The sequence below is a fragment of the Gordionus sp. m RMFG-2023 genome, chromosome 2 (genome assembly GCF_954871325.1).
Source record: "Gordionus sp. m RMFG-2023 chromosome 2, tfGorSpeb1-WG-v2, whole genome shotgun sequence".
NCBI lineage: Eukaryota > Metazoa > Nematomorpha > Gordioida > Chordodea > Parachordodidae > Gordionus > Gordionus sp. m RMFG-2023.
The window spans coordinates 55413109-55517788 of NC_088776.1; the positions used below are offsets into that span (position 1 = coordinate 55413109).

Here is a 104680-nt window from a genome sequence, read left to right on the forward strand (position 1 = left end):
TAATAAGACGTATAATATAAAAATATATACTCAAAATGCAAACGCCATCTACTTCAACATAATCTGTTGCACAATCACATATTAACTGAGTACATTTATTAGACATACATTCGTTGCTAGCGTAACATGCCTCTTTAAATAATTTTTCTAATAAAATAAATAATTGGGTTAATTTATACAATTCTTATAATAAATATTATATTTATGTATAAATTAAATGACTAAATATTTTTAATTATAAATATGTAATAATATTCATAGTATTTTTTTTTGTTTTCTGAAATAAACATATAATTTCGTATATTATATAATATCTTTTTTCAAAAAAAAACTGAAAAATATCTATTAAAAGAAAACTATAAAAGGACATTAAAAACAAATTCTTATATTAGAAAAAGTGGACTATATATAGATCATGAAAATTATAAATAATATTCAGCGAGATATTAATATTGCAACATGGGATATGACGTCCTAAGTTGTTTTTATTAGACTTTTATATAGCTTTTACGAGCCTTTGCCCGAGGTAGAATTTTTCAAGGGGTCTTCAGTGAACTTTTAGATATGTGATCCTAAATCTTTGGAGAATATAGTTCAAGGCCAGCATATTTAGATAAATTAGTGAAGATATATGTATAAAAATATGTTCATCAGATGTTTACTAGGTCGTTTTTTACTGGTCTTTATGATCTAAGACGTTTGGGGTTAGATTCGGAGGTAGAGGATCAAGACTTATGTTAAAAAAGTGATATAAAAAATCGTTGGTTTTCTAACCGTGAAAAAAAGGGGGGCCATCTAAAGATTGCATATTGATAAGAGTTAAAATAGCAGGTAAGTTTTTAGGCATCCTAACTTCTATGTGTTGCTATCTGGTAGAGGGGCCTCATCTTTGCTTTATAGACCTCCAAAGGGTTAAAGCATCTTTGTTAGTGGGTTTATGTATGCATAGGCTGCTTGAAATATACATTGTTGAAGCTCAACCTTAAATATTATGTTTAGTCCACGGTACTTAGTTGGAAAAATGACTTGAGCATTTACAATTATTTTAACCTTTAATCAAGATATTATCAGTAAATTACCTGATTCCAGACCCGTTTTTATTTACGTTTAAGATAGTAAGGTATGTAAAAAAAAGTGGGAAGTGATAATAGCATAAAGAATATGTCGGATAATAAATCCCAGAAGGAGGGGATTAATGAAAGAATTTTAAAGGGTCTCAAGGGTAATAAAGAAAGAAAGATACAAACAACTGAATTCCCTCTAATCGGAGATCCCAACTTTGTGATTTTGCCTTGACTTTTATTGATTTGCTTAAAATTGTCTATCTAGGGTTGGAAATATCATCTTTATAATGAATAATATTAAAATATATATTATATTAAATAAAAAAATATGTTTTAAAAAACCTTTGTTTTATACATTTGACTGATATATTAAAATTAATCAATTAATAAAGATGTGATATATTATTTTTCACAGAAGAGGCAACTTGATGTTTATCTTCTAATTTAAGCCAGTTGTTTATATTGAAACCTACAGAAAAAAATATTTAAACCTGACCTACTCTCGATTTAAATGTTTTCTTATTTTCTTGCTAAGACTCATATTAAATTTTGCTTACAGCCCATCCCACATTTTAAATGATTTTGCTTTTATTTTGTAAATATCTTAAGGTAAACAAATATTGGCAGCAAATAGATATTAAACTATCCATTACATTATTTTCAACGGAAGAATATATTTTAAATTTATTTTATAAAAATTAATCAAATCTGGATTTTTTCAAAAATAATTTAAAATTAAAGAAGGGCATTAATCATTTAAAGGTTTATTAATTTTCCAAACGAGGTTTATCATTCCAGATCCCAATCATGAATGTGCTATTATTAATGAGAGAAATATTTTTTAGAAATTCTAAAAATCTAACGGTTTTGTTCGAGTTAGGGCAATCATTGAGTTTTCTTTAAATAAATTAATTGTAATTTTAGTACTATTGGTGTGGTGTTCATTGCTCCACCTATTTTATGTTGATTCTTTTTCTATTAAGGTGATATGAACCTCATTGTTATAATACAATAAAGTTGTTGAATAATTTTAATTACACTTCCATTTATTGCATTTAATGAATTATTTTTTTGAATAGTTCTGATTTTATTTGATATTTAGAAATAAGGAGAAGAAACTCTTATAAAGTCGCTTCTGTATTTTTATGCTTATAGAAGTTATTTTTAATATTTCATATTCATGTCTAATATCATTATAAAATAATTATGACATATGATGCATCTTATGCATCCCTACATTATTATTGCAAAATAAAATTTTAATATTTGATGAGGCAACTCCTATATTCTCAATTTTAACATATTTTAACAATTGTTTTATTTTAACTTGAATTCGTATGTATTAATGGTTATAATAAGATTGTCTAAAATTAAGAAAATATTATCACTTTTTATGCATAAATTGCTGCTTTTCCAATGCCATTCATCACAATCACATATAGCATTCTTACAATAACCGGATATACAAGTATAATTTCCTGTACAATTTCCGCCTGCTAAACTTTCTTGTTTTATAAAAAAATATATAATTTCATAAAATTGAAAATAATTAATAATTATTATTTATTACGGATTTTGATAATTTAAGTAAAGTTTCCTATTTTAAAATTCTTTTGCATATTTATTATATTGATTACTTAACGTACAGATGACTTTGTTTTCTACAGTTTCCAGGAAATACTTTTCATTGCAATAGCATTTACTAGCTATATCGCATTCCGCGTTTTTTATTATCGAACACTCAATATTTTTAACACAAGCACCAGCTATTTCTATTCCTAATCATGCATGTTTTATATTTAAGAGCCGTTAAATTATATTTTAGTAGAGATAGGTTTGCTACTTTTCTAAAGAATATAATTTTCATTATTGAACCAATTTTTCATTAAACTAGTCAGAATAAAATTTAATAGACTGGAAAAATTGTTTGCTTCTAATTTAAACATGCCCTTATTGATTAAATGCTCTTGTTAAGTGTTTATTTAATAAAATTTTGATGGCATTATATTTATTAGGGTTCAAAATAATATTAGTAATTTAAGAATGCATCGTTAGTTATAAAATTTATTTTATAGGCATATGTGAAGTTATACAATATTTGGTTACTCACTGAATCACGGGGAAATTTTTGATATTATTTTTTCTTTAATATTATTTTTTTTTATAAAATAATAAATAAATGATCATCTGCATTTTGGTGGAAATTTTTATCATAATTCATTAATTTTACAATAAAATGGAGTATATTTAAAAATTTAGTGAAAATTTTCATATTTCTTTAATTTCACGATAAAAACAAGACGTGTTCTATGAAGCTATTAAGTTAGGACTATTAAATCAAATTAATCAATTTTTTAGAATAAATTTTTTTTATGAGTAAGGTTGATATTTCAGAGGAAATAGTTATTTTTAGATTTATAAATTAAAAGTAAGCATTTGTTTAATTTAGGGCATTGTTAGGTTTGAAATCTTTGAAATTGAATGACCCATAAAATTAAATATAATTTAATAGATACTCATCTATATAATATTGTTTTCAGTTATTATAATTTTATTAAAATTGTATCGCATAAATTACAAACAATAAAATAGTTAGGACAATTAAATCAAATATTAAATAATTAATGAACTTATTAGAATAAAAAAAATTTTGTGAAAAAAGGTTAATATCAAAAAAGAAATAGTTATTTTTAGATTTAAAAGTATGCACTTGTTTAATTTGGGCATCGATGGGTTTAAAATCGTTGAAATTGAATGACCCATAAAATTAAATATAATTTAATTGATACTCTTTGTTTTCAGTTATTATAATTTTATAAAATTATATCGCTCAAATTATTCTACCAAATAAGACAATTTATGGCTAAATTGTTAAAATTAAAAGACTTCATTCTACCAGACCAAACAATAAAAAAATTTTTTTTAATTTAAAAAAAAAATAAATATAAAAAAATATTGTTAAAAATTCCCCCGTGATTCAGCGAGTTACCCAATATTTTGGTAATTTTAACCTTTATGGCATTCTCTATCTTCCATATATTCTGATAAATTGCACATGCATATAAAATTGTCACAATTTGAAGATTTACATTCAACGTTGATTTGACAGGGATCAAAAAGATCTTTCTCTATAAATTGCAAATTATTTATATTAAATATAAATTAGATAGTAGCAACTTATTATATTTAAAATAATATCTTTTTTTAAAAAATATGATGTAAATTTTTTATTTTTATATAAATTTATATGATTTTCCTTAAATATATTATGATTTTAAAAAACTTATAAGTATTACAAAATTATAATATACGTTAAATATAAAAATTATAAGAAAATTATTAACATTTAATGACTAATAATATTTTAAAAAGCCTTTTAATTAAACTTGTCTATTTCTTTAACTCTCAAAAAAATCTACAATAGATACTTATTATATTAAGATCCTATTAATTGGAGAAAGACTGCATTTGTATTTGCATGAAGTAATAAATTTATGGGAAGCAGGATGTCGAGCCCTTATTAATTTGCTTAAAATTTTATCTACAAAAATATTACACAAGCCTGAAGATTTTGTTCGATGGCACAAAGGATTAGACATTTTTCTGGTTAAAATATTTAATTAGCCATTTTTAAAAAATGTCTCAGATGGAGCGATTTTGCGTCACTAGTGTATAATCACCTAAATATTGTCAAATTTTCAATAGATATTATTTTTTTATCAGCAATAGATTTCAAAATGGTTAAATTTTTTTTAATATTTTTTTTATAAAATAATTATTTATTAAAAATTTCTATCAAAATATTTAAAACACTATAAAATTAAAAATATAATTTGTTCCCAAAAAGGAACCATGATTATATCTAAAAATTTCTATCTAAAATTTTTACTTATATGTAAATTTTAGCTTTGTTTGTAAAAAGCTAGATTTTTATGCATATAATTTTAAAAACTTATAGGTTATTTGCAAAAAATAACGGTTTATTGAAGTCACTTTTATAGTAAATAAGAAATTAAAGTTTTTTTATTTTTTGATCCTATTTGTCTCTGCTTGTGTTTTGTTGATATTTATGTTAGAGGGGAATGAAGAGACGTATGTGTAATCCCATATTAGTGATAGGCATGATACTTACTTAAGCCATAAACTTGATATAAATTAGTGGGTACAAGAAGGTTAGTGTGGGAGGTATTTAAGCCTCAATTTATTACATGGCTTTATAGCTGAGTAGCTTTGGTGTTGCCCATAACTATATATAATTACATATAAATAGACGGGTTATTTGCATTTGTTACAAGCATGTGGCTACGATGTCACAAGCTAGACGTAAACCAATGGAAACTCTCAGTTATTTGGGAAAAGAATAATATTTATCAGACAGATTATTTTAAAATCCGTTTGAGCTAATATTTATAACGGTTGGATTGACGTTTGTAAATCTTAGAACATTTTGTCAAATTTAAAAATGCAAAATTGTACCATTTTATATTTATGTAAATGACAAACTGATTGTTTTTTTGGCATGTAATATAATAAAATTTACCTTACAAAATAATATCATGTTCATATCAATCTAAACACGTCAAGGATTAAATAACGTTAATAGTTAATATCACATTGATAATAAACCAAACAAGTTAAAAATATAAATTATGTTCAAATTTAATAATAGAACGTTCTTATCTCTTTTTTTTTAATTCATATTTTATTATGGTTCCACTTCTATTTCTGCCTTATCATTTCCTACTTTCTCGTTTCTTCAGTCACTGCGCTTCCTTCCTCTAGCTAAGAATGTGTCAAACTTCTATACTATTAGAATCTAATTTTGTATTTAATCGTTGTTCCCATCTTTATTAGCCTTGGTGTATTGCCAGTTACGCTCATTGATTTTTTCCAAATCAAAGACTGTGATCTATTCAAAATCCATGCAATCTACTAAATTTTTTTTTATCAACCTTAAACCAGATTAGATGCCGGATAAGGAAGTGTCACTAAAAATATCAACGGGGGGCCCATTATATCTATAAAATGATTTTATACAATTCCTTAATTTTAAATAAACCAAATATATTGGCTAAAGCTTAATTTTTATTTTGGTCATAATTAAGTTCAGCAGCTACATTTAAAATATGTTGGGCTAAGATTTTTTCTTTATTGTTAATTATAAATAACACCACTACTATTCGCGCTAATTTATTTATTGCTAGTGTTGCGGGAATAGATTAGTATATGAACCTAGGTGCTTTTGAAATTATTCTTTCGAAACTTACAATGGCTTTGCTTAAATTGTTTTCCTATAATCAATGTCCATTTCTTTAATAATTGGTATAGGGACTCGTTTATTATGAAATTTTTTAAATAAATCTTAATTTTTATAGTCTATTAAAGGGAACATATGAAGCTTATTTAGAAAAAAAAATGAGATATCAAATTTTAGCATTTTCGAATTCTAAAAAAATTTATGGGTATTGAGTTTCATTAAAAAATAAAAAAAACACATTAGTTTTAAAGTTCTAAAGATATCAAAACGCAATGTTGAGCACCCTGTACGATACATTATTTTAATAAAAAACAGATTTTTTTAATTTGGAAGCTCTTTCTAGTTTAATACTTATTTAAAAGTAGCATTTAACAATTTTAAAGCATAGCATTTAAAACTTAAAATATAAAATAATAAATTTTTTGTCAAAAAGAGGTAGATAATTATTTAACTTACTATTTAGATCATACCCTTAATAAATTATTTATTTGTTGACGAAAAGCTGGTACAGTGGTAGCGCATCGTCTTTCTTTAATAGAACTATTGCAGAGGATAGCATAAGAGCACTTATTCTTTATAAAATCCCATCTTTAACATTAATATTAACTAATTTATTTCTTCAAGCCAACTATATGAGGGTTATCAGTGGCGTTGCTAGGAATTTTCCTTAGAGGGGTCCATACATATAAAAGCCTGGGGGCTTCGCCCCCGGACCCCCTTTTGCCCGGCCTTCGGCCGGAGTTTATCAAATCATAACCATATCTTAGATAATATATAATAAATATATTTTTTAAATGCATCAATAATTTGTTTTATAATTTAGTAGCTTATTCTCAATGACTTTATAATAATACTATCCAGATAATTTCAATAGTAATAAAATATCCTTCCACAAACATCAAAACCAGAAAAATATAAATATTATTGGTATTTATTTGATATAAAGTCACCACTTATAAGTCTTTTGAACGTATAATCTAAAAATAAATTTTTGTTCTGGGAGGGGTCCAAACCCGAAAACCACCCCCGTAGCTACGCCACTGAGGGTTATACTAAAAATAGAAAATCGAAGATTAAATTTCACAACTACTGCCATCTTCATATTTCTACTTTAGCTATTATTTATTTACTAATAGAATTATTTTAGAAATATTGTCACCTATTATATTAATGATTTTATTAAATAGTATTGAGATAATTAAATTAAATGACATTTTTAGCAATAAGTATTATTAGAACTGAAGGAAGATAATGCAAAAGTAACTTTTTTACAATGGCTGGTTACGGGTGTTAATAAATTCTAAATAATGATGTCAGGTTTGTGGTTGGTAAATTGACATAACCAAGGCAATCAACGAGAAAAAGAGATACTACAAACCAGAGTTGTTAAAAGATACTTTTTAACTGGATCTAGATACAGATACAGATACATAGTCTCAAAAGTTATCTAGATACAGATACAGATACAGCGTCTAAAAAGTTATCAAGATACAGATACAATTTTTAAATGTATCTGTATATAGATACATTTTTTTATGCTCTTATAGGTTTGCATAAACCTAAATTAATATTATATTGTAAAAATTCATGAAATGAGCTAAAAATCTATTGACGCGATATAACATTTATCAGATTATAACTAAAATTATAATTTTAATATAATATATGAAAATATATGATTAAATAATTATTAGATTTCAGTAATAAAATATTTTCAAAATTTTGATCATTTAGGCATCCTCGTTTATCTGTGAAGACATTTTTAGCAACACTAAATAGTCTTTCCACAGGGGCGCTTGAAGGAATTGTAGTGTTATATTTAATAAATAACAATTTTATATCAGTTCTTTAAAAATGCTAAAATCTCTACATTTATTTTTGAAAAAGTTATTTAAAATTTGTTGATTTAGAAATTATATCTGCTGTAGGGTACTGAAAAAAATCTGAAATTAAATTATTTGTTTTTTTTGGCAGGTTATTTGCTTGCAGTCAGTTGATGACTTTGATAATTCACCAGCTAATCTTTGTATCAATTGTTTTCTTTTATAATGGCTGCATGCCATCTATAATAAAAGCAATAATTAAATCATCTAAAGTGCCTTGAGTTTAAGTCAAAGGTCTTTTAGCAAAAATATTATTGGAGGATGAGCCTTGCCAATATTTTCTTTAGTATTTTATTTTCCTTCCCCTTTTTTATTTTTGTTAACAAGGTTGGATATTTTCTCTTAAAATTTTAATTAGAATTTTAAATATATAATATCTATACCCTTATGTGCTTCACGATATTGCACGTTGAAGTCATACTGACGGATATTTTTGTATTTTTAGGTAGACACGGCAAACCTTTTACCATCAGAGAATTAATTGTTTTCTTTGTTTTGAGATATTATTTTAAAATATGCTCAATTTGGCCATGGTAAAGCAATAGAACTTGTTGCTTCCTCTTCTTCATCGATATAGATCTAAATAAATATATAAACTTAAAAATTTAGTTATAAAATAAAATTTACCATTTCCATATTGTAATATTAAAATTTGTATGGTTTATTGATAAACTAGGACATAATATTTAAATTAATGAATATTTATATATATTTTTTATATATAAGTTTTAATATTTTATGTATATATAATTCTTTATTATAGTATTAATAAATATTAATATATAATATATATATATTTATTTATTTCATAAGCTCATATGAAATAAAATAAATTTTACAGTCAAATATTTTTATTTATAATAAAAAAAGGGGTATATAAAATGTATCTTAAAAAGTATCTAAAAACAGATACAGATACCTCTAAAAAAATATCTAGATACAGATACAGATACCTTTCTAAAAAATCTATCTTGATACAGATACAGATACTACATTTTTATATCTAGATACAGTATCTAGATACTTGTATCTAGATACTTTAACAACTCTGCTACAAACATAAAACCTATATGAGAATGTATTAAATATTTTATGTTAATCTAGTACACTTCAATTAAAAATAGTTTTTATAATCCTTTTTTTGTTTTTTCTTAAATATAAAAATTAAATAAAGTTTTTCTTTTGTTTTGAGTGCATATTAAAAGTAAAACATATAATTTTTGTGATTTTTATTTACTAAGGGGTTTTTCTCCTTTGGAGTCCTTAGTAAGGTGTTCGGAAAAATATAAGTTAGACATTTAGATCCGGGAGAATGTCCTGCATTCACTGGTAAAATTTTAGTTCCAGAAAATATAAGGGGATAGGTTTTATCTCCAATTATGTAAGATAAAACTAACACAACTCCTTTTAGCAAAAGCGTTTTTTTTTCACTTTGCGCCAATTTTATTTTAATTTATAATTGTACGTTTTATTTTCCTTATAAAAGGGACTAATTTTTATATTTTGGACGTACTTTTTTTTAGTTAAAAATATTATTTTCAAGAAGATATTTTCGATTTATATTTTTTATTTACAATAATTTTGGTTTATAAATTTTTGTAATTAATTATTTCTTTAATTAATTCTAAAATCAAGTTTTCATGTCATTTAATAGTACCAGCATTTAACTTTCTATGAAATCAAAATTTTAAAATGTCGCACTCTTTAAATGATATAAAATTGAGAGATTTCGAGGACAAAAGCCTCAACTTTGAATTGTATTTATATTGATTAATAATTACTAGGTGAACATAAGGTCTTGTTTGTTTGATAATAGTTATCAATACATACGCATTTATTCTGGAAGCACATACCGTTATTTATCAGAAAACATTCATTAGATAGAGTACAATCCTCTCCCAACAATTTTCCTAATTTATATACAATATGTGATAACCCAATTAAATAATAATTGCATAATCATATAATTAAATTACCGCAAACATTTTGCATACAAAATATATTTGGAGAAGAAGTATCATCGGAAGTAAATAATTTTTTTCTGGAATTCAATAAAATGAAAGGTTTTGACGTTGAGAGACGAAATCTATAATGATAGCTATAATTATTATATTTTGTTTTATAGAAATGCAGTTTATAATAAATTCGAATTACTTTACTTCCCAGTCCAACAATGGGTAACACAGAGTAGTTATTACCAGATTTCTAGTAATAGGCGATCGCGTTAAAGTCACAATACAATCAATTAATTTATTTCCTAATAGATTATAGAAACCTAGACCAGTTCTATTTAAAATTATTCCTGTAAACACCAATTCGGAAATATTCGTTAGAATTTCTTCCTAAATATATAAATGAAATTTGCTCAATAATTTTAATTATAGTTTATATTTAATTATAAAAAAAGAAAGAAACTAAAAGTAATACATATTGATATTCATAGGGTATAATAAAAAGGACATAAATGTATCTGAGAGCCAATTAATTTCAGAATTTAAATGTAGATATGAAAGAATAAGTTTTTTACAAATAAATTTTTCCATTTTATGTTAAAAATACCAATTAATACATGCATAAATGAAAGAACCTATTCTTCATTATACAAAATAGATAATGTTCTAATAAATATTTAATGATCCATAAAATATAACATTATTATCAAAAATATTACCCCCTCCCTCTCTAGTTGCCAGCCTGATTTTATAATGATAAAGGCAAACTTAAATTAAGTTATGTAAATAAGTCCTAGGAAAATATTCTTGAACTACAAATATCTTACGTAAAAAAATTCGTCTGATTGTTATTTTTAATGATTAAGATTTCAACAAATTTTCGTTCAAAAACCATCGTTCTATTTTTGGCCTACCATTATCCAACAATAAAAAGTGCCGAGCAAATAAAATGCATTCGCAACTCGCAATTTTCATAATCAAAGTATTTAGAGCCAGATTTTAATTTTATTTCTGGATTCTCAACATAAATTTTACAAATTCTCTTTTTAACCACAAAATATTACCTATTTATTAATTAATATATGAATACTAATTTTTTTTTATTTAATTACGTCATTCCTTCTAGTGGGTATCATAGGTGTTGAGTTGTATGTGGAACAATGATCAATATTTTGTTGAAATTTACCTGTTTTATTAAAAATCACCCAACATTGAACAGATATTGGATGATATACAAAAGGTTCCTTACAACTTGTAACACAGGAATCGAAATAAGGTTCTTCATCATATTTTGAATATATAATAGTATAATGTTAATTATTATTAGTGTTGCAAAATTATGTCAAATACAACAGAGATTTGTTAAAAAATTACCCTGTCAAAAATGTAATTAGTTACAAAATATATTTACCATATTTAAAATGTTATTAGTTACAGATCCAGGGTCGAGCTCGGTTATTAAGACTATCTCGGACTCAAGTTGGAAGTAAGTGGTAACCCGACCCGAAAATTAAATATTAAAAGTATGTTCTGTAATAATTTTGTTTAGCAAGATGTCAATTAGAATCACATGTTATTTTCAATCTTATTGTCATTTATTTATTTACGTAATTTTAATTTCCCAAATTAACGATTTTCTAAAATTTACATTTTGTGATTAATTTTTCATATTCTGATTTTATTGATATGCCTATATAATATCTTCATTATTATTATATATATTCATAGGCGTAGCCAGAATTTTTCTAAGAGGAGAGGGAATTAAAAAATTTTTGGGGGCGAATCCCCAGACCCCAGTTTGGGTGAGCCTTTGGCTTTTGCTCGGCCTTCGGCCGGGTTTCCCTAGTCTATATATAGTCATAAAATATTTTTACAAGATAGGAGGTTAAATTTTTATATTAATTTATTACACTTTTTAATTGTAATTTGCAATTTCTGATTAATTCTTAGCAACTTACATTGACAAAGGTCATGATACTAATATATAACGTTGTGTTCCCATTTTAGACAATGTTTTATAGAATGGACTAATAGAAAAAAATTTGTTGTCCTTACAAAATCAATAATTTTTGAAGAAGAGAATAGAAAAGACTAGTCAAATCATAAGAATTTATCTTTTAGATGTTATGGAAGCTATATAAGTAATCGATAATTATTGTGAGATATTAAATTTCTAAAAGATTTCTTCCATTTTTAATAATATATAAGCGACTAGACAGCTGACCGTTGTTCCTCTAAATTATGCAATCAAATGCTCTCAGCATCAGAAGTAATAATCTTAAATTACATAGCCATACAATTATAGCAACTGGTTGATTTGCAATCATAGCCACGACATCACGTTGTATACTCATATCAGTGTTTATTATGTTAGATAAAGTGATTAAAATAAAACACTAAAAATCTTTTGAAGAAATAATTATGCAAATATATGGAAGACATGAGTTATTTGCATGGTAAGGATGCCATGTTAGAAATGAATCATATAGTGACTAGAAAGTAAGGACCAGAGTGATATGATTAAAGAAATTAAAATTTTATAAATTATTGTCGCCACCTCTTGATGTCTTATATACTAGTATTAAAAATTTAACTCAAAACTGTTTTTAAAGAAGAAAAAATAGCTTTGCTAAAAACGTAAAAAAAGAGAATGAAAAAAGATATCTAATAAGGATTACATTCATTGTGGGATAAATATATGATGATTTATAATAATATTTTTTATTCAAAATAAATAGATGGTATTAAAGAGTTGTATGCTACTGCTCATATTTATTATCAAAAGCATTTAGTCAAAAATTTTAAAATATTAACTTAATATATTTTATAACTGTCAAATATGTCTGTAAAAGTATCATTTTACCTAATATTTTGTAACCAATTCTATATAATAGAGGATTATCAACTATATGTATTTTATAAAGAAATTTTGTTTGGACGTTGGAAATATTTTTAAGAAAAGGCATGGATATTAAAATTAAAAATGAATAATATAGTTGATTAGTGATTTTGAGCTCATAAATTTGTTAATTTTTAATTAATAAATGATTATATTTATTTAATTAGGGTTATGAAATAATTTATAATAAAAATCAATTAAGCTTCATGGCTAAATTTAATATTTTTAAAAAATTATATTTGATATATTATATTATTTAGTAATTTTATGAATCTATTAATATTAATTATAATATATTTCACTTTTGTACTTATCTTTGGCTTATATTTCTTTCTCGAAATGGTTTCACTTTTTTATATATAAATGCTTTTTGCCAGATAAGTGTGAATTATAATCAATAGTTTAGTTTAAAAAAATATTAGTTTTTTACATTCTTTCTTTCAAATTATTGTTTAAGATGTGTGCTTACCTTTTTGGGGGACAAGGAGTGGAGGGAGGACTAAGTAGGATATTTTTTATTAGCTTAAAATGATATTCACAAAATGTGATAAATTTTTGAAGGGGGGGGGGGGAATTTCTCTTATTCTCACCCCCCCCCTCCTGCTATGCCTATGTATATATTTAAATTAAATATAATGTTATACTCGGTTTTCAACTTTATTTGATAATTGATAATAGCCTATTTATTTAGGTCAAATATGCTTTATTTAAGGTGACAATATATGAATAAATGCACATATTTTTTTAATTTTTACTTGTATTTGTTCTGCTTATGTCATACTTCAGTGGGTTGGAACTCGGACTTTAAAGTTTTTAAATTCGACTGAGTTCGAGTTCGGGCCACGAAAATATTACTTTACATGTTTTTTCAACTCAATTTAACTCACAAACAAAGGTTGATCCGCAACTTCAAACAATATAATATTTTATTGAATATATTTTTTTTACCTAAATAGAACTACACCATCTTTATTCTAAGGTTCCTTTCCAAGGAACCAAAATAACTTTTTTGAATGCTTTTTTTAAAAAAATATAATTGTTTATTTTTTTCCAATATTTTTATTTCTACTGTATATTATTGTTCTATATTTTAAAAAAAAATTTTTTTTATGTATATAAATATAATTTATACTAATTATTGTTAGTTGATACCAAAGACAGTGAATCAATAGATATTTTATTCACATTTCAAATTTGATCGTCCTCAGAAAATCTATTTTTTCATCTCACTATTCATTTTTTCTCCTTAAAAGTTTCCTATATATACCCAAAATATTGCATGCTTTTCGTTTTGCTCCTCTATTCGAATTCCCAATTGGAACTCAAAGTTAATATATATATTATATATTAACCTTTAATGCAATTATAATATATAATTATTATATTTGTTTAAATTTGTTAACAATGATCCAAGAATCCGATTTTGTAGAGCCGAAACGTCCAGTTTTTAATGAATTAACGTATAATTACCTACTATATCATCTCAAATTAGTGATCCAATAATTATTAGAATTATTCCCCTTATTTGAAAAATTCTCATTAATTTTATAGTTCGTTATCTTTCCATTGCTCATTTCAGCTTCTATTCGGTCGTAATGGCCATATAAAGAATATAATCGAATAATAAAAGCCAGCCGATCTCATCGAGACCTGCTCGACATTGTAGTATAAATATTTATAAACACCTTTTTTTATTTTGATAATTGACAGCCCCTCCAGGTTTCTACCCAGTCAATAATATCGAGATTTTTAGACCAGAAAAGGTTAAAAATATATCCCTCAATTCTCGGTTTATTAGTTATATTTTTCTTAATCTAAACCTAGTTGCTGCATTTCAAAATATCTTGTAAACAGATTTTTCTTATCATTGTTGGAATTAAAAATAAATGTGGCCAGAATTTATAATCAATCTATCAGTAGCATTAATTTAAGTTTATTGTTTTTATTTACTTAAGGTGATCGATAAATATAGTAATGGTAATTATACATTAATTCTTTAAACTTTTTTGTTGAAATAAACCAGAGGGTAAAATAATATAATAATAATAATATTAATCTTTTAAATTGATATATACATCTTTGAATTTATTTTGGAAAATCAAAACGATAAAGGATCCTTATAGTTTAACATTATTAAAATATTAGATTTCAAATTTATAAAAATTATCTTAAGATAAAAGATCATGATACTTTTTATCCCAACGTTATTTATTATAATGTCAATCTTTGAGAAAAAGATATAAAAGGGGGGAGAAAAATAGATTAGACATTAATTTTTTTCGTTTAGTAACATTTTTGGAATGTATTGTAAATATAATTCTCTATGATGAATGATATGTATATATATATATATATCAAAAAATCAAAAATAAATAAAAATTTTTTATAAAAATCCGGGCCGGTTTCTAAAATTTGAAAAAAAATCTAGGGCAGGCTGAAAAATTTTATAAAAAAAATCCGAGGCGGGCCAGGTATGGTGCCTCTGCAGGTCTCTGAAAAATATTTTTAATATTTTTTTTTGTCGCGTATATTTAAAAATTATTATATTTGTGATAAAAATAAAAATATTTATTTTAGTAAAATATTGATTGAAAGTCAAGGAAAGGGTTGCATAATATTCCTTTTGATAATTAAATTAAATTTCGGTGATTTTTATTGTGTGAATTTCTTTACACTAATAATGGGAAAAATATTTTTGATTATTTAGATAAAAATTATGTCAATGGTGCATAACTAGATTAAGGAAGGGACAATCCTCAGATCCAGACACGTCATATTGAGCCTAGATTTCCACTTAAAACTAATTCAAACATGAATCAGAGTACTCTTTCTGATGAAAAACATACTATACATTATGAAGGATGGAGAGGGAAGAGTCATTTTTCCAATCTTTTTTGGTAATAAACACTTATCAATTTGGTATTGATTAAGAAAATGTAATTCGGTGGATTCCGAATAAACAAGACTAGAAAGATGGCCCAATATAAGAGCACAACACAAACCTTACCTAAGTTCATTGCCTGATTTTGTAAGAGCTCTTGCTTTTATATTCAATTCAAACCTATTTAATTATTAATTATAAAAAATTGTATATAATCATCTTATTAAAAGATTTAGTCAATTTTAGTTCCATTTAATACCATAATTGTAGATGAATCTTGTATTTTTAACCTATTAAATTTAAAAGTTAGAAAATAACCTTAAAATAAAATATTTTTAAGTAAAAACAATTTTGCAATTTTCCGAGGGTGGGGTGGGGGTCAATTAGTTAATGAAGTATACATTTTTTTTATCTTTAATATGCATAAATATTTAAAGCATATTTATTATATACTATTTATATATCAATTTCATAATATCTTAAAATTTGTTTATAGGGACGTAATCAAAATAATATCACCTATATTTTTATATATTTGTATTTACCATTTATGTCCCTAAAATGTAATCGATTATGGTTTTAGAGGGTTAAAATAATTTCAATTAGACATGACGGATTACCTTATTCTTTTATTTATTAAATTAGATACAATAAATTTCAATAATATCGAGAATTATAAATAGATCATATTTTGAAAATCTGTAAGTAGTTTAATCAAAGGAGAACCCATTTGATTAAGGAATTAAATTTAAAATTAGATATTTTGTTACCCTTTTAATGCAGGCAGGAAAGCAATGAACTTTTAAAAATATTATTTTATTTTAATGAAAGGCAAGGAATTTACTCTTTTACGATAAATATTATTTTATTTCTTCAGAACCTAGTTATTTTGTCATGTGATACATGAAATGTATAGTGACTCGATGATGCGCTATTTTTAGGATTTTTATAAAGTGATCCTGAAATCGTAGCGTTTTTTACCTATCACTAAACCCAACCACTCTCTTCCCTTTATTTGTAAAATTAACCAAAGGTAACAAGCACAAAAGGACATATATTAACAAAATTTTTGTCTATCTATTTGAAAAAAAAGGTTATCGGCGCTTTTTTTCTCAACTCAATTTACTCTTCATTGTCTAATCTCCCCTATTATATAGATATTCAAAACAGATTATGGTGAATTAAATAAGAGCATAATATTTAAATAAAATTTTAACACATCCTTGTTCTTTAAAAATCAACAAATTATTTAGCTATATGTTGTTAATTTATAAAGTAAAATCTATAGTGGATAATATCGAAGTAATGTTTCGATTATGAATTATAAAATAATTATTTCTATTACTAGTTTAGCAAAAACATAATTTAAGGCATAGGATACATGAAATTATGAATCGAAACAAAAATATTTAGACATCATTACTTATTGATTCTGTGTTAAAGAACAAATCAGTGTAAGGGAATATTGATTTAACAAAATATACCAATCCAATAACGCACCTAAGCTGGATAATATAATAATTCATAAGAATATTATTATTAGATATATTTTAGCGTAAAAAGTTTAAAAAAACGAACATAAAATTCGAAATATCAATTAATAATTATATTTTTAAAAATTAATAGCGTGCCACAATAGTGTAAATAAATTTCTACGAATAAATGTTATGCTAATATATTTTGTATATCCTTTTTGGAACATGAAAAAATCTAGCCAGATACATTGGCCTTTACGGCTTTTGTATCTGGATGCTTTAATAAATCAAAAAAATAGGGGTACAAGAATCACGAAGATGATATATATAAAAAATAGTAAGCGAAAAGTATAAAAATTTACAGAAAGAAAAGCAACAATAATTATGAGTACATTGGATGGGGATAATTCATTCTTAATTATGATGCTGTAATTTTTCGTTTTAGAAGCTCAAATCACGGGAGTGGATTGATAGTTGTTCGAGGTTATAAGTTTTGGTAGATGGCCCTGATAACCAGGATATTAACGAGGGTTTACGATCTAAAGAGAGAGGCGTTGGCTACGGCACGGTTGATAGTGTCGTCGATCGCAGCTCATCTAAATCAAGTCTATTGAACAAATTCAGTTGGGAACAATCTCTGATTCAGCGCTTTGATAATTCATAAGCTGTATTATCTTGGTGGGGACCCATTGAATATTTTATAATATGGCCGTGAAGTTGGGTAACCACAATGGGTTGGTAGAGTGAAACCTTAGCTTCGGGTGTTCAAGGGCATCGATGATTACTTTTGTATTCATGAAGGCTAGGTACGTGTCTACGATAGGCGTCAAATACCTGTGATAGTGTAGGCAAAGTAATTGACGACCCTTAGCACCCGGACTGCAAGCAAGCTGCCTAAGCCCAGGTGCTGATATGAGTGTTTTCGAAAGATTTCAAGGCATCTGGACACCTGTCACTTATTATTATTGTTGGCGGACAGGTTTTAGATCCTAGGTCGATAGGAACCCGCAGGTAAGTGATGCGCAAAAGTGGGGTGGAAGACTGATTTGTTTAACAAGATAGACCATATCTTTCTAAAGAGCATTTAAGAGACGTGGTCGAACAACGTCGAACTCGTTATCCCGTAGATCAAGATGTTGTCGAGGTACACGTTGTAAGAGGCCTTCCTGATAGACTTTGAAGGCAGTATGGACTAAAGGAGGAGCCCATCGACGATACTTTGTATCGGTATTTAAAGCTCTGGGAGCGTAAACCAAAAAAGCGTGTGGAGAGCTAGCGGAAGAGGCACAAGAATTTGGCTTTCTCTTTAGTTGACATGAGCGAGATCGATATCAGCTTAAACCGAAGTATCTAATCACTCTAGACGTATCTTCGGATTTGGGGATCACTTACATAGGGGAATCCAGCTGCCAAGAGTTGCTGGATAATCGGCAGGCAACTTACGTCCGGTTAGCGGGCAAAGCCATAGCGGAGATATATTCCCTCATTGTTGGCAATGCGTAGTTGGTCCAGTTTGGGTTTGAATCTCCTTCTGGCTACGACTTTGGTAACCTTTACATTTGGCTCCTTCAGATTGGATGTGAGTCCTTTCCACAAATGCATCAGTTTTCCTACCTTCTACTCCTGAGTCAGATTAGTTTTGGAGACAGGCGAGATGGGGGTTCTGATTCTAGACGTTGTGCTTCTGCGTTCTTCCTCATTTTCTCTCGAGGGGGATACTTCGGCTTCAATCATGGTGGATCTTGCCAGAGATGCCTTTCTGGAAGCGTGCAATCTGGTGTGAACAAGATAGTGTTCTCATTTCATTAGTCAATGTTGCGATAACATTTGCTATGAGGTCAAGGGTGCTTGGGGTCGTAAACGTACTTAGCTGATTCGGTGCGCTAATGGTGACAAGGGGAAGGCCCTGAGAAGCGAATCCTGTTCAAGAGTCATTAGGTGTGAGCATGACTAGTGTTGTTAATTTGCTTGGTCGTAAAATATACGACCCAAATTTGTGCTAATACTTGCTATGAGCACGAACCCCGATCACAGACCCGAGGATTTTTTAATTATTATATAGTCCTGCTCCTGCAAAAGCTAGTTAGCTTCGGGATAAAAAAATTTATCTCGGGTCGTTTAATTATAATTCCATATATTTTATAATTCCCCATTATTGGTCTTAATAAATTAGTCAGAGACCTGCTGGTCCGGCTCAGCCCGACCTGAGTACACTGGCCCCTATTTTAATTTTTTTAAATTAACCCAGGCCGGGCCTGAAAATTTATTTTAAAAATAATCCGAGGCGGACCGTATATTTTAAAACCAAATATTTTAAATCGCCATTATTAGCTATATAAATCTAATATAAGTATAATATTTTTAAAAAAATCTGGGCCTGGTCTGAAAATATATTTTTTAAAATAGAGTCAGGGCTGAAAATTTATTTTAAAAAGCTGAGACGGGACGGGCCTTTTCGAAAAAAAATTTGAGAAAAAATCCAGGCCGGGCCGTGCAAATGGCACCTCTGCAGGTCTATGAAATTAGTGCCGGAAGTTTTTAAAAAGTAATGTTTCTGGCCAGCGGCCCAGAGGGCCTAATATCATATTATCTAGCTGTCATAAGTTTTTAAAACGTTTTTAATAAGCTTTGGCTTACAATTATTAAATTTAGAATATTTAAAACAAAAAAATATTGCCTTTTTTCCTAATAATAAATTTCAGTATTGTAAACAAAACGATTGCCTAAATATATTTAAATATTGTTTATTTTAATTAAATAAAATCGCAAAAAAAAAATTTTTTGTTTATTTATTTTAAAAAAATATGGGAAAAAATTTTTTGATAAAGTAAAAAATAAAATGAAGGATAAATAAAAAATTTAAAGAATAAAAATTTTTGCTAAGTATTATTTTAAATTTTCCAACTTTCCTCCCCCCACCCCACCCTAATTTCTCTTGTTTTCTTGTTCTTTGATATTATTATTTTTTTAAATTTACCAACCCCCCTAATTTCGATTGTTCATAATTATACTTCTCTTTTTTTTTAAATTTTGAACTTTTTTCCCCCCCCCCCCCCCCCCATTTTTCTTGTTATAATTTTATCTAACTTTTTATGAGCCATATTAAGCTAAAATAATGGGGGGGGGGGGGAGAAATTTTTTTATAAAAGAAAATATTTCTTTACATAATTACTAAAAATAAATACTTCCGATTTTTTATAAAATTATTATATGAATATTTCTAAATATAATATTTATGTAATGTGTTATTTGAATAAATATAAATATAATTATTTAAATGAAATTCGTTAAATCGATCACGATTTGGCCAACCCCTTTTCAACAGGGTTTCGAACCATTAAGTATAGAGGTTCGGTTCGTTACGGTTTTTAGTTTAAAATTTTATAAAGGTTTTGTTCCATTTCGGTTTTTTTTTGAAAAAATTTAAATCGGTTCGGTTTATAATTTATAACGGTTCTTTTCGGTTTGTTCCGGTTCTTATAAATTTGATTTAAAAAAAATTTAATAATAAACCATATATATTAATATTAGAGAAAAATCTTTTTATAATTTCTTATTTAATTTAACCATGATAATCGAATAGATATTTTTATTAAACTTAGTAAATATAAATTAGACAAATCAATTTTTTTTATTTTATATATAAATAAGATAAACACAAACATGCGCAAATACAATGAGGAATAAAATAACACATAAATATAATGAAATTTATATTATTTATTTTTAAAAAGAGAATTAGAACGGATAACTAAAATATTTTCTAATATTTCAGGATTTAATTTAGTTCTCTGCGCAGAGAGTATAAACTTAAGGCTAGAAAATGCTCTTTCTACGGATACCTGCGTAGCTGGAACTGCTAGCACAGTTATAGCTAACTTATAAAGTTCTGGCATACTATTCTTTACATTTTCCCAATAATTCAAAAGATTTGTATCTTTTTCTAATCTCTCTATATTATCAAATGACCGAATTATATATTCTTTATACATTTATTATAATTTTCTATGCCCTGCTGAGAACCGAAGCTAACTAGCTTTTGTAGGAGCAGGACTATATAATAATTAAAAAATCCTCGGGTCTGAACCCCGAGCACAAACCCCGGGTCTGTGCTCGTGGTTCATGCTCAGAGCTGGTTTAGTCGATAATTTAGACCCAAACCCCGGGTCTGAGCACTACACAACCAACCAATTAACAACACTAAGCATGACTTTCGAGAACGGGTCTTCTATTCCTGTTGATGGTTTTCATGAAGCTGATCTCATTAAAATGTTGGGTTCAATAATCACGAAGATGATATATATAAAAAATGGTAAGGGAAAAGTATAAACAATAAGTATATTATATTAATCGGATATATATAGTATATTACATAGGGGGAACAAGTTAATTTTTAAAGTTGCTAAGAAATTTTTTAAAATTTTATATATTTTATGGAGGGGAAGGGGGTTAAATCCTATAATTACGTAATTTTTTAAACTTTAAAACTTATCTCATTGCTAATAGGTTAGACTGGGGCCGCATGAATTTGAAATTGTCCTATGACTACTAAAGTTAATAATAATATAAATCTTATCATCCAGCTATAAAATAAAAATTATTTCTAAATTTTACTAACATATTTTTATGCCAATGTAGTCCCCAGTTCGCTGTAGGGATAAACTTATATCTCCTCTGAAATAGTCACCCGGGCTTTTGATCTTATTTGGTTTATTCTGATCGAAATATTCACCTTTAAGGTATGGCTGATAAAAATGTTCTGAACCTGGAGGAGATGACTAGAATAGAAAGGGTCCCTTAGGATGCAAGTTTGAGATGTCAACTACCTTTTTTTGAGTTTCTTTTAATCTTTTTTTATAATTTTATTTTACACGGAAGACCGGGGTTACATGGTAGATGTTTTAGTTTTGTGATAAAATTTTATTTTAATTTTATAAAATCAAATTAATTATATCATTGGGTAGCCAAATCATTAGACTATAAAGATAGTATGTAGAGATAACAATTAGCAGAAAAATGGAAAAGTTATAGACGTTTACATTTTTACTTTACCTTCCGTAATCCCTAGGCTACCTTAGATAAGGTAAATATAGTATAAAAAAATATTAATTATTATATATTTTTACTTGTCAGCTTAATAACTTCCGTAATAATATTATATAATAATCGAGAATTTCACTTAATTCAATTTTCTCAACTAATTCACGTTTCACTGCCATCATTTAAAAGGCTTATACCTAGATTATTGTGGCCAATATTGGCTAATTGTTTATTTATAATTATTTTTATTTTTATTTATCGAAAGTTTGTTGATATCTCACTTGTGAAAAAGATGTTGTAAGAAAATATTCGTATATAATAATATAGTATAAATTGGTTTTTGATAATGAGTGTCTGCACTTTGTTTTTGTATTTGGCCAGCGATTCTACCCTGCCACTTTTTTAATAGCCTTAAATTTATTTTATTCATTCTTTATTTTTGATAAGTTATTTTCCGCAGCTATTTTCCTTGAGGTTTATTTTGGTTGAATATTTTTATGCAGGATTTTCTCCCATTACTCTACAAATTATGCATTGAGTTTTCACCTGCTGAATTCATGGGAGAAGATTATACAAGGTTTTAAATTCTTCTGGAAATAGAGAATAAATGTGATAAATATTTAAACAAGAGATAAAATTTGCAAAATATAAAGATTGGGTAAAAAATAAAATGCTACTGTGAGTGGCTAGATATCTAAGAAAAGAAAGCACGCATAAAAAGTTGTGGTAAATAATAAAAAAAATAATACATGCAAATCGACTAAGAATGTCCTCAAATATCACCAGGTTGTGGTCAAAAAAATCAAACAACGAGTCGGAGACGGGACCTAAAATTTAGGTCATCTTAGCTCTGTTCTATCCTATTTGTCTTAGCCAATTAACAATATTAACCTTTATGCAAATATGTGGTACAAAAATCAAATAAGCATCTTTGATGAATCGAACCAACTGAAGTCCCTTAGAAGAGCATTCTTAGATAAGGAACAAAATAAATTATTACACAAATACTTTTCTGTCCCCAAGTTTCTACTGACTCCAGGAATCACAGTCAAAAATCATGATTATTTAAAATTTCAAATTATACTTAAAATTTTATTCAAATTTATAATTTTGTTTTATTATAAAAAATAATGGTGCTATAAAAGGAAAAAATATTTGTAAAAGTTTGGCTCCCTGTATATTACAATATCAAAATCAAAATATATGAATAAATGTATAAATATTATTTTTATAGATAACATAATGTAATATATTTGTCATTATATTCAAGAAATAGCTAAAATAAGTGAAAATATTGTAATAAATATATTAAATAAGTAATTGATTAATAATTGCATTGTAAATTGGATTATATATTACCTGTATTAAAAAACGATTCTTTTAAAAGATGATTTTTTGTGGTATTAAATTTGTAAATATATTCGAAATTTTTTTGATAACAACATATAAATATAAATATCATTTTTTTGGTGTTTTACAACATTTGAGAGAGGAAAATATTGATTTATATAAGAGGCATATTATATGGTATCGAGGAACTTAATTAAATTTATGTTTCAATAAGTAATTTTGATGTTGAAATTAAATCAAAATCTATATATAATTCGTATAATCTCTCGATCCGATAAATTATAATAAAAAAAAATAAGAAATTCGGCACATTTAATTCATAAGCCTACTCCAAATTATTATTCATTGTATAACGCTGACATGCAGGTAACCCTCGATATCATTCAAATCTGAGGAACTAAAACTAACTAATATGGTTTTATTCCCAGTGTCTCGAGGTGTTATATTAGCTTCCAACATAGCTAGACTTGATCCTGGGATATCTCTATTATAGTTTTGTTTATTTAGTACATATATAAATACAAAATTTATCATATATAGATTAATGCAATTAAAATAAATTATACCTATAAAGATAGGAACGAAAATTATTACAGGCTTGATTAAACTATATTCCCATAAAAAATCATTGACCTATAAATATTTCCCTATTTCTAATCCAACCAAATTTTAATTTATTTTAGCATGGCCTGTCTGCATTTAAAATATTTTTATCCGCTAATTTAAAAAAAAATAGAAATGAATTGTAAATTTTTTTAAAATAAATCAAAAGTTTTGTAAAAAAAAAGAAGATATTTCTTGGATATGCTCAGGTTTATAATTTATTTATATTCTTAAGCCAGACCAGGATATAATCATTATTTTCTTGAGCCTCACTAGAATAAGATTATGGTTTGAAATGCTTTATCGAACTCGAACATATCCTATAATATTAAGTTTTTTTAACTATAACATGAGAAAAGAGCTCTCCACAAACCTATCCTAGTCCGACCCAAATGTCTGACCAGACTTTAAATCCGTGCTTAATACTAACTCCAGCTAACATTTTATTTTCAAAGTGGAGGACTTCAGAGTAAAGTTATACCTTATTGCATTAAAACTAAAAGAAATATTAAGCAATGTGTGGCCAAATAAAAAAAAATTGAAATGTGGATAATCAAATATTTAAAATTGCGTGACAAAAAGGGATACAAATGTGAATGATATAACAGATACCAGATTGAAAAAAAATAAATAAAGATTGAAAAACTTACTCACAAATAAAACTTATATAGTAGAGAGATGGAATGAATAATATACATAACACGAATTACAAACAAAAAATGAATTAAGATATAATTGATACTTTCAATAAAATAAAGGTTATTATATACAGGGATCCGAATGACATTCCTATATGGAGTTAAGCTCTTGGATAAGAAATTATATTCTTCATAACAAATCTATTAAATAAAATATTAAAACTAACAAGATTCCAGACAAATGGTAAAAATAAACCCATTACCTATTTATAAATGTAAGGGAATATTTAAAAGAATATAAAAATTAGGATCAAATGTGAGATAATCATTGAAAAAAATTGCTTAAAGCGTTAAAATGGACGAAAATAAACTGGTATTACTTGGGAAGTCAACTATTGATATAATTTATGGGATATTACTATTCATTAAAAAAGATTAGAGAGAAAAAAAGGAGAAATATTCTATATGGGCTTTGTTTCTCAAGTGGCCTTTGATAAAATTCCTTCATAAATTGATACGGTGAAATTTAAGGAGAAATAAATTATATAAAATTGTATAAATCTATAAGATATGAGTAATAAATATTAATAAACATTATGGACAGCAAAATTTCTATATTGATGTTGGGAGCTAATTGTGAATAAGACTAAAATCTTTTGGGATAATGAACGCAATCACTAAATAAAAGATAAAGTATGGAAAATGTATAAGGTTATGCTTATAAAGGAGATAGAATTGAATAAAGACTGTCATTATAATAATAAACATTGTAGAATGGAGGCTAAAATTATAGAATATTATAATTATTTTGGACCACATTATAATTGGATGATAGAGGAAAAGAAACTGTCAATTAATGCAGACTGAGCAGAATGGAGAAGCCAGAAGAGTGTTATACCAACCTGGAAGTTATGAGGAAAAGAGGCAGGAGAAGGCTGGGTTCTAAAAAAAGTTTTGGCTATAAAACTTTATCTCCAAATTTGTCTAATAAAGAAAAACCAAATAATTGGCATCCGAATAACACCGTGTACGGACCTGTATAGGATACGAATTATGATCCAGATAAAAGTAAATTGTATAATTTGGCATTGGAAACCCACTGTCATATGAAATAGAGTAATGAAATTGAATTGTTAGCCGGTGCTAATACATTATATTGCATATAAGGTAACTTAAATTTAGGGAAATAAAGAAAAAACGAAGACGTAAAAAAATCAGCGTTTATTTGCAACCTGCTCGCAATCACTTTAGGCTTGTTGATTCCAGGTCCCTCTAAGATCCATTTAGAATTTCTGAGAGTTTTTTTGAGGGGATTAACAAAGCTAGCTTTTATAGAGGACTGTTTATTCAATTTCAATGGCAGGCCTTCTACCTAGATAAATATAAATCGGTATTTTTTATTGATTATTGAAATCTCTACTTTAAAATATTTAAAGTTAAATTATATTTTTAAGAAATAAAATTTATTATTTTGAATATAATTATTAATTCTTCTTTATGTTGAAATTGATACAAATTTAGGTATTTTACCTATTGAAATCTCTCTATTTCGATTTGAATAAACTTCAGAAATTAATTATATATTAGTCTTTTTTTCCCATAAAATGTCTAATGTGCAAATTCGAAAATTCAATCTTTTAAGTGAGTCGTAAACTCTATTAACAAAATCTTTTATATAGATTAAATTGCATAATGATTGCCTATTTCTAATTCCAAATTACTCTACAATAAACAAGTGATTCTATTATACCAACTATGAAAACCTTTATATTAATGGTGGGCATAGATATGATGAAGTCGTCGACGCTTGAAAAGACTTCATTGGTCTCACTAACTACAGCCATACATGTCATGTGAAAATAGCATCCATCCTTAATATAATCCAGGTAATCTTCGGCTTGTATTTCCATTGAAATATCTCTACCTAAAAAAAACAATTTTGATAGATAAAGTTTTTAGAAATAAAAAATCATATAATTCCAAAAAAATTAGAAAACAATAATATTTTCATATCCTAAAGTTAAAAAATTATTTTCAGAAAATTTGAAAATTTTTTACATGAACTTGTCCCTAGAATATTTTTAATAATATCTTCTCCCTTCTTTTCTTTCTAAATTTAGTATTTTTAGATCTTAATTATCTTAGGTCCCCAATAATAATCCAAACTTGTATTAGAAATTTCTATATAATATTTGAAAAATAGAATAATATAGGAAATTGTTATAATTAATATAATAATGAATAGAAAGATAAAAAAAATAATTAAAATGATATAAACTTTCTCTTCCATTTAGAGGTACATTTTCGAATTGAGCTGACTTAATCTTTTTATGTCTAATACCTGAATATGCATTAAATTATTCATTTTTGATCAATATATTTTACTTTTAAATCAATAAAAATTTGAATATTCATAGATATAATTTATTTATACCAGTATAATAAACGGAATATAGATGTAAAGAGATTGTCAAAGTTCGTTGAGAATTCGTTAAATTTAACATTTTCAATATGATAGCTAAATTTTCACCTAAGCGAACCTAATTTATAATATTATTTATTATGTATACATGTTAATAAAAATTCTTGAAAATAGAAGGCTTAATATAAAAATAATTATTAGAAATAAATTGGTTAAAAATATAATATGTTTGGCCAATAATTCTTTTTTTCAGTATATGAAACATCTTGTTTTTTATAAACTTTTACGTTAAATGAATTATATGGGTTTATATTTAATATTTCTTTCATTTTGTAATTTATCAATTAATCTGTTTTTCCAAAAAAAATCAAAAATCTTACATCAATTTTTAATATCGTTTTATATTAAAAATATATATATTCTGTTGTAAATTAAATCGCTATTTTTGTTATATTTGTTATATAAATAATAGACAGATTAAATTTTTTAAATGCTTCATCTTGCGGAAACTTTCCTGTTACCTTTTTTTACTTATTATATATTATTATAAAAATTGTTTAATATATATAAGTATTTTTTTTTACATTAATCTATATATGAAATTTTTGAATAATAGTTAATTATAAATATAATATATCTTTTTGAAATATTTTATATCTTGCAATATTTAACGTTAAAATCATTGTAAGCAAAGACTTATTAAAATAAAGATTCTATATTGATATAATTTATTATATCGTGAATAAAAGTACTCCTATTTTAACATGATCGCATACTACTTCTATTATTTAACATTTATTCTAAAATAGCAATATAGACATTAATATTATCTAGATGTCGGTAATTTATATATTAATAATTTCTAAATTGTTGGATTTTAAATATAAGTACATAGTAATTTTTGAAATATTTATCTTAGAGTTGTTAATGAGCGGCGCTACATTTTTTCAAAAACATCTGGAGCAAAATTGAGTAGCGGGAGTGGGAGCTAACTTCTTTCTAGAAGGAGGCGCCGCTCCACTGCTCCTTTAAATTTAATGTATAAATTAAATTATTTTTTAAATATTAATTGTTAATTAAAATTCAATAAAAATGAAATTTTGTTTTATTTAATTTATCCATTATTTAATGTTTCATCTCATCATTTTAAATATTAAACATCAAGCTTTTCCTATTTATATGGAAAAGATTTTGAATAATCTTGTAAGTAATATTAATATTCATTTTATAGATATATAATAAAAAAATAGTTTTCGATATTATGGATTTAGAGATCATGGATGGAGAAATTGAATTTCCATTTCCATCTTACAAAAAATATACTACTAAAAGTTGTTGATAATGATCAAACAAATTTAAGGGAAAAATGCCTTTTATGTTTAAATAAAACTATTTAATTTTCAAAAGTGAGCAGCCTTAATCTAAAAAAGAATCTAAAGGTAAAAAATCTTTCTTTTGAATACAAAATGATTTGGAAGATTTTTTTGGATTCCATGAAATTGATCATCAAGAAGATAATATATTGGACAAACATATTCAAAGAGAATTTATTACTTTTAAAAGCTAATAAAAGGTTATAAATATTTTGACAGATCATTTAATATAAATAGAGCTTTTTAATAAAAAAATATAATTTTGTTTCCTATACCTTCTAAAAAAATGAAAATCAAAGGAACGGTTCCATTACTTGGAGCGGGAGCTAGCTCCTTTTGAGAATATAAGAGCGGGAGCTAGCTACTTTTTAAAATGAGCGTTAACAACTTTGTTTAAAATACTCAATATATTTACATTGACTAAATCCACTAGGGTGAATTCAACATCTTTATTAGAACTTCCGTAAGACTCCGAGAAAGAACTCCTTGATAGTGCTCTCAAACCTGAATCATTATCCTCTCTAGCACCTAAAGATATATAAATAAATTAATGAATGAAAATTATCGATTAATATCTTACTCTCTTCTGGTTTATAATCGTTTGTTATATCGAGTCGATCATCATCCACATTGGAAATGGAATTTGGTTTGACGCAGCTGATAAATTGGCCAATCCTATTTATGTAATCGTTGATAATATTTATTTCTATTACTAATACTATACTGTAATCTATATATAATTAATAATACTTTTACAAAAAAAACTAATTCCGAAATAGGGTTCATAAATTATTCCTACTAGTTAATTACAACATAAAATATATCATTCATTGTTCTTATTTTTAAAATTTAAAAACATATAAACATAAGACAAAACCGGAGATACAAAAAAAGGAGGGAAAAAAAAGTTAAAAGGAGGATAAAATAAATGTATGAGTTAAATAAAAAAAAACTTATGTTCATCCCTATATAAAAAAGTTGGCTTTCCGTTGTTCCTTCTAGTGAGAATCCACGAGACAATATCAGCATTTACTTCCGCAAACGCGAAACCAGTGTCGTATTGTAAGCCTACGTTTCCGTTTCTTATAGCTTTTATAGACACTGGGCCACATCTATAAACGTCTTTATAATGGTATTCATAACTAATTAACATGATAAAATATTTTAATTTTGATTGTTTTTTTTCAAATGCTTTATTAAGTGCGCTCTAATTATAAAAAAAGATGATATTTATCCACCCAAAATAAAAAATACTTTCGCTTATTTCTTGAGGGGTAGAATCCAACAATTGCCAACCTCCATAACCTGAAGGCAGGTCTGGTCTTGTCATCCAGCATTCATTCCAAACATGATAATTCCTAAATTATATATAATAATATATTATATACAATTTTGAGACTAATTAAGCTTACTCCAGGTTATCTGGTTAACTAGTTATCAATACATATGAGAAGGGGAAGGGATGGGGGGAGGGCATAAACGTGTTTTGATTTGTTTTGTGAATTTATGATATTATTATCAAAACTTTATAAAATTATTAAGAAATTTGAATAGCATAAGCTACCACGTACAAATTATAACCTTAAGCCAAGGTTTATATATATTATAAACCTCTTTCAGGGACTTTGACTGTTATAAAAATCATTTTGGGCTAATAAAAGCGCAAACACTCATGTCTCCAAATATTTTGTACAATTTATCACTATAAAAAATCATTTAAAATATTTTGAGTAAATAAAAGTGACAAACAAAATTATTTTATAGAATATGCAATATAGCCTAACCTACAATGAGTTTTTCTAAAGGTCTTTAAAAAATTTTATGGAACCCCCCCCCCAATTAATAGTGCCCCTCTCCCCTCACCCTTAACAATGACCGTGTTATGCTTATGTATCAATAAACAACTTAAATAAAAAAAAGTAAATATTTTCTATAATTTTTGAGGAAGGAGATAAGAAAAATTTCTGAACAAATGGGTTAAAAGAAAATAGTCTTCCATAATATAATACAATTATATTAATTCATGTTTTATAGTCAAATATTATGATTTTAAATTTTTTTATTTTAAAATAGATTCGATTATTATTCGTACATTTACTAAAATATTTTAAATTATGAATAGGGGTTTGAAAAAAAAGACATAAATTACCATATAGAATCAGGGCTAATTTCTTCCTGAATCTCCATCCTTTCATTGTAAATTACATCAACCACAAGGTTCTTATTTGTATCGTGGGCACTATTGAAATTGGTGATGGTTCTACACGGTATTCCAAGGGCTCTTAGAACTTTTATACACATATTTTTTTTAACAGAGAGATTATATTATTTGTTATATCCTATCCTCTATTGTATTCTCCAGCTTTCCCTTCTCAAACAATAAAATATAAACTTGTCGTGGTTACTCCGGCGAAGACCCAACACTGACCATATTTGACCGAATTCCTAGTCTTGTAGTATTTTTGCATTATTTGTGTCGAACCTTGCCAATCAGTGGGATTAATTCCGTTCCTATAATTTCCAGACCAATTGCCTTCCACAATACCCCTATCCCCATCTAAAGAATTCACCTGAAGAGAATAATTATTTTATACAAAATAAAAATAACAATTTATTGTATATAAATATGGCATATGTTGGAGTCAACTTTTACTATAGATCAATGTTGCAATCCAATCATTTATGCATGCGATTAAACTTTGGGCCACATATGGATAATATTATCGAGAAGTCGTTAGAGAGTTAATTAAAATTCATCAATAGCATCAAAAGAGCCAAAAATAATAGTAAAGATTATCAACATTTTAAAATGCTACCTAAAAATAAAAACCGAAACTATTATTCAATTGTATTTATACTTTTTCATTTGTAACACTATTATCTTCTAATTAATAATTTACTATAAATCTATTCCAATTTAAAAAAAAATCTTATCAAAATTAATCTTACTCGTTTAATTCTTATATAATAAAATAAAATTCCATTTCACAACTTACGGGGATAAAAAAATATCGTTATTCTTAAGGTAGCAGGTAGTAAGATAATAAATAAAAAATTTATAAAAATATTTTATTTTATTTCAATATTAAAATTTTTTTAACTACCCCGAAAATCTAATAAATTTTACATGTATACATATATTATAAAATTCAATTTATCCATTTATTTAATCGATTAAATATAAAATAAGAATCATTTAAACAACCAAAGTATTAAGAAACTATTAAGTTAATATAATTTAAAGTAAACGAAATAATAAAATCAGTTCGTTAAGGTAAATATTAATGTAAATTAAATAAATAAATATAATATATTCTACCCTTTTAAAAATAACCCCCGCCCAAGTTCTCCTTGGATGTGGATCTTTTATGTTTAAAATGTAATCTTAGTATCGTGCATATAATTTTCTCTTTCTACTACGCCTTGAAACATTAGTCAGAGAATTTTTTTCTGTCTCGATAACATTTCCCATTTTCTAAAATAAACCGTTGGTAATGTGTTTTGTTCATGCATGAGAATTTTGTAGGTGATAAATCTTTTTTAAAGTTAGTCTAAATACCTCTTTAATAAACCATTTTTTGTGTCAATATGATAGTTAAAAAGAAATAATAAAAATCAGTCAGAATGTATTAGCAGTTATATATATATAACAATGTTTAAATTTAAAGCATAGTGTCAAAAACATAACCTAACGTTTAAAACTCATATATAACATAATGTATAATTTAAATAATTATTACTATCGCTGATATAGCTCTGCACACTTCTATTGGATTATTTCTGCGTTGGTGGGGCAATCTAGTCATATCGAGAGCCAAAAAAGCGCAACTTAACACGTTCTCTTCGTACTAAATCGAATAAAAATTTTATTTGCAGATATTCTATTTTAACCAAACTTTATTGATATTTTTTTATAACTTAATTAATGCCATAGTAGTCGTTTTCTTTTAGGGTAAGTCCAAACAATAAAATGTATAAACGGCTAATAACATTAACTGCTCAATGAACTGGAAAAGTTACAAATACCTGTCCATAACTCCACATACGTGAGTGCTTGTCCTTCGATGTTCCCATCCAAATTTTGCCCACATCTCCCAACACGGAATCCTCACGCCATTCATCATCGTCGAAAAATACCGAGTCCTCTATCAGAAATGTAGAATATCAAAATTAAAAGATTTATAAATTCATTTATTTAATTTGTTACCTTTGCACCAAGGATTGAACAGAATGAAGATAGGTTTATTTATTTTAAAAACTATTTCTCTCCTATAAAAATTAGCAGCATCAGCTAGAGATGTAGACACGATCGAAAGTATCCACATACCTATTGAAGTATTTGGGGCTGCCAAACACTCCACCCAAACCCGGTTTCCTTGGATGGATTTATTTCGGCATCCCCATTGCTTTTATATACAAGTTTTATAAAAATTAAATATATTAAATTTTAATAATTATTCCTTCCTTCCTTTCTTCATTCCTTCCTTCTTATTAGCAAGGGATAAAATGAGTCAGTACTCAAAGATTCTTATTAAAATAACTATTAAAGCATATTTTTAGCATAATTAGACTTATATTCACCTAAAAAAATATTTTATTACTCTTTAAATTTGAATTTAATAAATGAGATAATAAATCAATTTAAAAAACACTAAGTTTATCCTAAATTTAAATATTTGTAAGTGGTATTTTCAACTAAAGTTACATTAATATAGTTCACAACTTCCTTAAAGTTGCTTAAAATTCTAATAGGAAAATAGAATTTGAATTTAATAAATGTGATAATAAATAAATTTAAAAAACACTAAGTTTATCCTAAATTTTAATATTTGTATGTGGTATTTTCAACTAAAGTTACATTAATATAGTTCACAACTTCCTTAAAGTTGCTTAAAATTCTAATAGGAAAATAGATATATCAAAATGTTTTATCATTTTTTTTATAGTAACCTTTACGGGTAACGTCTCATCTTCAACCTCAATAACCTGTTTTGTTCCGTTGATTATGTTGGCACTCGGTCCTTTAGAAGAAAATATAATTATATCAGATTGGTTAGACTGTGAAATAAAAAGTAGGAAAATGTAGTTTAAGAAAAATAGTAAAAAATTCATAACTATAATATATTAATTAATCAAAATATAGTGTCATTTAATTATGAAATTTCATAATTTTTTTTAAAGCTATTTGGAGTCTTATATTATAACCCAATTATACAATTCTAACTCAAATAACTGCGATAAAATATAATTTGATTTGGAAATAAGCATATATTTAACTAGCTCTACAAATCTCTAACCATAAATATCTCAATATTAAAGGTTGAATTTTGATGGGAGAAAAAAAAGCAATTGAATTATAATTAAGATGATTTTTTTAATATTTTTATATAATAATATTGGGGGTAGGGTTAATTAACTTATTAGGCCATTTCCAAACAGAAAGTTTTTTGAAAGCGAATTTTAGGTAATATTACCAGCAATTTTTTTCTATTTCGAAAAAAAATGCTAAATTCTAAAATTATCAAACCAGTTTGTTTTCTATACCCGATTACTTTGAAAAAACGTTCTGTATGGAAACGTCCTTATTCCTATCCATCATACAAGTTTAAACTATATTATTTAAAACTAAATGTTATAGAAAATATTTAAACCATAAATAACATGAAAAAAAAATACATTTATTAAATAGTAAATAGGCCGATAGATTAACTGATAAAATTATTAATGGGGTATTATAGATTTATATTGTTTTAAACGGTTCGATTTGAGCCGATATGTTAAACCTTTGGACCATCTAGATGCAAAATCTTCAGTATTACATAATATTTTTCTGATTAAAATATTGAGTTAGCAGTTTAATAATAACATTAGATTTAAGTTAAATATTAAATTTTTTAATAAAATTTTTTTTTATCAAGGCCAGTTTTGCTCTCAGGTTTCGGCCATTATTGCGTAAAAACCAAAAAAAATTAGAAACTAAATATGCCAAATAACATTTGAAATTAATATATTAACATTTACCTAGGTCGAAAACGAATTTGATCCCGTGCCGTCTGGGGTCGAAATTTTCCTTGAAAGAAATTAGAATCGTAAAAGCTTGTCCACGCCTAACTACCAATACTTCTTCTCTCCGAACTATATCGAATTTGGAGGTTCTGTGTAAATCAGTGTTAGCTCTCACTGATAGGTCTACGTTGGTTATCTGCAAATAAATTTCATATTGAATTGATTTATATTATTTATCCATCAATTTATATTATTTTTTATTTATTTTCACATCATTTATTCCTTGTGGCGGGGCACGTCTTGGGTATAAATCTCTTGTAGGATAATTTACTTCCGGTCTGTGTGGATTTAAGTTTGCCCTTCTATTCGCATTATGCTCTCTATTATCAGCGGTTATATCATTAGGCCATCTGAAATCTCCTTTATTTATTTTTTTTTTTAAAGTAAAAATTTTATATGAAAGATTTTATTTTAATTTCTATTTTAGTTTAAGTTATTCATTTGAGATAGTTTATTATGTTGCTTAATATCTTAGAATACGAATAAAATTTGAAAACAATCATAAGATCAAAGGCGTGTAAACTTCATAGCGAATAAATAACCTGATAAAATATCTTTTATTATTTGACTCATATTATAAATTATATTCTGAATTTTTTTTTATTAGTTAAATCTCAAATGAATATGAGTTATATTTTTTGTTATTACAAACTCAAAATATGAATTTTATTTGCCAATATTTACTTTTTTATTCAATTTTTTTTAAATACAAAAAGTTATGATTTGTTTCCATAAATGTATACAAATTTTATTAAAAAAATAAGTTAATATAAAGTGATCATATATAAAATCCTTCCCCCTATTTTTAAGAAAATGTTTTACTATCAAAAATTCTTGGAACAATAATAAGCTTACCCAGCAATCCATAGTCATTGAAATATTATGTGAACGATCAATTTTACCCAGATAATTTAAAGAACATTTTATAAAAATAATTTTTTTTATATTTTATTTATTTTTATATTTTATTTATTTTTATATTTAGTCTTAACTATATTAAAAAGGCTTAAAAAGGAATGTTTTTTTGAATAATCAAGTTATTTAATATTTAAATTGAAAAAAGAAGATCGATAAACTGAACCTAACCTGTTTATAATAAATTAAAATTGTTCTTCACTTTACTTATTATGAAGAGACTATGGATCATTCAACGATTTCTATATGACTGTCCAAAATATCAAAATATTCGATTACCTAACTTATGAAAATTTCAAAAATTTAACGTACGATTTCATTAAAACTTTAAAACTTCAAATTTTGAAAAAGTTTTTGGAGAAAGCCATTAATAAATATAATCCCCCCCCCCCACTTTATGGTTATAATTTTTTGATTGATCTCTTCTTTCTTAAAAAATCCAAACACTTATTTTTAAAATTAGCAGAACGAACATATACAGATTTATAAAAAATTCGTTAATATATAATCAGAATGGAATTAAATCGTTTTAAAAGTTCCAACTAAGAATCAAAATGGAAGCGCGTTATAATTATGTTCATTAGATAATCGACGAAACCCTAAAATTATTATATATTTTTGAAAAAAAATTTTTTTTTTATATATATGTGGTCTAATATTTTTTTAAAAAAGAAATTACCAGCCTATGTTGAATATAGTTATATTTTTTTGGCAAAGTAAAACTAACCATTAGGAGTTAAGTTATTCTAGAAAAGAAAATTCAGCGTTCACAAAAACTTCCAGACTCATAGGATTCTTGGAATCTTCTATAGAAATTTAAGAAAATTTGACCAAAAATAATTTAAATTTTTTTTACAAACATAATATGTAAAAAATAGAAAAAGATCACTCTGATCCTAAAAAATAATAAGGCTATTATCCAGAATTTTTAAAAAAATTAGAAAGTTTTAAAACTCTGGCAAATTTTTATGAAATCTAAGTTTCTAAAATTTTCTAGAATTATAGGCATGTTTTTTATAGTTAATAGATTATTTTATTTATATTTCTTTAAAGTTTAGAAAATTTGTGAGCTTAATATTTTTTTTGATATTTTGGACACATTCTAAATAACTATAAAACAAAAATCTCGCTCATTGTTCCAAATTCTTTAACCGGTCGGTACCTTAAAAATTTTTAACATATAAAAAATAGAAAGGTCAAAATAAAACAAGAAAAAATAGAAAAACATAAAATAGGTTTTAGATTTTATAAATATAATTTTTTTGGCTATTTTCCATTTTGCTATCTAATCATCTAATTAAATATTAATCTAAAAGCGTTTTAAATCATAATTTTTCTTAATAATTTAAATTGTTTGAGATAAAGGTATCTATAATATTGCCACCTATTATTGGCGAGTTTTAAATTAATAATATTGATTTACGCTAGTTTAAGAAGGCCATTTCATTACTATAATCAATAGATGCCGATTAAAAAATGGGTTATCATTTGATATTCCTAAATTTTTGTTGTCAATATGATATTAAGAAACATCGGAAAAAAAGTTACTTCTATCGTTATCTTTATCGAATGAGAAATTTATTTCGTCATCGTTTCTGAAGTTGTTAGACATTTCTTTTTTCCCCATCATATATATATATAATAACATTACACATTATTAAAAGTATGCAGGTATTTTTTTTTTGAATTTAAAATTTAAATAAAATCATTCAAATTCTGTTATTATCTTAGAAAAAGTCAAGATGTTTAGGACCGATGTATTCATTTTTTTTTACCTTTGTTTATCTCTTTATACTAAAAAATTTAAATTTTGAAGATTAAAATAAATTCGTATCTTAAATTTATTAAATTAGAATAAATTAAAAATTAATTTTATTTTTTAAACAAAAATTTTTTATTTTTATTATTAGAAATTAAATTTTAAGTTAAACTTGATTTTTATAATAAACTTTGAATTATTTTCTACTTCTGATTTTACATCCTGATCACAAAACCAAATTTTTTAGAAATTACAAAATTTTAAAATATAAAATTGTATAATAATAAAATAATAAAATAATAAAAAATATTCAAAAGTAGTTCTGAAGGCGAACAAATAAATATTTTGTTTTAAAGAGAAATCTGAGGTGTACCTTGTCGGGCTTAGAAGTGAATAAAATTTTCTAAACCAGGTCTATCTTGACCTAATTATTTGACATTTAGGAAATGCCATTAAATTTTCCTTTTACAAGTAAAATATTCTTAGGAGCAACTTATCTATCAATTTTCTTTTTTGAAATGTTTAATTTTATTATTATTATAATAGTATGAAGCAATTTTCTTAAATATTTTAAGAGAAGAGAAAAGAAGAGAAGAGAAGAGAAGAGAAGAGAAGAGAAGAAGAAGAGAAGAGAAGAGAAGAGAAGAGAAGAGAAGAGAAGAGAAGAGAAGAGAAGAGAAGAGAAGAGAAGAGAAGAGAAGAGAAGAGAAGAGAAGAGAAGAGAAGAGAAGAGAAGAGAAGAGAAGAGAAGAGAAGAGAAGAGAAGAGAAGAGAAGAGAAGAGAAGAGAAGAGAAGAGAAGAGAAGAGAAGAGAAGAGAAGAAAAATTAAAAGAAATGAAATGAAATAGGTAAATGAAAAAAGGTAAAAAGAAATAAATTAACAATAAAAGTAAATAAATGAAGGTCACATAAATGGAAGATTTTTTAAATAATAATCTAGGGTTTCAAGTTATCTACAAAAAATTGAATTTTAAATTATTATGTTTTTGAATTCCTGTATAAAATAAACAAAAGATTAACCTCCCTAAAAAAATCAATTACTTTCAAAGAAACTTTCAACAACTTTTAATTTCATCCTCACTAGCTTGTAGGAAATTAGATCAATTTTTAAATTTTTTTATATAATGATGGCTAAATATATTGTACAAACTCGACGGGGATATATGAATATTATGCTTTTTTTATATGAAATACTATTTTTTATCATATCATTAGTTAAAGATGTATATAACATATCAAAATTTTAAAAAATTAAAAGGGGAAAATATATGCCAAAAAATCATAATTTGGCAAAAATTATAATTTGAAAGATAAAGAAATTATAATATACATATGTAAAATTATTTGATGGCTTTTTAATTGACCATCCCAACATATATTTGAATAATTTTTTATCATTAATTTTTCATATTGCATTTTTTTTTAAATAATCCCTCCAAGCTATTTTTATTAAGTATGATAAAGCATCCTATGTTCCCATCATTTTGTATCTTGCATATTATTCTGTGTTTTTTTTTCTTCCACCGATAAAGCAGGTATTTGTTGCTTAATAGTGCGCATGAATTTTAACGTCTCAACACAGCGTTCCAAAATACAAATAATAAACGTAAATACAGCTATGTTTAAATTGAAGCGTTAATTATTTTTTTTTCAATATGAAATGTATGCCCTTATATTTACATAACAGATATAAAGGAAAGAAGAGTTGCATAGATATCTCACATATATGTTAAAAGAAATCTTTTTGCTGAATATATTAATAAAAAGAGATTTGACAAATTTCCAATTATATAACTATTCACGAATGAGAAGATCAACCTTTTCATATATTCTCTTAATAAATGATAATAAAAAAATTAATAATTATAAAACAAACAAATTAATGCTGTGAGCTGATTTGTTACCTCGATGTAACATATATTTAATTCATTAGTAATTATTTATATAAAAAGCATTTAACTACTGGTGTATCCTTTGAACAATTAGCATATAGTTAAAGGATTTCTAAATTCTGTATAGCCTACATTGTGAAATCAACGTGCACAGCAATTTGGAATGTTGTTGTACATATATATATATTCCTATACGTATACCAAAAAATGATTGGGAAAGAGTTAATTTATTATACTAATTTAAAGATAATATTCATTTATATTATATCGTTAGATTTCCCAGAAATTCCTGCTTCGCCTTAACAGATATCAAGTGAAAATGTATTTTAGATGTGGGATCATATGAAAAGCAGAGTGATGGTGAAGTATTTAGAAATAGCTCTTTATATAGAGGTTACATTATATTAATTTTAATATATTCTAAAAATATGATAGAATTGGTGAGCCATACACTTGATCTATCTGCTCCCAAGCCTTTTCCAGGTTTTAATAAAACAATGTCATTTGTAATGGTTGAGGATGGCATTCCTTTTATCAAATTATCTGATGAAGCCCCATCTCTAAAGTAATCATGGTATTAAAACCAGGGAATTTCAAAGCTAAGCTAAATAAATGATTATATTTAATATTCTTATATATTTATGCCTGTAACCAATAACAGATAAATATTCCATAATAATGAATGTAATGGAATGATCAGCATGTTCTTGATTCCTAATTATCTCGTTTGGTTCAATTAATTTAGCAAATCCTTTTATAATATCATTATTCCATGAGTTAAAAATATTATAGTATCATTTAATATAATTATTTCTTACTTTTTAAAAGAAGTTGTATCCATTCTATCACTTCAAAATTTCAAAACGTTTTATAAAATTCAAGATATTTTGTTTTTTAATAAATAATTTGAAATGCAAAACAGAAACAGAAATATGCCCGATTTAAACGGATGTATTTGAAATGCATTATTTGCATATTGAAACACTGCGGTCGTTCAATTTGTGCGCACTATAATGAGCATAAGTTCCAATAATATTCTTAAAATGGTGGCTCTTAATCCTTTCTTCTTTCTTGGTTCTTAGATTACACTCGGTTCCAGGGGTTTCATAGTACCAGTCCAAATTTGTAAAAAAATTGAACCCAAAATATAATACATCACATCATTTTGATATTTTGAACTTGAAATCCCGTGCTTGAAATGGGTTCTGATTAGGTTTTCTGTGAATTTTATAACTATTTCAAAATGCGGGCACAATTGAAATTCTCAATTTTAGGTAGATTTGTCAAACGACTAGATATAGTCTATTTATTTAACGGCTAAATCAAGATTTTGACCCACTAGACAGAATTTCCAAGCTTGCATAGTTAAACATAGAGACAAGAATTCCAACCTCCCCCCTTCCAAGGTCAAAAAATGTAGATGCTCTAAAATATATTTAAATATTAATATATCTTATAATATTTCAATTTCATTTATTTATCACATTAACCGCAGAAATAAATACTTTATTAATTTATTCTATGTTTTAATTCAATTTCAAATTTTCCTTGGCCATATATTTATCTACCATTTTATAATTTCACGAATCATTCACTGCAAAACTAAAGCATAGTGGTTCAAAAAAATGACATCGATTTGATTGAGACTATAATCCGAAAGCATTATATTTGAATTTAAGGAAATTAGACGAATTTCATAAATTATATGTCATTGTTTAGTCAAAAGAGCTCGATGAATTAAATATTTGCCTATGTCGGCACGCAAGAAAAGCAAGTCAATCATTTTGTTTGTAATAAAGGGTCAGTCGAGGTATACTATAGAATAAATCTCTTTATCTCCCACTTGGATAATTTTCTAAAATTAATAAAAAGTTCGTGATTAATCAACCAATCCTCACAAATCTGCAAATATTATTCCGGCAGAATCCTTTCGAATTTGTTTTTAATTTGTTAGAGAAACTTAAATATTTGGAAGATTTTTATTGTGAGGATGTCAATTATATATTTTCTCCCATTTTTTAATGCATCATATTTTATTTTTCATGAATTTTTTGTAAATTTATATATTAAAGAATATATTTGTTCATTAATCCATTTTCTAACATTTTTCTTTAAAATATAATTAAAATTTATATATCAAAATGTTAAATGCTTAAAAAATTTATATTATACAATGTTCTCTTTCGAGATATTTATATTATAATAATTCATACCCCAACTATATACATTTAATATTTTATAATGTATCAAAAATTGTTAATATTTTATAGTAACTAGTCTTAATAAATTTATGAAACTCAAGATATTCTTAAATGGCTCCTGGAATAATCTTTATTTAAAAAAAATATTTACCCCCCCCCCCCCAACCATTTGCCTTCCTAGCGAATTCCTACGCGGGGGCCTGATTCTAACAAAATTTTTAATCTCCATTTATGTAATGTTCATTAATTATAATATTGATTTCGATCTTAAAATTCCGACATATAAAGATCACATAATATAAGGAAATAAAATTTTACCTTCCAGGAAATAATATTCGTTCTTTTAAAAAAATGTTTCAAATTTTGAAAAAAGAAAAAAAAATTTTTTAATTAATATTTCAAAAAGGTTTAATGAAAAATAATAAATTCATAAATTCATAAATTATATATATATATATAATAAATAAATAAATGATAATAATTTTTATTATATATAATTTTGGCTAAGTAAGGTATTTTGAGATTTTATTTTAATTTTCAAAACAAAAATAATTTCTTTTATTTCTGTATTCTCCAAATTGCGGATTTAGGCTGGGTTGTTTGAACTAGAAATGATTCTATTTGAACTATGGTACCACATACAAGTCAAACTTACGGAGAAGTTTAGCCAATACTATAATATACAAGAAAAAATTCATAGATGTGTTATAGGAATTTGTTTCGACTAATTATATTCTTCTAACAGAACCTTTTGTTCAGTGTAAACCAACTTGATAGGGTTTGTAAAATAAAATTCAGCCAGTTAGTGGCCCGAAAACAAAAAAGAATTCTTCAGGCTAGCATAATTGTAATATAAAGGAGTATAATTTTTTGTAAGTGGAGTTGGAACATTATATTAACAAATTTTTATAATAAGGATGTGGCTGTCTTGCGAGATAATAAAATAAATAAAATTATCCTATTCCATATTCTTTAAATGCTAGGGTAAGATATATCAAGCCCCCCCCCCCTTCCAAATAAACTGTGTCTTTTTTAAAAAGTTTTTTTAAAAGTAGTTTATCACTTTAGCGATCGTCTCCCGGCCTTTTTGTCTTGCTTGTCCGAGCCAAGAAACTCGGTCCTATGATCCGTTATTGGATGATAGCGAGTCCAAAGTAGTGATACGTTTCCAACGAAAATGACTAAAAGATCAATTTTTATAAAATATTTAAAATTTACTTTTGAAATATATATATATAAATAAGTTTTAATTTTAAATTTATGTAATAATAATTTTAAAGCAGAGATATTCTAGACAGCGGAAAAGCGTAGCCTTGCTCAGCCTTAAAGTGCCCCGTCAAAAAAAAATTTCAAAAATATTTTTTCGACTCAGTAATAATTTAAGCTGGCCCGAGGAAAATATTTTATATACCTCTCATCCACAGTTAGAGCGATTTCACGGAGTAATTTGCAAAATTCTCAGGGAAGAATGCAATAATAGAACATGTGTTATTTATCTCGGCTCGAATTCGCGCTAACCATGAATGAATGGTTATCCGGTCCAAATATTTGGCACAGTCTAGAAATATCATATATTTACATTGAAGGTTCAGACGAGTTTCGGACTGGACGATACAGATCTCTAATAGACGTCACCTTATAACACGTGAAAATATTATAATAAAATTTAGAACAAAAAAAGGAATTTGTCAAAACATTTAGGTACTGGCTTTTTAAATAATCAAATTAATTCTATGGAATATTTTAAAATAGATGATACATAATAATGACCTATATTTAATCAAAGATATAAAAATTTTACATATTACATTATTTTTAAAAAAATTGTTTTTTCTGTCAAAATCACCTAAAAGAAGTATATTATACTTGAAATTGTGGAGATATACACATTTTTATCTTATCATTATTTTGAACTTCATAGGAAAATTATATTAAATTGGTTTATTTTGAAATTTATCTTAAAAGTGTGCTAGCCTAAGTAGAATTAGTATATGTAGTGGTGTTCCGTTTATGAATATACTTGGAGGTTAGAGCGACCCATGATAATTTTAGTTTAAATTAGTTTAATCATACTCCAGGGTGTTTCTAATGAACATTACTAAAATTAAAACCCACTAGATGCCCGAGAAACAGAGAAGGTAAAAGGAAAACGAGTGATAAGCTAAACAAAAAGATTATTAATTTTAGTATAATTGTATACGAGAAAAAATATAAGTATATAATAATTTATTACAAATAACGCGATAAAAAAATGAGGTTGATGACAGTTTAACTTACAATGTAAATATCACGGACAAAGATATAATAAAATGATATAAATTTGGAACTTGCAGGCAAAGCCTCATACACTTCCTAATCCACCTGTGACATTATTACCTCTCTTCCCATATACTCCTCTCCCACTTTCCCTCCCACCTAAATCAAAAATTAGCTACGTAATAAGAATTTGATTAATAATTAAGAATTTCACTTAATTCAATTTGCTCTACTAATTTACGTTCTACTGGTATTAAAAAGCCTTCCACCTAGATTATTCTGGCCAATATTGGCTAGTAGTCTATTTTAATTATTTTTAGTTAACCAAGTTTGTTAATATCTCACTTGTGAAAAGGATGATTTAAGAAAATATTCGTATACAATAATGTATAAGTTGGTTTTTGCAAATAAATGCATGCACTATGTTTTGCATCATTTAGCTAGGGATTTTACCCTGACACTTTTTTTATATTCTTAAATTTTATTTTCACTCTTTATTTCTGATAAGTCATTAATACTATGAATAATCAAGTCAATTATCATAAAATTCTTTAAAATAAAATTAGTCAATTTCGTAGTTTCTCGATCTACTTTAACTAAGGGCTTATATTATATTCAAAGCCTTTTCGGTTATAACTTTCTCTGGAAATATTAGGCATCCGTTATAAGATGTTAATTTTTAAAAAAATTTAATGAAACTGCTTACTATATCTGATCAATAATATCACTAAATACATCAATTCGATAGATTTGAAGTTTATATTTAAGCATATCTGGTGACTCCTCAAGATGCCGACTAACTCTACAGAATGGTATATTCATTTTCATGAAAATCTCTTTTGTGAACATCCTCAAATCAGTCAAGTTTTTATTGAGCCCTATTTGTAGCTTTTTTTAGCAAGTTTGCTATCATGAGACCAAAAAACTGTACTTTAGCAGGTGGGTCTGAAACGCATACAATGTGCATCTGCACATTTCATCAAAATTTTAAGTTAATTAAATTGGCGGTAAATTAGATAAGCTAACTGCAAACCAGCATAACTTTCCATTTCCTCCCTTAAAAGATTATAAACACTACATTGCACAAAGTCTATGCAATCCAGCCCAGCCTTGCTCTTACTTAAGGAAATGGCATATGTGTCCCAGCACTTTGGAACTTAAAGAAAGATTACACTTATTATTTGATAATAATGCCATAGATTATATAACATTTAAACAATGGTTGGCAGCTTACCGTACTACACTCGAAACTTTAACAAAGTCCGCCAACAAATTTGTTGAGTATTTGATTGAAAAATTAATTATTTAATTCCTCATGCATTTATTTCTTCGAAACAATCTTAATTTTTTAAGTCATTAAAATCAAATTTGAGATGGGGAATATCTAATAATATCCGAATTTGCAGAGAACTACGCTTTTGTAGTTCAAGATCACTCTCAAGGTTCCCATTCACTAATAATCAGGCAACATTTCATCCATTTATGATTTATTAACGCGAAGGCGATACCATCAAACATTTCAGTTACTTGATTATATCAGGTTGTCTTAAACAAAATACTTGTTCCTTTCATTTATTTCAAATAAAATTAATTATATTCTTGAAAGAAAGATTTGATAAGATTTCAATAATATTTTAATTTTCTGATGGAGCTGTTACCCAGTACAAAAACAAAAAAAACTTTGTAAACCTCTACAACCATTATAATGATTTTGGGATCAAGGCAGAATGGCATTTTTTTGCAACTACACATTGCAAAATTCCTTGCGATAGTTTAGGGGGAATTACTAAGAGGTTGGCGGCTAGAGCAAGTCTGCAACGTCCTCATGAAAATCATATAATAACTCCTATTGACTTATATAATTATGCGAGAATCAATATCCCAGGAAATTAATTATATATTTGTTAGCAACGTAGAATATTTAAGAATGGAAATCAATTATGAAAATAGATTTTTAATGGCCAAACGAATTCCTGGGACACAAAAATATCATTCATTTATTCCAAGGGAAGGAAAAATGAAAGTCAAATTTTATTCTAATTCATAAGATTATTTAATTTATGATAATATTTAATTAATATGTTTATTAGAATATTAATTTCCCATTAATTAGCTAAATAAAGTTATAAATATTTTTACAATTATTTTCCTTCTAAAATAAAATAGCTAAACTTATGTGCTAAATATGACACAATGTCTACTAATGATCTGCATAGGACCTAATTTTTCTAACACGGCCAGAAAGATTTATAAAAAAATATATCCGTCCCGATCCCAAACGAATTTTCTTTTTATTTGTTTCGTAAATTACTATACATTTGGTTGGTATAATATAGGATTTAAGCCATACTACTTATATTTAAAGTCTAATAACTTTTGGCTCTGTACTCGTCCCAATCTAGGATTTTGTACAAATATTAAGAAGTATAATGTCTATCTGTAAAAAAAACATTAAAAGAAAAAAAAAGAGCAATTTTTATTTTAATTTTATATCATAATAAAGAGATATTCTAGAGCTATTTAATAAAATTAAAATCATGTCTTTAGCTTAATTACTTTTTGAGATATTTAAAATTAAATATAGTGTATTTTGGAATTTCCGCCTTTATAAAGATGGCCATATCTCATGAAGTATGGCGATTTGAAAAGTAAAATTTTACATTTTTATTAGTTAGTGTATATACTATAAACATGCAAATTTTTAAAAAAATCGAAGAGGGTCGGGTTGAGAATCGACTTTTTTTGGTTGATTTAATATGGAATACAACATATATTAAAAGATTTACCATATACAAACATTTTCTATGCTATTAGAATGTCTAAAAAATTTTTTATAAATATTTTCATAGGGTTGGAGCAGCTAATAAACTTTTATATTGGCATATTGTATTTAATAAGCTTCGGATTTTAAGTCTTTTTTTTATTCAAAATAATTATTGCTATATATGTAATGTAAGACACTATATTGGCTGATATAAGCACATCCTTGTATTAAACCCATAATAATACCTTCTCACGTGCCATCTATCTTGTTTAACCAATTATTTGAACTTATTACTGGGTATTCGTATATTTTCGTCCACATCTCTCGCCTTTTGAATACAATCTTATAACAGTCTCTTTATTTGATGCAATCCAACTAATTCACCTAGTATATTTGCATCTCCATCAGATGATTGTTATAATATTTGAACTCATTTTTAATAATCAAAATATTTATTTATAAAAAGCATCTTGAGACATTTTTCCACAAGGCACTCTGTTTAGTTTTCCCTGTGAACTTGTGGGGCAAATATCCAGGTCGAAGACAAAAAACCTGAACTATGACTTGGAAACCCTGACCTAAAATTTAAGTCATCTCAGCTCTGTTCTATCCGATTCGGCTTAGCCGAATAATAATATTAATCTTTATGCAACTATGTGGTACAAAAGTAAGTATAAAAATTATCAATTAAGAATCTCCGAGAATTCAAATCAACTGGAGTCCCACAGCATTCTTAGATAAAGAACAAAATAGATAATTACACAAATACTTTTCTATTTAAAAATTTAAACGTTACAGACCCAAAAAAATATACCCAAGCTACTATTAACTCCAGGCGTCGCAGTCGAACATGATTATTATTTAATATTGCAAATTATAATTACTTAAAATTTTATTTAAATTTATAATATTTTATTATAAAAATAATGGTGCTTAAAAAATGACTTATAAGAATAAAAATATTTGTAAAATTTGGCTTTGGAAGGAATATAAATTTTTCTTTACCCTGTAAAATGCAATATTATCGAAATCGTAAAATATATGGATAAATATATGAATATTATTTAGATAGATAATATAATGTGATATATTTGTCATTTTATTTAAGAAATAGCAAAATTAAATGAAAATATTGTAATAAATATATTAAATAAGTAATTGATTATTAATTGCATTGTAAATTGGATTATATATATCAAATGTATTAAAATAAGTATCTTTGAAAAAATGATTTTTTGTGAAATAAAATTTGTAAACATTATCAAAATTTTTTGATCACATAAATAATTTTTTTGGTTTTACAACATTTGAAAAGTGGGAAAAAAAATTAAATTATATAAGAGGCATAATATATGGTATCGAGGAACTTAATTCATTTTGATGAATATATAAATAATTCGTATCTCTCGATCCGATAAAAATATTATATTAAAAAAATAAGTCGGCATTTAATTCATAAGCCTACTCCAAATTATTATTCATTGTATAACGCTGACATGTAGGTAACCCTCGATATCATTCAAATCTGATGAACTAAAACTAACCAATATGGTCTTATTCCCAGTGTCTCGAGGGGTTATATTAGCTTCCAACATAGCTAGACTTGATCCTGGAATATCTCTATTATAGTTTTGTTTATTTAGTACATACTTTATAAAAATACAAAATTTGTCATATATAGTATTTAATACCAATAAAGATGGGGATTCTATAAAGTAATTATACCACGAAAATTATTACAGGCTTTTAAAAACTACATTCGCATAAAAAATCATTGACCTGCACTGTATTCCATATTTCTAACTCAGCCAGATTTTAATTTTTTTTAGCATGGCCAGGTCTGCATTTAAAATATTTTTATCCGTTAAATTTTTAAAAAATTTAAAAAATTAAAACTGCATATGAATTGTAAATAATTTAAATTTATTTTTTAAAAATAATCAACCCGAGTTTTGTAAAAAAAGAAGTTATTTCTTATCTATGCCCAGGTTTATAATTTAGTTATATTTAAGCCAGATATAGTCATTCTTTTCTAGAGCCTCACTAGGGTAAGGTTATGGTTTAGTACTTTATCGAACTCGATCCTATAATATTAAGTTTTTTTAACTGTAACATAGAGAAAATAGCTTTCCATAAACCTATCCTAGTCCGACCCAAATCTCTGACCAGACTTTAAATCCGTACCTACTCCGAACACCAACTAAATTTTTATTTGTCAAAGCGGAAGTCTTCAGAGTAAAGTTATACCTTATTGCATTAAAACTATGTGGCCAAATAAAAAAAAAATTGAAATGTAATCTATATACAGAATATTTGAAACACAAGACAAAGGGAGGATAATCAAATATTTAAAATTGCGTGACAAAAAGGGCTAGAAATGTGAATGATATAACAGATACCAGCTTGATAAAAATAAATAAAGATGGAAAAGTGTAGTCATAAATGAAACTTATATAGTGGAGAGGTGGAAAGAATAAATATAACACGAACCAAAAAATGACTAAGATATAATTGACACTTTCATTAAAATGATGGTTATTATATACAGGGATCCGAATGGCATTCCTACGGGAGTTAAGCACTTGGATAAGAAATTATATTCTTCCCTAAAAAATCTATTTAATAAAATGATTTCAGACAATTGATAAATATTTACCTACTCCCTATTTACAAATGTAAAGGAAATATTTACAAGAATGTATAAATTATAAAGGCATCTAGCTAATGTGAGATAATCAATGAAAAACAATTGCTTAAGATAAAATTGACAAAAACAAACTGTTACCTAAGAAGTCAACCATTTATGCCATTTGTTGGAACTACTATTCATTAAAAAATTAGAAAGAAAAGAATGAGAAATATTCTATGTGGTTCTATGTGGGCTTTGTTATTTGATCTCAAGTGGCCTTTGATAAAATTTCTTGATAATTGACATGGTGAAGTTTAGAAGTAAATTATATAAAATTATATAGATCTATCATATGAGTATATGAACACGATATGGGAAACAAGATATACAAGATTTCTATCTTAGGTGAATAAGTCTTAAATCTTATGTGATAATGAATGCAATCACTAAATAAAACCGATGGAAAATGTAGAAGGTTATGCTTTAAGAGTAAAGGAGATAAAATAGAATATAATTAATGACTTAGTAAAAGTCATCATAATAATAAACATTGTAGAATGGACGCTTAAATTAAAGAAGTTTATAATTATTTAGGATTCACATTATAATTGGATGATAGAGGAAAAGAAACTGTATCACTGCGGGCTGAGTAGAATGGAGAAGCCAGAAGAGTGTTATATGTTACCAGCCCGTAGTTAAGAAGCGAAAAGGCAGGAGAAGGCTGAGGCTTAAAAATAACTTTGGCTCTAAAACTTTATCTCGGAATTTGTCTAATAAAAAAAAAAAATATTGGCATCCAAATAACACTCTCCTCGATCAATGAAGTGACTACGGGCCTTATAGGATACGAATATGATCCAGATACTTAAAAGTAAATTATATAATTTGGTATTGAAAACCCAATGTCATATGAATTAGAGTAATGAAATTGAAGAATGTGTTAGCCGGTGCTAATAAATACACTATATTATATATAAGGGAACTTAAATTTAGAAGGTAATATAGAACAAAGACGTAAAAAAGTCAGCGTTTATTACAACCTGCTAGCAATCACTTTAGGCTTGTTGATTCCAGGTCCCTCTAATATCCATTTAGAATTTCTGAGAGTTTTTTTGAGGGGATTAACAAAGCTAGCTTTTATAGAGGACTGTTTATTCAATTTCAAAGGCAGATTTTCTACCTAGATAAATATATTTATTGATTATTTAAATCTCGATGTTAGAATATTTAAAGATCCTTAAATTGCATTTTTAAGCAAATAAATGTATCATTTTTTTTAATATAATTATTAATTCTATTTATGTTGAAATTGATTCAAACTTAGGTATTTTTACCTATAGATACCTCTATATTTCGATTCGAAAAAACTTCCAAAATTTATTATAAATTAGTGCTTTTTCCCCTAAAATCATGATGTGAAATTTCGAAAATATAATCTTTTAAGTGAGTATAAACTGATTAAATCTTTTAAATATAATAATTTACATAATGATTTACTTTTCCCTACTCTATAATAAACAGGTGACTCTATTATAACTATGAAAACCTTGATATTAATGGTCGGCATAGAAATGATGAAATCATCGACGCTTGAAAAGACTTGATTGGTCTCACTAACAATTGCCATACATGTCACGTGAAAATTGCATCCATCCTTCACAAGATCCAGGTAATCTTCGGCTGGTATTTCCATTTTAATATCTCTACCTTAAAATAATAAATAAAATTTCAATCGATAAGGTTTTTCGAAATAAAAAATCATCATACAATTCCTTTAACGATAAATAAATATTGGCTTATCTAGAGAAAAGGAAATTTTGAGATAAATTGGGAAGGATATTATATCCTATAAAATTACAGAAAAATATGATTTTTTTTCTTCTACAATTAATAGATTATAAGTATGGAACTTTCAGAGACTTTTGAAATATTTTTACAAGAACGTATTCTAGAATTATTTTGTTTAATAATGTCTTATTAAATAATTTAGGTCCCTGATAATAATCTAAATTTTTTTTTAGAAATTTCAAAATAATATTTGAAAATTAGAAGAATATAATATAATAAATTTTTATAAATAAGGTATAATAATGTATAGAAAGAAAAACATAATTAAAATGATGTAAACTTTCTCTTCCATTTAGAGATACATTTTCAAATTGAGATGATTTAATCTTTTCATGTATAATACCTGAATATGCAATAAATTATTAATATTTTATTCATTAAAAATTTAAATCAATAAAAATTTACTTTCAAATCAATAAAAATTAACTTTTAAATCAATAAAAAATTAACTTTTAAATCAATAATATAAGAAAAGAGAAGAAAGAAAATAATTCATGAATATTTTATTTATACCAGTATAATAAATGGAATATAGATGTAAAGAGATTGTCAAAGTTCGTTGAGAATTCGTTAAATTCAACATTTTCAAGATGATAGCTAAATTTTCACCTAGGTTAACCTAATTTATAATATTATTTATCATGTATATATATTAATAAAAATTCTTTTTAGACATAAGGTGGAAATCTATTTAAATATCAATTACAGGCCAAGTAAACCCTATTTTCTTGTAAGCAAAATCAAACCTTTCCATAAATATAACATTATTAATTATGCATTTGATAATATTCATAGACTTATATTAATATAGACTGTTCAACGCTCAATTTTATAATGTTTTATGGTCTTTAATTTGGCAGCCATTTGCAAAATGACAACCATTATTTTAATATGTCTAGGTTTATAATAATTTTAACGTTAAATATTTCATGTATTTATGAATTTTTTTTATTTTAAATCGCATATAAATATAAATTTCTAGAAACAACATTTTTTTAAAAGATATTTTGTTAAAATTCATACTTTAATGAATGTATAGAAAATTAAATATATATATATTAAACAATTTATATTAATAATATATAATAAGAAAATAAAGTAACAAAAAAATTTGCACAGATGGAAAATTTTAAAAAATTGAATTTATATATTTTTTTATAATAAAATAGCTAATTTACAATAGAATATGAATATATATTATTTATTATAAAATGACATAAATCTAAAATATTGTAAAAGTTTTTTGTTCAGATAAGGGTGTATCTTTTTCGCATGTATAAGCATTTATTTATGTATTTTTTGTTTTTACAAATAATTACATTCAGAAATTTTTTAAACCTTTAACAATCTTTATATAATAAAAATTAAGTTAAATATGACTTGTAAAATATCATAAACAAAAATATAATTCTATAATTTCAATAAATATTATTTTTTCACTATTTTTTAATAAAGAAATTCTAGTTTTTAATTTTGTTTATTTTTAATAATTATTTTATAGAATAGGATGTGGCTATGAATCAATATTATATTTTTTTAAATTATTTAGGTTACCAAATAACAATAAAGCTCTTTTAAGTAAGAGGACACAAGCAGTTACAATAGAATTTTTTAAACCGAAAAAAATACTCATGTCTCTATAATGAACAACAAAATATTTCTAATCTTTTATTAACTTTTAAAAGTAATAACTTTTCTAAATTTGAATCTAACAAACATACACTCTTCTACCCTAAAACTTGTTTAGCAATTTTAAACAGGCGCTCAACAGGAGCACTAGAGGGAAGCGGGGTATTCTATTTTATAAAATATTTTTTAATTCAAGAAATTTATCAAAAATAGTAATTTTGATAACATCATTTAAAAAATATTTGTCCAATATATTATCTTCCTGATGATCAATTTCATGGAATCCAAAAAAATTCTCCAAATCATAGCAGGGTTCCCGTGAAATTCGCAATTTAATTTGAATGCAGGATGGATAATAGCAGCAATTATATTTTCATCTAAACAGAGTGGCCTAGTGGGTTATGATGTAGGCTTGGAAACAAAGGTCGCAGGTTCGATCCTGATAAGAAACGTAAAAATTTTCGGGTTTTTCTTTGATGACTGATGTGTAAAGACATATGGTAAGATGAATTTCGGAGCTTAGAGACGACACCCAGGTCAATGACTTTGGACAGCATGGTGCTAGGGATTCTTATCCAATAAACAAAAATTAAGGACACAAAAGAAAATATGAATATGAAAGCTAGGGCGTTTCCTCCAAGCGACGCGCAGGGTGTAGACCTCCATCCTGTGAAAAGTAAAATAAAGGTCAAAGCAAAGAAGGCAGGTTAGCAAGTTTGAATATTGGTACACTTAAAGGTAAGACGAGATAATTGGCATCAATGTTGAACAAGAGAAAAGTTGATATATAGCATGCATACAAGAGAAAGGTCAGAAGACTCTTGGGTATAAATTGTACTATAATCCTCAGTCAAGATCTAACCTTCTTAGTAGAAGTTAACAGGATCTCTGATAGACTAATGAAAACTCTGCATTGGTCAATCAATATTAAACATCCTTTCAGTATATGCTCCTCAAACGGGTTGCAAGGAAGAAGAGAGAAGCTGTAATGGAAATCCCTAAGGATAACCTACTCATAGTAGGTGGTGACTTAAATGCATGTGGGGAAAGCAAGAGATAGCTACAAAAGGCATCATGGTGGTTTTGGATATGGAGAAAGAAATGATGAAGGAGAGCATGTACTGAAATTTGCGGAAGCCTTTGACCTTGCCTTAAAAAACACATACTATAAGAAAAAGGACAGTCATTAATAACATATGAGTGGTATAAGGAAAACCCAGATAGATTACATGTTCATCTCTTGCAGAAGATTAAAAGATGTAATAGACTGCAAAGTCATCCCAGGAGAAGATATTACCGCTAAATCCACTTAAAATAAGATAAAACTTGAACAATGCAACAATAGGGTAGATTAAAATCAATGACAGATGCCTTTGCAATCAATGCAAACATTGAAACAATAGATTCCTCAAAGTCAGTAAAAAATGTGGACATTCATCCAGATTAATGGACACTGCCAAATCGACATTAGGCTTGACAAGGGGAGGCAACAAATCATACAAAGAACTATGGTGGTGGAATGAAGAGGTACAAACCAAAGCAGAAAAAAGCCCTATATAAAATATGTTACAAATCAAAAAATCCAGATGACAAGACAAATTACAAAAAATCTAAGAGAATAGCTACAAAGGCGGTGTCTAGGGCCTAAGCTATGGCATACGAAGACATGTATGAAGAACTAGATAAATAAAGATATACCGATTAGCCAAACAGCGAGAAAAGAATTCTAGGGATATAAACGGAGCTCCGAAAGTAATCAAAAATAAAGAATATTTTCAGGAGCTCCTCAACTTTAATCCCCACATACTACATCTAGATGAACACTCCCCATGTCAAAACCTTATACAACTAATAAAAGAACAAGAAATAATCACATATCTCAAGCAAATGAAAAACAACAAAAAAGCCTTAAAGCACTAGGATATGATGGAATACATCTTCTCACAAATCTGTACAATAAAATACTTGGAAATGAAGAGATACTCAAAAATGGAGGCAGAGCTATCTAGTTCCTATCTTCAGAAATAAAGGGGATCCACACAATTGTCAAAATTACAGGGGCATAAAAATAATGTCACTCTATTTAACTCTACGAAAAATAATAGAAAAAAGGCTATGAGACATAATCGAAATAAGAGAGATTCAGTTTTGCTCTATGCCTGGAAGATCAACAATTGATGCTATCCACGCAGTTAGGCAAATGAGTGAAAAATAGGGAAAAGAACAAAAAGCTACACATGGACTTTCTTGATCTAGAAAAGGCCTTCGATAGAATCCCAAGAAAACATATCTGGTGGGCGCTTCGCAACAAAAAGATTCCCGAAAAATATATAGGAATAATACAGGATATATATATGGGTCATACATAATAGTTCGTAGCACAACTGGTACTTCAACAGGATTCACAAAAGCCGAGGGAGTTCATTAAGGGTCGGCTAACCCACTTCTCTTCATAACAGTAATAGATGTATTAGCACAGTAAATACCACAAACAGTCCCGTGGAATATGACATTTGCAGATGATATTGTGATACTTGCTAAATCCAAGGATGAAATGAAAGAAAGATTAGTGAGCTGGATTTATATCCTAGAAAAGCACGGACTAAAGTAAATAGAGAAAAGACGGAGTATATGGTGATAGGAGTAGATGAAACAGAGAGCATTGATATAAATGAATGGCATATATCGGCAATTTAAAGCTACAAATATTTGTGCTTTACTATACAAACAAACGGCATAATAGAGAAAGGACCTAGATTAAAATTAATCAAGGTTGGTTAAAGTGGAAATCTATATCTATAGAGCTCTTTGACAAAAGAATCCCATACAAATTGAAGGGAAAAATTTACAGTTCCATAGTACAACCAACTATTCTATATAGTTTGGAAACATGGGCAACCAAAGAATCAGACGAGTGAAGTCTACAAACTATGAAGATGAGAATGCTGAGAATGATTTCTGGGGTAACAAGAAAGGATTAGGTGCGAAGTACAAGAATACTAGGAAGTTTAAAGGTACCACCCATTAAAACTAAGATAATGGATACAGACTTAGATGGTATGGGCATACAATCTGAAGACCTATGAACTACATAGGAAATAAGGTTGAGAGTTTGGAAGTGATGGGTAAACGTAAAGGAGGAAGGCCAAAACTTCAATGGGGCCATAAAGTTAGAGCCAATACGAAGAAGTATAAATAAGATATAAGAGATAGTGAATAACATAAGAGATATTGATGAGCTTACCACCAGAAAAGGTGAAAGCTAAAGAGAAAAAAAACACATTTGAAAATCTGCAAATAAGTTATTTAAATATATAATTTATTTTTTAATTCGATTTTGCTATGATGTCTGGATCTATATATCATCATATATCTATAAAATGAATATTAATATGACTGACAAGATTTTTCAAGAAATTTTCATGATAAAAAGAAAGAAATACTTGATGTTTAATATTTTAACTGATTAGATGAAAAGCAACATTTAATATTGCATTAATTAATATTCAAATAAAATTTCATTTTTATTGAATATTAAATAATAAATAAATAGATTTATTAATATTTAAAAATTCATTTAATTTACACATTAAATTTAAAAGAACGCTGGAGAGGCATTCCTCCTCTACAGCCCTAAAAGGAGCTAATTCCCGCTCCCGCTCCTGATTTTTAAAATTTTGAAAAAGGGGAGCGCCGCTTAACAACTCTGATTATAAATATATTATGTCTTTTTGAAAAATTTTATATCTTGCGATTTATATTTATATGCAATTTAAATAAAATTTTTTTTTATAATACATTAAAATATTTAATGGTAAGATCGTTAAAGACTTTTTAAATAAAGGTTGTTCTTTTGCAAATGGCTATTATTTTAAAGACACAATTTTAATCGTTGAGCAATCTATATGATAAGTCTAATGAATAAAAGTGTTCTTATAATAACATGATCACATCTTCTATTTCTACTTTTATAATATAATAATTTTAAAATAGTAATAATAACCAGTTGTCTTCCAACTATCTATAATATTATCTAGATGTCTATAAATTTATATATTTAATAATTGCTAAATTGTTGGATTTCAAATATCATACATTGTAATTTTTAGAAAATTTATTTAAAATACTCAATATATTTACATTGACTAAATCCACTAGGGTGAATTCAACATCTTTATCAGAACTTCCGTAGGAGAGCAGGGTAGGACTCTTTGATACGTTAAGTGCGTTCAAAACCGAAGCCTTATTCTCTCCAGTTTCTAAAAATATTCAAATAAATGAATGATTCAACATATTCAATTAATATCTTACTCTCTTCTGGTTTATAATCGTTTGTTATATCGTGTCGATCATCATCCATATTGGAAATGGAATTTGGTTTGGTGCAGCTGATTGATTGACCAATCCTATTTAATAAACGTTGATATTATTTATTACTATAAGAGGCTACAGTTACATACTATTACTATATTGTATTCTATATTTAACTAATAATACAACTTACAAAATAAAATAATTCCGAAAGAGGGTTCATCAATTATTCCCACTAGTTAATTACAATATAAAATGTATCATTCATTGTTCCTAAAATAATAAAAACATATATGCATAAAACAAAACTGGAGAAGTTTACGAAAAAAAGGAAAAAAAGAAAAGGAGTAAAATATAAGATAAAATAAATGTAAATAGAAGTTAAATTTAAAAATAACCTGTGTTCATCCCTATTCAAAAAAATTGGCTTTCTGTTGTTCCTTCCCTTGAGAATCCAAGAGACAACATCAGCATTTACTTCCGCAAACGCGAAACCAGTGTCGTATTGCAAGCCTACGTTTCCGTTTCTAATAGCTTTTATAGACACTGGGCCACATCTATGTATGTCTTTATAATGGTAATCATAACTTATTAACATGGTAAAATATTTTATTCATATTTTCTATGATTCGTACCTTAATTTTAATTATTTTTTTAAAATGCTTTTATAAAAAAGATGTTATTTATCCACACAAGGTAAATATTACTTTCGCTTTTCTCTTGAGGGGTAGAATCCAACAATTGCCAACCTCCATAACCAGAAGGCAGGTCTGGTCTTGTCATCCAGCATTCATTCCAAACATGAAAATTCCTAAATTTTGTGTAATAATATATTATACACCATTTTTGAAACTAATTAATTTGCTTTCTCAATCAGGTTACCTGGTTAACTATTTATCAATACAGAAAGGGGAGGGGTTGGGGGGGGGGGTGATGTATGTTTTGATTTGTTTTGTGATATTTATGATTATATAAATTATTATCCAAACTTTGTTTATAGAAATTTTTAAATATTAGAACGACATATTTAATTAGCCAAGGCTACCGCGTACAAATCCCAACCTGACTGCGATTTATATATATTACTCTTTCAGGGAATTTACTTGTTATAAATTTTATCTTAGGCTAATGAAAGCGCGAATCCTCATCTGAAAAAAATTATACAATTTATCACTATAAAAAATCATTTAAAATATTTTCAGTAAATAAAAGTGAAAAAAAAAATTATTTTATAAAAAATGCAACATAGTCAATACAATGAGTTAATATAAAAGTCTCCAGTAAAATTTATGGAAATACCCCCATCTCCCTCTTTCCCCTAACATGACCGTGCTCGCCTATGTATCAATAAACATCAATTAAATATTTTTTATAATTTTTGAGGAAGGAGAAGAGAAAAATTTGTAAACAAATAGGTTAAAAGAAAATAGTCTACCACAATATAATACAATTATAGTTATTCCTATTTTGCAGTAAAATATTATGGTTTTAAATTTTTTCTTTTAAAAAAAATTTATTATTCTCACATTCTCATAAAATATTTTAAGATTATAAATATGGTTTTGAAAAAGAAACACATAAATTACCATATAGAATCAGTGCTAATTTCTTCCCGAATCTCCATCTTTTCATTGTAAATTTCATCAACGGAAAGGTTCAAATTTGTATCGTGGGCACTATTAAAATTGGTGATGGTTCTACATGGTATTCCAAGGGCTCTTAGAACTTTAATGCACATATTTTTTTAACAGAGATTATATTATTTGTTATATCCTATCCTTTATCGTATCTTCTTTCTCCAGCTTTCCCTTCTTAAACAATAAAAAATAAACTTGTGGTGGTCACTCCGGCGAAGACCCAACACTGACCATATTTGACCGAATTCCTAGTCTTGTAGTATTTTTGCATTATTTGTGTCGAACCTTGCCAATCAGTGGGATTGACCCCTTTTTTATAACTTCCAGACCAATTGCCTTCCAGAATACCCCTATCGTCTAAAGAATTCACCTGAGGAAAATAATTATTATACAAAATAAAAATATCAATATATTATACAAATATGGATGACGTTTAAGTCAACTTTTACTGTATATCAATATGTTTCCAATCATTGGATCACATGATGATGTTATCGAGATGTCTTAGAAAATTAATTAAAATTTTTCAATAGCATGAAAAGAGCTCTCAAAATATAAATTATTATGATTATCAACATTTTAAAATGATGCTATGTAAAAAACGAAAATTTTATTCAATGGTGTTTTTTATACTTTTTTTTGTAACTTCATTTTCTAAAAATTAATAATTATGTATTACAATTAAAAAAAAACCCTAAATCTTAGTTCCATTTCACAACTTACGGGGAAGTAATATCGCTAAATATATATAAAAAAATTTTAAATTTAAAGTATAGTGTCAAAAATAAAACCTAACGTTTAAAAAAAATCATATTTAATAGGATGTGTAATTTAAATAATTATTACTATCGCTGATATAGCTCTGCACACTTCTATTGGATTATTTCTGCGTTGCTGAGGCATTTTAGTCATATCGAGAGCCAAAAAAGCGCAGCTTAATACATTCTCTTCGTACTAAATCGAATGAAAATTTTATTTACAGATATTCTATTCCAACCAAACTTTATTTACTTTTTTCATAACTAAATTAATGTCATAATAAAAATAATAAAATGAATAAACGGCCAATAACATTAGCTGTTCAATGAACTGGAAAAGTTAGAATCTACCTGTCCATAACTCCACATACGTGAGTGAATGTCTTTCGATGTTCCCATCCAAATTTTGCCCACATCTCTCATCACGCATTCCTTACGCCATTCATCATCGTCAAAAAACACCGAATCCGCTATCAGAAATGTATAATATCAAAAAGTTTTAAAAGATTTATAAATTCATTTATTTAATTTTTGTTACCTTTGCACCAAGGATTGAACAGAATGAAGATAGGTTTCTTTATTTTAAAAACTATTTCTCTCCTATCAAAATTGGTAGCATCGGCTACAGATGCAGACACGATCGAAAGTCTCCACATGCCTATTGCAGTATTTGGGGCTGCCAAACACTCCACCCAAACCCGGTTTCCTTGGATAGCTTTTTTTCGGCATCCCCAATGCTTTTATAGATAAGTTTTATAAAAATAAAAATATAAAATTTTAAGAAAGAAAGAAAGAAAGAAAGAAAATAAAACTTTTAGCCAAATTCTGAGGGTAATCGTATTATTAAACAAAAATCACAAAAATAAATTTCTAAAAAAATATTCATTGCTGAATTGTTTAGACCTAACTTAGTTCCAAGTTCATTATAATTTAAAACAATAGCACAAATTGTGCATTTAAAAATTTTACGAGTTTTAGAAATGAATCAGTAGGTAAGAATTCTTATTAAATAAACTATTAACGCATATTTTTAGCATTATTGCTCTGTAGATTTGAATTTAAATGAAAACACTAAGATTATCCTTAATTTTAATATTTGGAACGGAAGTGATATTTTCAAATAAAGTTACATTAATATATTTTACAACGACATTATAATATACATATATCAAAATGTTTTATCATTTTTTTTTATAGTAACCTTTACGGGTAACGTCTCATCTTCTACCTCAATCACCTGTTTTGTTCCATTGATTACGTTGGCACTTGGCCCTTTAGAGGAAAATAAATTTATATCATATTGGTTAGAATGTGAATAAAAAATAAGTAGGAAATATACGTTAAAAAAAATAGTAATAAATTCATAACTATATTATATTAATTAATCAAAATATAATATAATTTAATTATCGAATTTTCATAATTTTAATTTATATTTGGAGTCTTATTATTATAACCCAATTATCCAATTCTAAGTCTAATAAATAGAATAAAATATGGACTTTAGGTTGCAGTCTAGACTCTTCAATTTGGAAATAAGCATATATTTAACTACTCTACAAATCTATAACCATAAATTTCTCAATTATAGAGGTTGAATTTTGTCGGGAGAAAAATGAAATGGGTTATAATTAAGAAGGGGTGGGGATTCATCATACAAGTTTTATAATATTTTAAAATAATAACTAAATATTATAGAAAATGTGGAAATAATGAATAACATGAAAAAAAATACATTTATTAAATAGTAAATAGGCTGATAGGCTAACTCATGGATAAAATTACTAAAGGGATTTAATAGATTTATAAAACGGCGCGATTTGACGATTTTTAAACTAAGAGTCTAGATTTTATTAATATAATGTTAAAACCTTTGGGCTATCTATGTGTAAAATCTTCAGGCTTACATAATATTTTTCTGATTAAAATATTAGGCGAGACATTTAATAATAACAATTAGTTTCAAGTTATAAAAATATTAAATATTTAAAATAAAAAAAAATGCTCTCAGGTTTCGGGTATTATTGCGCAACATAAAAATTAGAAACTAAATAATTTCATCGACATTGTTTATATGCCAAATAACATGTGAAAATCAAAAAAATAAATCATACCTAGATCGAAGACGAATTTGATCTCGTGCAGTTTGGGGTCGAAATTCTCCTTGAAAGAAATTTGAATCGTGAATGATTGTCCCCGCCTAACTACCAATACTTCTTCTCTCCTAACTATATCGTATTTGGAAGTTCTGTGCAAATCAGTGTTAGTTTTCACTGATAGGTCTACGTTGGTTATCTGTAAATAAAGTTCATATTGAATTGATTTGTATTATTTGTCCATCAATTTTTATATATATTTTTTTCATTTTCACATCATTTATTCCTTGTGGCGGGGTACGATTTGCATCAAAATCTCTTGCAGCATTATTTACTTCCGGTTTGTTTGGATTGAAGTCTGCCCTTCTATTCGCATTAGCATTATCATGGGCTATATCATTAGGCCATCTGAAATCTCCTTTATTATTTTTTTTTTTAAAAAAGTATAAATTTTATATGAAATAATTTTTATTTTAATTTCCATTTTAGCTTAAGTTTTTCATTTGAGATATTTTATTATGTTGCTCATTATGTTAGAACACTAATAAAATCTGAGAACAATTATTAAAAGGGATTATATATATATAAACAGCTGAGTTTCTGATATAAATAACTAAATTAAAAAGGAAATGTACTTAAATATGTAAAAAAAATATATGATAAATAAAACATTAACCCGTCTCGCTCCATACAAAACAATCGTGAAAATATTTTACGAATTTTCTCATTTGAAAAAAAAAAATTTGTATTTTAAGATATAATTTGTATTTTAGCTTACCTGGCTTTAAAAAATGGAAATAATTTTTAAAATGAATCTTTTTTTATTTTTAAATTAAAATTAAATTAATTTTATTAAAAAGGGTTATGTTTTTGGTTTTACATTTTATACTTCATAGCGTAGAAATAGGCTGATAAAATGACCTGCTTTCATTATTTGACTCATATTAAAAATTATATTCTGATTTTTTTTTTAGATTATTCTCCTAACTCAGATTAGAACTGATAAAATATAAATGCTTTATTAGTAATTTTTACTCTTACCGAATGGAATATACATTGATTGATAATCAATCTCTGCCACTCTTATACAAGATATTTAAAGTATTTTATTTAATTATAAATTATCCTTTATTTTTTTTTGTTACTTATACAAACTCAAAATGTGAATTTTATTTTCCAATATTTACTTTTTTCCTCAATATTTTTTTTAAATAGAAAAGATACGAGTTATTTCCATAAATAGAGAAATTTTATTTAAAAAATTTTATTTTCCAAAGTTAAAAGTTTACAAAAAACCTACTCTTATAAGAAAATGTTTTACTATTGAAAATTCATCAATTAATGAACAATAATAAACTTACCCAACAATCCATAGTTATTGGAGATATTATGTGACGTCATTCAATTTATCTCTAATTTAATCTGCGCGAATAAATCCAATAATCAATCAATTTTACCCAAATAATATTATTTTGTTTTTTTTAAATAAAAATATATTTTATAAAAATAATAATTTTTTTTTTAATATTTTTTTTATTTTTATGTCTTATTTATATTAAAAAAGGCTTAAAAGGTTTTAAACAAATTTTTTTTTGAATAAACAAGTTATTAAATATTTAAATTGAAAAAAAACCAGTAATGACCGATATACTGCACCAAACCTGTTTATAATAAATTAATCAAATGGTCACTAACTTGACTATGGAACATTCGACGATTTATGTATGACTGTTGAAAATAAATATCAAAAATTCGATTCACAAACTTATGAAAATTTCGAAAATTTAACCTACCATTTTATTAAAATTTTAAAATTTTTGAAAGTTTCTTAAATTTTTTGAATTATTTGAAAAATATTTTGGACCTAGATACCACGTAGTAATACCATATTTGAGGAAAATGATGTTTTATGTAGGAATATCCAAGCATGAGGGAACCTTCTTAAAGGGAAGATTAGACAGAAAATGTTGAATATTTAAATAAATCTGAATAAGCCGTTGAGGAAACGTGAAAGGTAAATATAATAAATGCGAATATATATTATCAATCAATGTTATAGATAGAAGTAATAATTTTTACCACTTATACCCACCCTTTCATTGGTTAAAAAAGTTGTCCCGCCCTTTATTCACCCGTTTGTTTACGTTCCTTTTTTTAACATTCCTTAAGGAATATAAAGTTAATCATATTTGCAGAAAAGTTTTATCGTTTTGGGATAAGGATAATAAAAAAAATAATAATTAAAGTGCCGATATACAATGGATATATTCAATCTCAAAGCAAATAGCAATGAACATAGTTATGATAAATTAGAATAATAAGATAAATATAACATAATATTTTTTTATGAATCAAAAAGAGTTGGAAATGGGCTTCAAAATAAAACAATTTCTTCTAAAAAAATTTTAAAAAATTCATAAGAATATTTTACATCAAATATTTTTGAATTTTTTTTCTCAAAATTCTAGGCAAAATTTTCTTCAAAAAATCTTAAAATATTTTTTGTTTCAAACTTTATTTTCTGGATTCAAATAAGCTCATCCCTGTTTTACCAATCTTCCCGCAAAGTTAATATCTTAAGTGTAAAGAAAACAATATTTTAAGTAAAAATTAAAACAAGTAAAAAAGATAACGACAATAAAATCAAAGTTACCTGCTCATATTTACTTTTACCACAATATCAAATTATAATGGAAGATATTGGGGGAAGGGACGGGGTAAGGATGAGCTATACCGTGATGAAGGTTTTACCTATGCAAGAGGGTGGCTGTTATGACACGGGGGCTAAAATTATAATTTTTGCATGTAAAATTTCTATTTTATAAAAGATATATTTATGTAAAAATTAGTATATTAAAAATAAAAAAATTCTATATATATCAATTTCTAATAATTTATAAAGAAAATTTAAAGACATTTTAAATAATATTCTTAAGAATATTTGAAACTTAAATATTATTCGAATATGTTCCGATAATTTTTAATAAAACTCGCTCAATAATTGATCTTAAATTGAAATAAAAAAAACAACACCCACTAAACTATCACCTTACCATTTATTTCTTTATGCATGTTTTATAATAATAATATTTTAGATTATATATTTTAAATATTATATTTAATATAAAAAAAACAATTGGTTTTTATTTTAATATTTTAAAATTTAAAAAAACAATTTAATTCGATTAATAAGATGTCAAACATCCAAAATCTTATTTCTAAAATAAGTGGAACGAACCGAAAAGAACTTATACAGATTTATAAACTGGGAGAAATGGATACAAATTCGTTAAGATAACCAGAATGGAATTAAGTCGTTTTAAAATTTTGATATTATCATGAAAACCAATCTTTATAACTAATGGCTTCGACACTAGGTTTATTAGATATTCGACAAAACCCTAAAATTATATATTTTTGGAAAAATAATAAATTCCATAAGTGATCCTAATATTTTTTTTTTTTAAAAAAAAAGAAATTACAAGCCGCATATATTGAATATAGTTTTTTTTGCAAAGTAAAACTAACCATTAGGAGTTTAGTAATCTAGAAAAGAAAATCCCAGTGTCTCAAGAACTCTCAGGCTTATAAAATTCTTGGAATCTTATGTAAACATTTTATCTCTAAGACAGATGAAAATTTAACCAAAAATTATCTAACATTTTTTTTTTATAAACTTAATACTTAAAAAAATAGAAAATGATCAATATGATTCCTAAAACAAAATAGTTTTATAGAGAACTAAGTTTATGAAATTTTCTACAATTATGGACATGTTTTTTTATAGTTTTACATTTTAAAATAGCTTATTTTTATTTATATTTTCGAAGTTTCAAAAGTTTGTGAATTTATTTTTTTGATATTTTGGAACACATCCTAAATAATTATAAAACAAAAATAGCTCACTCGCTCATAGTTCAAAATTCTTTAACCGCTCGGTCCGATAAAAAGGCACAAAATAAAACAAGAAAAAATAGGAAAAAAATGAGACAGATTTTAGATTATATATGCATTTTTGTCTATTTCCTATTTTGATATCTAATTAGATACTTAATCTAAAAGAGTTTTGAATAATAATTATTTTAAAATTAAAATTGTTTGAGATAAGTGTACTCATAATATTGGCACCTTTTATGGTTAGTTTTAAATTAACAACATTTTAAAAGGTTATTTCATTCCTATAGTAAACCAATAGATGCCGGTTGAAAAATGCCTAATTCGAAAGAATAAAAAAAAAACTTAAGCATAAACTTTAAATTTTAGTAAAACCCACTTTATAAGATTTTATTTTGGTCATTTTTATTATATGAAAAAGAAAAATGGGTTATCATTTGATATTCCTAAATTTTATTGTTCAATAGGATTTTAAGAAACATGTAAAACTTCTAAATGTTCTATCTACGTCATCAAGATTATTTGAAAACGAAGGAAAATTTCCAGAGTCGTGGCGATTCGAAGTCCGATTTCTGTCAATCCTGCCATTATTCCTCGAGGGTATTTCGTCCACGTTTCTGAAATTGTTAGACATTCCCTTTGCCCCCCATCGCATATGAATATAACATTACACATTATTAAAAGTATGCAAGCATTTTAAATTTAAATAAAATATTCAATTTCCGTTATTACTTTAGAAAAAGTCAAGAGGTTTAGGACCGATGTGACATAAATTACTTATTTATTTAATTATTTTTACCTTAGATGAAATCTTAGAATATTTTCTCACTTTATATTAATAAATGAATTTGAAAGATTAAAATAAATTCTTATCTTAAATTAATAAAAAAAAAAAAATTATTTTATTTTGAAACAAAATTTTTTAATTTTTTAACAAAATTTTTTAATTTTTTAATTTTTATTTTGAAACAAAATTTTTTTTATGTTTTTCGTAATTAAAAATAAATAATTTTTTTAAAAAAAAACTTATGGTTATTTTTATAATAAACTTTGAATTATATTCTACTTCAGATTTTACATCCTGGATCATGTCACCAAAATGATTTGACATTAAAAATGATAAAAATGTTTAAAAGTAAGAGGTGGGCTCAGGCTCTGAAGTCGAACCAATATTAATAGATTCCTAAAGAACGGGATGTCTTCATTAGTTCATTCCAGAACCCTAGTATGTGCAGGAGTAATCCTAACATCGCGGGTTCTGGAATGAACTAATGAAGAGATGGGATTAGGAGCAGCCATATGGCTGCTAGCAGCCAGCCTCTTCATTAGTTCAGTCTCAGCTGAAAAGACAGGGATATTAAAAAAAATCATTGCTCTTAGAACCATAAATCAAATTTGTTTTTTTTAAAGAGAAATCTGATCTTTACCTTGTCGGGCTTAGAAGTAAATAAAATTTTTCGAACCTGGCCTTGCTTGACTTAAATATTTGACCTTCTATGCTCATTAGATAACAAATAAAATTTATAACATTTTTTTTAGGAAATGGCCATTAAATCTTTCTCATACAAAATCTGTGGAACAACTGGTTTATCAATTTTCTTTTTTGAAATGTTTAATTTTTATTAATATAGTAGAATTTTGATTCATTAAGTAATTTTATCTCAAAATATTTTGAGAGAAGAGATGAGATGAGATGAGAAGAGAAGAGAAGAGAAGAGAAGAGAAGAGAAGAGAAGAGAAGAGAAGAGAAGAGAAGAGAAGAGAAGAGAAGAGAAGAGAAGAGAAGAAGAAGAAGAAGAGAAGAGAAGAGAAGAGAGAAGAGAAGAGAAGAGAAGAGAAGAAAAATATTAACAAAAACCAAGTAAATGAATGTCACATAAATATAACATTTTTTTCGAAAAATGATATTCTAGAGTTTTCAAGTTAGAAATTAATTATATTTATTTAATTGCACAGGAGTTTTCTATTTTTCTACGAAAAACATTTTTCGAAAATTTTGGGGGAAAATTATTTTAAAAAATAAATACAATCTGGAAATCAAATTTCCATAATTGTATTGTCAAATTTATCAATTTTTTTTAGTTGAATTGTTGATTTTCGAGCTTAATTTCATTTATATTTTTATAAAAATACAATTTGAACAAATTTTAAATTTGCTGGGTAGCTTTAAAATAACCTAATTATATTTCATTTTTGAATTCCTGTATAATATAAACATAAGATTTACCCCCCCCCCCCCCAAAAAAAAAAAATCAATTACTTTTAAAGAAGCTTTCAACAACTTTTAATTTTTTCCTCACTAACTTGTAAGGTGAAAATAAGTTCCATATTTTAAATTTATTTGAAAAATTGTGACCTAACAAATTTAACAAACTTGAGTGGGATTGATTTCATATGAATAGTATGTTTTTTTTTATGAAATCCTGTTTTTAACAAATCATTAATTAAAGATGAATAAATATAAACGGGGAAAAATATATGTAAAAAAATCATATTTTGGCAAAAATTTTAATTTGAAAGAATTTTAGAAATTATAATATACTTTTAATTATATTAAAAATTGATATATGATTTTTGAAGAAGAATTTGATGGCTTTTTAATTGACCATCAGGGCATATAGAATAAATCATTTTCTTTTCATTAAATTTTCATATTGTGTTTTTTAAAATAGAGAAAAAATTGCTTTAGCTCAATTTCCATTTAGTATAATGATAAAGCACCCTATGTTCTCAATCTTGCGTGATATTCTGGGGTTTTTTTTCTTCCACCGATAAAGCGGATATTTGTCGCTTAATAGTACTCACAAATTGAACATCTCAAAGCCGCGTTTCAAAACGCAAAACGCAGATATGTTTAAATTGAAGCGTTAATTATTATTTTTTTCAATATGAAACGACTAAATTTAAAACAAAAAAAATATGAATGCCCTATATTTACTTAACAGAAATAAAGAAAGGAAGAGGTGCAAAGATATCTACATTTATCTTAAAAGAAGTATAGGTTTTCAAATAACCTGTTAGCCTTAACAGATATCAACAAAACATGTATTTTTATAGATGTGAGAGCATATGCAGGGTGATGGTGGAGTATTTAGATATAGCAATATAAATAATAGAATGGTCACTTGATCTGTCTGCTCTCAGGACTTTTCCAGGTTTTAAATAAGCCAAGCACCATCTAAATTGCAAGAACAGTCAGTTGCATAAAATATATAATTCCATTTGTATACATCCTTGCCACCTTGGGAGCCCGAAGGCCCTTAGTTTCTCCTTATTTAACTGATAAAATTTTTAATCTTTTCCTTATATATAAAGCTCTGGTATAAAAACCAGAGAGTTCCAAGGCTAAGCTAATATTTTTATATATTTATACTGGAATCAATAACAGATAAATGTTCCATAGCAATGAATGTTTTTTTATGGTCAGCATGTTCTTGGTTCCATATTATCTCGTCTGGTTCAATCATTTTAGCAAATCATTTTGTAATATCATCATTCCATGTGCTAAAAATATTTTTGTATCGTTTAATATTATTGTAATTATTCTTACTTTTTAGAAAAAGTTTTATCCGTTCTGTCACTTCAAAATTTAAAAACGTTTCAAAAAATGCAGGATTTTTTGTTTTTTTAATAAATAATTTAAAATTCAAAACGGAAATTTGTCCAATTTAAACCAATGGGTTTCCTGTAAATTTTATAACCCTTTAAAAATGAGGGCATACTTGGAATTCATATCTTAAAAAATTAGGTAATTTGTAAAACGACTAGATTTAGTCGATTTATTAAAACGGTTTCAAGATCTTGGCCACAATATTATTTACTAAAAATTTCAAAATTTTCACCAATAAATGTACAAGCGTCTTTGCCATTTGTGGACAGAATTTCCAAGCATAAACAATTTACTCTTAGCAAAACACAGTGGCGGGAATCATCCCCTCACCCAAAGCCAAAAAAATGTAGATGTGGCTAAAATATATTTAAATATTATTGATTCCTACAATTTACATTTATTTATCACATTCACAGCAGAAAAAAAAATACGCTACTAATTTATTCTATGATTTAATTTCACATTTTCCTTGGCGTTATATTTATCTACCATTATAAAATTTCACGAATCATTTAAAACTTTCACTGCAAAACTAAAAAAATATTTCAATAAATGACATCGATTTGATTGAGACTATGAAAATATATGTCATTGTTGAGTCAAAAGAGCTCGATAAATTTAATATTTGTCTAAGTGGATTCGTAAGGAAAGCATGTCTACCATTCCATCATTAATACAGGGTCAGTCACAGAATACTATAGGATAAATCTCTTTATCCCCCATTTGGATACTTTTCTAAAATGAATGAAGGATTTTCATTAAACAGAGGCAACCCTTTACAAATCTAAAAAATATTATTATCGCAGAATACTTCTGAATTTATTTTTCAATCTTGTCAGAGAAAAAAAAACTAAATCATTGGCAGATTATTATTGTGAGGATGTTAAAGTATCCCATGATGCATTACCAAACTATTATAAAAGTTTAAATAGGGTTTGATCTTCGTATAGTTTCAGACACATTTAAAGATTATTTTCCTAATATATTAAAATTTTTATATATTTTTGGATTTATTTATTTATTTTTCAATCAATGAATAAACATTTTTATCCATTTACAAAAATGAAAGCATATAAATAGTGTTGTTAACTGGCTCCATGTGAGCCGATTTTAATAAACGGCTAACTCAATATTATTTAACCATAAAATTATTACCTAAGCCTCTAGATTTCGCTAATATATGTCTAAAACTACGTGTCATCTATGAGAAAAAATTTTCAGGCTTGCGTAATATTTTTTCTGGATGATATATTGAATTAGCCATTTTTTAAAAATCGGCTTAAATCAAATCGTTTTACAACATTGCCGAGAAATGCTACCTCTGAAAATAGAATGTTAAACCTATTAAATTCTACATTATAAAATTATAATATGCTTCTCATATTTTTTTTCCCCCATTTTTTAATATATCATTTCGTGAATTTTTATATAAATTTATGTATATGCTAATTCTTAAGAAAATATTTGTGTTTTAATCTATTTTTCTATAACATTTTTTTTTTTAATTTAAATTTGGTAAAAGGAAAAAAAAACCCCGGAAAAAAAACCCCGAAAAAAAACCCATGGAATAAAGACCCCATGGAAATTACCCCGGAAAAACCCCTTGGAAAAACCCCATGGAAAAAAAACCCCACGGAAAAAAAAATCAAAAAAAAAAAGAAAATCGTTATTTTTTAAAAAAATTTTCTTGTCAATTTTTTTTCTTCTCAATTTATATTTTTCTTCCCATTTTTGCTTTAAGTCATTGTTAATCTTTATTTTTTCTGATCTTTTCTCAATTTTTTTCTTCTCAATTTTCACTTAATTTTTTAGTATAACCTAGCAATAATTAATATTAATAATGCCAGAATCATTAACAGCTATTACACTCCAAAAAAAAACACAAAATACTTACGAAAAAATATTGGAAGTAATAGTCTAAATGTCAAGAACGGGATTTATTTCCTGGTCCATTATATATAAATAGATTTTGAAATTTCTGTTATGAGCGCGGTTAAAACTGTCATTGGTAAGATTATTGTTAAAATATTTATATTTATTAGGGGATCACATCGTAATCAGAGAATACTTTTACCCTTTGTGTCAAATACCCATAGAAAAATTCAAAAGCTAGGTCTGGAAAACCAATATAGAACAGAGGAAGCCTTAAGATTTTTTTTGTGGCGTGATGGACGGCTTAGCATTTGTTCCTTTATGTGATAAGGGCAATGCAATTGCATTCCTGAGATCGGTTACTCCGAGCAATGGAAAGGATATTCTTGATTATTTCGATAAAAATTACATCATTGGAGTATCAAGGGAGGTCACAAGAAGCAATTCTCAATCCCAGACACGTGATTTCCTCCAGAAACTTGGAACGTGAATGAGAGCACTCTATCCGACGAAGAATGCACTTTAATCAATGCGAAGGTTGGAATCATCATTTTTCTAATCTGGTTGGGAATAAACACCCATCAATCTGAGTATTGATTAAAAAATGAAATACGAGGTTTCTGCCGATGAAACCAAACTTGAACGATGGCGTGTAGGTAGTTGGACACCGAGAACAAAATCGCAGAGTTACAATACCCAGATTCGGCTAAAGAAACTTTGCGAGGAATACCGTGATGGGGTACGAAGCCATCCAGATTTTATGAGGGCGATTTCCTTCAATATTCTATGTCAACCCATATAATTATTATTCTAAATTATTAAATTTGATATATATAATAATGATTTATCGATTAAATAAACAGATCTTATTGCAAATTTTGTCAAATTTAGTCTAATTAATATAGTAATTAAGGGTGGATATTGTATTTATTTATTACTATAGCAAATAGTTTTTACGAAAATAAGTAATACATGGGTTATTTTACTGGGAAAATATGAACATCAGCATTTTTTCCTGTTTAAGCATTTTTTATAGAGGGTATATGAGTAATCTTTAAGTAATGAATTGGGGCCTAAAAAAATTAATTATTAAATTATAATTTTATAATATTTTTTTTCTAAAATACTAATTTGTTTATACCTTATTCAATCCAATTAAAAATATACCCATATTATTAGATCTTAAGTAAATTCGAAAAAAAATTTCGGGGTTTTTTTTCCGGGGGTTTTTTTTCCTGGAGGTTTTTTTCCGGGGGTTTTTTTCCTATAGGTTTTTTTCCAGGGGTTTCCGGGGGTTTTTTTCCTGTGGGGTTTTTTCCTGTGGGTTTTTTTCCGGGGTTTTTTTCCGGGGTTTTTTTCCCGGAATTCTTTAAATTTATATATCAAAATTTTAAATACTTAAAAAAATTGTACTATATTTAAGTTTCGTTTTCGTATAATAATTTATACTCCGATTCATACTCCAATTTATATACATCATGCTTTATAATTTATGTTTAAATTTGTGTATTAAAAATTGCCAATATTTCAGAGTCACAACACAAGTGTCGACAAATTTATGAAAATTAAGAATATTCTTAAATGACTCCTAGAATAATTTTTATTAAAAAAAATTATTCTTCTCCCTCACCCCCTCCACTTTCCTCCCTCCATAGCGAATTTCTACAGGCGCGCCTGATTCTGACAGAATTTTTTTAAGCTATGAATGCCAATTATGTCATGTCTATTAATTATTAAATATTGATAATAATTTTAAATTATTCGATTTTAAAATTATGCTATAAAAGTGGTACGTAATCAAGAGAAGTTTTATCGATAAATTATTCACATTTTTCAAACATGCAAGAATAGATATAGTTGGCTTACTCTCTATATATATATTATTTTTTTTTAAATTGAAAAATAGTAGTGTGTTAAGTGGCTCAATTTTAGCCGATTTTTAATAAGGGTTGACTCGATACTTTATCAAGAAAAATATTATACATGCCTAAAGATTTTGCTCATAGATTGCACAGGAGTTTAGACATACCTATTAGAGAAATCTCGAGGCTTAGACAATATAATTCTGGCTAAAATATTGAGTTAGCCTTATTTTGAAAAATCGAGCCCATTTAACGACACTAAAAAGCGGTGTGCATATAATCAACATACAGTTAAAGATATATTAAGGTGATCAATGTCCTTAAATCTAATAGGAAGAAAAAATTTACCTATCTGCCTGCATAATTAAAAAGCAAAAATATGTTTATAGAGAAATTTTCCAATTTTAAGCCGACATATAATGATCACATAATATAAGGAAATAAAATTTTACCTTCCAGGTAATAATATTCGTTTCTTTTTGAAAAAATGTTTCAAATTTTGAAAAAAGGAAAAAAATAATTTTTTAATTAATATTTCTAAAAGGTGTAATAAAAATAAAATAATAAATTATATATATAATAAAAAAAAATGATAATAAGTTTTAATATGTATAATTTTGGTCAAGTAAGACACTTTTGAGATTTTATTTTTATAAATAATTTCAAAACAAAAAAAAAAATCTTTTGTTTCGGTTTTTTTAAAGCACAGATCTGGGTTGGGTTGTATGAACTAGAAATAAATCTCGGCTAAGTTTAAGTCAATACCATTCTATAAAAGAAAATTCCGAAGATGTTTTCGGATAATAAATTAATTTTGGATTTTTAAAATATTCGAAATTACGAAGTTCACCCTTGACAGGAAATAATTTGTTCTTCAACAAAGAAATAGGGATTTCGTCATGGAAATTTGCTTCAGCGATATTCTCTGGCAGAACTTTTTGAGGTGTGCGCTTCAGTCGTAGACCTATCTTGATTGGGTTTGTAAAATAAAATTCAACCAGTTCCTGCCCGATAACAAAAAAAAAATTATTTAGGGTAGGAGTATATATATTCCTGTAATTTTTCGTAAGTATAACATGGTTTTATAATAATGATAACAAAAACAAAAACAAAAACAAAAACGGCTCTCTTGTTAGATTATCCTATTCCATATACCTTAAGCGAAAAAGTATGATACATTAAGCACCCCCCTCCTAATAGCCTGTATCTTATTTTTAAACTTTTTATTATAGCTTTTATTTTAGAGATCGTCTCCTGCCTTTTTGTCTGGTTTATCCGCGCTTAGAAACAAGGTCCTATGATCTGCTGGATGATAGCTAGTCCAAAATAGTGTTTACAATTTTTAGTGAAAAAGCCTAAAGGATCGATTTTTATAAAATATTTAAAATTTAGTTCTACAATATATATATAAATAATAATTTTAAAGCAGAGATTTTCTAGGCAGTAGAAATCATCGTGGCCATGCTTAGTCTAAAGTGCCCCGCAAAAAATTTCTCGCGATTCAGTAATAATTTAAGTGGCCCTAAGAAAAAATTTTATACAGTTACCCTCATTCACAGTTAGAGCGAATTCTCGGCGAAATATACAAAATTAGCAGATTCGCGCAAATTGTGAATTCAGGGATACCCAGTTCAAATTTATTTAGCACGCCTAAGATAAATCATGCATTTTTACATTCAAGGTTCAGACCGGTTTCAGACTGGACTATGCAGATCTCTGATAAATGGCATCTTGCCGCACACGAAAATAATATAATAAAATTTAAAACAAAAATAAAAATTATACTGATAATATTTATATAAAAAAAAGAAAAATTTCTTAGAAAAATTAATTAATTTTTAAAAAAAACATATTTTTATATATTAAAAAAAAAATTCATAATATTTATCATAATTTAAGAAATTTTTTATAACTTCAAAAACTTATATCTATTTGCTATTTTTTTGTTAGAACTAAGAAGGTCATCTTATATAAAATATTAGTCCAAGTTGCCAAAGGTCTTATCTTACAAGCCTTAAAATGATTTAGAGAAAAGCAATTTTTAATTATATCTATGGAGAAATTTTCGCTCGAAATTATCTTTTCAACAACTCATTAAACCATTTTCTAAAAAAAAATGATAAAATAACCTTGACCTATCTTCATAATACAAACCTATAATTATTTGAGAAATAAATTCAAAATATGGAAATTTAATGTAAGCAAGGGATGTCATTTTATTAAAACATGTAGGCACTGGCTTTTTAATTTATGAAATTAATTCTAATGGGATATTTTATAAAAAATGTTTCATATTCATATTTATGAACTATAATTAATCAAAAATGTTAAAAACTTTACATATTCCATAATTTTTTTAAAAAATTGTTTTGTCTGTCAAAATCAGCCAAAAAAAAAGAAGTATATTATCCTTGAAATTGTGAAGATGTTGAAATAATGAGACAACTTTTTAACAATTTACGTTAACACATTATTATCTTATCATTATTTTGTATTACATAGGAAGATTATACTAAATTAGTTTATTTGAAATTTAACAAAGTGTTTTTTTTATCTTATGACACCATATGTTTTGAAAAAAGTTACATTTTAGAATTTCGAGTGGGCTAAGAAAATCTATTAAAGCTCATTCATTAAAATTAAGAAGGATTGAAAAAGGCTAGCATAAGTAAGATTAGTATGAGTAGTGGTGCTCCATTAGTTGGATATACTTGGAGGTAGTGTTAGAGCGACCCATGATAATCATTTAGTTTAAATTAGTTCAGTCATGCTCCCTAGTGTTTCTAAAGAAAAAAATTTATGAAATAGAAGGGACGGAATTAACCGTAAAAGAATACTAAGACAAAAACTGTGTGGACGCTCGATGCCTAGGAATTAAAGAAAGTCTTACTTTTCAAACACCCCTCAAACAGAGAAGGTAAAAGGGGAACGGGAGATAAGCTAAACGAAAAAATTACTAATTTAAGTATATTTGTATACGAGAAAAAAAATAGAAGCATAAAATAATTTATGACAAATAACGCGATAAAAAAAATAAGGTTGATAATAGTTTAATGTAAGTATCACTGACAAAGATATAACAAAAAGCTATATCAGAAACTTGCAGGCAGGGATTCATGCACTCCCTAAGTTTGTGAGGATATTACCCTTTACCACATCTATCGCCTGCCCTCCTACCTTCTCTCAAATATTCATTAGCATCAAAGAAAAAAATTTAAATTACTCCTCTAGCACCCCTCCCTTAAATTTCTATGACAATCTTGTGTCATATCAGCTCCCCTAGTAGAAGTGATGAGATAAAAAAAAATCCCAACTCGAATATGGAATTGATTTCATTTTATCGACCAACCTACTGGCCAGGGTAAAAATTATAATTCCTTCTTTAGGTATAAAATATTTATTTTCTTTAATTTCCAACGCCAAATATTTAAATCTAGTACTTCTTATATTGGAGGCTCATTTTTTAAAATTTTAAGTTAAACAATAAATAAAATGGATACCATTTAAAATTTTCCTTGTTAACATATATGAAAGGTGTAATAAAAACGACGGTGAAAATATTGGGGGGGGGGGGGGGGTAGGTAATATAGATATTTGAGTTGGGTTTTCTTCCAATGAATATCCTGTCATGTATACACTCTGAGTGACAATAGAGAGGAATATAATTATTTTATTTATTTTTAAATTAACATTACACAATCAAATTTATTACCAGGCTAGGCTTGTTTTGCCTTTTCCAAATTACTCACGATGATGCTAAAATATTCATCTTCCGGTGCAAAAATAACTCCTTCAATTTTAACATTCTTTGTGCAAATCAATTACATCTCATTTCCCCATTTCTAGTAAGCATGTTAAAAAAATATATTGTATTTACAGGTTTGAACATATTTGTCCCGGTTCTTGAGATACCCTCTTCTAGATTTTTTTTTAGAAGTTCTCAACCCCCCCCTCCTTTCTCTCTATAACCCTCCGAGAACCAGTAATGATTAATTTTATTGGCTATCAATAAATCTTCTAATTATCTTAATTAAAGAGAGAGAGAAAACACAATGTGAGTCGTTAAATTTTTATTGTGAGCGATAATAATATAAGTCTTGCTTGAGTATCAATTGTACATATAAATAAATAAAAAAACAGCAAACAATCTCGAAATCTCTAAAAATAACAGATTTATATTTTAAGATGAAATTAAAGCGTTACTTTATACATAATCGTTATAGGGAACGGGTATGATGACGCGATGTGAATTATGGAATTATTTTCGTGACTATTTAATATTTTCAGGTATTACCATTTTTTTGAATTTTAATAATTCCCTAATAAATTTTAGATTATCACGTTGATCATAATATTTATAACTTGTAAAGCGTCAATTGTAGTAGCCTTCAGTAGAGAGGAGGGGGCACGTTTGCTCAAGCCCCCTGATAAGTTTGTTCTTCGAAAATTTTAAATTTTTTTTTAAAAATACCTAAGAAAATGTTATTTTGAAATTGTTAGCTAAAAAATTTTTGAACCCTCTGAAATTGTAAAGGCTAGTTGATACATCTGGTCATTGACAAAAAGGTGTATTCATTTTGAAAAAAATATTAAACAATAATTTCATTTAGAAAATTTCTAATATAATGATATGTGAAACTGAATATACATTATAAATTTAAATGAGACTTCCAGGGCAAAATATATTATTTTAGCCTAAATATACCAAAAAAGAAAATCATTTATTTATTTTAAAGGCGAGCTCCTTGTTATATTTAAAAGTAATATTAATTTGCTATAATATAAATCTTGAACTATATCTATTAATAGTTTTCCCACTATATCAATTATTTCACATATTAATAAAAATATGAAGGAAATAATTTCAAACTAATTAGATTTGAGTTTAAGCACATATATGACTTAATGGATAGATCGCCGGGGTGGCCTAATGGGTAAGATGTACGATTGGAAACACGAGTATGAACAAAGACGCAGGATCAGTATATGCTCCTCAAACGGGTTGCAAGGAAGAAGAGAAAGATGACTTTAGAGCTATCCTTGATGAAGCTGTAATGGAAATCCCTAAGGATGACCTAGTCATAATTGGTGGTGACTTAAATGCGCATGTGGGGAAAGCAAGAGATAGCTACAAAAGGCATCATGGTGGTTTTGGATATGGAGAAAGGAATGATGAAGGAGAGCACGTACTGAAATTTGCGCAAGCCTTCGACCTTGCCTTAACCAACACCTACTATAGGAAAAAAGACAGTCATTTAATAACATATGAAAGTGGTACTAGGAAAAAACAGATAGATTACATGCTAATCTCTCGCAGAAGATTAAAAGATGTAATAGACTGCAAAGTCATCCCAGGAGACCGCGCAACACAAGCTACTAATCATGGATTTACAAATCTCAAATAAATCCACTCAAAATAAGATAAAACTGGAACCATGCATCAAATGGGGCAAATTAAAAACAATGACAGATGCCTTTGCAATCATGGCAAACATTGAAACAATAAATTGCTCACAAGTCAGTGAAAAAATCTGGACAGACCTTTAAAGCCCTTTATAAAATATGGTACAAATCCAAAAATGCAGATGACAAGTCAAGATACAAAAAATCCAAGAGATTAGCTACAAAGGCGGTGGCTAGAGCCAAATCTATGGCATACGATGACATGTACGAAGATCTACATACCAAAGAAGGGCAAAATAAAATATACAGATTAGCCAAACAGCGAGAAAAGAACTCTAGGGATATAAATGGAGCTCCGAAAGTAATCAAAAATAAAGATGGGAAATTGATAATAAAGGAAAAAGAAATAATGAATAGATGGAAAGAATATTTTCAGGAGCTTATCAACTTTAATTCCCACATATTTCATCTCGACGAACACTCCCCTTGTCAAAACCTTGTACAACCTATAACAGAACAAGAAATAATCACATGCCTCAAGCATATGAAAAACAACAAAGCTAGGGGTCCAGACGATATTCCAATAGAAAGCCTTAAAGCACTAGGAGATGATGGAATACATCTCCTCACAAATCTGTATAATAAAATACTTGGAAATGAAGAGGTTCCCCAAAAATGGAGGCAGAGCTATCTAGTTCCTATCTTCAAAAATAAAGGGGATCCACACAATTGTCAAAATTACAGGGGCATAAAACTAATGTCACACTGTCTAAAACTATACGAAAAAATAATAGAAAAAAGATTAAGAGATATAACCGAAATAGGAGAGACTCAGTTTGGCTTTATGCCTGGAAGATCAACAACCGATGCTATCCATGCAATTAGGCAAATGAGTGCAAAATACAGGGAAAAGAACAAAAAGCTACACATGGTCTTTCTCGATCTAGAAAAGGCCTTCGATAGAATCCCAAGAAAACTTATCTGGTGGGCGCTACGCCACAAAAAAGTTCCCGAAAAATATATAAGAATAATACAGGATATGTATATGGGACATACAACAATGGTCCGTAGCACAACAGGTACTTCAACAGGCTTCACAATAGCCGAAGTTCATCAAGGGTCGGCTCTCAGCCCACTTCTCTTCATTACAGTAATAGATGTATTAGCACAATCTATACCTCAAACAGTCCTGTGGAATATGATATTTGCAGATGATATTGTGATACTTGCCGAATCCAAGGATGAAATGAAAGAAAGGTTAGTGAATTGGATAAATATCCTAGAAACGCACGGATTAAAAGTAAATAGAGAAAAGACGGAGTATATGGTGATAGGAGGAGATGAAACGGAGAGTATTGATATAAATGATTGGCAGATATCCGCAATTGAAAGCTGCAAATATTTGGGCTCCACTATACAAACAAACGGCACAATAGAAAAAGAGATAAAGAGTAAGATTAATCAAGGGTGGTTAAAGTGGAGATCTTTATCTGGAGTGCTATTTGACAAAAGAATCCCACACAAATTAAAATGAAAATTTTACAGTTCCATAGTACAACCAACTATTCTATATAGTTCGGAAACATGGCCAACCAAAGAATCAGACGAGAGAAGTCTACAAACTATGGAGATGAGAATGCTGAGGATGATTGCTGGGGTAACAAGAAAGGATAAGGTGCGCAGTACAAGAATACTAAATAGTTTATAGGTAGTGCCCATTAAGACTAAGTTAATGGTAAACAGACTTAGGTGGTATGGGCACACAATGAGAAGGCCTATGAACTACATAGGAAATAAAGTTGAAAGTTTGGAAGTGATGGGCAAACGTAAAAGAGGAAGGCCAAAACCCTTGCAGACCTCTAATATATTTACACAGATTAACTACCAACTATCAGCCTCCCTTGCCATCCAAATGAAAATTTTTATTTACAAAAAAACACAAGGATAGTAATAAGAATTGATAGCTAGTTGCTTTTTGAAAAATCTTTTGTGAGTTTTATATATAAAAAATTATGGATAAGTGGCTATGAAAATTAACAATTCAGTAATGAAAAAATTTTAAGTTAATTTTTAAGTTTTTCATTAAAGTTGGCTGGTAGTTTTGAGTGGAAAAGAGAATGTATCAGTATAATATTTAATTTTTAATTAATAAGATAAAACCTTAATTCCAGGGATGCCTGTAGGCTTAAACTCATGAGGAGAGTCCCTAATATATTTAGGCCCGAACTTTTTAAAAGATATTTAAATTGACAGATTGAGAAATCCCGCGAATGAAATAAAATAAATTGATTCCCCCTCTAATTGGAAAAGCTATAACTATAATTTTTATCAAATATAACCACTTTTATTCAAGGTGACCAAAATTTATTTACATATATTTTTATCATTAATAGAAATATGTAACTAATAACTTTTTAAGGAGTGAATTAAATATTATTAAATCTTAAAATTTAAATTATTTTTACATATTTATAACGTTTGTGTTTTAAAAATTTATTTATGTTAACAATAAAAATTGATTTGTGTCTAATTCTTTACCGTCCTCCAATATTAAGTAAAAGCTAGAAATAAATTGACTTGTTTGTATCTAAGTCTTCTTTCATCCTCCTAAATGAAGTTAGAAATAAATTGACTTGTGTATACTTACATATACCGTCCAGAATCATCTCCGCCTACCATGGTTAAAGCTAATCCTCATAATCTAAACCCTGAGCTGTCTGGAGTGCCAAATCCTATAACTAACCTCGTCCCCACTACATCCTTTACATAATCCTTGTTTATTAAATTTAAGTGTGCAACCTCAAGAAAAATTATTATCTCAGGCAGAGAATATCTATAAAAATACGCATATCCGTTGGGCGGACTTAAGTCCTTATGATATATAAGATGTTATTTTTTAATTATAAAATATTTGCATTGATTTTTCTTTAAGCTATAATTTTTTTTTAAATATAAATTGTTACCTTGTTAATTTTAATGTATATTATAATTAATATCTAATTATGTAAGAATAGTTATAAAAATATAAGTGTTAATAAAATAAAGATGTAATAATAAAAATTAAATATGCAGCATAATCATCTGAAAACTGATATCATAAATTTTATAGGTAATTTCACATATTTTAAAGTGCGGTGTACAAATTGAACGTTTCAACGCAACGTTTCATAACGCAGAATAAAGAAAACGTAAACGCAGCTGTTTAAATTAAAGCGTTAACTTTTATTTTTTCAATATGAAACGTCTAAATTCTAATCAAAAAAAAGCTTGCCCTATATTTAATTAGAAAATCTTTTTATAATATCATAATTCCATAAGCTAAAAATATTATTGTATCATTTAATATAATTATTTTAACTTTCTAGAAAATATTATATCCATGCTATCTCTTCAAAAATTTTTAAGCGTTTCATAAAATGCAAGATATTTTGTTTTTTAATAAATAATTTAAAATGCAAAACGGAAATGTAACCAATTTAAACGAATGCTGTTGAAATGCATTATTTGAGTTTTGAAATGCTGCGTTGAAACGTTCAATTTGTGCGCACTATTATTTTAAAAAATAAAGACAAATATTTCTCTACTCTAAATTTGTATATGTATAGTATATATATATATATATAATAAATAAAGATTCTGAAATATTTGGTTCTTGCCATATGTAACAAATATTTAAAATTTACATAATATAATATTTTTTAAAGTAAAAATCATTATTATAAAAATCGTTCATAAAGTAATAGAAAAACCACGCGTACATATAAATAGAGCATCCATGATAATAATGTCGTATAAAACAAAAAAATATGTAAATTTACAAAAAAAGTAAAATTTATCTTTCTATATTATATAACTAAAAATATCGTGGAAAAATTATATTTGTCTTTTGAGTAATAGGCAATTTACTGATTGCCTTCATTTTCGCCCTGAAAATCGTGAGAATCTATAACATTGGAACAATTGTTTAATGCTTTATGGTGAAGTGGAGTAATTAAAGTATCTTTTTCATTATTTATTGATTGGCTATCGATTAGTTCATTGGAACCCTTCACAGTGTCATCCACTAATTTGTCCATGTAATCACTTTTTGGATAAAAAAATTTAAATCGATTTATTAATATTAATTAAAGCATTATAATATTTATATTTTCTTTCATTGTGTTTATTCTAGTGTTGTTAAATGGCTCATTTTGAGCCGAATTTCAAAAACGGCTAACTCAATATTTCATCCTGAATAATATTACGCAAGCCTGAAAATTTTGTCTATAGAAGGAACAAAGGTTTGGATATCTATTAACGAAACCTGGAGGCTTATGCACTATTTTTGTGGATACAATATTGAGTTAGCCGTTTTTAAAAATCGGCTCAAAATGAGCCGTTTTACAACACTAGTTTATTTCATATTCTTAATTTCCTCCCCATTCGTTTATTTTTGTTTGATGCAATTATCAAAAAAAATCTATTAACAAAACTGACAAATTTAATGCTACAAAGGAGATGTGGGATCGGCAGTTTTAATTAGATCGGTTCCGAGTTTTTATTTCCTTTTTTTTTAAACTTTGGTTCAGAGTTTTTTTTTCTTGTTTCCCTTTTATTTTTACAAGTCCTTTTTTTTACCCGTTTTTTTTTTAATTTTCTTCTTATACAAAAGTATTACATAAACTACTAAATTCTAAAAACTAAATTTTTCTTTATTTCTATTTTAAAAAAGACAATATTTTTACAAACTTTTTAAAATAAAAAAAATATATATCTTTTTTTAAAAACAAATTGATTAATTTTTTTTACAAAAACCGAAAAATTTTTTCAATATATTAATATCAAGAATTCTAAAATAATAATATCTATTTCTTTTTTTTAATGATATATATATATATTTCCTATTATTATAATAAAAAATTATCATAATTTTTTTTTTTTACAATTACTAATCAAACCAAAAAACCGGCTATTTTATATAACAAAAAAATAATAAAAATCCATAGTAACTGACTGCCTTCAGCAAAAACAAAACAAATTTTTAAAAAAATCAAATGTATAATTATCGAAATCAATATCACGTGGTGTTCGGGTTGAATGTGTATTTCTTTTTATCCCCTCTGTAAATAGCGGCGAAGGAGTCGTGCCTTTCAGACTTTTTCCAAAAATAATAAAAATCCACCAATTCATTCACATTTTTATGGGGTAACTTGAACCATTTTTTTTAAAAAATAAAATAATTATATAAAACATAAATCGAGACTTGATATAATTATTTAAAAATTGTTTTAAAATTAGATTCCCATCTACCCAACTTGATCCCTAGTATTAATTTTTTTTCTAACTAATCTGCCATTTTATTTTAAAAAAATCAATCTTTTGTCCCTTTTATATTTTAATTTAAATGAAAGCTTTTCTTTGTATATATAAAATTAAAATTTGAATGGTTATTTTTCGTCTAGTGTTGTTAAACAGCTAGATTTAAGCCAATTTTTTTTAAAAAAAGCAAACTCAATATTTTAGCCATAAAAATTTTGCCCAGGTCTCGAGATTTCGCTTAATTAAAGTCCAAACCTTAGTGTCACCTACGAGCGAATTCTTTAAGGCTTTCGTAATATTTTTCTGGATAAAATAATGAGATAGCATTTTCAAAAATCGGCTCAATTCGAGCCGTCCAACAGAACAAATTTTGTCTATTATTTTAATTTGCAATAAATATGTTTGTATTTTGATATAAGTGTTAATATCAGTTTCGTCAGGTGTGTAAATTTCTGATTTTTATTTATTAAGTAAATTTTATGAAGAAGAAGATTATTATATATAGCTAGCGTTGTTAAACGACTCTTTTTGAGCCAATTTTTAAAAAACGGCTAACTTAATATTTTAGCCAGAAAAATATTGCCTAAGCCATGAGATTTCGCCAATAGATGTCAGAACCTTTGTTACTTCTAATTCTGGATGAAATATTGAGTTAGCCGTTTTTAAAAATCGGCTCAAAACGGTGTTTAAAAACACTATATATAGCGCGTAAAATTCATGATTATATTAAAGACAATATTATTTTTATTATCTATTGTTAAATGACTTGATTTAAGAAGATTAAAAAAAAAAGATTAACTCGAGATTTTAGCCAGAAAAAGCCAGAGAATTGGCTAATAGATGTCCAAAACCTTTCTGCTATCTAATTATTTTGGATAAAATATTGAGTTAGCCGTTTTGAAAAATCGGCTCAAATCGAGCCGTTTAAACACTATTATTATCTTAATTATTAATCAATTTAATTTCACCTTAAATTACCAAGAATTAGAAAAAAACATTTATTAAGGAAAAAAAAAATTTTTAATCAAAAATGTATAATTAATTAATGTCATTTTTAAAAAAAAATAAATAATTCTCACATAAAATTTATTGAATAATTATTTAAGACGCAAAATATATGTCGAAAATTAAAAAAAATTTTTTTTTTGGCGTTTATAGATTTATTTCTTTATGTTTTCTATCATATCTTAAAAGCTCGTGATGCAATAACCACTAGAAAAGATTGGGGCAAAAATATGAATATATTCCCTAAACATTTATCATAATTTTTTATAATATGTTATAATAAAAATTAACGCTTTGTAGCACGATGATTAACTTATAAATTTTGGGGGAATTGAAAAATAATTGATTTATACTATTAAATTTTAATTTTAACTTAATGTATTGACATTTCCATTCATTTTAAAAAGAAGACGTGGTTCTGGCCGTGAAACTGAAGATGTTCTTCTTTAAAAAAAAGGTAATATTTAACATTATCAACAATATAAAAATAACTTTTTATTTTGAAGATGGTCATTAAACATTAATTAATAATTGAAAATTAAGTAGTGTTGTTAAACTGCCCGATTAGTATTTTAGCCAAAATAATATTATCTAAACCTCGAAATTTAGCAAATAGAGGTTAAATCCTTTCTGCCATCTTACGAGCTAAATCTTGTGGCTTACATTATAGTATTTTAGCTAAAACTTTAATCGGGCCGAAAAATCGACCCCAAATCCTAAAATTAAGTAACCGAACTTTGAAAATGAAATTCGACAATATTACGTTATTATATTATATATTTCCTTCGAAGAAAAATAAATATCATTTAGAAAAACATTATTTTGTTGGATCTTGTAAAAGTCTTTGCTGAACATTTGTAAACCTTCCTCAAACTTGAGGCAATCATCTTCATTCCATTCCCTGGATTCTAAATAATATATTTGGATAAAAATAATAAATAGAAATATAAAAGAATTATTCTTTTCTCCTTTACTTTTATATCCTATCTTTTTTTTCCTTTATATAATGGTTACAAATTTTAAAATTTAACTTCTAACTAGGCATACATATTCTTACGAAATCCTAAAAAAAAAAATTAATGTATAACTCCGGCTCGTTTGAGAATGAGGTTATTCCATATTCACTTTTTGTCAAAAATGACTTTTTTTTAAAAATAAATCAATTTTTTATAATTATAAAAAAATCTGAAATATTTATAAATTAAGTTAAATCATAGCCAAAATAAAGTCAACCATCCTATTGAAAACAATGTAGAAACTTAATTTTTAATATTGCACTCCTGTAAAATGATAAAAAGTGATGGAATAATCTAATTCTAAGATGATCTTTTTTTTTAAAAATATAAATGGACCGTTATATGATGTTTTCTAATTAAACATTTTTATGTTCGTAATTCAGTGATAACTAAAAAATAAATAAAGAGGGTTGCTTCACGAATAACTTTGGAATTATAAACTCCATTTAGGGGAAATTTTGATAACGGGAACTTAACCCGAAACCGATTTCTAAGAGAGGTCCGAACCCGCTCTGGATTCATATTACACCGAGTTAGATGGGTTGCCCCTAAATCGGCCTCTGTTTTTTCTTTGCAAAATGTCCAAACCATTTTAAAATTTCTGAGCGACAATTCAGGTTCACAAACCTGAATTTTATAAGTTTATCAAAAAAAAAATTCAAAACGCAACTTGACGTGGAGATAACTTCACTAAAGCTATTAAATGACCACATCACAGGTTTTATTAAAAGAAGAATTGAATTACTTTCATTGAGATCAGATGAATCGTGTTTAATCTCGCGTAAAGCGCTTTCAGAGTCATACATGCATTTCATCAAAATTTTTAGGGCCTTTTAGTTGATAATGAAAAATATAAGATATTTATTCTATTCATTCATTGCATCTTTTTTTCTAAATTATAATGTAAATAAAATTTCAGGAGGTGGTCAGTTTATACAGAGGCAATCATGAATGACGTGGTCTTCCATAAATATATATACTTATCGTAAAGGAAGCAAAGAAATATCACTAAAAATATGGGCGCCGTTTATTTATAATTATGTGATACTTGACTTCCTACGAGGAGGCAAAAAAAAGGTTCTACAATAATAAATCAAATTAGTTTTACATTAGCATTATCGTGAACGGTGCACGATTTTGGGAGATTGGAGTGGGTGAGGAGGCCTTCATCTACTTCAGCTTGATTGGTTGTCGCATTCTTTGATTTCGTCCTCTCGATGATCGGTATTTTTGGATTTGTCAGGGTAGAACATTTCTGGGCCTGAACGAGGTAGCAATTGACATCTCTCAAAAATGTTTTAACTTTGTTTAAAAAAAAGCGGTTCCATTGAAAAGAAAAGTTTAAATTCGTTTAATTTATTAAAATATTCTAAGGGTCTCTAGTATGGGAGAAGGGGCCGGAGTACTATACAAATGCGTCATCATAATTTCAGGTGGTGTAACTTCATAGTCAATATCCATGGAGGGGATTGGGAGTGGTCATGAGGGCTCTGAGATACTTTTAATATATACTAGATGAAATCATAATACCGTTCCATCCAGCTCAACTTCGATTTGAGTTAAAATAAGGTTTGAGTTTGATTCAAAGATAATATTAAGGTTTTTAAGAAAGATATATTTATTTCACGGAAAGTGGAAAGAGATCTTAAACGCATGAAGAGAATAAGATATTTTGTCATTTTCTTCTTCTTTGAAATGCATTAAAAAATCAAAACAAAATAATAATAAAAAAGTCCGAACAGAACATAGACCTGAGGGACAGATTTATGCAGAGCTTTAGAACGTTAATATAATAATACCTTTATTTTCGGGTATATTTTTGGGATCCCATAGGAGATCAGCTTGGTGTTCCAATCGTTCAACGGTGTCATCACCTTTAAGAAGGGAAAAATATTATGCAGGGTTTAATCATAAATTGTTCTATTAACCTTATTGGAGAAATACATTAATTTTTTTTAACTCCCTTAATTAAAAGTGATTTTATAAAAAATCAGAATTTAGAAAGGAGATTCTCGTAGAAGGAATCTAGCAACCGATACCAATTTCTCTCATAAAATTATAAGCAGGAAAACTCGAACCGGTTTATAACAAAAGTTTAACGACACCATATGTAAATTGTTAAAAATGATATTTATATTCTGGATTTAGTCGTTAACCGAAATCTTAGAACAGGATTATATCTATGTACCGGAAACGCTTTAAAAAAAATTAAGAACCGGAATAAATTTTTTTTTAAATATTCAAAATCGGTAATGCATATTATTTCACTGCTTTTTGCTATTTTCTAAGAAGAAAAAAATCAATCTTTTGTTATAAAAATGTAAAATAATAATAACTAACATGATTTGGTGCAGATTTGACGTCTAAAATTTATTAAATTAAATTATAAATTTTTTTTCCTGGAATCGAAGCCGTAACGAATATAGATTAGGTTCGGGTTCAAACAAAAATAACGGTTTATGGTTTAATTGGTCCTGTTTGAACTTTTAAAAAACCGGTCAAATATATTAATCCATACCTTTCCGATATCTGTGGAAAAAATCAATAAGCATGGGTAATTTACTCTTGGCGCTAAATCGAGCCGTTTAGCAACACTAACTGAATGTGACTCCGCTAGATGTTTTAAAAATTCTTTTCTTTTTGCAGATAATATAACAAAAAAAATAGTGTAAAATTTTAAACTATTTTTTTTTTAAACATTACAACAAATAAATTGTATATTAGTTCCTTTCATTTAATTTATTATTATGAAATTATTTATAAAATAAAAAAAAAATTATATGATCATATAATATATTATTGTAAAATAACCCAAAACAATAAAAAATATCGGATCGGTTTTTCAAACAAGATCGACTCGATCCGATATTTTTTGAAAACGCTAAATATCGGTGTCGATCCAATCGGATTTTAAATATCGGCGTCTTTCGACCATTATTTTAGTGTTATTAAATGGCTTTGTTTGAGACGATTTTTAAAAACGGCTAACTCAATCCAAAAAAGATATTGCCTAATCCTCGAGATTTTGCGTAGAAAACCTTTGTGTCATCTATGAGAAAAATCTTGAGGTTTGTGTAATATTTTTATGATAAAATATTGAGATAGCCCTTTTTTTATAAATAGTATCAAATTGAAGCCTATACAACGTAGGTTAAATGGCTTTGCTCCTTATTCATTCCTGATGGAATTATTGAAAATTAGTTCAATCCCGAAGGAAATTGAATATCACAGTATAAATTTATATAATTCAACGGGATTATTACATAAAAATAAAAAAATTTCTTTCTTTACCTATTCTTCCTTATTTATTTTTATCTTTTATACCATTTATTTATTCTTTTTCTCGTTTATTTTTTTTAGTAATAATAATTAAATAACGTATTCATGTATTTTAGGTCACATTTTGTTAATTAAATCTTCATTAATTTATTTATCTTTACTAAAAAGTCAGGCAAAATTATATCAGAAAATCAAGTATAAAGTTATATACAAATTGCGCTAAAATAAAAATTTTTTTTGTATAACCTAAGACATTTAGATCGGCCTGATACTCTTTGCCCACTTGAATTTGCTAAAAATAAATAAAAAAAATTTTTAATTATAATTGTTACTAGGGCTGTTGCCGATATTAAAATGATATGGTTATAAAAGTGCATATGAAATACCACAAGGTAAGCAGAAAACTTTTAATGCATCATAACATCTTGGAACGTTATAAAACTTTAAAAATAATTTATCAAACAAAAAATATGTTAAGGAAAAGCCAGCATCGACAAATGAAATGGTCCTATGTTGTGGATCAGTTTTCAGCAAATTTTTGCCAATTCGATTCAGAATAAATTCCTGATTGGCTAAATTATGACGCTAGGTTATAATAATTTTCCTTTATAACAAGTTTTAATGTTATACCGATATTCCAAGATGTTCAAGCATAAAAAATTAGCCGTCAGAGTGCCAATAAGGTATACATATTTATAAACAGGTCATTTTAATATAAATATCTTCACAGCCCTAATTGTTACTGAGATATTACCCTTGATTCTAGAAAAGTAATTAATAGTACAACTCAAAAATAATAGAGTAAAGAATGGGTAAGAATTGAAAAGTCTAAAAAGAAAAAAGTATATAAAATAGTAAAGGAAAACCTTTTTCCAATATTCTATTGGCACATAATCTTCATCACTAGAACTTTCCTTGCCATCATCTTTTTTCAAAAAAAATGATATAAAAAATAATCTTTGATTTAAAAAAAAAAACTCTACTCAAAAATTGGAGGACCAACTAATACTGGTCTATTCAGGTCCATTGTTTAGTGATAATAGAAAATTCGCCTGGCTTACCACATCTATTATAACTTAAGAATTTTTATATAGATGCCAGGGAAAATTAAACATAATATTTGTAAATTTTTTATTTTGAATTTTAACCTTCTTTAATGGTGATATTATCAGAATGATTATTAGTAATTTGGTTTTTTTCGGGATTTAGCAATAGATATTTAGTGTAAGAGGATTTATTATTGTTGGTAACGGAAGTTGGTCGAGTGGGAGATTTAGGAGGAGAACCTTGATTTTAAATAATTTTTGAGAAATGTGTTATATTTTTTATTATTCTTCTTTTTTCTTTTATGTTTTACTCCCCTAATTAATTCTATAGCATGAATGATTTTGATTTAAATAACCTTTAAAAGGTTTTTCCACCATTTCGACCTTATGATTCACAATTTGGTTTATGATATCTGGTTGATTCTGCAAGGTTGTTTTCTTATTTCTCTTCATATCTTTATCATAGTGTGTGCATATATATAATAATAATAATAATAATAATGAAATATTGGAAATTTAAAATGCATACCATAATTAGAGACAAGAAATATCCTTAGAAATCAATCATAAAATTTAATAATAAATATATTATGGGTATGAAATATAAAGGAAAGTGTAAAAGAAATAAGGCAGAATATTAATTAAAAACTAATTAATAGTTGGGAGTTTTTGTAATTTTAAACTCTGATCTAAAATAACAGATCTGGTATACACATAAACAAGAGTGGAAGTGGGAAATATTCCTCTCTTTGTTAAACAAGTTTTTGTAAATGTCATTAAAAACTAACAAACTATTACTAAACTCTCTTCACTCTCCCCTCTAAAATAATTATTAAAATGTAATTTGGCCAAAGTCTCTCAAAAAGGATTATAATATCCAACAAAAGAGTAAACTAATTAAATTCGTGTAATGTGATGTATATATTGTTAGGTTTTATATAACTTATACCTATAGCTTCTATTGATTTTTCAGGTGAGTCTTCATGTTTTCGTTTAACATATTGTGGTGAATTTTCAGCCTTTTCTAATTTTTTTTAGAATATAAAAATATTTTCAACAATGAATTTTATTATTAAATTTAAATTATTTCAATGTTAGGAATTTTAAGTGTAAAAAATAAATTTTAAAATAAGATTACTATTATATATTAATATACTTTCATATTGTTTAGAAATTTGTTTGGAAAAAGAGCTTTCATCTTCAGATGAAGTTGTATTATAACTATCATCTGTTTCCTCAAGTTTACCAAAAGAATTGTGTTCAATATTATTATTATTATTCATGTATCCATATTTGGCTAACAATTGTTCAATTGGTAGCTCAGCTTCCTAAGAAAAATATTATATATTCTTAAATTATATATATCTGTTCTTTTAAATGTAGATTTAATGTAAAAATAAAGAATAAACATTAGCTAGGTCAGAAAGTTCATTTTCTATTGGATTTTCAGTCTCTAAATTTTCTTCCTCGATCAATGTTTGCTCATCATCTTCAGAATTCTCGTATTCATCCGATATATCATAATCATCTAGATAATAGATAGTAAATCGTCGTTAATAATTAATAAAGTAAACCATCATCTTTATCTTTGTTTTCCTAAATATAGGGATTTGTGTGTAAATGATAAATGATTATAAAAAATAGAGTATTTATAAATAAATTTTATCATATAATATAAGTTACATTCATAGTTTAGATTTTCTTGGTTGAAAAATAATAAAAAAGGATAATTGATTATTCTATTGGGCATTAATTATTATATTTATAATGTCCAATAAAAAATCGTCTGCTTCTTCAAACTGAAAAGTTTATTTATTAATAATAATCAATATATATCTATAATTTAATACTTATACAATTAAAAAACTGAATAATATAATACTTATCTTATTTATTTAATTATTCCACTCATGTAACCAACCCCCTTCTCGATTAACTGTTCTCGGTAATATCATTTTAATCTAATAAATTATTAAAAATAACGACTATAATCCAAAATATTTAGAAAAATAAGCATTTTTATATAAAAAAGCGAAAACCTTAAAATATTTTTACAAAAATCAAATATAGCCAAAGACCTCCTATATCCTCCTCTTGCGGGCCTTCAGCCTTGTGTCCATATATATATCTTCTACTATATCGTTTATATATATATATATATTCTCTAATCAATGAAAATCGAACACAAATGTGGAATCTACCTTAAATGCCTTCCCTTATTAACAAATGAAAAAAATCCTTAATTAATCCCAATAAAGCCTTTATTTGTTAGATTTTCTTAGCAAAAAATTTAAAAATATATTTTCGCTAATTAAGTTCTTTAATTTTACATTTTTTGAAGAGACTGATTAAAAATGAATATTAAATTAATTTTAAAATTAGCACAATACTTAAAAATCAGCGCTAAACAATATTAACGTATTCTATATTTAGGTTTTGCTTTATTTTGATATTTAGGCTCATTAAATTTACAATATACAATAATAATAAACAGATTACATACCATTTTTTTAAATATACTTTGATATTTCACCATTTTGTTTCTTTATAAGGCGAAAAGAAGGAAATTATATAATAAAATGACTTAATGACACAAAAAAATTTATTTAAAATAAACCCTAACTTTTTGTAAAAATTTTATTTAAATAAAATATTTATTTATTAACTAAAATTGGTTCTACTAATTTATAAATTGTGTGCTAATTAAAAAATAATAGGATGCAAATTTATTTTTCATAATTGGTGCTAATTTTGTAAAAGGAGGTATTTTAACACCAAGAGCACTCAGCTAATAACACCCCTGTGTTATACCAAATAATAAATTTTTACCTCAATTTCTTTTACTAAGATCTATGTTGAAGTTAAAGTTTTTCCACTATGATTGTTTATAAAATTCCTTATTTGTTTATAGTACATTTTTAAAAATTCATAGCATGGATAAGAGAGAAGGGAAATCATCCCCTTGCAAAAATTGCTTGTTTATAAATATAATATTAAGCTAAAAATTATCATTATCACCCCCCCCCTCTATTACCAAATAATGTATATAATATATCACTACAAACTATAATTTGAAAGGTAATTAAGCAAAAGTTGATTGACTTCTAAAATAATGAGTAGTATTCAAATTTTTTAGAAAAAAATTATTTCTATACTTTAAAAAAGTGAAAAGTCAAAACTATTATTTAAAAAATGTAACATAGCCAAAGAACTCACAAGATTTATAGGAAAAACTCTACCTAATAGCCATCCACACCTCCCTATTTCCCCTCCTCCCTAACATCAATATTTTAATATAAACTAATTGTAAAACGTATCACTTGCCTCAAGTTTTTTCAAGCAAAAATAATCAAAACTTGTGATCAAATTAGTCTCTAAGAAATTTTTCAAGCCTCACTGAAGACTTGTAACTTCTAAACCACATACAACATTTAAAAAATTATTAGGTTCCTTAATCACATAATATCCTATTTCAATTTGAAAAAATGGCACTATATAACTCAAAGTTATTTAATGGTAATTCATCAACGTGTTATAATTTTTTATTAAAAACGCCTAAATATAACACAATCCGAAAGGGAAAATTAATTAGACATAAACATTTGTTAATACTTTCCGGTAATGCATTATTAATTTTATATTCCCAATATTTAAATATCTCCAAAACAAACTTTGTAAAAAAATATAATTTTTTAAGCATTTAAAATTCGTATAAGGTCCATTCACGAAACGCTTTTTAACGAAATTTTTATCGCAAATATTGTTAATAACGAATTTTAGAGCGAAGGTAATACAATGAAATCAATTCCGTGAATATAAACTTACAAAGTATTCATGAAAAAAAATGTGATCTAATAAAAAATGAGAGAAAATATGATTAAGAATTATATTATAAATTTATAAAGTAAAATTCAATCTATTTGGTTGAGTCATCAATGATTTCAACAGGGTGTCAACTTCCTATGTTTAAGAAAAAGAGCTAACACCTATTTAATCTTTAGCAGGGGCGGACTGGCGACTTTAAGGCCTCGTGGGCATTTTCTATAGCAGCCTCATTTATATGGGACTTCACCCCCATACCCCCATTTTGTGGGCCTTCGGCCCGCTTTTGTCCGGCCTTCGACCGGGTTCCCTTAAATGGCTTCTTTGATTTACATGATTTTTATTACTTTTTATTTTAAAAATAAGTTCAAACGTTTTACATTTTTAGTAAAAAAAAAATAGTATTATATGATAATCATATATTTTATTTTAAAAAAATGCACATCTAAAATCATATTCATTACCTATATAAAATAATATTCATTGAAAATATATATCTTATATTAGATTTACAACGAAATTGCACTATAAAATCAAATCATACATCACATGTTAAATATAAAAATACTCAATATATCAAATCAATTAATTATATATATAAAATTATTGCAGTTATACAATATAGCAGAGAATAAAATTGTTGCACTTTAATAAAATCAGGCACCGATCATATATTAAATAATATTAACAAGATTCTAATAAAAGAATTAAGAAAATATAAAATTTTTTCGTTAATAAATCTCTCATTAACTTTGAACCTTTGCGCAAATATACAGGAATATCTTCTAGTTCAATCTACGCTAATAGTTCCCGTTCAAGTGACATCATTAAAAACTCTTCTAATTATTCTTGGTCAATATTAGCTCTCAGCATTTTTTTATAATTTTTAATTTAATAAATGCTTTCTCGCAATTAACCTGCGTAAATGATAAAGTTAAAATGTATTCATATGCCAAAAATAAATTAGTGTCACTTGTATGCATATTGTATTTTTAAGAATTTCATACACGCATATCAAACACTTGTTACATTTATTATCACACTCTGATTCATAGTCGTAGACAGGGGAGGGGGAAATCCCACCTTCAGAAATTTATCACTTTTTGTGAATATCATTTTAAGCTAATAAAAAATATCCCCCTTAGTCCTTTCCCCACTCCCTGACTCAAAATGTATGCATATATCTTAAACAATAATTTGAAAGAAAGAAAGTAAAAGTTGATATTTTTTTTATAAAACTATTCATCATAATTTAATTTATACATTTTTGGAAAAAAACATTTCTATATAAAAAAAGTGAACCAAAAATGTTTTTTAAGAAATGGAATATAAGCCATGAATTATAGTTCTTAATAATAGATCCATAAAATTACTAAATAATATAATATATCAAATATAATTTTTTATAAAGTGACTAATTTTAATTTATTTATCTTAATAAAAGTAAAATAAATTTAAAAACTATTGATAAAATTAAATCATAAATTAAATAAAAAAATTAAAGCACAATACAAACAGTGGAATATTATACGTCGTAGATTTACTGTATATCTAATTTTATCAATTATCATATGACAATCAAGTAATTTTTACCAATAGCGAATTATATATTTTATAGAAAACTATAAAATATTGATAAGGACATCAGAAAATATCTTTTAAAGACATTGTGGGATGAATAATATGAAGTTAATTTTTAATACAGATTTTATTTAATATAAATAGATGGCGTTAAATAATTGAATCAGATGTTTGCTATATTTAATATCAAGAGCATTGATTAGTAAAATTTGTTAAAATATTAACTGTAATATATTCTCTATCTATCAAATATGTTTGTAAATGTGGAATTTTACCTAGTATTTTGTAACTAATTCTATATAATAAAGGAATATCAACTATATGTCTACTTACTTTTTATAAATAAATTTCTTATACTTGTTTAGAATAAATTATTACCATGCTTTTATATTAATGTATATACAAGTAATTTATTATATTTTAAATAAACTAATAAAAATATATTTCATATTTGTGCCAGGCTTATTTTTTTATTAAATTAACCTCCTATCTTGTAAAAAGAATATATATAGAGTAAGGTAACCCGGCCGAAGGCCGGACAAAAGAATTTCTTAACCCCCCCCCCCTTCCCCCCCCCCTTAGGAAAATGGCTACACCTATGCTCTGATTTATTATCTTATTGTAATATTCCATTCTTCATTTGACTCCTCACTTGTACATGAGATATCATTGTCCGTTTCATTTAATTCTGCTACCAAATCTTTGAATACACTGATCATGAAATTTAACACTCAATATATATGCTAATTGTGCCAGTTTTTCCAAGGCCTTTTCAGAAATATCTTTATTATTTATTTCATCGAAATGTCTTGAATGCAATTATACGAAATAGTTCGAACCTATAAAGGTCAATCGATTCATGAGGACGTTCATCTTGGCATTTGTCACTATATATTCTCTTCGCTCGTCCTATTTATCTTTTTATAGAGCATTTTGTACTCAGATACTCTCCGGGAGCTATAAATATGAAAAGGTTTCATTTAAATTAGCAGCCATTTTATTGCTTTATTTTGAATCGATCTAATAATCGATGATAAAGAAGATTTAGCATCTTTTTTCATTTTCCATGCTGACAAAGTACTAATTTTTTAGTTGAAGATATGGTGGCCCCATTATTTTAAAAATTTCCAAATATATTATAGATATACTTAGAGTCTCAAATTTATATAAATTATCAAGTTTTTGTCTCAAATAATTTATTATCTATTATAAATTGAAATGCCTTTATCGTTATTGAGAGCAAGCTCTCTTTGCCATATATTCATCTAAGGTCTTTTTCACGTGCCCACCACCTTATCTCACCTATTTTTTGCAGCCTTCTCAATATATTTTGGCCAGATAAATTATTCTGTTTCACCCAAGCATCTATCCTTTTATCTGATTCCCCGACCTGGATTTTATTTGATTTCAATAAATTAAGAACAAGAAATGTTGGCTATGTTATTTCTACAATAAATCAATGTATAAAAATATAATTAATTAATCAAAACTTAGACTCTACTCAAACGGAAGCTTTTTCACTTCATTTGAAAAAAAAAACAAAGAAAAGAACGTGATGTAGCGTCAAGCGACGCTATTGATATATTATGCATTAAAATATAGTAAACGACATGACAATTCTCAAGGGATGTGATATATCATAGAGATACATTAAAAATAAATAAATGATAAGAGCGGCCTCGTGGGCAAAATTCCCACCGGGTCTTATGGCCATCCGCCCCTGATCTTTAGTATTACTTCTTAGGGTAAGTTTTTATTCTTTTTAAAGAAGAAATTTTTTTTTCATTGGCACAAGTACCAATGGACAGAGTTACCTAAATATAAAATAAATTTTATATATCAGGAAAATAGTCTTAAATATGTTTGAAATTAAGTATTTATACCATAGTTTGCCTTTTGCTAGTAAAGCATCATGAGATACTTTAATATTCTCACAATAAAAATCTGTCACAAATACTTAATTATTCCTCTTTCAAGATTTGAAATAGATTCAGAGGATTCTGCGGTGATAATATTTGCAAATTTGCAAGTGGTATTCATGGACGTTTCATTCATTTGAGTTATGAAAGTATCCAAAAATATTAATATTGGAACGATGGGCTTGCCTTGCTACGAGTGGTAGACAAATATTGAATTTAAAGACCTTTGCTTTTGACCAGGGATTCGAACCTTTTTTTATAACTGTTCAGTTAAGTTTCCGTTCAGTATGTAAAAAATTATAATGGTTACGTTTTACTTATGGTTCTTAAGAAGAAATTTATAAGAGTTCGGTTCAGCTAATTTCAAAGATTTATAATAGTTCATTACGATAATAAATTTTTTTTATTGAAGCAACACCATCGTATAATGATATTAATTATGAATATTTCTTTAAATTTTTGTCATCACTAATTTATTGTTTATTATAAAGCATCCATGTAAAAAAAATATATAGGATTCAAACTTTATTAAGAATATCAGATTACACAAATATTTTGATCATTTAATAATTATATATAACGACGGAGATACGGTAAAATATATAATTACATCACAAGGAAAATATATAAAAAAATAGAATTATATTTTATTTTGCTGCAAATTATTCTTTTTACTCCTTCAAAAAATAATTATATCAGTTAGGTTATGGTTCACATTTGCATTCCAATATAATGCTTAACCTATTCTCATAGTCTCAGTCAAATCATATATCATTTGATATAAATATTTAATTTCGTTTAGGAGTGAAAAATTTTTAAATGGTTTAATGAGAAATTTTAAAATGTAGATTAACACTAAGAAATTATTTAAAATAGATATTAATTCATAAAATGTGCATGCAATTAAACATTAACTTACAAAACATTGCCGACTTTATCGTTGCTTTTAACTAGCGTTTCATTATAACATTCAAATATCTTTTATTATCTTTATATAAACTTATAGGATCTTTCTATTTTTTATATGTTTGCTTAATCATTATCTAGGAACTTGATCAAAGCCTTCTCTAATTTTCGTAGAAAGTATATTCATACACTTAGCTTGAATGTTTTTTAATCTAACCTTAAAATATTTGACTTACATAGAGTAAAAAAATTAAGGTAGATAGGATTTGCTTGAAAAAATTTGTCGTACGATTCTTATTCTTTACCAATCTTTGGTGTTCCCTATAGAAGTCAAGCAGCTTAATGCAAGAAAAACTGTATAGGATTTTTTTTTAAATCGAGATTTAAAAGGATTCAACATCATGGATATGATTCCATCTCGATCCATTTGAAACACTGTATAGTTCTTACAAGTAAAACTCCTAGCTAAACAAGTCTATTATAATAATGGTATCCTGACTCGAACCATTCCAACTCGTTACAATTTTTCAGTAGTTGAATAGCAAGTGTACATCACCACACCCTTATTAAACACTATGAAGAGACAATTGATCCAACAACCATCGATAGGTAGGAGATACCCTTCGCAGATTATCAATCCCCTTCAAAAATGTTAAAGAACTATCGAATAGACTCGTTAAATAATTTTTTTAAAATATAACCGGGGTAGTAAAAAAAATTTATAATACATATAATTATATAGCTATTAACTTCATATTAAATTCGTACTCAGGAAAACAACCACATTGATATTATAGACAAGACTTAATTGTCGATTGAAACTATCAATTACAATCAGATGCTATATTTTCATATTATATAAATTTAAAAATAGTAAAATAACCTAGATCCAGACGCTATAGTACAATCTTCTGCATATAAATATAATATTGTATTTGGGCCTTAAAAATGCGATCTTTCTCATTCTTATATTATTCATGATTTAGACAGTGCAGATGAGATTAATTCAACAAAAATTTTAAACAAAGAAACATCTCTAATTATATTAAATGAGTTTTAAAATATAATATATTTGAATGTAATATGAGGGATTGTTCAATGAACAAATTGTTTTCCTTCCAATACCAGCATAAGATGGTGGTAGATTATACTAAGATTTGACTTGGGAAGGTATTAAGACTTGATATTAGTTAAAATATATTTTAAGAAACTTTAAATGTTATTCGTTATTTTTTCACAAAAATATGACTAGTTTATTACTATTTCCACGAAGTAATTCGTTACTCATTGCTTTCCGTTTAACTAAATAAATTTGATTTTTTAAAATTTATTTATATTTTAAATATAAAGTTAGATTAAATATAATTTCTCTTTCCTCAGAATTATACAATATTTATTTAATTATTTAGAATAATCCGGAAAAAAATGTTTAAAAAAAAGGCTTATAAAAATTTAAAAAAATAAGTAAATTTTAATTAATAATATTAATTGTATACGTTTTACTAGATGAAAAAGTGGCATGCTCTGAAACCTTTAATATGATTAACAGACAATTTTTAAAAATCATATTCTCATCTCATTGCTTCTAAAAAAATGATACTTTTTTGGAAACATTCTGGGAAGTAAAAAACTGGCAAATAAAAATTTTCTGTTGCCACTGTCAAAAAATGAGTATGAGTATGAAAATGTAACAAGAGAATTTTTTTTATCGATAAAATTAGTCACAGAAAATTTTAAATTTTTTAAAAATGCTCTTTGCTCTTTTAGGAGTATAATTCCCAATCTAAATTTTAAATTAGCTTTTGAAAACTAAACATAGTTCCCTTTACATTTTATAAACAAAACAACTAAAATTTTCTCCAAGAAACTCCTTTAGACTATATTCAAAGATTGATCTTTGTTCCTCCTTTTTTTAACAAAATTTTACAACTTTCATAAATTTATTTTTCATAAAATTAGCATGTAAAATTGTGTTAGAACATATCCAATTCTTTCCAGTAAATGATAATTATTCTTTAAAGCCAATAAGGGTTTAATAAATCTGAACGCAATTTAAATAAAAAGATATTTTTCCTTTGAAAATAAAAATCTTGATTTATAAATGTGGCGTGAGTAGTGAATTCTTAATTACAAATATGTAAGAAGATTATATTATTTCATTTTTTTTGCAATTTCTCTAAAATTATGAAATAAAAGGCTGAGATTTATAATATCGGAAGTATGAAAAAGATTAAAGTTAAATTTAAATTAGAAAAAATGGGAAAATATTACCATATTTTAAAAAGTTTAAAAAAAATTTGCTCAAAATTTCTATACATTTCGTAAAAATTAAATTTATAACGGCCGTGATAAATTTCTTTATCTGTGAAATGGTTTTATAGTGCCAGAGGAAAATATTAAAAATAACATTAAAATATCGTAATTGTATAATATATACGTTAACATATAATTTTGATTTTAAATTTTAAATACCCAATTAGTTAAGTTTGTATTTCACTAATATCTTTTAGCCTTTCACATTTATCTCTTTATTAATTGTTATAATTTTACATTCTTTTAGATTCATACTGGGCTGATGTTTAGGAGTTAAAGAATAATTTTGAGACGAAATTGATTTAGGAGTATTAATAAAATTAATCAACAAAAAGTTTATACTCCTACGCCAACCCAATTGGTATCTGATAGTCTTGCATCTTAGTGATCCATTGTTAGCTAATATCAACAAAGGGTTTATCCATCTCAATGAAGTAAACCAAATGGCAACCCCATGGATAATAACTTGCACCTTTTCGCTATCTAAATCCATTTTTTTTGCCACAGCCAGAAAATAAAAGCCAAATATTGGAATATAACATATAAAGAAGGCACCTATTAATTGCCATATCAATCGTATAGCTTTATTCTTTCTTCCGTTTGAAAATGAGTTGTGTAGTAGACTTTTTGTTATGTTTTTCGACAGTTTGAGGGTGTGGATGATAGATATATACAAGCTTATGGAAATGGTGTAAGGAAATATCATGCCTGTTTTTATATTTTTTGGGTAAAATTTAATAAATATTAAAAGTTTGATATATTTAAAAAAAGTTACATTTTCATAATAATAATATTTTAAGGGTCTAAAAAATTTGTTTTTTATTTTAATAAAAGAATTGTATCGATTAAAGTTTAAAACAATTATACTTTCCTTTTAAAATTATTTTTTACCTATAGTAATGATCCATATCAAATAATTTCTAAATAGTTTAGCGTTCAACCTACAATACGAATTATAAGAAGTTGGGTTGAATATCTTGATAATTAGAAATACGGAAGGCAAGGTTATAACAGCTAAAATTATAGTTAACAGGCTCCATATAATGTGTTTTTCGCTAGCCTTAAATGGGTACACTATGGCCCTGAACTGATTGATAGCTATAGCTAAAATAGTGAAAGAACTCAGATAGATAAACATTTCTTCGAAATACCAAATAGTAACCTCTTTTCTGCACAAAAAACTATCTGATACATTACTATATTGCCTACTGGAATTGTAAAAGAACGATATATGAAAATGAGGCATGCAAATAATAGCAGACATAATATCGCCGCAAGCTCTAAATGCGAAATAGCATTGGACCGGGTATGTGAAATCTTGTTTATTTTTAAAAATAATAATTTTGTTGATCCTACTTGTTCTCTGTGTTGATTTTTCTAATGAAGTTGATCCTTTGATTTGATTCAAGGAATTTCTCAAAGGAACTATAATGAACTGGAACCAGTCAGGTATTGATTTTCCATATAGGGTCCATAAAAAGATGGAATTGATTAGCAATATTATTATTATTTGAATAACGTATAAAGGAACAAATATATTTTTATAATGACCAAGATTTAGGCCAAATATTTTTTCCATAGAAAGCTTAGAATTATTTCCCTGTACTGCCATGTTAATGATGTTGTTATATATTATTTTTTTTATAATTTGAAAATATTAATAAGTTAATCTATGGTAAATGAATACGTAGGTAATTTATAAATATATAATATATATGTAAGGAGAATGTATGATATAGGTAATGAATAAATAATTAAGCGTTAACTAAAGAAATAAGAAACGGGGAAAAGGGGAAGGGGAAAGGGATAAATCATGAATAATTAATATTTATAAAATGTTTATTTTGTTCAATATAATATTAATGCATTCACCGAACATGAATCATCTTTAAACCGATATTAGCCGCTATTATCAACCGAACTTAAACTGAACTCATAAAAATTTGTCATCTGAATCTGACCCGAACCTCAAAAAATTACTAAGAACGGATCTTTTGATATTTAAACTCTTTTAAAAATGTTAAAAATGACATTTTTTTAAGGTAAAAAAAATCGATATTTTTAGAGGGGCTCTTCAAATTTTTCACGGGGCTTTCCCTACTGACGCTATTGGATCACTGATTATATTAGATTCTTATTAAGTTTTCATTTTTATAAAAAAAAATTTTTTAAAAAATTTTAAATTATAAAGTTTATAACTTTTTACTAATTTCAAATTCTTCTTTAGAGTGACATATTGAATACGTTTTAGGAGAAAAGGAGTGGGGATGTCTAGGGGTGATCTTATTAACGTACATATGATATTTAGGAGAATAGGCGAATTTCCGAATTGGGGAGGGGTTGGCTACACCTATGAATCTAATAAATCCTATCTATCAGGAGATAAAAATTAAAATTTGTTATAATCTTGGTTAAAAAAAAATTCAATAATTTTCATTCATTAAATTTTTCAGAAATATTTATAATAATCCAATTAGAATGATCTATTTGAAAAAAGTTCACGTAATTGATTGAGAATGATGAAGGCAAATTTTATCACTATCGTTATCCTCGAAATCAAAGATGCTCATAGTGGTATATTCAAATGGTAATTTTGTAACTTATGGTTAGTGTTATGACTTATGGGTTTTGTTGCAGAAAACCTCGATTTTATTCTTTTTGAACATTTAAAATCATAATTTTAGCTAAAAAATATTACCTAAGCCTCGAGATTTCGTATATAGTTAACAGAGGTTTGGCCTCATTTGACCAAATCTTAAGACTTAGGAAAAAAAAAGATATTGGTAAAAATCTTGATTTATTTATTTTTAAAAATAGGTAACATTGAGTGTTTTACACTATATTTATGAATTATAATTTAGAAAGATGAGGCCATTCAGAAACTATTATAGTGTTAGCGTTATATGTCTTATTTTTTTCAACTAAAAATTTTTTTAAGTGTTTTTTTAACATTTTAAAAATTTGATTTTACCGGAAATGTATTTCAGCATGTTTAAAGTATCTGTTATTGGGAAAGCCTGGCCAACTAATTTTTTCGAAAATAAATTTAAACCGGCTGAGCCAGGCATGTCGTATATAAAAAATTTTTGGCCGGGCTGGGCAATTAAAAATTAGGGCCGGGCTTTCACAAAACTTTTATATATATTTTCTATATAGGATTTCTTTATTAATTTTTTTTTTAGTAAAATATAAAAATAATATTTAATTCATAACAGATTTTTGTAAAATTCCGCTTCAACCCCCAACCGCCTACCATTTTTTAAAAAAATGTATCCAAAAAGTTAAATTTATTTTATATTTCTTGTTAAATTAAAAAAATAAAAACTATGAGGATAAATAGAATGGAGGATGGAAAGAAAGAAAGAAATGGCACACAACTTTTGGAATTAATGATAAATGGATAATATTAAAAACCAACTATTTATTTTTATTTTTTAAAATATGACATCTTCATTTAAAATATAGCATAATTTATAAAATAAAACTATATTAAAATAACACATAAAAAATTGAAAAAAACAATTTTAAAAATACAAAAATATGAATGATATCTATAAAAAACATATAGGAGGAGGGAGCAAAAAAAAACTCCCATTGAGATCCAAGGAAACTAAGATAGTTGCCTCGGAATATGACGGTTTGAGTTAATTGTAACATTTTAAAAGAGGATTCATGATCAACATTAATTTAAAATTTTACTTAAAATTATAATTATAGCCTAGGGTCCTATTGGTAGTAACAATTAATTGGGATAAAGTGAAAATCAGAAAAGTCTTATCTGGTCTTTTCCCATCAGACAGGGATAAATATGACGGAATTCTGAAGGTTTGGATAGTTGGCCAACCCATTTGTTCGAGATTATAGATTTAATAGCTTCATGGAAGCTTAAACTGTTCTTTAGAATATAAATAGGTTAGACTATGTCGACTCTTAAGATTGTGGTCTTTCCCACACCCTTTACATTTGTGGAGTTGACATAGGTCACAGCCAAGTCTATACCCTATAGTCATCCTCAGCATTGTATTTCATTTTATTTTACAAAATATTTTATTCACGATTAATATCAAGAAATGTTAACCAACAGAAATATAATGATATTTTCTAACCAATTTCTGACCGGGATTGTTAAGGTGGATAAATCGAATTAAATTTATTTTTCAAGTGTTTTTGAAATCACACCTATTTATTGTTATTCGATAATATAGTATCAAGTTTAATCTCTAAAATAAGATATTTGAGATATAAATTACCTAAG

General features: G+C 26.5%; 3 protein-coding genes and 1 long non-coding RNA gene across 6 annotated transcripts; all 4 read right to left on the minus strand.

Moving 5' to 3' along the window:
• Window positions 1–8244: 8244 nt before the first annotated feature.
• On the minus strand, window positions 8245–8855 carry LOC135925077 (uncharacterized). The gene is made up of 3 exons (XR_010571519.1): window positions 8832–8855; window positions 8588–8783; window positions 8245–8384 (listed from the first exon to the last, which is right to left on the minus strand). It is a non-coding gene; the product is annotated as an uncharacterized LOC135925077 (long non-coding RNA).
• A 15051-nt stretch (window positions 8856–23906) lies between these two features.
• LOC135925299 (hemocyte protein-glutamine gamma-glutamyltransferase-like) lies at window positions 23907–58615 on the minus strand. Of its 2 annotated transcripts, XM_065460549.1 has the most exons (20): window positions 58605–58615; window positions 41990–42009; window positions 37367–37432; window positions 35115–35263; window positions 34859–35039; window positions 33788–33858; window positions 33045–33243; window positions 32864–32982; window positions 32578–32685; window positions 31230–31407; window positions 30987–31125; window positions 30092–30195; window positions 29791–29959; window positions 29418–29512; window positions 29253–29365; window positions 27477–27582; window positions 27321–27383; window positions 26806–26966; window positions 26275–26414; window positions 23907–24285 (listed from the first exon to the last, which is right to left on the minus strand). In XM_065460549.1, the coding sequence occupies exons 3-20, from the start codon at window positions 37428–37430 to the stop codon at window positions 24144–24146; spliced, it is 2301 nt and encodes a 766-aa protein (XP_065316621.1). In that variant the 5' UTR covers window positions 37431–37432; window positions 41990–42009; window positions 58605–58615; the 3' UTR covers window positions 23907–24143. The 2 variants fall into 2 exon arrangements, with proteins under 2 accessions (XP_065316621.1, XP_065316622.1); XM_065460550.1 differs by lacking the exon at window positions 37367–37432 and having other exon boundaries at window positions 23908–24285.
• On the minus strand, window positions 47530–66448 carry LOC135925298 (hemocyte protein-glutamine gamma-glutamyltransferase-like). 2 transcript variants are annotated; one of them, XM_065460547.1, is made up of 19 exons: window positions 66293–66448; window positions 65983–66130; window positions 61875–62017; window positions 61618–61798; window positions 60705–60775; window positions 60042–60240; window positions 59855–59973; window positions 59592–59699; window positions 58941–59115; window positions 58695–58833; window positions 57816–57919; window positions 57507–57675; window positions 57109–57203; window positions 56938–57056; window positions 51682–51787; window positions 51449–51511; window positions 50867–51027; window positions 50361–50500; window positions 47530–48311 (listed from the first exon to the last, which is right to left on the minus strand). In XM_065460547.1, the coding sequence occupies exons 2-19, from the start codon at window positions 66125–66127 to the stop codon at window positions 48170–48172; spliced, it is 2379 nt and encodes a 792-aa protein (XP_065316619.1). In that variant the 5' UTR covers window positions 66128–66130; window positions 66293–66448; the 3' UTR covers window positions 47530–48169. The 2 variants fall into 2 exon arrangements, with proteins under 2 accessions (XP_065316619.1, XP_065316620.1); XM_065460548.1 differs by having other exon boundaries at window positions 66226–66371.
• Window positions 66449–81905: 15457 nt separating this feature from the next.
• Window positions 81906–91639, minus strand: LOC135923579 (mesoderm induction early response protein 1-like). The gene is made up of 15 exons (XM_065458409.1): window positions 91568–91639; window positions 91459–91480; window positions 91294–91412; window positions 91041–91212; window positions 90834–90908; window positions 90241–90339; window positions 89987–90124; window positions 89705–89763; window positions 89085–89130; window positions 87359–87433; window positions 86668–86861; window positions 86305–86389; window positions 85360–85451; window positions 83301–83428; window positions 81906–82323 (listed from the first exon to the last, which is right to left on the minus strand). The coding sequence occupies exons 1-15, from the start codon at window positions 91571–91573 to the stop codon at window positions 82143–82145; spliced, it is 1491 nt and encodes a 496-aa protein (XP_065314481.1). The 5' UTR covers window positions 91574–91639; the 3' UTR covers window positions 81906–82142.
• Between the last annotated feature and the right edge of the window lie 13041 nt (window positions 91640–104680).

What these genes read in the sequence shown, in the direction of transcription:
- LOC135925299 (XM_065460549.1), bottom strand. Translation starts at nt 37,430, where the DNA reads ATGTCTAACAACTTCAGAAACGATGACGAAATAAATTTCTCATTCGAT. An exon ending in CCCTCAAGAAATAAGCGAAA is followed by an intron (nt 29,960 to 30,091) that starts GTATTTTTTATT and finishes ACCATTATAAAG; the next exon opens with ACGTTTATAGATGTGGCCCA. An exon ending in TGCCCACCATTAATATAAAG is followed by an intron (nt 26,415 to 26,805) that starts GTTTTCATAGTT and finishes ATATTTATCTAG; the next exon opens with GTAGAAGGCCTGCCATTGAA.
- LOC135925298 (XM_065460547.1), bottom strand. Translation starts at nt 66,127, where the DNA reads ATGTCTAACAATTTCAGAAACGTGGACGAAATACCCTCGAGGAATAAT. An exon ending in CGCCACAAGGAATAAATGAT is followed by an intron (nt 61,799 to 61,874) that starts GTGAAAATGAAA and finishes CTTTATTTACAG; the next exon opens with ATAACCAACGTAGACCTATC. An exon ending in TTGAATAGGGATGAACACAG is followed by an intron (nt 57,204 to 57,506) that starts GTTATTTTTAAA and finishes TTTATTAAATAG; the next exon opens with GATTGGTCAATCAATCAGCT.
- LOC135923579 (XM_065458409.1), bottom strand. An exon ending in TAATATCACCATTAAAGAAG is followed by an intron (nt 89,764 to 89,986) that starts GTTAAAATTCAA and finishes TTTTGAAAAAAG; the next exon opens with ATGATGGCAAGGAAAGTTCT. An exon ending in CCGTTCACGATAATGCTAAT is followed by an intron (nt 86,390 to 86,667) that starts GTAAAACTAATT and finishes ATCAACTAAAAG; the next exon opens with GCCCTAAAAATTTTGATGAA.